This window comes from Aquarana catesbeiana, linkage group LG04 (genome assembly GCF_042186555.1).
Source record: "Aquarana catesbeiana isolate 2022-GZ linkage group LG04, ASM4218655v1, whole genome shotgun sequence".
NCBI lineage: Eukaryota > Metazoa > Chordata > Amphibia > Anura > Ranidae > Aquarana > Aquarana catesbeiana.
This window is the reverse complement of record NC_133327.1, coordinates 19,246,249-19,390,427: the sequence shown is the minus strand read 5'-3', so window position 1 is coordinate 19,390,427 and position 144,179 is coordinate 19,246,249. Positions and strand designations below refer to the sequence as shown.

Below are 144,179 nucleotides of genomic sequence, written 5' to 3'. Positions count from 1 at the left end.
CAGGATATCCCTGTACTTGGCCGCATTCATCTTTCCCTCGATTGCAACCAGTTGTCCTGTTCCTGCAGCTGAAAAACACCCCCACAGCATGATGCTGCCACCACCATGCTTCACTGTTGTGACTGTATTGGACAGGTGATGAGCAGTGCCTGGTTTTCTCTACACATACCGCTTAGAATTAAGGCCAAAAAGTCAGACCAGAGAATCTTAATTCTCACCATCTTGGAGTCCTTCAGGTGTTTTTTTAGCAAACTTCATGCAGGATTCCATGTGTCTTGCACTGAGGAGAGCCTTTCGTCGGGCCACCATGCTAATAAAGCCCTGGTGGACTGGTGGAGGGCTGCAGTGATGGTTGACTTTCTACAACATTCTCCCATCTCCTGACTGCATCTCTGGAGCTCAGCCTCAGTGATCTTTGGGTTCTTCTTTACCTCTCACCAAGGCTCTTCTCCCCCGATAGCTCAGTTTGGCCGGACGGTCAGCTCTAGGAAGGGTTCTGGTCGTCCCAAACGTCTTCCATTTAAGGATTATGGAGGCCACTGTGCTCTTAGGAACCTTAAGTGCAGCAGAAATTTTTTGTAACCTTGGCCAGATCTGTGCCTTGCTACAATTTTGTCTCTGAGCTCATAAGGCAGTTCCTTTGACCTCATGATTCTCATTTGCTCTGACATGCACTGTGAGCTGTAAGGTCTTATATAGACAGGTGTGTGGCTTTCCTAATCAAGTCCAATCAGTATAATCAAACACAGCTGGACTCAAATGAAGGTGTAGAACCATCTCAAGGATGATCAGAAGAAATGGACAGCACCTGAGTTAAATTAATGAGTGTCACAGCAAAGTGTCTGAATACTTAGGACCATATGATAATTCAGTTTTTCTTTTTTAATAAATCTGCAAAAATGTCAACAATTCTGTGTTTTTCTGTCAATATGGGGTGCTGTGTGTACATTAATGAGGAAAACAAATGAACTTAAATGATTTTAGCAAATGGCTGCAATATAACAAAGAGTCAAAAATGTAAGGGGGTCTGAATACTTTCCGTCCCCACTGTATATTGGGCTGAAACGGAGGTTGCCATGGGTGAAGGGGAAAAAGACTCTTGGGCAGGCAGGTGTCTGGCAGCAGAGATGGTTTGTTGTGGGCTAGCTGGGGCTGATAGCAAAATACTGGACCATGCTAAAAGTAGAGGTTGCACAAACTTCAGGTTACATACTGCCTGTCTGACAAGGGATTGTACAGAATTAACACATTCTTTTATCATCTGTTGGGAACAGGCTGTGTAATGTTCAAAAAAGTAAGGGGAGTCATCTTCCAGAAGCCATACCAGTGATGTGACCTGATTAATACTGAAAGGGGGAGAAAAATCATCCTGGCCCTCTGGGATGCAGGTCAAAGCCAGCTCTGTGCAGATTTGAATTAAAGGCTGAACATCCCTAAACAGCATACAGCCCTGATCAACACAGTAGTGAGCAAAACAAATGATCTCTAGCAGCTGATCACTGGTCCACTTCTTCAGTGTCTGGCAGAGATATTCACTACTCTCTGATACCAGCAGAGCATAATAACGAATCACATCAGAGTTCATTGCAGCAAGCAACCTGAACCAAGATGGTTCCTCTGTGTAGCCACTTCTGGTCAGGGATGGCCTTGGTTTACTGTTAAGTACTAGGTGTGACCAGAACTGTGTGGTTAGCTACAGAGGAACACCAAACACATGTAAGTGAAAATATAAATGATTTATTAAAGTAAGTAAATAATATAAGTACAACCACCTCCAATATGACACAGTGCAATAACCAACCAACAGAGACCCACAAATAACAACAGACAGATAAGTACAATAAATGGGAAATACCAGGATCATAAACAATAGCCAGGCCCGGGTCATACACAGCAGATCAGCAGATGGACAGGGGATCTGCTGGTGGACCACAGTACTGCACGCCAAATGACAGATATTATCAACGGATGGAACTTTTCCTGACAGTAGCCTATATCTGACTGCAGGCCATTCCTGGTGTACTTTTTATAATATACTTTAGGCGGTGTACACAGTACCGTGCACCCATAGTGCAGTTGCTACTACTTTTCTGGTGGTGTACACAGTGCACAATACAGTGCACCCATAGTTGTTAATACACTTCTGTTGGTGTACACAGTACCGTGCACCCATAGTGCAGTTGCTACTACTTTTCTGGTGGTGTACATAGTACACAATACAGTACACCCATAGTTGTTATTACACTTCTGTTGGTAAACATAGTACCGTGCACCAATAATGCAGTTGCTACTGCTTTTCTGGCAGTGTACACAGTACATAATGCAGTGCATCCATAGTTGTTATTACACTTCTGTTGGTGTACACAGTACCGTGCACCCATAGTGCAGTTGCTACTACTTTGCTGGTGGTGTGCACAGTACACAATACAGTGTAGTGTGGTTTTGCTAAACAAAATTTACAGCATGTCCAGAAGGCCAGCAAGGAGAGGCAGATGCTCTAATGAGGGCAAGCAGGCTGTGTCTACAGTCAACAGTGCTGGTCATGGACACGGTGCATCCTCAGCACGTGGCCGTGGGGCACATTTGTCATTTTTTTCTGCAGCTGGCCGTGTTATTGAGCCACAACATGCAGAAGAGTTGGTGGAATGGATAACAAAGCCGTCCTCATCCTCCTCATCCTCTGTCACCCAGGCTCAGAGTAGTTTGCCTGCCAATGCAGCTGCCAAAGTGGCCTATTTCATCGGCTCCATGTCAACAGTCACTCCTTCCCTAGCCCCACCATCATGCACGGAGGAGCATCGGCTCCATGTCCACAGTCACTCCTTACCTAGCCCCACCATCATGCACGGAGGAGTCCCCCGAACTATTCGACCACAGTGTCGGGTACACGCTGCAGGAGGATGCGCATCGATTTGAAGGCTCCGATGATGGTACCCAGGTTGAAGAAGGGAGTAACGTGAGCCTAGAGAGAGGGGGTGCCCAAGAAGGACAAGAAACTAGCAGTCATGTTCCCCCAGCTGCAGCATACTGCCAAGTTTACTCCAGTAATGAGGAGGGAGGGGATGATGAGGTCACTGACTCTACTTGGGTGCCTGATAGAAGAGAGGAGGTGGCACATCTCCAAAGAGGCAGGATGCCCTCCAGGGGGCAGCTTAAGGGCAGCCACCCTATTGCATCACACCGCAGAGCTAAGCAGGTGCAGGGTGCCGCTGACTCCCCGCATATTTTGAAAAGTTGTTTGGTGTGGGCCTTTTTTGACACGTGTGCAGCAGATCGCACCGTTGCTTCTTGCAACATGTCTGAAGCGTATCAAGGGTGGCCAAAACAGGGGCTGCTTGTGCACCACATGCTTGACCATACATATGCCGACCTCCCATGCAGTCCATTGGCAACAGCACTTAAAAGACCCACATCAAAGAACAAGGCGGATTTTAGCAGGCAAATTTCCCTACCCCAGTTGCTAAACCGTCGAAAGAAATTCGGTCCCAGCCATCCATATGCTCCGCGTCTGAATGCTAGCTTGGCCAAATTGCTAGCACTGCAACTGCTGCCTTTTCAGCTGGTAGATTCAGCCCCCTTTCGTGAATTTGTGGAATGTGCGGTACCTCAGTGGCAAGTTCCCAAACGCCATTTCTTTTCACGGATGGCCATTCCCACTCTCTACCAGCATGTGGAAGGCAATGTCTTGGCCTCGTTGGAGCGGTGGAGAAGGTGGCCGGATGACCGATGAGTTCAAACTATTCTTCAATCCTCAGCGCCAAGGTCTGATCGGTTCCTGCAACCATCGCCAGTGTCTGAATTACATGGTGCAGGAATATCTAGGGGCAAAATCAGACTTGGAGACCTTTCCAACAGAACATCCACTGGGTTACTGGGTCTTGGGATGGACCACTGGCCAGAGCTTGCTCAATATGCAATTGAGCCATTGGCCTGTCCTGCATTCAGCATTCTTTCTGAACGCACATTCAGTGCTGCTGGAGGCTTTGTAACCGATCACAGAGTGCACCTGTCCACAGACTCTGTTGATCGGCTCACATTCATAAAAATGAATCAGTCTTGGATCACCAGCTACCAAGCACCTGATGCTGATGTAACCAATTGATTTTTCTATGGATGTGGGATCCCTTGAAGACTGCCTATGCTGAGTGATTATCCTATTATGCTGAGTGACTATCCTATTCCTCTTCAATCTTTATCATGATAGCTCCTTAGAATATTTTTGGTTCAGGACACCACCACCACTGCCTAAGGCCCAATTTTTCTGCCCCCAGGGGCTTGTAATTACAATTTTTGATCAAATATTTTACAGCAGGGCTCGTTCCTGCGCTCAACAAGCGTATCTGTGAGGGGTTGCAGTGTTGTGGCACCACCCCACTGCCTAAGGCCTAATTTTTCTGCACCTGTTTAACAGGAGTGCGTAATTACAATTTTTGATCTAATATTTCACAGCAGGAACCGTTCCTGCGCTCAACAAGAGTATCTGTGAGGCTTTACAGTTTTGTGCCACCACCACCACCGCCTAAGGCCCAATTTTTCTGCCCGTTTAACAGGGGCATGTAATTACAATTTTTGCTCTAATATTCCACAGCAGGGCTTGTTCCTGCGCTCAACAAGAGAATATGTAAGGGGGTTACAGTGTTGTGGCACCACCACCACTGCCTAAGGCCCAATTTTTCTGCCCCTGTTTAAAAGGGGCGCGCAATTACAATTTTTGATCTAATATTTCACAGCAGGGCCTGTTCCTGCGCTCAACAAGAGTAACTGTGAGGCTTTACAGTGTTGTGCCACCACCACCACCACCGCCTAAGGCCCAATTTTTCTGCCCCTGTTTAACAGTGGCATGTATTTACAATTCTTGATATAATATTTCACAGCAGGGCCCGTTGCAGCGCCCACCAAAAGTAACTGTGAGGGCTTACAGTGTTCTGGTACCACCAACACCTAAGGCCCAAATTTCCACAGAGTATATAGGGCAGGCCATATAGTATATACAGACGGTCCCCTATTTTCAAACATCCGACCTACAAGTGACTCCTACTTACAAACAGAGGGAGACAACAGGAAGTGAGAGGAAATCTACCCCTAGGAAGGGAAATTCTCTCCTGTAAGAGTTAATATGGGAAAAAGGTGTCTCCACTGCTGCTTTATCACCAATCCTTGTTTGCCTAATAACCCAAAATTTTCAAAAATCCAATTGTCAATGGAACAGAAAGTGAGGTGAAATCTTCTAAACAGGGGCACAGACAGCAAAACAAATGTTACAGGGGTGATAACCCTTCCCTATGTTATCCAAAAAGCTTAAAAATGTATTTTTTGGCTGGAGCACTTACAAAATGTACCTGTTCCAAATTACAAACAGATTCAACTTAAGAACAAACCTATAGTACTTGTCTTGTTTGGACCGCCTGTATACTGGTGTTCAAAGTATATAGGGCCTGGGGTCCCCACGCCTTTTCTTTTTTTAATTTGGGTGTGGGGTTCCCCTTAATATCCATACAAGACCCAAAGGGCCTGGTAATGGGCTGGGGGGGGACCTTACATTACAGCCGCAAGCAGTTTTAATCGACTTTTATTCCTTTAGAAATGTAATTTTGTGCAGGGACTGTTCTAAACACGGGAAACACACGCCACTTTACAGGCATACTATAGTCACCCCCCCATGTACGATGTTTAAAGGAATATTTCACTTTTATTTTTTCACTTTAAGCATTATTAAAATCACTGCTCCTGAAAAACGTCCTTTTTTAAAACTTTTTTTGCATTGATACATGTCCCCTGGGACAGGACCCAGGTCCCCAAACACTTTTTAGGACAATAACTTGCATATTAGCCTTTAAAATTCGCACTCTTGATTTTTCACATTCGGGTCCCATAGACTTTAAAGGTGTTTGAATGTTGGTACGAACTTTCGGTCCATTCGCATGTTCTGCCGCAAACCGAAAGGGGGGTTTTCGGCTCATCCCTATATATGATGTTCAGACTGGTATGAGGAATTATGAAAAGAGTAAAAACTTCAAACAGACACTTGCAATAGAACTTAACGATACATTTCTAGAGGGTAAAATTAGTTACAGTTTTAACACTAGCTCTGGTTCTTGACAGTCTGGGTATGGGGACAACTAGGTAGCCCACAAGTGTTCTTCAACTTTAGTTTGGTACTCATGCGGGTCTACAGCTTATAAGGTAATTCCCCCTAATGCAAGAGGTTCATGCGTCCTGGTGAAACTCATCGCAGCATCTTATGTTGTGGCCGATTGTGAGAATCTGATGGTGCGAGAGAAGGTAATGGCAAGGACAGCTAGAAGGGAATTGTTCACCAGCCCCAACCAGGTCTGGGCATGGTTTCCTGCTTGCACAGGGTGGGGTCTTGAGCTTATGAAATGATTGAACAATTTCTCATCCATTGTGGATGGGATGTTCAGTGGAACTGTTGAAACTGTAAGGAAGATCCCACAGGAACAACGGCAGATCAAGACCCTTCTATTAAAAGATGGCCCATGAGTATCTATGGGCATCCAAAGGGGGGTTTCTGTGAGTTCATAGGTAAAGATTGTTGTACTTGGATCGGGGATACTAGTGACAAAGTTCAGGCCCATATGGATAAGGTTAGAACCCTGCAAGGCAAAGCCAGAGCTATAACTAGTGAAGGTTGGAACCCTGTTAAGGGTCTGGGAATCCTTGGGGATTTTTTTGTTTTTTTCAGCGGATCATGGTTGAAGGAAGTAGGGGTATATATACTCATGTTGTTTTTGTTTCTATTCCTTCTATATGCCGTTATGAGGTGCTACTGTTGCTTGATTGGACGAGTGAACAGAGCCCGAGCAGATGACCACATCTTCCTCACTGAGATGAGACGCCCCGAAGCCCAACCCACGTACAAGACACAGAGAATCCCAGACCGACCGGCCTTCATGTATTCCTCTAAGTCATCCCTCCTGAAGAATAGAGTCTACAAGTCCTGTTTTTGGACTCATATAGACTGTAAGGACTGAATTCATTTCCAGGTGTAAAAGATCAAGATTCATCGAGGGACACATAGGAGCATATGACAAAAGAGGAAGGACTGTTGTGGAAATGTTATTAAGATGTATTTAATATGTATTGTCACAGTGTCTCTCAGAGTTAGTTCTCCTGCAACCCGCTCTAAAGAGCGGACTGGGGCAGACTGATGCCAGTTGAGACCCGTTTGGTAGTGGAAAGCTTTCTGAGGTTGTAGAGAAGTGTTTGCAGTGTGGGGCTATGTCCGCCAGCGAAGGGCCCCTGTGCAATGCACAGACGATTGTCTGGGGGATGTGTTCACTCTGCAAAGACATTATCGGTTATGGGGGGCTGTACGCTCGTGTCTCTGTGTGACTGATCAGCACGTGGAGAGGCTATGGCATGTCTCTGCAAATAATCTCTCATCCTCAGGAATGGTAGAAAAAAATCCCGGTATGTGTTGCTCTTTGAACAATGCAGAATAAGGATTCACACAAACTGTAAAAATGGGAGTCTTTGTGTGCCTTGTGGTCAGGGACAGCATCCATGAGTTCTTAGGCCAGCCATGTGGCTTTCTTTGTCTTACTGGAGAACATAGCTTAGAGGTACAAGGGGTGGGCATATCATGCACGCTGCCCCTGCCCAAACACACCCATAAACTCCCCTAGTCATTGTTCATTGGTTGAGATTTGTATAACTCCTGTTTGCCTGTGCTTGATTGGCTGATTGTGAAGCAATCAAGCTCTATTGTTATATAAATAAACATTGCGCCCATGGTCAAAGCCTGGCTGTTGGTGGAGCTAAGGATGTGAGGACGGTGGTTATGTCTGTGTTACTGGGGAAGATATGGGTGTACACAGATGCATTATACCAAAAGGCTGAAAGGGTGCTTTATTAGCGCAGGAGACATGGATTACGCGTAGTGTATAGAAAAATTTCCATCAATTGGAACCTACTAAAGCTGCTGACATTGTGCATCAAAGCTGTACAATAACCGTACAAAACTTTTGGCCTAGCACATAGTCTGTACAATACTTCTGTCTGTTTTCTGTGAAATACACTTAAATTTTGAAGTCATGATAAAGTCTGCCTGGTATATTTTTCTGAAATGAGGGCCTACAAAGCCTGCCAATTTTATGTGAGAATCTGTACAGTATTTTTGTCTATTGCCTATAAAATAATACTTAGATTTTTTTATTTCATGATAAAGCCTTTCTGGTCTCTCTTACAATGCAGCCTAATCAAGCTAAATACATACTCTCCAGCCACTGTACTATATGACTGGCTGTTATCTCTTAAATATTGCACTCTAATTTTTAATTCAGAATAAAAAATGTCTCATCTCTGAAATGTGGGTTTATGGTTTGGTGCACGCTGTTTTTGGCGCATAAGAAATAAAAGAATCTCCTCTCAACTGTATGCTGTTTAATGTCTTTTTTTGCATTGGTACACATCCTCCATTACAATTCCCAGCTCCACAAGCCCTTAATTTGACAATCCCCATTATCATTTGCCCCCTATACATTTCAATAGAGTTTGGATTAATATTTGCAATTTTTTGACCTTACAAGGAGTTTGATGAAAGGCCCCCGTGGACCGAACCCAGACCAATTTGCTTCTCTCTACTAATGCAATGTAAAGGTTTGGAGATTAAACTTTAAAAGACTGCTAAAAAAAACATTCTACAAAAAAATGACTGACTGGATCAAACTCCCCTCTTCAGCCTCCTAACAAAACATCTGTTCACAGATATCGTTTGTGATCCATTGTGGCAGGTGGAGATCCAGTACTTTTGTGACAGACAAACCTTACACTATTCACTCCTTTACATAAACATTTAATAAACCGGTTTTGCTTGCTTTGTACTGTTAGACCCCTTTCACACTGGGGCACTTTGCAGGTGCTACAGCGCTAAAAATAGCGCCCGCAAAGCGCCCTGAAAGAGCCGCTCCTCACACTCTAGTGTGAAAACCCGAGGGCTTTCACACTGGAGCGGTGCGCTGGCAGGATGGTAAAGAAAGTCCTGCTAGCAGCATCTTTGGACGGTGAAGGAGCGGTGTTAATAGCGCTCCTGCCCATTGAAATGAATGGGGCAGCGCGGCTATACCACCGGCAAAGCGCTGCTGCTGCAGGTGGTTTTAACCCTTTCCGCCCCCCTAGCGGTCAAATACCGCCGCTAAAATGAAGGTAAAGCGGTGCTAAAAATGGCGCCGCTTTACCGCCGCCACCCGCACTGCCCCAGTGTGAAAGGGGCCTTAAGGTGTTATTCCTTTTTTCAATGCTGCTTGATTGTATCTTTGTTCTTTCTGTAAATATTTAAACTTGTCTTTATAGAAAATTTAACTAAAAAAACAAAAAAACAAAAAGAATTCAGGGTTTGGACTGAACATAAAGCTCATCCCTAAAAAAATTTTTATGGCACCATCAGTATGACAAGAATAATTTATCTAGGAAGGGGCATTCAAAATATAAAATGAACTTTGTCTTCCTAACCAACCTCTCATTACTCCATGATATACATGTGATCAAAAGGTTGTCTCCTCCATTGAATGTCATCTGTCTGTCCATGCTACCCCTTGTCCCAATCTAAAACTCACCACACAACATCATTGACAACTAAAGCCGGCCATAGATGCTTCAAATCTCGGCCAGTTCAGCAGGGACAAGATTTGAATCATGTATGAGCAGGCTGATGTATGGGCCCCTGATGACATCAGTCTATAACAAAATGCATAGGGCTGGTCACACATGGATGCAGCCTTTGGGTGATTGAATTTGGGCATGTATTGGTACCTCATCCATGATTTACATTCAAAGGAACAATAAAAACATTACAGACTTTACTGGTACCAGAGTGGGACAAAAACACAAAATTTAATAAAAAATGAATATTTATTACAATCGATTAAAATATATTTGCATTAAAAAAACATGACATCAACATTCTTTCGAAACATGGTAGACCAAATATTTATGCAAAAAAGGGGGACCAAATATTTACACTTCAACATTGCTTTTTTGCTATTATGTCAAGAGGGCAATGCGATTCACAAACAGCTTCTTCAGGACCTCAAAAATCTTCCCCACAAAGAAAAAGGCCTATTCAAAAGAAGAGAAGCACAACAATTAATTCTGAACAATAACATGCGACATGACATATAGCAACCATGCTGTGTCCCCCTCCCCCTGTTCTCCCCCACTATAAGACCCAGCCTTTTCTGACACTTTCTGTTTACAAGTAAAAATCTGTATTGTTTGCTAGAAAATTACTTCGAACCAAACATTATGTATTTTTTTATTTATCAGAAACCATAAAGAATAACAATAATTTTTTGTCACACGATATTTGCGCAGCAGTTTTTCAAACGCAACTTTAATGCAGGAAAAACACAATATAATCCAAATTTTAGCAAAATATAAAAAGATGATGTTACGCCAAGTAAATAGATCATTAACATGTCACGGTTTAAAATTGCACACGCTCGTTCGTTGAATAGCGCAACAAATTAAGATACTTAAATATCTCCAAAGGCGACGCTTTACATTTTTTTTACAGGTTACCAGTTTAGCGTTACAGAAAAGGTGCTCTCACTATAACATTCGTGGCGATACCTCACGTGTGGTACGAAGACCGTTTACATATGCCTGAGCGACCTACGTAGGAGTACACCTCTGTGTACGAGCACGAGGTACAGGGGACACTTTAAAAAATGTTTTAATTATTTATTGTATGGTAAAAAATGTATTTTTACACTGTCGCTTTAATTTTTTTATCACTTTTTTTTGCAATCAGAAGAAATGTAAATCTCCCCTGTGATAACAATAAAGCATGACAGGTCCTCTTTATGGAAACGTCTGGGGTCTATAATATCCCATATCTCTTCTCTACCCTGGAAAGTATCAGATCAATGTTTTGTTTTTTTTTTTGATCTGATGCTTTCCCAATGTTTACATCTGCCATACACAGGAAGAGACATCATGCTGTCCCTTCCGATCTCCTAGACCAGTGGTCTCCAAGCTGCGGCCCGGGGGCTGGATGTGGCCCTTTGCTTATCTTTATCCGGCCCTTCTTTTCTCTGGTAAAAGGCACTATTCACCTCACTGACACCAACAGTGGGGCATCATTTCTGTCACTGACACCGATGGGACACTATTCCTCTCCTTATTCCCACTGACACCTAGGCATTTTCTACTCTTGCTGGTCAGTCAGGCCCCCCCCCCCCCCCCCAAGTAAACCGGCCCTTTGTTTAAAAAGTTTGGGGACCCCTGGCCTAGACCATAGAGATGATCAGACGTTCTCTCTATAACCAGCCGTACCAACCACGGGATGGGTTCCTGGGCTCCCTGGTGAGACAGTTAAGCCCAAGAAACACCGAAAAGCTGCGGGTAGGGGACTAAGCAGCTAATCACTCGGGTCGCTTTTAGCAGAAAGAGAAATGCCAGCTGCCATACCGGGGGTAATGGAAGACAGCTGCAGCCATAGTCCAGGTAAACCACTTCAAAACCACAACGTATACATAAAGGTATTGTGGTCTTGAAGCGGTTAAAAAAAAAGGTACAGCATGCTGCATTTTATCACACCAGAATGCAGTGCAAATGCGCAGGAACGCGTGCAAATTCCTGTAAAAACAACTCCGTAAAAAGAAAGAAAAAACAAATTAATTAATTGGAATAAATGATAAAAAAAACGCACCACATAATTATAAACGCACAGTGAGCGCAGAGGTTGTGGTATAAACGTACTCTTGCTTGTCATAGTCACACTTCCCAGGACAGGTATTGAATTTTACTTTGGAAGAGCTTGAGGTCGGGGTCGCACTGATGCGCCATCACTGGTTGTGATATTACCAGCAGAAATACATCAAGTGGTCCTATGGACCATGTAAATGCCTATTAGCGTTGCACTTCTCTATATTGTAAGTGGAATACCTGCCTCTAGCACCTGCTTTACAGTGATTGATCTTAAAAATGCTTTCTTTTCGATGCCCCTGCACCCAGATTGCTGGCACCTTTTTTCATTTACCCATGATGCCCAAAAGTTAGCATGGACAAGATTGCCCCAAGGCTGTGTGAGTAGCCCCTCTGAATATAATACTGCGTTGAAGCAAGTATTGGACCAATGGTCCCCCTCACACCCAAACACAGTTTTGCTTCAGTACATAGACGATTTGCTTATTTGTTCTGATACAAAGGACATTTGTAGCAGAGAAACAGTAAGCCTTCTCATGTTTCTCTGTAACAGTAACAACAAAGTTAGCAAAGATAAGCTGCAATACTGCCAAGAAAAAGTGATCTTCCTGGGTCACTACATTTGTACGGCAACTACGTGCCTTCCTGGGGTTCGTGGGATATTGTAGGAACTGGATTCCAAATGCATCAGAACTTATGGCTCCTCTATATGAGGCTACCACTAGAAACCCTTTCAAACTCACATGGGACGATGAATTGCAGATGAAGGAGCTTATTAAAATTTTGTCTGAAGCTCCAGCCATTGGACTTCCTGACTATACTAATGCCCCGTACACACGGTCGGATTTTCCGATGGAAAATGTCCGATCGGAGCGCGTTGTCGGAAATTCCGACCGTGTGTGGGCTCCATCGGACATTTTCCATCAGATTTTCCGACACACAAAGTTTGAGAGCAGGATATAAAATTTTCCGACAACAAAATCCGTTGTCGGAAATTCCGATCGTGTGTACACAAATCCGACGGACAAAGTGCCACGCATGCTCAGAATAAATAAAGAGATGAAAGCTATTGGCCACTGCCCTGTTTATAGTCCCGACGTACGTGTTTTACGTCACCGCATTCAGAACGATCGGATTTTCCGACAACTTTGTGTGACCGTGTGTATGCAAGACAAGTTTGAGCCAACATCCGTCGGAAAAAATCCTAGGATTTTGTCGGAATGTCCGAACAAAGTCCGACCGTGTGTACGGGGCATAATACTTTCTCGTTGTTCTGGCGTTGTTTCTCGTTGTTCTGTCATGAAGTCAATGGATTTGCTGCAGGTGTACTCACCCAGCTACATGGAGACAAACAGAGGCCTGTGATGTATGTATCAGCCTCATTAGACCCTGTCATCAAAGGCTCCCCCAGTTGTATGCGAGCCAGCCTGCATTTTGCTGCTAGACAAAGTAACTGAGCTTGTACTAGATTCTCTCTGATCCTGTATGTGCCACATGCAGTACAGGAAATCATGAATCAAGTAAATACCAGACATGTGTCTGCCAGTAGATTTGGCAAGTACCAGTCTGCTCTTTTTACTCCATCGAATTTAACAATCAAACGATGTGTTACTTTAAATCCGGCTACTCTTCTTCCTATAATTGATGAGGAAGATGCAAAAATGGTACTGATGTAGAACCTGAGAGTTTTTCTCATGATTGTATGGCTCTGATGGAGGTAGAAACCTGTCACACCAGCAAAAGATGAGCCTTTATCAGATTGTGACACACACTTATTCGTAGATGGTTCCAGATTTTACACTGATGATGGTCAGCCACACACGGGGTTTGCTGTAAACACTACAGACACCATTTTACATCAGGAAGCATTGACACTTGACACCCCAGATGTCAGCACAGGAAGCGGAGTTGTGTGCTGTAGTCAAAGCATGTCATCTCCTAGAGAATCAAAGGGGAAACGTTTACACTGACAGCAGATATGCATTTGGAATAGGTCATGATTTTGGGCCTATCTGGAAAGCACGGAACTTTCTGACTAGTGCAGGGAAGGCAGTGAGACATGCAAAACTCATAGAGCGGTTATTTGAGGCCTTTCAGAAACCAGCAGAAGTTGCCATCTTGAAGGTAAAAGGGCATGCAAGGGGAAATGACACGACAGCCAGAGGAAATGCTTTAGCGGACCAAGCGGCAAAGGATGCTGCCCTTATGGCATTTGGAGTCACACCCACTGTAGGGGTCGCCCATGCAGCGGGGACAGATTCCCCTCATCAAGAGCAGTAGGATGTAGAAACTCTAATTCAGTTGCAGAACCAGGCCCCTGATGAAGAGAAGGATAAGTGGATCAAACGTAATGCTACCCAAAATCAGCAGAGCCTGTGGAGCACTGACAACAGGTGGTGTCTACCCAGGAGTTTGTACCCAGTTTTAGCACAACTGGCACATGGCGTCAGTCATCTTGCTAAGGGCGCGATGGTGGCACTTACTGACTGCTATTGGATAGCACCTGGATTTAGTGCATTTGCAGCCAGGTTTTGTGCTTCATGTCTCACTTGTGCTCTGTACAATGCAGGGAGGCCTGTCCATGTTCCCCAAAAGCATTCTCCTAAGCCAGACTTCCCTTTCCAAAGAATTCAAATAGACTACATTCAGATGCCCAGAATAGGCACCTATGAGTTCACTTTAGTGTGTGTTGACATGTTTTCAGGTTGGCCCGAGTGCTGGCCAGTAGCTAAAGCAAATGCAAAAACAACAGCAAAGAAAATTTTGAATGAAATAGTTTGTAGATATGGAGTTCCTGAAACTATTGAGAGTGACAGAGGAACCTATTTTACTGGGGAAGTAATGAAAGAGGTAATGGAAGCCCTTCACATACAGCAAGCTTTCCATACACCTTATCATCTACAAAGTAGTGGTAAAGTTGAGAGACTTAATGGAATTTTGAAAAACAGATGTGCAAAAATTAAAGCAGATACAGGAAAAGGATGTGTGGAAACTTTGCCATTAGCCCTATATTCTGTACAAACTAACCCTAAACAACCACATGGGCTGTCCCCCTATGAGACTTTATTTGGAGGGCCACCCAAAACAGGGCTATATTTTCCCCAACAGTTACAGGCTTCTCACTCTAGTCTGTTAGAATATGTTCAGATTTTGCAAAGAATATTGAATAAAATACATGAAGGTGTTTATAAATCTATCCCCGACCCAGATTCTGTTTCAGGTATTCACAGAATCCAACCAGGTGACTGGGTGGTGGTCAAGCGACACGTCAGAAAGCCACTAGAACCAAAATTTGACGGACCGCATTTGGTGCTTTTGACAACCGGTTCCGCTGTCAAGTTGGAAGGATAGCCCACCTGGATTCACGCCAGTCACTGCAAGAAATTCCAGAAGTGATATCCTTTGAAAAAATGATGATGATGTCTCTTTTCTTTTTGTTTGTGAGAACTGAGACATGGAAAAATAACCCTTTCATCCAAATGTTAAAATTGTATGCAACCCAGAGCAACGCTAGTAACTGCTGGGTGTGTTCTCACTTACATCCCCAAACAGGAACAATACCAATGATAGCAATGCCTCTCAAATTCACTGATCTAAACAGGACCAGAATAAATGGCTCATATATCGTCTCCACAGCTAATGAGCACAGATCAGTAACTTTGATGGTTTCAAAACAGATAAACACTCCACAGATTTGTTTAAACATTACATTCCCGTTTAACAGTAAATGTACACGGATTGGGCAATTCAGATTGCACCGGAGCAAAAATTACAGTTTATGGAGGGAACTATGGTCAATATTATTATATCCCAGATCCAGAACTAAATAGAACCCTTTATAGTACAAATTGCTCACAGTTCCCAATATGTGAAAATATCGGTTACCTGAGATTGCATGTTATTTCTTCCAGTTTTGTAGAAGCAGGCATACCATCCATACGTAGAGGGTTATATTATATATGTGGAAATAAAGCTTACGCCTGGCTTCCTACTAATGTTACAGGTACATGTTATATTGGGAAGTTAGCACCTGCTTTGGCTGTTCGCAAAGATACAGTGCGACCAGATCAAAGTCCAGAATACCCTTTAGTGTTCAAAAGAGAGCTGTTCACTGAAGGTGACATGGCATGGTCATGGTTCCCTTCCTGGACAGGATGGGGAATTGAAGCAATGAAAAGAATAAATAATTACACTAGAATTGTAGATGAGATTATTAACCTTTCTACCACTGATATAGGTTTATTAAATGAAGAAATGGCTCAGCTTAAAAAAGTAGTATTAGAGCACAGATTAACGCTAAATTATCTCACTGCAGCTCAAGGTAGGATGTATAAGGTATTTCACACTGACTGTTGTATATACATTTCTGATAATGAGGACATTATTAAAGTGCATCTTGCTAAGATAAGAGAACTACAGAATAAGGTCAGGGATATTGCTAAAGATGGATGGAACCCCTTTCAGGGTTTAGGAGGTTTTGGTGATTTTTTATATGGCATAGCAACATGGTTACAGAAACTAGGCGCTTACATTGTGATGTTCCTATTTCTCATATTTGTTATTTACAGTACTTCCTCATCAGGCTATGCCTCTGTGTGACTACCCACTGTACCAACAAATGTACTACCAGCCCTGATGAACCCATTATTGTGAGAAAGCTAGGAGAGAGCTGAACAGGACGCCGTCTCTCTGCGCCAATGTAACAGGAGTTACCAGCAATCGGCTGAATGTAACGTGGAGAAGAACGGAGACACATCTCCTACTAAACGCTCTCTACTCCCCCTCCCTTCTCAAGGTTTTACTTTTGCAATTGTTCTATTCGCTAGCTTTTAATAATATATTTCTATTTGTTAGTTTTTAATAACATCTCACACCACCCCTTTCTTATAATTATCTATGTATAAAATAACATGTAATAATACATTTTGAAACTGAACGGACATTTTAAACACAGTGATTGAGTCCTGTGAATCTGTTCCTGCAGATGCAGTATTAACTTTGTTTTAGAGTCCCAATCAGAAATTTGTCATAACAATTTCTCACGTTCAAGTCCCATAGACTTTAATGGTGTTCGAATGTTCGCACAAACTTTCGGTCAGTTCGCATGTTCTGGATGCGAACCGAACCAGGGGGTGTTCGGCTCATCCCTACTAGAGAGCAGGAGGTCTTGGGAGAAATGAAGAGAACAATTAGGTCAGTATTTTGAGGTTAGTGATTTAGGTGGGGGCCGAGTTGTGGATGGCTTTGTAAGTTGTTCTTTGGATTTTGAATTTAATTAGGTGGGTGAGTGGAAGCCAGCGGAGGGATTGGAAGAGAGGTGTAGCAGATACTGAATGGTTGGTAAGGTGGATGAGCCTGGCAGCAGCATTCATGATGGACTGGAGGGGGAATGACCTTTGTAAAGGTTAGGAGGAAATTGCAGTAGTCAAGGCAAGAGATGACCAAAGAGTGGACTAAGAGCTTTGTGGTGTCATTGGTTAGGAAGGGGCGTATTTTAGAGATGTTGCATAGGTTGAGGTGGCAAGATTTGGACAGCGATTTGATGTCAGGCTGAAAGGATAGCTCACAGTTCAGGATTACACCTAAAACCTTGGCATGTGGGCACAGGTTGATGGTTGTGCCATCGATCTTGATAGAGAAGTCAGGGGAAGGGGCCTGAATGTGGGAGAGGAAATAATATGAGCTTGGCTTTGGACAAGTTGAGTTTGAGGAAGTGGTGTGACATCCAGACAGATATGTCTGTTAGTAAGTCTGTGATACGTGAAGAGACGAGGGAGTGAGTTGAGGGGTAGAGAGAAAAATGTGGGTGTCGTCAACGTAGAAATTTTATTGGAAGCCATGGGAGGCTATTAACTGACCCGGGGAGGAGGTATAGATTGAGAATAGGAGAGATCCGAGACCAGAACCTATTAGAGAAAGGAAAATGAGAGGAGGAAGTAGAATTGTAAGTAACGCTAGGTGCGGGTAGATAAGTAGAATGAGTGCCAGCGAAGAGCGCAGTCATGGAGACCAAAGGCGTGGCGTTTTTTGTGAAGGAGGGGGTTGTCCACCACGTCAAAGGCAGCTGAGAGGTCCAGGAGTAGAACGGAATAATGTCTATTGGATTTAGCTGTTAGCAGATCATTTGTGATCCTTTTTAAATTTAGATGCATTATGCCACATCAAGCCCTCAGAACATGTGGCCTGTCAAAAAATGCTTATTAGCTGTGCTGCAAAGGTGTGCGATTTTTCCAAGGTGTCTACTTTCCAAAATTGGGTCATTTGAGGGGGTTTTGTGCCATCTGGGCATTCCATGGCCTCCAAAATTGTGATAGGCAAGCCTAAAGGCGGAAGTCTCACACATGTGGTATCGTAATACTCAGGAGAAGTAGCAGAATGTAATTTGGGGTGTCATTTTTGCTATATAAATGCTATGTGTTTGAAATATCTTATAAACGGTCAACTTTGTGTAAAAAAAATGCGTTTTCATTTTTTTTCCACATTTTCCAAAAACTTCTGGAAAAAAATGAACCGTTCAAAAGACTCATTATGCCTCATAGATGATACGTTGGGGTGTTAGCTTTCCAAAATGGGGTCATTTTGTGGGTGTTTCCATTGTCCTGGTGCTCCAGGGCCTTCAAAAGTGTAATAGGTGGTTGAGAAATGAGATGTGTAATTTTTGCTCCTAGAACACCTGATGGTGCTCCCTGCATGTTGGGCCTCTGTATGTGGCCAGTCAGTGAAAAAGTCCCACACATGTGGTATCGTAATACTCAGGAGAAGTAGCAGAATGTATTTTGGGGTGTCATTTTTGCTATCTAAATGCTATGTGTTGGAAATATCTTATAAACGGTCAACTGTTTAATTCTATATTTCTGCCTTTCCTATGTATCCTATCTGTTGGTTCTCACGGAAACCAGACCACTCTCGGACCTTTCTGGTTGGGTAACGTGTGTGTGTGTGAATGTGTTTGTGTCCCCCTTCACGGGTTGGACTGTGTGTGGATAGGGAAAATCCTCTGCAGTTCCCTGCGTTGACTCCTTGTGGGTGACCTGGGTCAGAGGCGCATGGTAGGGTCAGATAAAACTCACAAAGAGAAGAGACAAGGAGGGTCTCTTAATGAGTCTATTGTCATAAACCCCTTCTAGTCACGTAGATAAGTGGAGACTATTCTTGTAAATCTGCAGATTTGCTGTACTATTTGTTTTAGAGGCAAGAAGGTATAGGCACAAGTAGAGAAGACTGGCCAGTCATTATGGGCATTAAATTAAGGGAATAAAGGGTGAGAGGCCTTCAGAAAATGCCCAGCGCGAGATGAGCGCTAGAATATATGAACCGAAGGTACGGTTCCGCCTATACTGAGCCCCTAGATAAATGGGTAGAATGGACAAAGGGAACAGCTAAACCTTTAAAATCTGAAGGGACTTTTGATTTACAAGTATGGCAAACTTTTCTGCACGATTATGGCCCACTACTGTGCAGTGAAGGAACGTGGAGAATAGCTTGCACATGGGAGACAGAAGCTAAAGTAGCAAATAAAACTGGCTTGACGGAGATATTTAATAAAAGTACTGCCCAAATTTACTATGTTTGGCCAGAAGACTCTGTAGAGGAGGACCCCACACCTTATGTGGCTGCCAGTTTGGCTTTAAGGGGTCCACGCACAAAAGCAAAAGAATTAGATTACATGGAATACACAAAAGATGAGCTATGCAATATAGTAGAGAGCAGAGGTTTAACAGCCCCATATCAACCGAAAAAAAAAAGGTTTTGGCTCGTATCCTAGAAACAGATGATTGGCATAAATCAAAAGGCACATATGCAAAACTAGATCTCTCTGAACTTAAGGCTTTGGCCAGAGAAAGAGAGATAGAGTCTGAACTTCTGGAGCAAACCATCATTTCCACATTGTGGCAGCAAGATGAAGAGAGAAGGAAGGGAGATGCCACCCCTTCTGCCCCTGGCACAGAGCAATCTGTTGCAGTTTATCCTGTCAGAACCCAATTAGTTTTTTAAGGTAATGCTGTTGACAATAAGTCTCAAATTAAATGGCATGTACCTTTTAGTCCCCAAGATATGAGAGCCATATTAGAAGGATTGGGAGATCCTAGAAAGAATCCAATTGGGTTTGCAAACAAACTTAGTGCTGCACAGGAAGCATATGAGGCTTCTGCTACTGACATTCATCAGCTTCTTATTAAAGCAGTGGGAAGCAACATGTCTGGCTATATACTTAAAGAATGTGGTGTAGATGTCAAAAATCTAGGTAAGATGGTTAGTGGACAGGAGGTTTGTGAGAAATTGAAGGAAATATTGCCCCAAATATATGGACAAACCAGACATGCTGAATTTATGAATGCTAAGCAAGGGAAAGAGGAAAACGCAGGGGCTTATTGGAGGTGGTTAAGCAATATGGCTAGGAAGCAGGCATTAAAATAGAGGAAGAGAAGGCAGGAGAAACTCCAAGTCAATCTACACAACTGGTGAAACAAAGGTTTCTTGATGGTTTAATACCCCAGTTGAAAGAAAAGTTGTTCACAGCAAGGCCTGAGGCAGGCAATATGTCTATTCGAGACGTCCTGCCTATCCTGTTAACCATAGAAAACAGGATTAACCAAAAAGACAGCAAACCCAAGGTTAGGCACATGGGGAAGCAGAGAGGAAGAGGCTAAGGCAATTTCAGAAATCATGGCAATCGGGGACCAATTATATGCTACAATTGTGATGGGGAAGGACACATAGCCAAATTCTGCCATCTTCCTGACCGTAGACTGGAAAAGAGCTTAGAGGCACCTCATGCTGATCCCAGTTCTCTGCCAAAAGCAGTGGATCAGGCATAGGAAAATGGCAAGCCAGTATCAATCATGTTAAATAGGGGAGACAATGGTCCCAAGGCCAGAGTAAAAGTATTTTTACAAGAACTCTCCTATCCTGGAGGAGAAACAGAATTAGCCTGTTTAATCGATACTGGTGCAAGCCAAAGTGTTTTTAATATAGAGGACTTACCTCCAGGATTATTATCTACAAATGTTATCTCTGGTGTTGGCCTAACTGGGACCTCTACTGATTTGGTTGAGTCCAAGCCACTTAAACTCAGGCTAGGACAGCAAACAGAAATTGTCACTAAAGTGTTAGTTTCAGACACGGTTCCTACCAATCTTTTGGGAGCTGACATTTTGAACCAAATTTTAGCAAACATAGACTACACTCCTACAGGAGTCCAAGTGGTCAGTAGTCTGTCAGGAGAAGTTTTAAATTCTGCCTGTGGAGTATTTTTAATCCAAGACTCCACTCCGCCATTTCTACCAGAATTGAAAGTGATTCCTGCTGAATTATGGGCTACCAGCAAATATGATGTAGGTCTGCTGGATTGCACCCCAGTCATGATAAAAATTAAACCAGGAGCCCATCTCCCACAGATTAAACAGTACCCACTGAGTATTGCTCAGACTGAGGGGATAAAGGATCAAATTACTCAAATGAAAGCAGCACGGGTTGTTGTACCAATTAAGTCCCAAGTCAATACACCCCTGTTCCCAATTGCAAAGAAGCCAGACAAGAAGGGTGGGCAGGTGACATACCGCATGATGCATGATTTGAGAGCCATTAACAATATAATTGAGGCAGATACCCCGATCGTGCCCAACCCCCGCACTTTACTAAGTGGAATACCTGGAAAAAGAATATGTATATATCGCGCTGTCTTCTATAAATAAAGTAAGCAGCTGACAACAAGTTATCACATCTTGCAAAAAACATAAAATATAGAGAAGTGCAGCCATTGGGTCTCAATGTCAAGTGGAATATCAACTCCTTCATTAATCAATCGTAAATGTCTTTTAAAAAATAATTTAGTATTCATTCGTATAATTTTTCATTCTTTTTTCTCTTTTTTTGAACTTCTGTCCATTTTTGGGTGTACTATTCATGTCATACTATCATTGTATGTACAGCTGATATGTTTATGGTTGGGTTCCATGTCAAGCCGTGGCTCCACATTTAATTTTAATATAATTTTTTCGCTTTATTTATTTTTTACATTAACATCAAAAAAATAAATTTTTTTCATTTTTTTAAAAAATTTTCAATTTTATTTATATTCACCTTTTTTCTGGATTCATTTACACCACCACATATTTCTGCTAGGTCCACTTATTTATTTTGTTATGTCCTCACAGTTACTTAACTCCTAGATACTGTGAGACTCCAGTATATTGTTTTTATAATACGGTTTTAGCCTAACCTCACAATTTCGATATACATGTGTCATCTTATTCTATAATCTTGATATATGTATGTCGTTTCATAACGTAAGGCACTATTTTTATCTAATTATGCACTTTTGAAGTATTGTGACGTTTTCATCACATATGACATCTGAGTTTTGCGTTACATTTGTCTCCTTTCATATTGAGGCTTGAAAGGCAGCGTCGTGACGTCAAGACGTTAGCCTTTCAGTATAGACGAACTAGGAGGTACTTCCGCGTTCCGGCCGTGTGGTCCGGACGTTTTCCTTTACTCATGACGAGGCTTGCACCGCATCCTATTCATTTAGCTATGCGCTCTTGACTCAAAGCGAGGCTTGCAACGCATGCTACCAGCGCCATTTTGTCATACCCGGATGTTGCTGTTATTGAACAGTGTATCTCATTGGAGCCACGTCTTAACATGGGGGTCCTTCCTAGTGTGTATATAAGGCAGTATATACAGTGGTACAGTACCCCAGATGACATCTTAGAGGACGAAACGCATCTGTATGGACTACTGATACCACTGGCACTGCCGACATTTTATTTACAAGCGCTTTTTATATCGTCAGAAATGTGAGTGTTTTTACCCTCAATAAATATATTGTGAGTTTTATACAGTATCACGCTATGTGCTCTCATATTTCCTTCACATATATCATTGATGCCTGATTGGACCTATCCTAACAAACACACCATTGCAAGCACCCGGGCCACCAGGAATTGTGTCCTCTGCGGTAGCTGTTACCAAGGATCCCCACTTTACAAGCTAAATTGACCCAGTGGGTCTATGCCCATCTGTGTATAATCTCTCTGGTAAGCCTTTACTAGGAGCGGTGGCGGATCTTCTATCAACTCCTTCACAGTTTTCACTTTTTATTTTATCTATTTTTGGTGTCACCACTATATGGACTGAGTTAATATAACGAACACCAATACTCATGCTTATTTCACTATATGTACTCTATATAGGTTTCGTCATGGGTTTGGGACATCTGGCTTGGCCCGGCATTCACCACACAGGTAACTCTTCGACACTCCTTCACTCTGGTTCATCCACGACAGCAGTGGCTTCTTAGTTGCACATACACTCTAACTAATACTCTTACACTCCTCTTTCATTTTCTAGCTTCTCTCCACACACACACTTACTCACCTCTATTTTTTCTGCTTAGTTTTTCCCTTCTCATTCATCTTTTACCCATCACACTCAGTTATTAGCTCACACACTTTCTCTCATTGTTTCCACAGTTTTTCCCATGTTCTCTGGCCTCGTTACTTGTCCCTGCCTGGCGGCCTTTATGGGTACTTTGGTCAATTTGGTAGCCGTGGCCGACGGTTGCCTGGGACGTGCTCTCTGCCTCAACCCCGGGGGAGACTTTATGGACCCAGACCAATGCTGTATCTTAGCCTATAGGTCACTATCGATCAATGCATTATTTGTGAGTATTTTAGATATTTACATCCCCATTGTATCTTACCTTTAAATATCTGCCCATACACTAATAGATACTTCATTGTCTTAATACAGCTAAATTGCATCGGACTCCTGATGATTGGTTTCAAGCCAAGAAATGCGTTGAGTTAATAAATATTGATGCACATATCAATTTACTGTACAATGTATTCTCTCTTGCAACTGTACAATTAGTATTGGAATTTGGCTTTTCAATATACTGTCTATAACATGCTCAAATATGGTCTAAGATGTGTCCTTTTATGACTGTATTTGGCTCTAGGACCTATGTTATTAAACTTTTATACCATTATTATCTTGCAAAACTTTCTGTGGATATTACTATGTACAGCACCTACTCCAGATATACATATCATAGCATATACCATTAAGTTAACACACCCACCAACAAGCCTCATGCAAAGTCCCGCTTCTATCCTTTAACTTTTCCTGCATTTATTGGGATGGAGGCATCCCTATAAAATTGCGTGGACAAGTCACAACCCCATTTTTTGATATCTATTATACCAAAGATGAGGCTGTTTTCAATGCAAAGGAACTATTTAAGAAAGGTGTCATAGTGAACACACAGGGGGAATTCTGGGAAATGGAAGGAGAATTCATTTATGTAACACATGTTGGTGAAAAGTTACGTGTCAATTCAGATACATACGGAAGGGGCAGAAGGTCACATAAGTAGGTACAATGTATCTTTAACTCTGGTACTACTAAATGCAGCAAAGAGTTTAATTCCAAAAAAATGGCAAGAGGCTGAGGGCCCAAGTATTCGTGATTGATTAACAAGGGTCAATGAAACCTATATCTTGGAGGTGGGTGAGGGTGAAGATACTAGGCTAGAGATAGAAAAGGACTTGGAGGGAGTAAAGTGGGCGAAGTGGATATCCTTCAAAAAAACAGGGAGATTCGCCGAGAAGTTCATGTAATGAAATCACACATTACCAGGAGCCGTCTGTAGGCTGGGGGGGGGGGGGGGGGGGGGGGGAGGTGGGGTTGGGTAGGGGAATTTAAGCTGCATACTGGGGCATAGTGTGAGTTGTGAGGATTTTTACATATTTGTAAAGAATAATTAAAGATTTCCTAAAATGAATAAAATTGAATAAAAAGCTATGTTTCTGCTACTATGATGTGACGACAACGAGATGGGAAAAAATGAGCCAAAATGGTGATTTAAATCCTCTCAATGTAAATGCTGATGTAGCAAAAAAAAAAAAGAAAGGTGTCATAGTGAACACAAAGGGGGAATTCTGGGAAATGGAAGGAGAATTAATTTATGTAACACATGTTGGTGAAAAGTTACGTGTCAATTCAGACACAAAATGTCAAATGGTCCCAATTGTGGACATAGTACATGCTTATCACAGCGATAATCCGATGAAGATTCACCACTATGACGTCGATGTGGGAATGTTTCTGGTTTGCAGCAAACTGTCTGGTAGGATTGAATCCGCTTGAAGTGGAACTTTAAGCTGGCCATGCTGGCTGAATGACAAAAACCAAACACATTTGAGGTGGAGGCGGGAATCCTCCCTTCTGCGCCATTGTATTCTGACAGCGGGGACCCTCGATTGGCTACATTGGGAAGGATTTTTACTAGGAGGAGGTAGGGGGGCTATGGGCTAGTAGGGAGACTTGTGCAGGCGGGGGATTTAGTGGGGATTGGGCTAAGGGGGGGAGGGTTGAGCAAGGAGAGGGTGGGGAGATTTGGGCTAATAGGGGGATTTGAGTTAGGAGGAGGGATTTGTGCAGGGAGGGGTGAATTAGGGGGAATTGGGCTAAGAGGGGGGATTTCAGCTAGGAGAGGGTGGGGAGATTTGGGCTAATAGGGATGATTTGAGTTAGGAGGAGGGATTTGTGCAGGGAGGGGGAATTGGGCCAAGAGCGGGGGATTTGAGCTAGGAGAGAGTGGGGAGATTTGGGCTAATAGGGGGGATTTGAGTTAGGAGGAGGGGTGATTTAGGAGGAATTGGGCTAAGAGGGGGGATTTAAGCTGCAAGCTGCAGCCATTCCTGCCAACTGATCTTTTCAGTTAAACATCTCTCCTGCTGCCGCCATCTTCTCCCGCTGATGTGTTCTTCCGCGCAGCTGGTTACCCACTAATAAAATAAAAGCCGCTCTTCTTGTGGCGGTCTTCTGTGGCCATCCGATAATGTCACCCGGAGAGTCCGCTCCATGGCTATGTAAGAGATGCCACACAGCGGGTGACAACACAGTGGAGGAAGACCGCCACGGAAGAAGAGCAGCTTTTTTTTTTTTTTTAGTGGGTAACCAGCGGTGCGGAAGAACGGAGAAGATGGCAGCGGAAGGAGAGACGGCTCTGGAAGATTACAGCTCGGGGAGAAGATGGAGGAGGGAGAGACATCATCTGGAGAAGATGGCACAGGGAAGAAGACAACTCGGAGCTATTTTACAATAAAGGACTTGTCAAAAACCGGCTATTGATTTTTTTTACATTTCACTGCTTTTTTTGGTGAATGGGTAGGGGTAAAATGTACCCCATACCTATTCACATAGGGAGGCAGGATCTGGGAGCCCCCTTGTTAAAGGGGGCTTCCAGATTCTGATAAACCCCCTGCCCACAGACCAACAACCACCGACCAGGGTTGTCAGGAGGAGGCCCCCTGTCCCCATCAACATGGGGAAAAGGTGCTTTGGGGTATGTGGCCTGGTAAGGTTCAGAAGGGAAGGGTACTCACTCGTCCCCCCCTATCCTGACCTCCAGGCTGCATGCTCGGATAAGGGTCTGGTATGGATTTTGGGGGGCCCCACATCAAATTTATTTTACATTTTGGTGTGGGGTTCCCCTTAAAGTCCATACCGAAGGACCTAGTATGTACTGGGGGGGCCCTATGACATTTTTTTTCCTTGAATTTTGGAATTCCATACCATAATATTATTGAATAAGTACATACCATTGCATGCATTTGAAGAGTTAAAATATGGAACAAACCAAGCTGATGTGCATTGGCTAATTATGCTTCTGAGTACAATGCACACTTCCAGGAGGTGATACTGTCAGTGGGATTTGAACTCATGGCTTGAACTTTTGGGGGCAGAAGGGTATACCGCTATGCTACAGAGCTGAGCACATACCTACAGAGAAAATACATTTACTAATGTTTGATTCTATACAATACTGTTTTGCATTTCAGGCATTAATATTATAGTAACAACCATGCTCATGCTGATGTGGCATTGGCTAATAGGCATTCACCTTTTTTCAGCATATGCTGCTGAGTCTAATGCAAGCTTTCAGTAGGTGATACCATCTGTGTGATTTTCAGCCATTTGAGCACAATTATATTGAGAACATACGTTTACTAGTGTTTGATGGTGGGACTACTTTATATTCTAGGTATAAAATAGTACTCAGCAGAGTGACTTAGGCCCCTTTCACACTTGTGCGACCTGAAAGTTGCGGGATTTTGATGCCACTTTAAGCAATGCCTGTGTAATCTTGAGGTCTATGGACGCAGGGAAAGGCACGCAACTTTCCTGCGATTTTGCATCAGCAATTTTGCCGCAATTCCAGGGAATGCCTGTGTAAACTTGGTCTATGGACCTCAACTCACATCAAAGTCAGACCAAAGTAGTACAGGGACTACTTTTGGGAATCGTTGTGGCATCGCACCAAAGAGCTGCACGGTTATGGCCAAAATGAGAATCACAATTTTTTTGCTTAGAATAACAACAATTCTCGCGACGTAAAATCTTTCACATTATCCCCAAAAAATTGGGCTAACTTTTAATTTTTTTTATTTATTAAAGTAATTTTTTCCCCCAAAAAATTGCATTTGAAAGACCGTTGCGCAAATACAGTGTGACATAAAATATTGTAACAACCACCATTTTATTCTCTAGGGTCTCTACTAAAAAAACATATATAATGTTGGGGGTTCTAAGTAATTTTCTAGCAAAAAAAAAAAAAAAATGATTTTAACCTGAAACCAACAAATGTCAGAAAAAGGTTTAGTGTTTAAATGGTTAAACTTTCCTCACTTACACAGAAGTCTATTTCATTGACAAATTGTTACAATGTTTCTAGTTAATTAAGTTCACTGATAAAGAATGTTCTAATTCTTGGCAGACTTCCTGGTTTTTCTATTCCTTTCTTTTGACAGCTGTGGCTTCAGAAGAGCAGAGAGAATTCTTTGCATAGCAAGAATCGTGAAACGCTTTTTTTCAAGATCGCAAAGGGGGAAAAAAATCACGATGACGATTAATCGTGCAGCGCTAATAAATATGAATGGAAATCAGGAGGGACAACTTTTCATGTGACTGAGGTCCAAAGCTGCATGAAAAGTCACCCAAGTGTGAAAGTAACCTAATGAGATTAATTGATAACACCTTTGAATAAGGCCCCACTTGAACTTGTGCGACCTTAAATTTGCACAGCTTTGCCATGACTTGAAGCAATGTCTGTGTAATCTTGTGGTGTATGGACCTCAAATTGCATCAAAGTCAAACCAAGGTAGTGCAGGGACGAATTTGCTACACCTTCAGGATGCACAAGTGACAATAGGGCCAAATTCAAAAGGTGTTATCCTTAAATCTCATTCACACTGCTGCAAACTGAAAGTCACACTATTTTGCTGCCACTTTGCCGCTGCAACTTGGCCCCAACTTCTGGGAATGCCGGTGTAATATTGTACCCTATGTACCTCAAGTCACACCAAAGTAGTACAGGGACTACTTTGAAGTTGGTGCAACTTAAAGTAGCACAGATATGAATGGTTATCATTGAGAATCATGGGGTACAACTTGTCCTGCAACTCAGAAGTCCAAATTTGCTGGAAAATTCGCCCAACTGTGAAACAAGTCACTAATATTTTAATAAAAGGAGCTCTCATTTATACTTGCATAGTCCTTACTGATTTACATCAGCAGAACAAATGCAGGAAGTGATGTGTGCACATGGGACGGAAGCAAATGTGTGGGGATGCCAAACAAATCAATGAACACCACCCACAGCAAATCCAAATACCACATCCACCCCCACATTGACTAAGTACAAGTACAAATCCTACACTTAGCCGGCCAATGTGCAGCACCTCATCTTTGCTAAAGAGACCTCGCCATGTCCTCCTAGATGGAGATCCTGACCAGCACAGGAACTTCCGGGTGATTACAATGACTAATTTCCAGGTCAGAAGGTGAAACCACGCTTTTGATTGCAGCTGCGAATATTTGATCTCAACCACGATTAGTATTTTGTTATTTTCTGATATGCAAATCTGTATTTCTACATATATATGAAGGTAAACTTAAGGGAGTTTGATAAGAAATGGTGTCCCTGGGTTAGCAGCAGGTGAATTACAAAAGGCAAATGGCCCAGTTTGAGCCCTGGTTCACACTGACAGAGTGAGGAAAGCGTTCAGCTGAACACACACAATTTCATTCCTGCATGTCAGTCCCGACTGTGGGGGCAACATCAGAGACATCGGTGCAGGTTTCTGCACCGATATCAATACAAATCGCACCAATTAGAATGGTGCAATTGCCACCGATTAGACATATCAAATCACACCAATGTGAATCAGAGCTGACACATTCAAACATTGCCTATCCACCAGCTGAATTCATTACCTGCAATTCTCCACAGCTGTTATATAAAAAGATTCCATCTTTATCACTTACTTGCAGGTGTGCTGAAGCCTAGGTTTACATTGGAGCGATTTGAGAGATCAAATTGCATGACAAGACACAGCCCATTAGCGGCAATGGCACTGTTCCAATCGAGGCGACACCAATTTGCTAAAGTAGTTCCTGCACTATACTTTTGCTGATTTCAGGTGCGACTTCAATAGACATTTGTGTATGAAGCCACGCGGATGTCTATCAAGTCGCACCTGAAATCACGCTGACATTGCTACTTTGAAATCGCGCTACTTCAAGTGAAGTAGCGCGATTTCAAAGTAGCATCAATGTGAACCAGGGCAAAGAGATTCGTTTTTTGGTGCACAAATACATATTGAAATAAAATATAAGAGATATTGCACTTTCCCAAAACCACCACCCACAAAAACTAAAGAGAAAGAAAAGAAAAGTAGAAGAAAAAAAAAAACATCACCACAAAGCTCAATAATGTACTTTTATTTTACCAGCAGAAAAAAAAAATTTACATTTACTAACTTCAAAAAAATTTGGACAGGATATATGGCGCTACATTTAGCAATGGGATTTTAATGGCCCTGCTCATAGGAGCTTACAATCTAAAATTTGACAAAACCTTAGAGTGGACACAACTTTAATTTCAGTGTATAACGGGCAACACATCACATTGTGATCTGCAAGATTATAGAAACATATTTAACAGTCATTCTTACAAAGCATTCCCACATAATATTACAAAAGACTTATTCAAAACACTCACCACCAGCCCACAATCCACACATACATACATTGGTGACCATGTTCTGCTGGAAGCTGCATTTCGGTGTACACGATTAAACAAGATAAAAAAAAAAAAAAAAAAAAAAAGAAGAGTAGGCCAGCAGATGCTTCCAAACGACGTTTGCATGATCAGACAGGAACAATACACACACAACATTGACAGCATCGCCACATAGACCCACTTTTGAGTGAAAAAAAGCACAAGAATTTCATCAAATCTCCCCATAGCATTCCTTCTCCCCCACAAATCACAACAAAAAACCTGACCTTCTCAGGCCAAACGAACCCCCCTACTGCAGGCCTTTATATAAGAGAGGTTGTATTGTTAGCACACTGACACACCCAATAGAAGTACACGCCCACCATTATCTTTCAATCTACCTCTTCATGTATGTCTAAAGTGATTGCTCAGTGTTACAAGCAATATACAGTATATTGGCCTAAGTATTGGGACGCCTGCCTTTAGACGCACATGAACTGTAATGGCATCCCAGTATTAGTATTGGGTTCAAAACTCATTTGACCCACCCTTTGCAGCTATAACAGCTTCACTTCTTCTTGTCCACAAGGTTTAGGAGTGTGTCTATGGGAATGTTTGACCATTCTTCCAAGTGCATTTGTGAGGTCAGGCACTTATGTTGGACGAGAAGGCCTGACCTACAGTCTCCTCTCTAATTCATCCCCAAGTGTTCTGTTGTGGTCAGGACATGGATGAGCAAGTTTGGGGTGGAGAAACTTGACTGGCCTGCACAGAGTCCTGGCCTCAACCCGATAGAACACCCTTTGGCTGAATTAGAGTAGAGACTGTGAGCCAGGCCTTCTCATCCAACATCAGTGCCTGGCCTCACAAATGCACTTCTGGAAGAATGATCAAACAATTCCCATAGACACACTCCTAAACCTTGTGGACAGCCTTCCCAGAAGCTGTTCTAGCTGCAAAGGGTGGGCCAAATCAAATTTTAACCCTACGGACTAAGACTGGGCTGCCATTAAAGTTCATGTGTGTGTAAAGGCAGGCGTCCCAATACTTTTGGCTAAATAGTGTATCTGGAAAATACTTACAATGGTGGTAGAAACCTCCTACACATAACTACTACATTTAGACATAGTTATAGGACCTGGGAGATGAGACAATTTCTCTACATGAAGTAACATGGTTGGGATTTGAACCCAGACCCTCAGGGATACTAAGCAGAAGTTCTAACCTCTAAGCCACGGAGCTGCCACGTGTGAGAATCTCCTACACAGAACTACACATAAAAACACAAATACTGCATTTCTATGGACATACAGGTGATGGAATTACATTACGCAAGAGTTATTCTTCTTGATTTATTCTGTGATATTTGGTGGGGTTTTTTTTGTGGGTGAGAGTAGAATATTACCCTCAGTTTTGGGAATTACATTTTGATTTCTGATGTTGGTACACATTTTTTGGGCTCAAATTATGAATATTTCGAAATGATAAAAAGCACAAAAAATTGTGATTCATTTTAAATTTGCATTAGCAATGGTATTGTTTGTGGATTGTAAAGACTCCTGTGTGAGTTTGGGGTAAAGATGGTTGTGAGATGAAGAGTAACAAGTGAAAAGTGACAGAGAAAAATATATTTTATCAAAACATTCCACATTCTAGTATTCTTAAAATCAAAATATTTTAAGTAGAAGAAACAATGTTGCAAAGGAAAATTTATTTCACAGAAAGATACATTTCATCTCAACATTAAAAGGTTTTTTGTGAAAGTTAGAATTGTTCCATTAGAATCAATGACTGAAACTTCATTTGGACTAAAATAGAGCAGATTTTACTTCCAAAAAATGTTCTCTAATTAGCTCTCATTTTGGTATTTACTATAGCGCCAGGTAAAAAAGACACGAGTTAAAATGAGAGTTATTTTCAGGTCTGAGCATGCTCAGTTGTGTTGGCACCTAGCTGTCCAAAACGGGGAATTTTTCACTTTTCAGACTTTTAAAGATATTTCAGTGTAGAAATCACTTTTTCACATAGTTTAAAAGCTGATTACCTTTAAATAATATACCGCATATTTCAGTACCATTTAGGCAATTATATCATGCCCTAAACATTATTTCCATGTGCAATTCTCCAGGTTTTAGCAGAGTAAGGGTTTGGGCGTTATTTGGTTTCAGGGAACTATAGTAAATTCGAATTTGGGAGTATTTTCTCACCAGCGCTATAGTGAATACAGTTTTAGCGCCAATTAGCTTTTGTAGCGCTAATTCGCGCTAAATTGCCATGAATTAGTGCTAATTCGCTGCAATTTGCACGAATTAGCGCCATGGCGCTATAGTAAATGACCCCCACTGTCTGAGTGACCATATCTGAGATCAGACACATATATATATATATATATATATGTAATCACACCTTAAAACTATTACTGTTTCCTGTAATTCAACAACTAAAATTATATATGAATATAGACCCATACTACAAGACCAATCCAGTTTACCTGACCAGAATCATTAGACAGATCAGATCCTTTGAGGAGATCAAAAGATTGAGAAATAGTGCTCTTGCCGCTCTTTAATTACGGTGAAACTCCACGAGAAGAGTACCATTTTATTAAATTCATGGAATTTGCTCTTTGTGCTGAAGTGGAGGAAAAAAAATTCAACACATTGAGGAGATATCACTTGATGAATCAAAGGTTTTAATGATAAATCAAACATTATTACACCGAGGGACCAAAGTACAAGAACATAGTCAGGGCAATGGGTACAGCAATACATCAGGTATTGATGATCCCTGAAAAACTGAGCTATCCAGTGGTGTCTAACACTCTACGGGACATATTTCAAGGAATTTTCAGGAGGCCCAAAAATAGAAAAGGCTATTTATATAGGCTAGCAAATTCATTTGTACAGGCCATATTCGCCTCTGTGCACAAGATTCCTTATGGGCTGCAATACCTAATAAAAGTCCTACATGAATCTTTGCGAAAAAAGTTTCCATATGAAAGTAAAAAGATTCACTGTTGTGGCCTGTTGGATCTTTCCTCTCAGAGTACTTCCGCACAGCCATAGAGGAACCAAATAAATTTGGCTACCGTATAGTGATAAGAAATATGCAAAGAATTACAGGCGATATCGACATTTGCCTTGTTCCTAATATGCTCTTTTTCTAGCTAAAATGGCCCTGACTTATTGTTTATGCAATCTGCTTAGTTCCGACCAACGAGTACAACAATATTTAAAGAACTAGCAAAAGTTTACCATATTAGGAAATATTGTGAAAAGAGACGCTGGATTTGACAATAAAGCTGACAATGCACCATGAGTCACCAGTGTGCCTTAGCCAATGGCAGCTTGCCAAATACTGCTATAAAATGACATGTGTAAAAGGGTTCCTGTGTGACTCTGCTGGAACTCCTTGCTGTGTACAGAGTTCACCCCTATGTATCGATACATTTGTAATAAATCTGTCTTCTAATCAACATGACCGGGGTTGACTAATCAGTGAGAGAATGGAATTTTACTGACATCAGATAAAAAAAACAAACCAGAAGTTTAACTTATGGTTTGTGTCTCAAATCTTCCACTCGACTATAAACTCCTTTGCTCCCTATAGAGATCATTCACCTGGGTTGGATGACTTTATCAAGGAAACCTCCCAAAAGCTCAGGGCATTCTTTAGGCGAGTTATGGATGTTCCAGATCCGGATATAGCGTACTTGGTAAAGCCAAATTCTGACGTCGTACAGATTCCTAAGATAACCATGAATGCAGAGGACATCATCAATATACATTCTCTGCTTTCTAAACATGAGAATTTTGTATTTTGCCGCCACGGACATTTGCCAACCACATACCTTATGCGCCGAGTCTATAAGGATATTGGACCGGTGCCGCTTCTTAAGGATCTTGAGGACAGATGGCGCTGTCTATGATGAGACAAGCGAAAAAACAAAATTCCCGCTATGTTTACTCAGCAAAGTTTCTCCACTGGAAGATTTGGATGTTGAAATGGAGAAAGCTAAGATTTCCAGCCTAAAACTAGCCCTAGAACTTATGGTTAAACAACCTAAAGAAAAACTCCTTGAGAGTCTGATGCCAGCACAAGAAATAATAGGAAGTAAAGCTTCCACCAGTACTGAACATGCACACAAAAAAGGAAAATCCCATTCATCTAAAGACCATGACGCCTCCCAGGAAGCACAAATGCGTGAGGAACGCCTGCAGATTTTACAAAAAGCTGGTTACTTCACAAAGGCAGAAAACGAGCAAGAGTTCTTCAACCTACTTGCCCAAGAAATCAAAAACAAACATCTACTACGTCCCAAAAGAAAATCAGAGATAGAAACCAGCGAGCAGGCATTAGAGGGTGTCAAGGGGACCTTTGAAAAGCTACAGAACAGGATAGACATTTACAAAACATTTAGGAAAACCCTAGTTAGACTTACCGGTAACGGTATTTCTACGAGTCTTTCAGGACAGCACCTGGAGAGAGCGCAGCTCCACCCACTTTCCCAGGAAACACTGCAGTCAGTTTCTTTAAAGACCGGACACTTCCACCATGGCCTCAGTTGTTCATAGAGTACCTCCAGCCATGCTGAAATTAGATAAGCAGAACATAGCAATAACACATCTTATAACCTTAAAATTTAGGGCGGGTCATCGGCGCTGTCCTGAAAGACTCGTAGAAATACCGTTACCGGTAAGTCTAACTAGGGTTTTCTCCCTTCGTCTTTCAGGACAGCACCTGGAGATGATAAAAGAGTACTTACTCTAGGGTGGGACCACCGCCTGCAGGACCTTCCTGCCAAACGATTGTTCCGCTGCTGATAGCAAGTCCAACCTGTAGTGGCGGGTGAAGGTGGAGAAACTTGTCCACGTGGCCGCTTTACAGATCCGACCTGGGGAAGCCCCTGCCCTCTCTGCCCAGGACGTTGCTACTGCCCTTGTTGAATGGGCCACTACCCCCTTAGGGGGCTCTGCTCCTGAAGCTCTATAAGCTTCACCGATGGCCATTCTCAGCCATCTACCTATGGTGCTTTTGGATGCTCTATACCCCCTACGTGGACCAGAGAATAGAACAAAAGAGAGAATCTGATCTTCTAAAATTTTTTGTTATCTCTATATAGTGTAACACCTTCTCACGTCCAGGGAATGGAAAGACCTCTCCTTAGCACTGGACAAAAAGTAGGGAGAATTATCTCTTGTGCCCTATGAAATGCTGATGACACCTTTGGCAGAAAACCCGGGTCAGTTTTTAGCACTACCCGGTCTGGAAAAACATAACAAAAGGGTTCTCTTATGGAAAGAGCTTGTAACTCGCTTATTCTCCTAGCTGAAGTTACCGCTACTAACAGGACTATTTTTAACGACCATAGCCTGATTGATGCTTCCTCTGGAGGTTCAAAAGGCTCTTTGATTAGACCCCGCAGAACCACAGACAGGTCCCATCTAGGAAAAAACTTAAAAGGTATTGGCCTAGCTCTGGCCAATGCCCTGAAAAACCTAATAATGAGCGGCTCCCTGGATAATTGTCTCTCAAGGAAAACCGATAATGCAGCTACCTGTACCTTTAGGGTGCTAGCTGCCAACCCCATCTCCATTCCCTCATGGAGAAATTCTAATACTGGAGCAATTTCTTGTGGTGAAAGTATCCTAGCTGCACACCAGCTATTAAATCGCTTCCATGTCTTGAAATAGATGGCCCTGGTAACCTCCTTACGACTATTCAGCAGGGTAGAGACCAGTTTATCTGAAAGGCCCTTATTTTTTAACATCTGCTCCTCAGTAACCACCCTGTCAACATGAGATGCTGGGCATTCGGATGATGAAGGGGGCCCTGCGTTAGTAGATCCTTCCGCAGTGGAAGCGCCCAATAAGGTTCCACCGCCATCCTCTGTATTGTTGCGAACCAAGCCCGTTTGGGCCAGAAAGGGGCCACTAGAATCATACTCGTGTTCTCTTTCTGTAGCTTTTTTAAGACCAAGGGAATCATCTGAAAGGGGGGAAAAGCGTAGCACAACTGGAAGTTCCATGGCTGCGCTAATGCATCCAATCCCTTCGCCTGATCCTGCCTGTTTAGTGAGAAGAAGGCCTCTACTTTTGCATTCTTTTGAGATGCAAAAAGAGTGCGTTCAGACTCCATTCTGCTTCCAGTATTCTTTCCCTGCTCAGAAAGTCTGCTAGAAGGTTCAAATCTCCCTTCAGATGTATTGCTGTTATGGATTTTAGATTGTTTTCCGCCCAGGCTAGAATCTGGAGTGCCAAGTATAGCAGAGCCCTGCTCCTTGTTCCTCCCTGCCTTGATATATATGCCACCGCTGTGGCATTGTCCGATAAAACTTGAACATGATGGCCCCGGACTGTCTTTTCGAAGGCCCATAAACCCAGGAGAATAGCCCTTAGCTCTCTCCGATTGGAGGACTTTCTGGCTTCCCAGTCTGTCCAACTCCCCTGAGCCATCTGCTCGTCCGGGTGGGCACCCCAGCCCCAGGAACTTGCGTCTGTTAGTCTTTTCTCCAAAGGAAAGCCCCAGAGCAGACCCCTGTCCAGGTTTGAGTGATTTCTCCACCACCAAAGCTTCCTCTGAACCCGCGTAGGTATCTTTATTAATCTTTCCAGGGACTCCCCATAGGACCAACTCATTAAAATTGCCTGCTGAAGCTCCCTTGTATGTAGACGTGCCCACTGCACTGCTGGTATAGTCGCAGTGAGTAGCCCTAGGACCGACATAGCTGCTCTTATGGAGATTGGCATATTTGTTTGTGTCCTCTTTACCGCCCCCTGAAGCTTCTCCATCTTCTCCTCGGGGAGAAAAATTCTCTCCTGGATGGAATCTATCGTGTAGCCCAGGAATAGTATGGTCTGAGATGGAATCAAGTTTGATTTCTCCTCGTTTATTATCCATCCTAGACCTACCAAGTGTCTCATTGTCTTTTCCAGATCCCTCACTAATAGGTCCCTTGTTTTGGCAAAAATTAGTAGATCGTCTAGATAGGGCAGGACTGATACTCCCTCTACTCTGAGTGGGGCTAAGGCCTCTGCCAGGATCTTTGTGAAAATCCTCGGAGAGGATGACAACCCGAAAGGGAGAGCTCTGAACTGGAGATGAAGGGTTGATTTCCCCAATTTTATCGCAAACCTTAGGTGCTTCTGCGATGTTGATGCTACTGGTACATGTAAGTATGCATCTCTCAGGTCTATGGACGCCATAAAACATCTTGGGGTCAGGAGACTCTTCACTGAGAATTTTGTGTCCATTTTGAATTTTTTGTATCTGATAGTCTTGTTGAGAATCTTCAGGTTCAGGATGAGCCTGAATTTTCCCGAAGGCTTCTTCACAAGAAATATGTGTGAATAGCACCCCTGTTCTAATTCCCCGGGGGGCACGCTCGTGATCACCTTTTGTAGCATCAATTCTCTCAGGATAGCTGTCATTGCTAGTGACTTTTCTGGGTCTCGGGGAGCCTGGGTTATGTAAAAATGCACAGGAGGAGGTTGAGAAAATTCCAGCCTGTAACCCTCCAGAATGGTCTTGAGGATAAACTGGCTGTTCGTTATAGTCTTCCACTGTAAAAAGAAGGTCTGTAGCCTTGCTCCCACAGTTGGATGACAGTCACTGGGTTTTTGTGCTTGTGGTCGGGGGGCGAAAAAGTACTCCTGACTTGCCCCTCCCTCTTTGAGATTTCCAAGGCCTTTTATAGCCTGCCTCTTTGGTATCAGGGGTTTTCCGAAAAGCACGAAAATTCTTGTTCCCTTGCGGAATCACCTTTTTCTTTACAGGGAAAGCCTTCTTTTTGTCAGCTGTTCTGTCAAGTATAGCTTCCAGCCCAGGGCCAAACACCAGATCACCCTCAAAGGGTAAACCACATAACTTTGTTTTTGAGGCCGTATCCCCTGTCCATGTCTTGACCCATAAAGCCCTGCGAGCTGAGTTTATCAGGGCTGTGGATCTGGCTGACATTCTGATTGACTCCGCTGAGGCATCTGCTATATACCCTACCGCCTTAGATAACACCGGGAGCGTATCTAGCAGATCTTTACGAGGCGTCCCCGCCTCAATGTGAGCTTTCAGCTGCTCCAGCCAGTGTCCCAGATTTCTGGCTACGACTGTTGAAGCCATGGCAGGTTTCAAATTTGCTAAAGATGAATCCCATGCCTTCCTTAATAGGGAGTCTGCCTTTTTATCCATGGTATCCTTAAGGATACCCATGTCCTCAAACGCCAGGTCAGTATTCCTTGATACCTGGGAAAACGCTGCGTCCAATCTTGGTTTTTTGTTCCAGATATGCGAGCTATCCTCATCAAACGGAAACCTCCGCTTGAGGGATTTAGAAAAGAAGGGGGCTCTTTCTGGATCCTTCCACTCCCTCTTAATGGTTTCTGATAAAAACCTATGTACAGGAAAAACCCTGTGTTTTTCCTCCCCAAGGCCCTGAAACATCCTATCGTGTAAGGATAGCTGAGTTTTATCCTCTGTGATGTTAAGGGTAGTGTGTATTGTCTTTAGTAGATCATCCACCTCCTCAAGGGATAGTTTGTATCTAGAAGAAGGAGAAGAAGCTTCATTCCCTTCTTCCGCTTCCTCGTCAGAATTTAGTAAAACGTTACATTCTTCCTCCTCTGAGTCGCTGCCCCCTCTGGATGCTGAAACAGAGGATTGAGAACGCGGCACCATACTGCTATGCGCCGTTGGGCGTCTATCCAGGTAGGACCTGAAGGACTCAAAGGTGTCCGCCAGTTCCTTCCTGAAAGAGCTCAGCAATTCCCCTTGCTGAGTTGCAGGACTAGCGGGAGCTGTCTCCTCCTTAACTATGTCCGCAATACAAGATTTGCATAATATTTTGGTCCAGGAATCCCTCAGTAACCCCTTACATGAGGGACATTTCCTTTTAACAATAGGGGAGACATGCTTGGTCTTTTCTTTAGCCTTCTGCAATATCCCAAGGGAAAAAAGACATTTGCTGAACCATATTTCACCAAAACAGTTTACATGCTGTATACAAGGAACACAGAAAAAACCCACCAAGGAAGTTAACCCTTTAACCCCTAAGTCTTGTTCCACAGCCGGTGAATCACCCCACAGATCCACCTTAAACCAGATAATCACTTATCTTTCCATTAGTAATCAGGAAAAAGTGATCTGCAGGCTCCCCCCTTTTTTTTTTTTTTAAGGAAGGGAATTTATATACATAAATATCACAACTGCCCATAGAGTAATAACAGTGATCAATGTCCCTGCTTACCCGAGCCTGGCTGATTGGTGTGGTTCCTGCTCCTGCCACCGCCATCTGATCGTCCTCCATTGCTGACAGGACAAACAGCGGCGTCTGTGCTCTTTTATTTAATTTTCCCGGGCCGCTTACCGCTGTGAGGGCCGGAAATGACATCAGCCGTAGAGACCGCCCCCTTCCTCCTGCGTTCCAGCGGCCGGAACCGGAAGCTGCGTCGCGCCGCTCGAGGCCCCCGCCCCCGGTCGGAAATGACACGCTCGCCATCCGAACCCGGAAGGCGTGCGGTCAGCAGAGTAGACGCCGTTTGCTACTCCACAGCCCATGCCGCCGGTATTGTAGGAGCGGGACCCTCGCAGCCTGGCTCTCGCCGAGCATAAAGAGGAGGGGGCGCCGGAGAATTCCCCACACGTCAGGGAGGATGCTGGGCTGTCTTCTGAAGAAAAAAAAGGCGACATCAACCGGTATGCCTCCTACTTTCACCACCTGGAGAAAGCGCAGCACACCCCTGGTTCCCTGCAGCGCTTCCACCATGGCGGAGGAAACACTACAACTGAGGCCATGGTGGAAGTGTCCGGTCTTTAAAGAAACTGACTGCAGTGTTTCCTGGGAAAGTGGGTGGAGCTGCGCTCTCTCCAGGTGCTGTCCTGAAAGACGAAGGGAGAAAAACTGTATCGAGTACTTGGTCAGTGAAGAGTCAGGCATTGATAGAGAGGTCCAGAAGATCTATTATACCGAAGATGAGGCTGTTTTCAATGCAAAGGAACTATTTAAGAAAGGTGTCATAGTGAACACACAGGGGGAATTCTGGTAAATGGAAGGAGAATTCATTTATGTAACACATGTTGGTGAAAAGTTACGTGTCATATGGTCCCAATTGTGGACATAGTACATGCTTATCACAGCGATAATCCAACAATGAAGATTCACCACTATGACGTCGATGTGGGAATGTTTCTGGTTTGCAGCAAACTGTCTGGTAGGATTGAATCCGCTTGAAGTGGAACTTTAAGCTGGCCATGCTGGCTGAATGACAAAAACCAAACACATTTGAGGTGGAGGCAGGAATCCTCCCTTCTGCGCCATTGTATTCCGACAGCGGGGACCCTTGATTGGCTACATTGGGAAGGATTTTTACTAGGAGGAGGTAGGGGGTGCTATGGGCTAGTAGGGAGACTTGTGCAGGCGGGGGATTTAGTGGGAATTGGGCTAAGAGGGGGGGGGGGGGGGGGGTTGAGCTAGGAGAAGGTGGGGAGATTTGAGTGAGGAGGAGGAGGGATCTGTGCAGGGAGGGGGAATTTAGGGAGAATTGAGCTAAGAGGGGGGATTTGAGCTAGGAGAGCCGGAGTCCGTGAACCTGGAAGCAAGGACGGGTGAAGATGGAAGCAGCCTTCGGCAATAACATCACATCGCTGGAAGGCTTTGTTTCATATAATCTGAAAGTATGAATTGCATACTAGCACATTATGCCTTTGTCTTGCAGGTAAAGAAAATGCGGTTTTACAACCGCTTTAAATGGACTGTATTGCATTTATACAAAATGCACAAAAAAAAAAAATTAAAAAAAAATGCATAGGTGTGAACCAGGCCTAAATGAGGTGTAAGTTAAAACCTGAGCTCACCACCCACACTACAACCCTCTTTGGATCTACCAACAACCATGTAGTGCAAGGCCCTCCCAAACTGGATACAAAGTGATAGATTAGTTTAGGCGGTTCCTGATATTATAGTTTGTATAAAGAGTGAACGATCAACTAACTTTAGATCTACCCAGTCAGATTGTAACCTGTATGGTAATGCTAGGTTGTAGAATCATCTCTTCCCAGGAGCCAAGCAAGTCGTCTTTTGGCTCTTCTTTCCCAATCCTATTATTGTATTCTGTACTACATAGAATCAGACAGAAGTAATAGATGATGCAGAACAAACTCTAGCTCACTGGTATCACTATTTATCATGGAATCATCAGTAACCCACACGTATACTCTCAGTTGCAAACATACCAACAATGATAATTACAGAAAGGAAGCCTAATGCCACTTTCACATGAATGATCCGATCGGGTCTGCCTGTCCGTTTTTCATCCAGTGGATCAGATCGGCTGGCAGTCGGGCGTAAAATGGACAGGCAGTCCGTTTACATCAGACTGCCCATAGAGGAGAGCGGGCTGTGTCCATAAGGGGAGTGGGCACGGACCAGCCATCTACCTGCTCAGCAGGGATCAGCAGACCAATTCCCTACTGAGCAAGCAGATCACAGGCAGAGTCCCCCCTGTGTAAAAGGACCCCAAGTCCTGGTTCAAACCAGTGCAACTTTGAAGTCACACTACTTCAGCGCAACTTCATGTACAGCTTCCTGACATCTATGTGACTTCATTCAACAGATGTCGATGCAAGTCGTGCAGCGATTTGAGGGATTCCAGCTCCGCAAATGGGGTGTGGCTTGTCATGTGACTTTGAACTGTCAAGGCTAAAAGACACGGCCACTATGGGTCAGTCAATGCTGTGTATTCATATGACTGGATCAAGCATGTACCTACAGAGCTATTCCCAATATACCCCTCTTCCCTGCAAGAAGGAGCATCATTTTATTTTAATACAAGTTAGATTAACTTTACACAGAAACATCGACGAGGTTTGATTGTGTTTTAATATCTAACATCTACAAAACATGAATATAAACAAGACAAGAAAAGGGGAATACAAGGACAATGAAAGAGCCAACATGTCCAGTACAAGAGAAGTTTAAACCGTCAGTTTTAAAGGCACATTGACTGTAATGTTAAAAAAAAAAAAAAAAAAAAAAAAGGGGGGGGGGGGGGGGGGACAGGTTCTATGCAAAGGCCCAAATAGTATGTTCCTTGGTCTGAGCAGCCAATCAATGTCTCAGATTTACAAAGAAGCCCCAACCATGGCTCAGATCCAGAAGTACCTGGAATACAGCGGTCTGGTGGGACCTTAGTACAGGCTACATAAGTCAATAGGTACTTAAGGGCTGTTCGCTGCAGTTATGTGTAGGGAACTGCAAAGGGGTTGGTGGAGGTAAAACGGGAAGTAAACTCTCCATGTAAACTTTCCCCCATATGAAAGTGCACCTTGTGTCACGTTTAGGTTTTGTACACATCAAACCCTACCTCTAGCACCAACACACCCTTGTAATGCCCGGTTGGCTCACTGCCACAGTTATTCTAAAATAAAGCTTGGCTGGGCATGTGCATTATAAGATTTGAGTATGACGCATAGGGGCAGCAGAAGTGTCTTCAGGAAGACTACAGAAGGAATGACAAAAGGTGGCACCATCATTGGTTAGAGGTGGGTTTGTGTGCCTCAGTGCTATATACAGCAAGGCCAGCAATACTTTCACATTGGACTGACATACATGTCAGGGACCTGCTACGTGGGACATAACCAGTGAACTGCCGAGTCTACTTCAAGCCTCATATGACAGCATTAGCACCTCTGCTCCAGAACAGAGCTCACCTTCTCTCTAATCTACCACTCTAGAAAACTGTACAGCAAAACTGCCTTCTCATAGTTAAAAACATTAAAACCATTCCAACAGAAACCTTTAAACAGCATTTTAAATTACTCAACACCCTCCGCTTCCAAGGCCTCCACAATTTGAGCTGCAGAAGGCCGTTCCTTGGGGTTCTCGCTGGTGCACACGAAGAACAACTCAATCGCCTTCTGGTAGGACTCATCCAGCTTGTCCATGTTAAGTGCCGGTCTCGTGCCCAAAGCTTCATAATAAGCGTCCTCATCAAAGTCATCCTCCGTGAAGGATTCCGCTGTACAGAGAATGGAGATGAACAGTTATTGATTACAGACGGCACAACGTAAGCTGAATCAGAATTTAAAGTCTACCACATACCCCTACTTGATGGGAGTTTAAAGAAAAAAAAAAAAAAAAACACCACACACACTAAAACATCTTCCTCCCATCACTCAGCTGAAAAATGCCAGCTCCTTGGCCAGTACAAACTAACATTTGAAAGTCGAATCAAGAGAGCTTCATTGTCCATTAGAACAGAAGATGTGGCCCATTTAGGGGCCTGAAATCCAAGGAGCTCCATGGGGACACAGGAAATTATTTTTAAGAATAACACGAAGCACTGCAGCAGAATTGTTGATGGTTTGGTGGATATGAAAAAGGGGCCATTAACCACCTCAATACTCAAGACCGAAAAATTGTGAGGAAAAAAAAAAAAAAAAAAAAAAAAAAAGTCCGTTAGAAAATTTTGTAAATAAATAATTTTTCTCCTTCACCGAGGTGCGCTGATGGGCACGAGTGAGGTGGCACTGATGATCTGTACAGGTCTCCCCTGTGAGGAAAGGCCGCTGATCGGCTCCCCTCACACTGTCAGTGTTTGTGTGATTGGACACAGATGATCATATGGGTAAAGAGCCATCGCTTCTTTACCAAGATCGGGGACGCGGCAAGAACAAGAGAGCACCTCCCCCGCAGGCATTTGTCTATACAGCGGGCAGGAGGTAGTTAAAAGGTTTTCCACCTAGCTGAATTTTTTTCTATTCTTTAAAACACTTTTTAACCACCCTATAGCCGATTTACTGTTACAGGACCTCATAACATACATACAAGTTATATATTTAGATAGAGATAGAGATAGAGATTTAGATAGAGATATAATAGAGATAGAGATATATATATATATATATATCCTGTTTCCCCCGAAAATAAGACCTAGTGTGGATACAGGCGCTGGAAATTTAATCTCAGCTGGATTGTGGTCCTGCCCAATCACACCTGCCCACAACACTTGTTCACTGTATGTGTTATAACCTTCTCTCTCTGGCAGAACACCTGCACACCCTAGTTATATGCACACTGGGTTTGATTCAATTATGTTTAATTAATATACTACTAAAATATATATATATATTTTTTTTTTTTTGTCACATAGGGTAGCGCCACTTCCCCACTCTCTTTTATATACTCCTTTAGGTCCTGTTGGGAACAAATTAGGGGAGGCTGCAACCCTTGTTCTCTTAAGCGCGGATTTTTACTATACTAGAGATCTGGAGACTGGCTAGGCCACTCCAGGACCTTCAAATGCTTCTTACGAAGCCTCTCCTTCGTTCCCCGGGCGGTATGTTTAGGATCATTGTCATGCTGAAAGACCCAGCCACGTTTCATCTTCAATGCCCTTACTGATGGAAGGAGGTTTGCACTCAAAATCTCACGATACATGGCCCCATTCATTCTTTCATGTACACAGATCAGTCGTCCTGTTCCCTTTGCAGAGAAACAGCCCCAAAGCATGATGTTGCCACCCCCATGCTTCACAGTAGGTATGGTGTTCTTTGGTTTCTACCAATCAGTTCTACTTTGGTTTCATCTGACCATATGACATTCTCCCAATCCTCTTCTGGATCATCCAAATGCTCTCTAGCAAACCTCAGATGGGCCCGGACATGTACTGGCTTAAGCAGGGGGACACGTCTGGCACTGCAGGATCTGAGTCCCTGGTGGCGTAGTGTGTTACTGATGGTAGCCTTTGTTACGTTGGTCCCAGCTCTCTGCAGGTCATTCACTGGGTCCCCCCGTGTGGTTCTGTGATTTTTGCTCACCATTCTTGTGATCATTTTGACCCCACGGGGTGAGATCTTGCATGGAGCCCCAGTTCGAGGGAGATTATCAGTGGTCCTGTATGTCTTCCATTTTCTAATTATTGCTCCCACAGTTGATTTCTTCACACTAAGCTACTTGCCTATTGCAGATTCAGTCTTCCCAGCCTGGTGCAGGTCTACAATTTTGTTTCTGGTGTCCTTCGACAGCTCTTTGGTCTTCACCATAGTGGAGTTTGGAGTGTGACTGAGGTTGTGGACAGGTGTCTTTTATACTGATAACAAGTTCAAACAGGTGCCATTAATACAGGTAATGAGTGGGAGGACAGAGGAGCCTCTTAAAGAAGATACAGGTCTGTGAGAGCCAGAAATCTTGCTTGTTTGTAGGTGACCAAATACTTATTTTCCACCATAATTTGCAAATAAATTCTTTCAAAAATCAGATAATGTGATTGTCTGGATTTGTTTCCACATTTTGTCTCTCATAGTTGAGGTTTACCCATGATCACAATTACAGGCCTCTCTCATCTTTTTAAGTGGGAGAACTTGCACAATTGGTGGCTAACTAAATACTTTTTTTCCCCACTGTATATAAATCTCACAGGTATCGTGTCTATGTCTATTCCTCCCGGGAACACAAATGATGGGGCACTATTCCTCCCGCCCCCCGGAACACCAATGATGGGACACAATCCCCCCCCCCGAAATACTTCGGGCCCTAATGTAGAATAAGAGCTTCTCTACATTGTCAATGAAATTGCATCAATAATTTAAATATCTATGATAGGTTCCGCTGCATTTGGCTGAATCAGAAAATCTTTATCATCCATACATGTCAAGTCTTTTTATTGGTATTCCTGGCTGCAGCCACCAGACTGCTCTGCACTTCAGTCTTCGGCTACTGAAGCTACTGCATTAAGCAAAATTCCACAGAAAACTACTTTGCAAAACACTAAACAGACTGTTGGTGACCTTTTTCACCATCCAGCTCTGTCATCAGCACAGATTAGAAATAATGGTTCTCTATCAGCTATCCTAACAAATTATAAAATGGTACTGGGCATGTTTGCCGTTATCGCTCCTTCTTTATACTATTACCGTGGAACATTCAGTAGAAGCCAGTCATATTAATCCCTCCATTCAGGGTATTAGAGCAAGAAGCAAAGAATATAAATTAGCTCTATATGCAGATGTTCTTCTATATTACCTGCCCCGGGATTTAGCATTACCTCGCTTCACTTCAGTGTGCACGCAGCTCGGCTCTGGCAGCTACTCCTCGCCTCTGTGCATTTCCTCGAGGCAGCAGCGGGCAGGGCTGAGAATAGCAGGGGGGAGCTGACGTCAGCGAGGAGAGACGTGCCTGGTCACATACAGCCACGCCGCCTTGTACACAGGAGGATACACAGGATTCTAACAGACTGGCAGGGAGGAAGATGCGGACCAACTAATCAATAATGAAAATCGTTGACAGCCATTTTCATCATCCATTATCATTGATTAATCGTTACAGCGCTAATGACAACAAAAACTACCCAAATGACCCTGCTCAAAAGTTTACATGCCCTGGTGATTTTGGCTTGATAATATGCCCACAAGTTGGTACAAAGGGGGTTTGAATAGCTATTAAAAAGGTAACCATTCTCACCCTTTAGCATGGAATTTGTGTGTGTAAAAAGGTCAGAGTTTCTGGACTCCTGACAGACCCTTGCATCTTTCATCCAGTGCTGCACTGAGGTTTCTGGATTCTGAGTCATGGGGAAAGCAAAAGAATTGTCAAAGGATCTGCAGGAAAAGGTAGTTGAACTGTATAAAAACAGGAAAGGGATATAAAAAAGGAATTGAGAATGTCAATAAAGAAGGGGAAAGTGAGGGGTTCTGTTGAAACCAAACCACGGTCAGGTAGACCAACTAAAACTTCAGCCACAAATGCCAGGAAAATTGTTCAGGATGCAAAGAAAAACCCACAAATAACTTCAGGTGAAACACAGGACTCTCTGAAAACATGTGGTGTGGCTGTATCAAGATGCACAATAAGGAGGCACTTGAAGAAAGATGGGCTGCATGGTCAAGTCGACAGAAGAAAGCCATTACTACGCAAATGCCACAAAGTATCCCGCTTACAATACGCCAAGCAGCACAGAGACAAGCCTCAAACCTTTTGGCACAAAGTCATTTGGAGTGATGAGACGAAAGTTGGGCTTTTTGGCCACAACCATAAACACTACATTTGGAGAGGAGTCAACTATGATGAAAAGGTACAATATTCCTACTGTGAAACACGGAGGTGGATCGCTGATGTTTTGGGGATGTGTGAGCCACAAAAAGGCACAGGAAATTTGGTAAAAAATTTTTGGCAAGATGAATGCAGTATGTTATGAAAAAAATACTGGAGGAACATTTGCATTCATCAGCCAGGAAGCTGCGCATGGGACGTACTTGGACATTCCAACATGACAATGATCCAAAACACAAGGCCAAGTCGACATGTCATTGGCTACAGCAGAATAATAGGATTTTTAAAACCACTTACCTGTAAAATCCTTTTCTTGGAGTACATCATAGGACACAGAGCCTCAAGTACGGTAATTACTTAGTGGGTTATGGGCCTACCTTCAGATGTTTACACTGGTATAACCAGGAAGTTGACTCCCCTATATAACCCCTCCTCCTTCCAGGAGTCCTCAGTTTTTGTAGTCAAGCAATACAAGCAATATACTCTCACCCCATAAAGCAGAGGGGCGGGAGCTCTGTGTTCTATGATTTACTCCAAGAAACGGATTTTACAGATAAGCCGTTTTAAAAATCCTATTTCTTTATTGTACATCATAGGACACAGGGCCTCAAGTAATTACTTGGTGGGATGTCCCATAGCAATGCTACTTGAGGGGAGGGAGACACAACCCGTAGGGCACCCCCAGACCTTGAGGAAATATACTACTGCCTGCAGCACACTGCGCCCGAAGGCGATATCCTCATTCCATCTTACATCTACTTGATAACATTTTGTAAATGTATGTACTGAAGACCAAGTCGCGGCCTTGCAGATCTGAGACATGGAGGCCTGGTGACGCACTGCCTAAGAAGCACCAATCGTTCTGGTAGAGTGTGCCTTAACTTGAAAAGGGGGAATCTTTCCTTTTAAATCATAAGTTAGAATTATAACTTGTCGAATCCACTTAGGGATTTCGATGCTGCCTGTCCTTTAGGACTCTCTGGCAGAATAAATAAGACATCAGTCTTACGAATCTGAGCAGTTCTCTTTAAATTGATCTTCACTGCTCTCAACGCATCAAGACAATGTAGTGACTTTTCCTTCTTGGAACATGGTTTTGGAATAAAACGATGGCAGGACAATATCTTCATTCAGATGAAAGCCTGAAACCACTTTTGGCAAAAAGCCTGGACGAGGGCGTAGCACCACTCTGTCCTCATGAATGATCAAATATGTCTCTTTACAAGAAAGACCAGCTAAGTCTGAAACCCTCCTTGCTGAGGATATAGCAACCAAAAATACCAGCTTCCTTGTCAAAAGGACTAAAGGAATATGCTGCATCGGTTCAAATGGCTGTTTTTGTAACACCGACAAAACTAATTTCAAGTCCCAAGGGCTTAAGGGTGATTTAACTGGCAGAATAATCCGCATCACTCCTTGCATGAAACCCCGGACTAAAGAACGCGTAGCAAGTGGTCTTTGAAATAAAATTGATAAAGCTGAGGCTTGGCCCTTAATAGTACTCAGGGCCAACTTCATCTCTACGCTTACTTGTAGAAAGGCAAGAATTTTGCCTATAATATATCTCCGAGGGTGCCAACCCTTGGATTCACACCAGGTAACATAAGCTTTCCAGACTCTTTAATATATAGCTCTAGAAGCTGGCTTCCTAGCATTAATCAAAAGTAGAAATAACTGACCTGGAAAGCCCACGTTTTTTTCAGAATGTGGGTCTCTATAGCCAGGCCGTTAAATTTTGCATTCGTAAAGTAGGATGGAATATCGGCCCCTGTGATAGCAGGTCTGGCCTTAGTGGGAGGAGCCATGGACCCTCCACTGCCATCTTTACGATCTCTGCATACCATGACCTTCTGGGCCATGCTGGTGGTACCAGTATTACCAACTTTCTTTCCAGCCTGATCCTGCAAAGAAGTCGAGGTAGCAACTGAATCGGGGGGGACACGCATAGATCAGTGAGAACTGATCCCATGGGGTCACCAAAGCATCCAATCCGTATGTGAGTGGGTCCCTTGTCCTGGACACAAAATTGACTAGCTTCGTGTTGAACCTGGACGCTAGAAGGTCTACGTCCGGAGTCCCCCATCTTTGGCAAACAGCCTGAAACATCTCGGGATGAAGAGACCATTCCCCCGGGAACAACTGCTGGCAGCTTAAGTAGTCCGCCTGCCAATTCTCTACTCCTGCAATGAAAACTGCCGATAGGCATGGGACATTTTTTTCTGCCCAAGCTAGGATCTGGTTCGCCTCTCTCTGAGCTGAGACACTTTTGGTGCCTCCTTGATCATTGATATATGCCACGGCCGTGGCATTGTCCAATTGGATCCTGACAGGACAATTCTTTAACCTGGAGGTCCAGGTTCTCAGAGTCAAAATATACTGCCCGAATCTCTAGGATGTTGATGGGCAAGGCTCTTTCGGTTCTTGACCACCGTCCCTGGACAGTCTTCTCTAGTACTGCTCCCCAGCCTGAAAGGCTGGCACCTGTCGTTACTACTTTCCAGATAATTGGTCTGAAGGACTTTCCTTTCAGCAGGTTTCGAGTTATTAACCACCAACTGAGGCTTTGCGACACTCTTGGGGATAGCCGCATTGGTAAATCCAAAGCTTGAATCGTCTTGTTCCAAGCAGACAGGATACTGTTTTGAAACAGTCTCAAATGGAATTGGGCATAGGGAACTGCTTCGAATGAAGCTACCATCTTTCCTAAAAGACGTATTGTGGGATTTCTCTTTGACTTGACCATGCGCACCAGCTCTTTTATGGAGCTGATCTTTGCAGGAGGCAAGAACACCCTTTCCTGGGCTGTGTCTATGATCAGGCCCAGCCTTTTTAATGGCTTTAAAGGAGGATTTCTTCAGGTTGAGAATCCAACCCAGACGCTCCAGGTAACTGCTTGTAATGGCTACATCCTGCTTTAAGCAGGCCAACGACTGGTCTATTAACAATAGATCTTCTAAGTAAGCCAAGACAGTTATGCCCTGTGCCCTTAACCTTGCTAGAGGTGGGGCTAGTACTTTTGTGAATACCCGGGGTGCTGTAGCTAGCCCGAAGGGCAAGGCTACAAACTGAAAGTGCTTTTGTTCTACTTCGAATCACAGAAACCTGTGATGAGGAGGAAACATAGGGATATGCAGATATGCATCTCTGATGTCGATGGATGTCAAAAGTTCGACTCCTTGTAGGATGGAAACAACTGATCTGATTGACTCCATGCGAAAGGAGCGGATCTTCAGGAACGGATTTAGATTCCGTAGATCTAGAATTAGTCTGATATCCCCATTTGGCTTTGGTACCGTAAACAGGTTGGAGTAGAACCCCAAATCTTGCTCTTATTTGGGAATCTGTATGATCACCCCTTGAGCCAATAATCGGTCTAATGCTTGCAACAGGGATTGCCTTTTCCCTGGATCTTTGGGAACGTTTGATCTCCGAAAACGAGACGGAGGAAACTCTCGAAACTCTAGCTTGTATCCTAGAGAGACTGTGGGGAGAGTCCATTTGTCCTGAATTTCCCTTTGCCAGACTTCCGAGTACCTCAGAAGTCTTCCCCCCACTTTGGTGAGGGGAGATGCCTCTTCCCGACGAGGTCTTCCTCTAGAGTCTGACGGTGGAGGACGTCGCCCCTGCCTAGAGGTGGATGTACCTGGCGTGGGAGAAAGTGCGCTTAAATGAAGGATGTTTATATTTTCTTTTGACTGGCAAAAGAGTACTCCTTCCGCTAGATATTGTCTGGATATACTTATCAAAACTCTCGCCAAATAGTTGTTCTCCATTAAAGGATTAAGAGATTCTTGCAAGGTGCTTCAGCTGACCAACCCTTTAACCAAAGGGTCCTTCGCATGTGAACTAGCACAAGCGCAAGGCGAGAAGCCTGATGAATAGAATCCTTCATAGCATCTATGGCAAAGCATAATACTTTAGGCAGCTCTGCCAACTTCCGGGCCTGTTGTGCAGGGAGCTTGTTAAGAGCATCTGTGAACTGGTCCTTTAAGGACTGACAGATGCCTATAGCTGCAATTGCAGGCTGAGTCACGCTCCCTGCTAAGGAAAAAGAGGATTTTAACAGGCCTTCCAACTTCTTATCTGTTGGATCTTTAAGCATAAGCGCATTGTCCACTGGACAAGTTAAACTTTTATTCACATTGGAAATCGCAGCGTCAATTGCTGGAACCTTCCATCTTTTTGTGAATTTTTCCTCCATAGGATAGAGAGCTAAGAATCTCTTCGGAGGGCGAAAATGCTTATCCGGATGATCCCATTCGGTATAAAATAAGCTTCTCTAGTAATGCGTGGACAGGAAACGCATGCAAAGGCTATAGAGGTTTGAGGGAACCCAGGGAGGAGACCGGACCTTCAGCTAACTCAGTTAGGGGTAGCATGAAAGCAGAGCTAACCATTTCAGTAAGGCTCTGTACTTCAGTTTGTGAAGCTGAAACATCAAGTATTGTTTCCTCAGCAGAGGAATAACCGGCTTGTCTTTCCTCTAGATTGTCTGAGGGTAATATCTCATCTTGTTCCCACAATTCCCTCGGACCCTCCACTGTTTGTAAAGAATTTAAGGTGGGGGGAGAGGGACCTAGGACGCTTCCTATCCACCTGGATGGAGGATGCGATTAAAGCCGCTAATCTTCCTTCTAAGCCCTTCAGGGCAGAGGAAATTGCATCTTCAGTCACGTATACAGGGGCTGAAGTGTGTAAAGCAGTTGCACCACCGCTAGCTTCCAATGACTCACCCTGGCTTGCCATGTCAGGTATCTCGAGAAAGGATGACAGTATGGCAGCATGACTGGGCTTCCCAGCGCCTGGGGGTGGCACCTTAGGTACCTTTACAGTAGCTCTGGAAGGCATAATGCAAGGTACAAAAAACAGAGGTAACAGAATATATCTGCTTTAACAACAATTTACAAGACAAGTGTCACCATAGGATCAGTATTTAAATGCTGATAACAATATATTTCCTGTACTAGAAATGCCTGTCTTACACCCCTTACGTGCCTAGCGCTGCTGTGTTTTAGTGTGATGTGGCCATAGCTGTAACAGACTATGAGCTTAGCTTGGTTACAAGCATCAGGTGAAAAAAACCTGATTGGCGTCCTCAGTGTGTTCCGCCCTTAGCACCATCTATTGCAAGATTGTTCAGCTGTGTGGACGTCTTTACGTCTACACACGGCACCGCCCTGAAAGAACACGCATGGCTGTTTCTAGCCAGACACAGAGCTGCTTGAAGCATTATGTTAAGGTATGTGTAACTTTACTCCTTAAAAGGAGACTTTTTAAAGGCATTCTTAAATATGGAAGGAAATCATAGCCACCTTTTACAGTACCTAGCCTCTTACCTTACCTTTTCCTCGCTGCAGGATACTGCTGATTTAACAGACAGATCCAACTTTCACCCATCACGGCGGGCAGCGTAGTTAAACCTTCAAAAACTGGGGCCCTTTTAATAGGGGTTCCGCTCCTTTGGACCTGCATAGCACCCCTCAGGAACAGCTTTAGGTAATGTAGCAAGACCAAAAAGAGTCTTGGTTCCTAGGGTCCAGCTCTCAAAGAGAAGCTTACAGGCAAAACCTTGTTCTTGAATCGAGGCCCAGGTACCATCCTATGGCCTCAGTGGCGAGGATGGATCCGGTTGTGGAGGTTTTTTAAATCCAGCATGGATCCCTCCCTGGAGCTCCTCAGAGCACATCTTCACTCGTGACCAACACATTAGACACTGGCGAAAAAACTGAGGACTCCTCAAAGAAGGAGGGTTTATATAGGGGAGTCAACTTCCTGTATTGGTTATACCAGTGTCAACACCTGAAGGTAGGCCCATAACCCACTAAGTAATTACTTGAGGCTCTGTGTCCTATGATGTACGATAAAGAAAAAGTAAAGGTTCTGGAGTGGCCATCTCAGTCTCCTGACCTCAATATCATTGAGCCACTCTGGGGAGATCTCAAAACGTGCAGTTCATGCAAGACAGCCCAAGAATTTACAGGAACTGCCAAGAGGAATGGTCAGCTTCACCATCTGAGAAGATAAAGAGCCTCATCCACAAATACCACAAAACACTTCAAGCTGTTATTGATGTTAAAGGGAGCAATACACTGTATTAAGAACTGGGATATGTAAACTTTTGATCAGGGTCATTTGGGTAGTTTCTGTTGTCATTATGATTTAAAAAGAGTAAACACATTTGACCGATAATAAATGGCTTCAGCCAAACATTAACCATGAGTGAAAGAAAAGTTTGTGTCATTCATATTCTCTGAAAAATGGCCAAGAAATCAAAACCACCCCCATCAAATCATTCTTTGCAGCTATTACCTTTTGTACCACCACCCCCTCCCTTTAGAATGTAAGCTCTACGAGCATTGCCCTCCTGTACCTTTTGTATTGAACTGTACTGTAATTGTGTTGTCCCCCTTATACATTGTAAAGCGCTGAGTAAACTGTTGGCGCTATATAAATCTCTCATAATAAATTCTGCCAGGGTAGGTAAACTTATGAGTACAGTCTGACACATCACAGACCTCGGTAAAGAGCCTTTGGATGTGGGCTTTTTACCACGTGATCAGCTGTGTCCAATCACAGCGTAAACAGGAAAAGCTGTTCATCAGCTTTTCCTCCACTCGCACAGGAGAGGGGGTTGGCTGCTCTCCTAGCAGGGAGGGTCTGCGCTGATTGATTATCAGTGCAGCCCCCCCCAGAGATGCCAATCAGTGCCCATTAAAGGGGCCCCATCAGTGCCGCCCATCAGTGAAGGAGAAAACCTGTTTACAAAATTGTATAACAGAAAATAAATTAAAAATAAAACTTCTTCAAAATTTTCAGTCTTTTTTTTTATCTGTTTATTTTTTGCCAAACACCCCAGAGGTGATCAAATACCACCAACAGAAAGTTCTATTTGTGGGAACAAAATGAGAAAAATGTTGCTTGGGTACAGTGTTGCATGGCCAGGCAATATTCATTTAAAATGCGCCGAAAGCTGGGCAGGAAGGGGGGTGCCCAGTATTGAAATGGTTAAAGTTCACCAAAATGTACAGTTTATCAGGCATTCTATCCACCAATCAAAAAAAAAAAATAAAAAAAAAAAAAAAAAAAAAAAAAAAACACGAGAAAAAAAAAAAAACCCCACACACAAAACTGCAAACCTTCATCATCGTTTTCCTCTGGCAGGATCAGATGCGGTATGGACAGAGCCATCATCTCCCACAAGGTGAGGCCAAATGCGTATATATCAGCCTTATCAGTAATGACACCTTCCTCCAAAGTTTCCTTTGGTTTCCAGGACTCCGTGCCAATGTATTGGGCCTTTGGATCACTCACTGGCATGAAAAACCATAAAAAGGGCACATGTTAAGATTTGCTGTCAATTTAAAATATAAAAAGTGCAGAAAGAGAATTTAAGAGAGGATTTTAAGCACTTTAAGATTCGAGCCTCTTTTTCAGACTGTGTTTACAAGTTAAAAGCAGGTTTTTTTTTTTTTGCTATAAAATTACTTAGAACCCCCAAACATACATTTTTTTAACACCCTAGAGAAAAAAAATGGTGGTCATTGCAATACTTTGTCACACCGTATTTGCGCAGCAGTCTTACGAGCGCACTTCTTTGGGAAAAAATTCACTTTTTTAATAAAAAAAAAAATAATAAGACAACAGTAAAGTTAGCCCAATTTTTTGTTATATTGTGAAAGATAATGTTACGCCGAGTAAATTGATACCCAACATGTCAAGCTTCAAAATTGCGCCCGCTCGTGGAATGGCATCAAACTTTTACCCTCAAAAATCTCCATAGGTGATGTTTAAAAAAATTCTACAGGTTTTTTTTGCGTTACAGATGAGGTCTAGGGCTAGAATGATTGCTCTACTGATCGCGGCGATACCTCACATGTGTGGTCTGACCACCGTTTTCATATGCGGGCGCTACTCACGTATGCGTTCGCTTCTGTGCGCGAGCTCGGCGGGATGGGGCACTTTAAAAAAAAAATTCTTCCTTATTTATTTTACTTGATTTTATTTTTTCACTGCTTTAAAAAAAAAAAAAAAAAAAGTAACTTTTATTCCTTGTAATAGAAAAAAAAGCATGACAGGACCTCTTAAATATGAGATCTGGGGTCAAAAAGTCATCAGATCTCATATTTGGACTTAAATGCAATAAAAGGAAAAAAAAAAAAAAAAAATATTGGAAAAAAATTACAACAGAATAACGTGCCTTTAAGACTTATGGGCGGAAGTGACGTTTTGATGTCGCTTCCGCCCTGGTTTGGGATGGAGACGGGTGGCTCCGCCGCTGCCTCCGGTAAGCGGCAGAGGGCACGGGAGAGGGGGGCCCTCTCCCGCCGCCAATAACGATGATCTTGCGGTGAATCCGCCGCAGAGACCACCATTATCGTTAACCGAACCGCCGCCTGAAGAGATGGATACCTCGGTTGTGGCAGCAGCTGCTGCCATTACCGAGATATCCCTCTTCAAAGTCAGGAGGTATATAGTTATGCGGCAGTCGCTAAGTGGTTAAATACAAAACCAAACTGTAGGACTGTAGATACATACCAGGGGTCTCCAAACTTTCTAAACAAAGGGCCATTTTATTATCCATCAGACTTTAGGGGGGGGGGCCCAGACTGTGGCCATTGGACGTAAACAATGCCCCATCTTGGTTATTAGGGGGAGAAATAGTGCCCCATCATTGGTGTCAGTGGGGGGAATTTTGCCCTATTGTTGGCATCAGTGGATGACATCGTGCCCCAAGGGCCGGATAAAAGCAAGCAAAGGGCCGCAGATGTGTAACCTATATGGCCACCTTATGTTTTATACTCACCGGTCATGTTTTCATCCAGATGCAGAGACACCCCAACATCACACAGTTTAATCGTCTCAAAATCACCTTTGATGACAACATTGGATGATTTCATATCGCCATGCAGGATCTTCTTCTCATTGTGTAGGTACTGAGAGAGAGACCAATCCCACAGGAATTCATGAACCATACCAATAAATGGAAAAAAAAAAAAAAAAAAAAACACATTTTAAAAAACTGATAATTACCATGACCTTGTTTCCCAGCACCAAAATTACACTGTGACGAAATTGTATTACGGTTAATGTTACAGTAAGTGCAAACTAAAAAAATGGATTTTTAAAAACAGCTTACCTGTAAAATCCTTTTCTTGGAGTACATCACGGGACACAGAGCACCATAATAATGACTATGTGGGTTATACGCTTACCTTTAGGTGATTGGACACTGGCAACCAATAGTAAGACTGTTCCTCCCATATAACCCCTCCTACACAGGAAGTGCCTCAGTTTTGTAGCAAGCAATGACGATCCCAGAAAAAGAGGGGAGGGACCTCTGTGTCCCGTGATGTACTCCAAGAAAAGGATTTTACAGGTAAACTGTTGTAAAAATCCCATTTTCTTTATCGTACATCACGGGACACAGAGCACCATAATAATGTGGGATGTCCTAAAGCAATGCATCTGAGGGGGGGGGGGGGGGGGGACGACACATCCTTGGACCCAATGGATCTGAGATTATAAAGCAGCCTGCAACACGCTGTGGCCAAACAGTCTCTTTTTGAGACCTCACATCCACCTGGTAAAACCTGGTGAACGTATGAACTGAAGACCAAAACGGCTGCTTTGCAAACCTGAGCCATAGACACCTGTTGGCGTACTGCCCATGATGCACTAACTCCTCTAGTGGAGTGTGCTCTTAAATCGCGGGGTGGAACCCTACGCTTTAATCCATATGCCTGGACAATTGACTGGCGAATCCACCTGGATATAGAACTTGTTGCCGGCTGTCCCTTTCTAAGACCCTCAGGCAAGACGAAAAAAGCAGTCAGTCTTCCGTAAAAGGAGATGACATTTCCAAGTAAACTTTTATTGCTCTCACCACATCCAGTGAGTGAAGCGACCTTTCCTCCCTAGTTTTAGGGTTTGGAAAAAAAGGAAGGTAAAATATCCTGATTAAAATGAAATTTGGAAACCACTTTTGGTAGAAAATCCGGACGAGGTCGCATGACCACTTTGTCCTCATGAAGAGCCATAAAAGGTTCTTTGCACGAAAGGCAGCTAATTCTGACACCCTTCTAGCCGATGTTATAGCCATTACGAAAACTAATTTCCTGGTCAATAGGACCAAAGGGATATGCCTAATAGGTTTAAAGGGTTGACTCTGTAAGGCTGACAGTACCAAATTTAGGTCCCAAGGACATAAAGGTGGTTTAAGAGGTGGCAAAGGTTCACACCAAAGAATGGGATGCAATTGGTCTTTGGAAAAAAAACGATAAGGCCGAAATCTGTCCCTTGATTGTCCCTAAAGCAAGCTGCAAGTCTACTCCTGTTTGGAGAAAGGCGAGCACCCTTCCAATCGTATACCTACGAGGGTTCCATTTCCTTTTCTCACACCAAGAAATGTATGACTTCCAGACTCTATAATAGATAGTTCTAGAAACTGACTTTCTAGCGTTTATCATAGTGGACAAGACTGAACCCATAATACCACGGTCTTTCAGTAGTCTGGTCTCAATAGCCAGGCCATCAAATTCAGCAACCGTAAAGAAGGATGGAATATGGGCCCTTGAGACAACAGGTCTGGGCGGCAAGGAAGAACCAACGGATCTCCTACTGCCAACTTCACAATTTCCGAGCACTATGATCTCCTGGGCCATGCTGGGGCCACTAAGATCACCGGCTTCCGTTCCTCCCGTATTCTGCGTAGTAAGTGCAGCAGAATTTGGATCGGAGGGAAAGCATATATCAGAGAATACTGGTCCCAAGGAACCACTAACGCGTCTATCCTGACAGCAAGCGGATCCTTGGTCCTGGACACAAACCTGTCCAGTTTGGGATTGAATCTGGATGCCAGCAGATCCACATCTGGGGTCCCCCAATATTGGCAGATCTGTAGCAAAACCTCGGGATGTAGGGACCATTCCCCTGGTAACAATTTCTGGCGACTCAGGAAATCCACCTGCCAATTGTCCACCCCCGGGATAAACACTGCCGACAAAAACGGCACATGATTTTCTGCCCAGGTTAGTACATGATTTACTTCTTTTTGGGCTGCCCGACTCCTGGTACCCCCCTTGTGGTTGATATACGCCACTACTGTGGAGTTGTCAGACTGAACTCTGACTGGAAAACCCCGCAATCTGGACGTCCAGAATCGCAGGGCCAGACGAGCTGCCCGAATTTCCAATAGATTGATGGGCAGAGTCTTTTCTGTCTGGGACCATATTCCCTGGACAGACGCTTCCTCTAGGACTGCTCCCCAGCCGAGAAGACTGGCGTCCGTGGTCACCACTTTCCAGGCTACTGGTGGGAAAGATTTCCCCTTTGTAAGTTGTTGGTTCTTAACCACCAAGAGAGGTTCCATAGAACCTGTGGAGATAGGACCATTGGCTGATCCAAGGTTCGAGCAGACTTGTCCCAGGCTTTCAGGATACTGTTCTGGAACACTCTGGAGTGGAACTGCGCATATGGCACTGCGCTGAAAGATGACACCATCTTGCCCAATAACCTCATGCACAGCCGGACAGAAGGTGTTGGTTCTTTTTTCACCTTCTGCACAAGTTCCACTATGGAGGCGACCTTTAACCACTTGCTTACAGGGCACTTAAACCCCCCTCCTATCCAGACCAATTTTCAGCTTTCAGCGCTGACGCACTTTGAATGACAATTGCCAATAGAGCTTTCTTTTGGTGGCATTTGATCACCTCTGCAGTTTTTTTTTTTTTTTTTTTACAAAAAGTAAAAAAAACTGAATTAAAAAAAAAAAAATTTATTTTTTTATATTTTGTTATAAAAAATTTAAAAACGGGTCATTTTTCTCCTTCATTGATGTACGCTGATGAGGCAGCAGTGATGGGCACTGATGATGGGTGGCAGTGATGGGTGGCACCGATTGGCAATACAGGTGGGCATTGATAGGTGGCACTTGTGGGCACTGTTAGGTGGTACTATTAGGTGGCACTGATGAGGCAGATGTGCCTCTTCCACTTGGGGACCGATGTCCCTCACATCCGAGCCGGTGATCGGCTTTTTTTTCTACTCACGCTGTCGGCGTGAATAAAAAAAAAAAAAAAAAAAACACGATTACCGATCTTTTGTTTACATCATGTGATCAGCTGTCATTGGCTGACAGCTGATCACATGGTAAGGGTCCGGGACCGGCCCCTTACTCGGATCGGTGATCAGCCGAGTCTCAGTGACTCGGTGATCACAGCGCGCCCTGCAGGGCGCGTGCAGGGAGGGCCTCCCGGGAATTCAGGTCCACGCTGTGGCTGTCATTTGGCCATAGCGCAGATGTGTAGTGGTTAAGGGCGGAGAAAACACCTTTTCTTGGGCGGTGTCCAAGACCAGACCCAGATACACCAAGTTTTGGGTTGGACAAAGAGCTGACTTGTCCAAATCCAGTACCCAACCTAGACGTTGTAAGACCGCACTGTACTTGACACGTTCAGAACTAGTGTAGGGCGAGAGCAATCCCTTAGAAGTAGATCGTCCAGGTATCCTATTATGGAGACTTCTTGAGATCTTAGGGAAGCCAATACTGGGGCCAGAACCTTTGTGAAGACCCTGGGGGCCGTGGCTAGACCGAACGGTAGTGCCACAAACTGGAAATTACTTCCCTCTACAGCGAAACGTAAGAACCTTTGGTGTGGACCGAAGATCGGCACATGAAGGTAAGCATCCTTGATGTCTATGGATGCCAAAAAGTCTCCCTTTCTCAGGGACCTTATTACTGAGCGAACCGACTCCATGCGGAAAGGTCGAACGTCTACAAAGAAGTTGAGAGCCTTGAGGTCTAAAATGGGCCTTACTTCCCCATTTGGTTTCGGCACGGTGAACAGGTTTGAGTAAAACCCCTTGAATCTTTCTTCGTGAGGGACCTTTACAATTACCCCCTGCATCAGCAGATGGTGTAAAGCTAGGGGTAGGCAACTTCTTTTCTCCGGATCCGCCGGGACCCTTGAGTGTAGAAAGCGGTTCCTCCCAGGCCTCCCCAAACAGCCGAAGCCTGCCCCCCACCCGTGAGAGCGGGGGCATCCCTTCACAAGGTAGACTTGGAGTTGGGCTTGGGTGGCTTTTGGATCCAGGGTTTTTTCTGACCCTGAGGCCGTCGATACCGTTTTGGGGAAGAGGCACCAGGCCCTGGGGGATTAGGAATTTTATAAGAGGGCTGCTTCCCCTTCTTTTTAATAGGAAGCAGGGCACTCTTTCCTCCAGAGATCTTTTGGATATATTTATCCAGATCATCACCAGACGTTCTCCATGAAATGGAAAGGCAGCAAGTAGCCTTTTACATGGTGTCTCAGCAGACAAGTTGTTTAGCCACAATACTCGGGGCATATGAACTGATAATAAACACAAAACGAGACATCTGTTGAATTGAGTCCTTTAAAGCATCTACTGCAAAACACAAGGCATGAGGGATCTCCAATAGCTCTTCAGCAGATTTCCCCTGGCAAGGAATGCTTTTTACTATCTTCTTAAAGCGATCCTTTAGGGACTGACAAATCCCAATAGCTGCAATAGCAGGCTGAACTGCTGCACTGGCAACCGAGAAGGAGGCCTTCAATAGGGACTCTAGCTTTTTATCAGCCAGATCCTTGAACACCTGGGAATTATCCACTGGACAGGTTAAGTTTTTATTCACGGAAGATATGGCAGCGTCTACCAAAGGTGTGCTCCATTTCTTCCTAAACTTCTCCTCCATAGTGTACAAAACAGAAAACCTTTTGGGAGGTAAGTAAATCCTGTCAGGATGCTCCCAGTCCGCATAAATCACCTGCTCCAGTAACGGATGCAAGGGAAAGGCTTAGGAAATTTGCTTATGTCGCAAAGATCCCAGAGCGGAACAAGCGAGTGCAGACTCCTAAACCGGGGGTAACTTAAACGCAATTCGTACCATCTGCATTAGAGATTGGATAAACAATTGCTGGTAATGGGAGGCTGAAATTGGCTCCTCAGAGCCAGAATCCTCCGCCGAGGAAACTTCAGCCTCTCCTACCTCGTGGTCGTTCATGACCACCTCCTCTGGATCCTCTGACCATTCTGGTTCCAGGTTACCTGGACCCATATGGCTATAAGAATCCTGGGGCTCTAGTGACTCACCACTTTGCCTGGGCCCGGGGGAGGGAGATCTATTAACGCTTCCTTCCCCCCTGTGTTACAGAGGCAATCATGCCAGCTATCTTGCCTTCAAGACCCGCTAAGGCAGATGCCAAATCATCCTTTGTAACATAAGCCGAGGCAGGTACATTGGTAGTGGCTACTATGCCTGACAAGTGCAATGGCTCAGCCAGGTCAGAAGCCACAGGTCCTACAGAAGAAACTGAGGCTGCATCAGCATGGGGTTGGTCTCCTGTTATTTGTGGAGGGACTCTTACCCCTGTGCTTGCCTTGTTATCTGCTCCTCGTTTTTTGGAAGACATTGCTTACACACGAGGAAACTAAACAGGAGTACTCCCCACAAACTATAACTAGTTTAAACTTGTCACCGCTGTGTCCAAGACCACCAGGCTCACGTACCCACCATTCGCTTCTCCATGCGCACGCCAGAGCTCCCTGCTTTAAAAGCACTAGTATGAGAGCGCCCACATCAGCGTTTGGCGACCCGCCTACCGCATGCGCCATCCTGACGCGCACCTGTGACATGGATAGCGGCAGCGTGCATGCAAAAAAAAAATTTAAAAATACGCGCCAAAACCGGCCTCTGTAAGCCTAGCACAGCTCAAGGTCACACTAGCAGTTTTACAAGGTGAAATAAATTATATATATATATATATATATATATATATATATATATATATATATATATATATATATATATATATATATATATTTTTCACCTTGTAAAACTGCCAGTGTGACCTTGAGCTGTGCTAGGCTTACAGAGGCCGGTTTTGGCGCGTATTTTTAAATTTATACATACATACACACCAAAGGGAGTACTCACCATCCCAAGCAGCAGAGCCTGTCTTGCCAGGCCCAATCTTCCCCCATCACGGCGGGTAGAGCCTCTAGGGACCTTGTCCCCCATATTGGGGTCCACACCCCTGGACCTGTAAAGCACCCTTTATGGTTTCCTTGGGCAAGATTGACCAGGAATACCAATTTTAACAAGGGTCCAGCGCCTAAAAAGGACACATTACAAGCAACACCTCGTTCTTGAACCGAGGTTCGGGTACCATCCACTTTAGCTTAGTAAGCCATCGGAATTGATCAGATTATAAACATCCTCAGTGGGACATTTTCTTTGAAGAAACTTGAAGAGCTTCAACAGCCATGACCATCACCTTCAAGACACTGGCGAATAAACTGAGGCACTTCCTGACTTCCTGTGTAGGAAGGGTTATATGGGAGGAACTGTCTTACTATTGGTTGCCAGTGTCCAATCACCTAAAAGGTAAGCGTATAACCCACATAGTCATTATTATGGTGCTCTGTGTCCCGTGATGTACAATAAAGAAAAATTATTTTACTGTGCTATCCCAATGAAAACATGTATAAGGGAATATACAATGTATGAAGTAAAAAAAGCTGCAACTAAAATGTGAGACACACACACACTAAATAAATCATAAGTAAAGAGCTGCGCTGGGTAATAATAGTGATCAAAAAAATGATTATAAAAATTGATTATAAAAAATTGAATCCCCCATGGTGTTGCAGTTGCACGTTATCACTATATTGAGGATTGCAAAGTCATCACTTGGAAGATTGTTCTGTTAGTGGGCTTTTTTCCAGTAGCCCATCGGAGTGGACTTGACTCTTATTATTTTTATTTTGTTTTAGGTTTTACTTTTTGCACATATTACTGGTGATTGCATTTAAATGTTTATGTGATAGTATACTGTATGAATGGTTTCATCTCTCTTTAGATGCGATTCAATTTTTTTATAATAATTTTTTGATCACTATTATTACACAGCGCAGCTCTTTTCTTATGTTACAGTATGCGACTTTAGAAGTCCACAGTGTAACGGTCTTAAAATGCGATTGAGTATTTCCACAAGCTCTAGTGAAAATGCTCAAATGCCCGAACAGATACCTTTTCTGTGCGATTTGAGCCTAAACAAAATAAAATAGGCCCAAATCGCACTGCAAAGAATCGCATGCATTTGAACAGGAATGCGGTGCACTTCCTGTCCATATGGTAGGTCATTTTCCCCACCACTCCGGTGTGAACCCAGGCTTGTCAGTGATTTCAGCCTGAGTCCACACAAGAGCGGTGGGGGAAACAGTATGCGCTTCAGACAGGAATCACACACACGATTTGCAGTACGATTTGAGCACATTCATTTTGTATGGGGTCAAATCGCACCAAAAAAAAGGTATTGGTTCGAGCACTTGTGAAAATACTCGGTTATCGGCATTGGTACAACCCTAATTGCAGCGTCTGCCTTAAAGTGACACTAAAGATTTGATTTTTATTTTTTAAAAACAACAAATGTGTCATACTTGCCTCCACTGTGCAGCTTGTCCTGCACAGAGTAGCCCCAAATGGCGTTTTCTGGGGTCCCCCCGACGGCTCTCCTAGCTCCTCCCCGTCTCCGATAACCCCCTGGGAGAAGAGCTCTCCCAGGGGGTTACCTTGCGGGCGCATTCCCGAGTCCTGCATTTGGCGTCCATAGCCGCCGAGTGCAGGACTCGGCCCCGCCCCCCGCGTCATTGGATTTGATTGACAGCAGCGCGAGCCAATGGCTGCGCTGCTATCAATCTATCCAATGAAGAGCCGAGGCCCCAGGCAAAGATCCAGCAGGACTTTCCAGGGCTCAGCTAAATAAAACAGAGGGCTGGGGGGGCCGGTAATCGTCAGATGTTTTTTCACCTTAATGCATAGGATACATTAAGGTGAAAAAACAGGAACCTTTACAATCCCTTTAAGCCTAGTACACACAGGCCAAATAGCGGCCAGTTCAATAGAAACCAGCCAACGTTCTATCGAAGGCTTATGACCGAAAAAGGTCTGCCGATCGGCTCCCGATCAGCACTCTCAGCCAAGGGGGGCCGTCCCCATCAGAACACAATAGCTCAGCAGGGGAGAACGCTGTACAAACATCCGATTGTTAGTACAGCAGCTCCAACCTTTTTTCTGTTCAACCCAGCGTGTGTACGAGGCTTTGAGGGAGTTGTAAAGTCTCAAGGTTTTTCACCGTCATGCATTCTATACATGACGGTGAAAAACCTTCTGCACTGCAGCTACCCCTCTCAGAGCCCCTCTTTTTCCTACCTGAGCCCGTTCATTCCAGGGACGAGCACGAGCCAAGCAGCTCCAGCCGCTGTCTCTGTCCTCATTGGATAGATTGATAGCAGCAGGAGCCATTGGCTCCCGCTGCGGTCAATCAAATCCAGTGACACAGGAGCCGGGGCAAAGTCCTGCTGTCTGTGTCAATGGATGCAGTAGCGGGACTCGTGAGCACGCCTGCCCCCATGGAAAGCTCCGCCGGAAAAACCCAGAAGAGGAGGATTGGGACTGCTGTGCAAGGGTTTTGCATTTTGCACAGAGAGCAGACAAGTAGAACACATACAATAAATAATTATATATATATATATATATATATATATATATATATATATATATATATATATATATATATATTTATATTTTATGTTCTACACACACATGCATACATACACCTTTACAAATCACTGTAAAATCCTTTTCTTGGAGTCAATTAGGGAAACAGGTATTCAGATACTGTAGCAGGAATTATAAACAGAAGTGTGGGACCCATACCCGTCAATGGACTTAAAAAAAAATAAATAACATTTACAGGGAGTATAAAAATCCAATTTTCTCTGGTGCTTTGAGAGCTAGGAATGCAAAAGACTGTCAGGATGTTCAAAAGCAGCCCAAATGAGGGGTGGGCAACAACATAACCACTAACAAGTCCAGCAAAGAAGAACTAGGGACTACCTGCAGCCCTAGAGGCACCCAAAAGATACCCAATACCCAAACTGGCACCACCTTCTATCTAGTAAGGGGAAGATGAAAACACTGGGGAGGTGAAAGATTGAAAATGAGCTACACCCAATACCCCCCAAAAAATAAATAAAAAAAAGAAGTTACCCAACCAGAAACGATGTCTCAACGTAGGCAAGGAACTTCGTACCATAGCCCAAAAGGCAGGAGACATTTAACCTGAGCCCACCAGAAGAGTGGAAGAAAATTTCCCTACAGATAAAAGGCCCACAACCGGATACAAAAAAGGTTGGACTTTTTGAATATCCCTCTTCCTAGGAAACTAGCAAAAAGTAAATAGAAGGGTAATCCTGGGCTGGCCCTCTTTTTTTTTTTTACCAGTATCCAATGCTCCGGTAGGCCGCAAGAAAACCTGACAAGTGATGACCTCCTGTGTTCCTCAATGAACAAGTTCGCCAACATAATTTCTAGTGAGCACAAGTTTTAAAAAGGTGGTTATAAAGTCAAAAGGTTTTATTTTTTTTAACCTTAACTGCTTTCACACTAATCTTTTATTTATTTTTTTTTAACAAAAATGAATATATGTAAAAAACGTGCGGCTAGGTAACCCTATGGAACTCTTCACACTGATCCGTTGCAGGTCTGCTGTGTTTAGTAAAATCCTAACTTGCCCACTTCAGGTATTTATATGGCTCTGACAACTTACACCATGTAAACAAATCCAGCTCTCAAGTCCCTATATCACTCATACTAGGACTCATTTAGACAGGAGCCGATTAACCAACCTGCATGTCTTTTGGAGTGTGGGAGGACATGCAAACTCCATGCAGAAAGCATCCTGGCTGGGTATGAACCAGGGACCCCAGAGCTAGATCAATAAGCCTCTGTGCTGCCCAAACATTCATTTTGATCTGATCAGTTAAACATGACTATAAAATTGATTTATGACTAATAGAAAAAAAAAAAAAAAGTGATGTACTAATATATTAGATTGATTTGAGAGTTTGTTGGCCTTTTGGTTTAGGAATTGTAAAACATACAATACAAGGTGTGTCCAGACGTACCTTCAGGCCTCTGGCCATATGTAGAGCTACTTTCAGAATAACCGCAGCAGGGAACGGGCCCAGTCCCTCCTCATTCCTGGATTCTATGAGGTCATTCAAAGATTTATCCCCACCGAATTCCATTGCAAGACACAAGCTGCCATCTTTAGATTTGGTGAAGGCTCGATAACCTGTGGAGGAAAAAAAAAAAACCCACAAGTGTGTCATTTTCCCGACAATTTTGCAGAGCAGGAATGTAGGAAATGGTGACCATGATCTCTTCAATCTAACAAACATATAAGCAGACCTCCAGCTTCCTCTTCAGTTTTGCACAGTTGTAGAGGCTCCTCTCCTGTACTGAAATTGCTTACTCTGATTTCACTGCACACTGCGAGCTTCTCACAATGTGCATTAGAAGCTGCAGCAAGTCAGCTAGCGTATTCCTCATATCCTGGCTGGAGGAGGTCAAGCATCATCTAGCTCTCTCCTCCCCCAACGTGACCAGCCTGTCCTTATTGATTACATTTCAGTGCTTTTAATCAAGGAGAGACTCTGCCTTACATGTGGGAGTTGCCTAGGATGGTCTGCTAAGGAACGCTCGCTCCTCCAGACTAATACTCCTCCATCAAGGTACTTCGATATTTGCATAACTCCTCCCCAAGAGCCAGCCCACATGTATTGGGGCCCGAAGGCTCTTGAGAACAGGACGCCATGTACAGCACCCTGCCGATCTCTCTTCACCAGCTACGATCTGCCTGTGTTGCATAGAGAAGCAGAGACATTGGGGGTTACTTACAAAAAGGTAAATCCATTTTGCACTACAAGTGCACTTGAAAGTGCAGTCGCTGTAGATCTGAGGGGGAAATGCAAGGAAAATTAAAACAGCATTTTTGCTTGTACATGATTGGATGATAAAATCAGCTGAGCTTCCCCTCAGTCCTACAGCGACTGCACTTACAAGCGCACTTGTAGTGCAGAGTGGATTTCCCTTTAGTAAACCAGCCCCATAGTGATGATGGAAAAAATGTCATTGATATGTTGATGAGAGAGGGATGAACTAGGAAAAACTGACATTTTCTAACAAACAGCCAATTTGAAAAAACAAACATAAAAAAAGTATAATATAATATATTAAAGGCCCCCATGGGCTGCATACAGGCAGTGTCCAAGTTACAAACACACAACTTACATAGGACTCATTACGTAAAGGAAAAGTACAGCCAAAGCTCATTTGGCTGGACTTCTATGGATCACAGGAGTGCAGTTCGTTTTGCACTCCTGTGACTTGTTTTCAGCAAAGAGAGGACGTCACAGAAATCGGGCCAAGCACTGCGTCATCACGACCACGGAGTCAGGATCCGCGGACCGACACCCAGCTCAGCCTCAGAGAGCCATTGAGCCTGAGCCGGCCACCCCCCCAGTGAGCAGAGCACTGACTGACAGTCTGCAGCTCTCTGCTCGGAGAGCTGTGAGAGGCGAGCGATCGGTGGTGTTTGATCGCTCAGGTTCTCAGTGTAGATGCGCCGGGGGTCCGATGCTGAATCCACCTAGGTAAGTACAAATGTTTCTGCCTGATCATCCCCTCTGATGCTTTCCTTTATGCTGAGATATAATATGAAATGCACGCAGGACAACCATAGATGTCGCCAGCTTCCATCAGTGTGAGGGGACCATCAACTTGCTTTGCAAGGCAAGAAAAAAGTCCAGGATGTTTTACCTTGAGACAGGCTTTAGGCCCCTTTCACACTGGGGCGGTAGGGGGCGTCGGCGGTAAAACATCGCTATATTTAGCGCTGTTTTACCGCGGTATTCGGCCGCTAGTGGTGAGGTTTTAACCCCCGCTGGCGGCCAAAAAAGGCTTAAAACCCCTCGTATAGCGTGGCTATAGCCGCAGTATAGCCGCGCTGTCCCATTGATTTCAATGGGCAGGAGCGGTTTAGGAGGGGTGAATACACCGCTCCTTCACCGCTCCAAAGAAGCGGCTGACAGGAGATTTTTTCTTCTCCTGCCAGCACACCGCTTCAGTGTGAAAGCCCTCGGGCTTTCACACTGAACAAACAGTGGAGGCTGTTTAGGGGCGGTTTGCAGGCGGTATTTTTAGCACAATAACGCCTGCAAACCGCCCTAGTGTGAAAGGGGTCTTAAAGTGGAAGTGAACTTCCATGTATTGTTTGTACCTATAGGCAAACCTTATTATAGGCTTACCTGTAGGTACAGTAAACATCTAAAACGTTCACCGTTTGAGATATTTACTGTATATGCTGCCAATTACCTCATTGGCTTTGAAGGAACAGCCGCCGGTGCCATTTCTTCAGAGCCCTTTGCCGTCACGTGGCTCTGGCCAGTCACACAGCCAGAGTCCGCGGACCCGGAAGACGGGTGAAGATGGATGCAGCCACCAGAGGTGATAACAAGGGCTTTGTTTGCACAGGTAAGTTTCACTTAATGCCTTTACTTTGCAGGTCAGGGGAAAAAAAAAATTAAATAAAAAAAGGGGGGGGGGGGGGGGCATTTTACGTAAAAAACAGCAGATAGAAATGTCTCAGCCCACTGGCACAAAAGTTTTTTATTAGGAAATAATGCCCTTTAAAAGGTCTAAGGGTTAAACAACAAAGTAGATGAAGCAGAACACCTGACTGGAAAAAGCTACTGCATTAAACCTGCCGTAAGGTAAAATATGGGGCTGGCTGTTTTTCATAACACACATACATACAGTTCTAGAATTATATATATATTTTTTTTTAAAGAAACATCCTTGTGGGGAACAGAAAAGAAAACTGTATTTACCAACAATGTTGGGGTGCTGCAAATCCTTGAGGATCTTGGCCTCCACATTCAACCTCTCCTCATAAAGGTTCTTGCTGGATTTGTTACACTGCTTACTGATCTTCTTAACAGCCCACGGGGACTGAGACAAACCCTTCGGAGACCTAAAACAATGAAACAAGAATAGATTAGCAAAATCACGTTAACTAAATATTTCTGCTCCTTTTTTTTTTTTTTTTTTAACTAATAATGGCAGCGATCGGCGACTTCTAGCAGGACTGCAATATTGCCCTGGACAAGATCAGACACCTGACACTTTTTGGGAACCAGTGACACCAATACAGTGATCAGTGCTAAAAATCTGCACTGTCACCGACAAGGAAGGGGCGATCAAAGGGTTAACTGTGTGCCTAGGGAATGCTTACTGTGGGGGAGGCACTTTTACTACTTGAAGACATGGATCGGTGTTCCTGATTCATAGGATTAATGCCTTCTGTACTCAGGCAGACTGTCATTCTGTCAGAGTACCGAATGATCGGCGGGTCCGCGTATCGGCTCCTGCTGTGTAAAATTCACAGCGGAAGGGAGCCACCTGCGGCGTGTACTCACGGCCAAAACCCGGAAGTGCAGAATCATGTATATTCATAAATAGCCTACAAACCCCTGTTAAAATGTCAGGTTTCTGTGATGTAAAAAAAATAAAAAAACATTTAGAACTTTTTCCACCTTTAATGTGACCTATAAACTGTACAATGAAAAATATCAAAAGTAAAAAACTTTTACATCCTAGCGCTCAAATGGACACAAGCAGTTTAACGCACTTATAGCTGCCGTTATAATCTAAAAACCAAGTTAAAATCAAATGTATACTTTCTTAAAACACAAAAGTATTAACAGCGGTTATGATGAATGCTAATTCATACTAATGATTTATCATTACGTTCTACATCCATCCCATGTTCAGCATATCAATCATATGTTAACAGTCCTCCTAGAAGTTGTGACACAACTAAGTGTAAAATGCTGGATCATTAGATATAGATAGATATTAAGCATCGCTTATTATAAGGTCACGCCCTCTGAAGACATAATGAGGGAATGTGTCAGGGCGTTCCCTCACGCGACCCTACAGCTTTCCACGCCAAGCGTCATCCCGGGACTCATCGAGGTGGGCGGTACGCCAGCACTCCGACCAGCGGTGAGCAGACGCATATGATATGACAGGCTGTTTTTTACTTGGAACACTGTAAGCATAACTTTTATTGGGGGGACACGTTCTTAATAAACAGTATTACACTATGGAGAGTCTCCCCTATTGTTTTACATGATACTACGGTGTTAAGTGTTGTTCCAGAGTAAGACTAAGTGCGATCAGCTGTGGTTCCAGAGCGGATCATTGTAATAGAGGAGATTACAGGCTCTATTGAATCCATCCTTATGGTAAGCATTTACACCTAAGGGGCTGACCATGAGGTGATACAGTGGAGGTACATCACTCTATATCAACCTAAGGACCGCATTTATAGACTCAATATAGAAGCCTGTACTCCTTGTACGTGTGTGTGTGTGTGTGTGTGTGTGTGTGTGTGTGTGTGTGTGTGTGTGTGTGTGTATACACACACACACACACACACACACACACAGGTACAAGGATGAATTACATATAACAGTTAAAATACAAATAAAAAATACAATTCCAAAACGTGGTAAGCAGTTCCTGGTGTTCAAGATCAAATATAAAGTGCAACGTGCTAGATAGGCATCAGAAAGTGATAAGTCCCCTATTTGGGTGAGATGACAGTAGCGGGGACAGGCTTCTATATTAAGTCTATAAATGCGGTCCTTAGGTTGATATAGAGTGATGTACCTCCACTGTATCACCTCATGGTCAGCCCCTTAGGTGTAAATGCTTACCATAGGGATGGATTCAATAGAGCCTGTAATCTCCTCTATTACAATGATCCGCTCTGGAACCACAGCTGATCGTACTTCGTCTTACTCCAGAACAACACTTAACACCGTAGTATCATGTAAAACAATAGGGGAGACTCTCCATAGTGTAATACTGTTTATTAAGAACGTGTCCCCCCAATAAAAGTTATGCTTACAGTGTTCCAAGTAAAAAACAGCCTGTCATATCATATGTGTCTGCTCACCGCTGGTCGGAGTGCTGGCGTACCGCCCACCTCGATGAGTCGCGGGATGACGCTTGGCGTGGAAAGCTGTAGGGTCGCGTGAGGGAACGCCCTGACACATTCCCTCATGATGTCTTCAGAGGGCGTGACCTTATAATAAGCGATGCTTAATATCTATCTATATCTAATGATCCAGCATTTTGCACTTAGTTGTGTCACAACTTCTAGGAGGACTGTTAACATATGATTGATATGCTGAACATGGGATGGATGTAGAACGTAATGATAAATCATTAGTATGAATTAGCATTCATCATAAGCGCTATAAACTGTACAACTCAATTCAGAAACAAATATTTAAGGGGGGGGGGGGAGAATGGGGAGTAAAAATAAAAAACTAAAATAATGTGGTTGCATAAGTGTGCACACCCTCCTATAACTGGGAATGTAGCTGTGTTCAGAATTAGGCCATCACATTCAAACTCATGTTAAATAGGAGTCAGTACACATCTGCCATCATTTAAAGTGCCTCTGCTTAACACCAAATAAAGTTCAGCTGTTCTAGTAGGTCTTTCCTGACATTTTCTTAGTCACATCCTATAGAAAAATCCATGGTCCGCAGAGAGCTCCCAAAGCATCAGAGGGATCTCATTGTTAAAAGGTATCAGTCAGGAGAAGGGTACAAAAGAATTTCAGAGGCATTAGATATACAATGGAACACAGTGAAGAGAGTCATCATCGAGTGCAGAAAATATGGCACAAAAGTGACAATACCAAGAACTGGACGTCCCTCCAAAATTGATGAAAAGACGAGAAGAAAACTGGTCAGGGAGGCTGCCAAGAGGCCTACAGCTTACATTAACCACTTCAGCCCCGGAAGATTTCGCTGCTGAATGACCAGGCCATTTTTTGCGATACGGCACTGTGTCGCTTTAACTGACAATTGTTTGGTGCAAAAACACTGCACATCACCAAAAAGAACACCATACCCAAGGTCAAGCATGGTGGTGGCAGCATCATGCTTTGGGGCTGCTTTTCGTCATCTGGAACAGGGGCCTTAGTCAAGGTAAAAGGGAATTCTGAACAGTTCCAAATACCAGTCAATATTTGTAGCAGAAGCCTGAAGGTTTTGTGCAAAGTCAAACATGAGGAACTTCACCTTTCAGCATGACAACAACCGAAAGCATACATCCAAATCAACAAAGGAATGGCTTCACCAGAAGATTAAAGTTTTGGAATGGCCCAGCCAGAGCCCAGACCTGAATCCCATTGAAAATCTGTGGGGTGATCTGAAGAGGGCTGTGCACAGGAGATGACTATTATATATATATATATATTAATAATATATTTCTGCACAGAACAGCCACCCCCTTAGCAGTAAATCTGCTGAGTTGGTCATAAAGGGGGTTAAACAAAATGTGCTGTGGAGATGGTAAAAAAAAAAAAAAAGTCAGGGGAGCGTCCTCCAGCCCTCGGAGTGTAAAGTACAGGAAGCTGCCGAGAGGAAGGAGGAGTGGAGGTTCCTGACTGCCACTGGAAGGGCCATTCTACAACAGGCTTGTACAGACCTCCTACAGTATTAATATGAATTAAATAGCATATTATCACATGGTGGTTTGTGGCGCAAGGGGGAGGTTTGGTCACATGCACTGATCATGAAGGAGCTTTCATTCACTTGAAGGGGGTCTCAGAATAACATGAGACTGAACTTTAAACACACTGGAAATTTTCATATATATGTTATACACACACATTTATTGTGTGGATGGTTTTGGAATATATTAACACGTTTTGGGTTTTCATCGATTTAATGTGAATAGTTTATTGTACAGCTCTGCCCATTTTCTTCTATATTTATTAGTTGATGTGAGTGAATCTCATTCTGTTGGCTGCTTAGGTAAAGGGAGGTTTTGTTTAAATTTTTTTTTTTTTTTCCAAGCACTTGCTTACTGGGCTCCTAAACCCCCTTCCTGCCCAGACCAATTTTCAGCTTTCAGTGCTGTCGCACTTTGAATGACAATTGCGTGGTCATGCAACACTGTACCCGTATGACTTATACATTTTTTGTCGTACAAATAGAGCTTTCTTTTGGTGGTATTTAATCACCACTGGGGTTTATCTTTTGCTAGACAAAACAAAAAAAAAAAAGTTTTCATAGTTATAAAATTTTGCAAACAGGTAATTTTTCTCCTTTGATTCTCATTGAAGTGCACTGATAAGGCAGCACTGATCAGGCACAGATAGGTGGCACCGATGAGGTAATGCTTAGCAGCAGTGGTCGTCACTGTGTGGGACCGATGCCCCATTTACACAAGCCAGTAATTGGCTTATTTTTTTCTCATCACGCTGTCAGGGTGAGGGGGTGGGGGGAGCCGATTACCGGCTTCTGTTTACGTCAGATTTACAAAAGACAAGTGAACTTAGCCTTAAAGCATGGCTGATCCTCCACTCCTCCCCACAGCTAGACACCAGTCCCAAATGCTTCTGCAGCTCACCCCCCACCCCACCCCCTTGTACCATGCTCTAGAGCAGGGGTCTCCAAACAATGGCCCTCCAGTTCAGGAACTACAATTCACGTCATGTCTGTGAATGTCAGAGCTTTACAATGCCCAATTAGCCATGTAGTTCCATAACAGCTGGAGGGCTGTAGTTTGCAGATCCCTGCTCTAGGGGGGCCCTGACATCATCAAGACCAGAGAAGGGTCCAAAAGCCCCATTTTGGATGCAAGGATACTGATGTACAGTTCACAGCCAAATCAAGCAAGTAAATGTTTCTACTCTCCCCTGGACATAATGAGCCATCAACCACTGCAGTGCGGGCACAGCCCCACTGCAGAGGATCTTTTATTTATCTGTCTGGAGTTGGGCTTTAACCACTTCATACCACGCCCAGAGGAATACGATGTCCGGAGGAGGGATCTCCCATCCTGGGCGGGAGTCATATGATGTCCTGGGCTACTCGGCCGTCTAGGGGGCACGTGTGCCGCCGCGTCACTCGGGACCCGATGCATGCCCGCAATGTCCGCCGGGCACCCGCGATTGCTGGTAACTGAGCCCGGAACGTGGATCTGTGTGTGTAAAAACATCCTGTCAGGTGAGAGGAGACCGATCGTGTGTTCCCAGTACAGAGGAACACTGATTGGTCTCCTCCCCTTGTGAGTCCCCTCCCCCCACAGTTAGAATCACTCACTAGGTAACACATTTAACCCCCTTGATCGCCCCCTAGTGTCAACCCCTTCCCTGCCAGAGACATTTATATAGTAATCAGTGCATTTTTATAGCACTGATCGCTGTACAATTGCCAATCATCCCAAAAATGTGTCAAAAGTGTCCGCCGCAATAAAAACAAAAAAAAAAAAAACACGACTTTACAAACATGATATATATGATTTACCTGCCCTATGCATTAGATTTGCACAGAGCAGCTCTGATCCTCCGGGTCCCTCAGCGACGCTCCTGGCTCCTCATCTTCTCAAATGCCCCCACGGAGAGCCGCATTCCATGGGCCAATGGCTCCTGCAATCAATCTATCCAATGAGGACCTGAGACAGCAGCTGGAGCTGCTGGGCTCATCCTCGACGCTGGAATGATCAGGCTCAAGTAAGAAAAAAAAGTGGGCTCTAGGAGGCTGCTGCAGCACAGAAGGTTTTTTACCTTAATGCATTAAGGTGAAAAACCGAGACTTTACAACTCCTTTAAGGCTGCTTTCACACTGAGGAATTTTTCTAATGCTTCTGCGTTAAAAAAAAAAAAAAAAAGAAGGGGGGTGCCCGAAGAGCTCAAGAAAAATGCTTCCCTTTAAAAATGCTATCACACTGTTCACACTGGGAAAGTACCCTTCCATTACGGTGTAAAAAAAAAAAAAATCCTTCATTCCATCCAATCACTTTTTGGAGCACGTGTGAGGGGGGAAAAAAACAACAAAAAAAAAAACGAAAAAACACTCCTCCCCATTGTAATGAATGGGGACTGCATCAAAAACATATACCGTATTTATCGGCGTATAACACGCACCCCAAGTTTAGGAGGGAAGTTTAAGGAAAAAAAAAAAAAAAAAAACTTACGTGCCAGCGTCCAACTGTAGCCAGCGTCCAACTGTAGCCAGCGTCCAACTGTAGCCAGCGTCCAACTGTAGCCAGCGTCCAACTGTAGCCAGTGTCCGTGTGTCATTTGCAAACTTGTTTAAACCACTTGCCGACCGCCTAACGCAGATATACTGCGGCAGAATGGCATGGGCAGGCAGAATCACGTACCCATACGTGATCTGCCTCCCGCGGGTGGGGGGTCCGATCGGACCCGAACCCCCGCGCCCCCCCCCCCCGGTGCCATAGGCGGTCGGCTCGTGTTCGCGGGCGATGAGAGGTGAGGGGGAGGCCCATCCATTGTTGGCCACCCCCGCCCGATCGCTCCCGGCGAATGAAAATGCTTCCTTTCCCTCTGTAATGTAAACAGAGGGAAAGGAAGTGATGTCATCCCTCCTCGAGCCGGTCTTTTCGTTCCGGCGCCGAGGACAGAAGACATCCAAGTAAGTTGCACCAACACTACACTAACAGTAGAACACGCAGGCACACTTGTCACCCCCCCATCACCCCCCTGTACCCCCTGTCACTCTGTCACCAATAGCAGTTTTTTTTTTTGCATTGGTGTCAGTTTGACAGTTATAGGTGTTAGGGCAGTTAGGTTAGCCCTCTTTAGGTCTAGGGTACCCCCCTAACCCCCCCTAATAAAAGTTAACCCCTTGATAACCCCCCGTCGCCAAGCAATCGTTTTTCTGATCGCTGTATTAGTGACAGAGGTGACGCTAGTTAGGGAGGTAAGTATATAGGTTCACTGTCAGTGTTTTATAGCGACAGGGACCCCCATATACTACCTGCTAAAGGTTTTAACCCCCTGATTGCCCCCTAGTTAACCCTTTCACCAGCGATCACCGTATAAGTGTTACGGGTGACGCTGGTTAGCTAGTTTGTTTTTTGTAGTTTATTATAGTTTATTACAGTTTTAGGGCACCCGCCGTTTATTACCTTATAAAGGTTTAACCCCCTAATTGCCCGGCGGTGATATAAGTTACGTTTTTAGGGTCAGATAAGGTCTGCGTCGCCCCAGGCGTCAGGTCAGCGCCAGTACCGCTAAAACCCACGCACGCAGCATACACCTCCCTAAGTGCTATAGTATCTGAACGGATCGATATCTGATCCGATCAGATCTATACTCCCCAGCAGTTTAGGGTTCCCATAAACACAGTGTTAGCGGGATCAGCCCAGATACCTGCTAGCACCTGCGTTTGCCCCTCGGCCCAGCCCACCCAAGTGCAGTATCAATCGATAACTGACACTTACAAAACACTAAGCACACATAACTGCAGCGTTCGCAGAGTCAGGCCTGATCCCTGCGATCGCTAACAGTTTTTTGGTAGCGTTTTGAATCAGTCGCTAACAGTCAGGAGCTTTTTTGCCTGTGAGTCTCACTAGTGTACCCCTAAATTTAGAGCCCAAAATGGCAAATCGAAGGTACACTAGTGAAGAGGCCTACACGTTTCTGAGCATGACAGATAGTGAAGAGGAAGTCACTCATCTGTCAAGTTCAGGCTCAGAATACGAACCTGTAGAGGACAGCGGCTCCATGACAGATAGCTCTGACGACGGAGTTGTGGTCCCTGCTAGGGTCAGGCGTACCAGACCCCAAACTTCTTCTGTCCTTGAAGTGCAAGAACCGCAGGGCTCTCGTATGGAGCAGAGAAGTACTAGCGCCGCTACTCCTTCTGGTGAACTGGCAAGCACCAGTGGCCTAGTACATCCTGGTCATACATCCAGCACTGCAGTATCACGTGGGGACGTGGCGAGTCCCATAAGTGCAGTTCAAGCTGGCGAGGTGGCAAGCACAAGTAGTGTCCCGCTGCCACCAAGAAGATGAACACAGGCCCGTCGTGCCCATAGTGCCTTTCCTGCTGCATTCGCCAATCCGAATTGGGTACCCACCACTTCTGCAGCACCCGTACTTCCCCCATTCACTGGCCAACCCGGAATTCAGGTGGAAACAGTTGACTTTACGCCACTGGATTTTTATTCACTGTTTTTCACCGAAGATCTCTATAGATCTATTGTGGACCAAAGCAATTTGTACGCTGGTCAACACATCGCCACTATTCCCCAGTCCTCCCTTGCCAGAGATTGGAGACCAATTACGGTTTCCGAATTTAAGACCTTTCTGGGCCTTTCCCTCAACATGGGCATAACCAAAAAGAGTGAGTTGCGGTCATATTGGTCCACTGACCCAATTTACCATTCACCCTTGTTCTCTGCCTCCATGGCCAGGGAACGATACGAGCAGATTTTGCGGTTCATGCACTTCAACAACAATGAACTCTGTCGTCCTCGTGGAGACCCTGGATACGATCGGCTCTACAAAAATCGGCCCCTCGTAAACCACTTCAACCAGTGTTTTGCAGACTTGTTTACTCCCCATCAAGTTGTCTGCGTTGATGAGTCCCTGATTAAATTTTCTGGCCGCTTGTCATTCAAACACAGTACCTTCCTAGCAAGCGTGCCAGATACGGGGTCAAGATGTATAAGCTCTGTGACAGGGCCACAGGCTATACATGTAGATTTATAGTTTACGAGGGCAAAGATAGTCACGTAGAGCCGACAAACTGCCCTGACTACATAGGAAGCGCTGGCAAGATAGTGTGTGACTTGGTGTCACCCTTATTCGGAAAGGGGTACCACTTGTACGTGGACAATTATTATACGAGCGTGCCACTTTTTAGTCACCTTTTTGATCAACAGATTGGAGCATGTGGCATCGTGCGATCTAATCGCCGGGGCTTTCCCCAGCGGCTTGTAGAGTCCCGTCTTAGGCTGGGGGAGAGAGCCTGCTTGAAGTATAATAATTTGCTCGCTATGAAGTGAAGGGACAATAAGAATGTTTTCATTCTTACCTCCCTTCATGCAGACACGACGACCCAAATTACTACAGCGACTGGTGTTGGGGAGAAACCCCTCTGTGTCCACGAATATAACCTTAACATGGGAGGGCTGGACCTCAACGACCAGTTGTTGGCGCCGTACCTAACTGCCCGTAAGGCCAGACGCTGGTACAAAAAAGTGTCTGTTTATTTATTTCAATTGGCTTTCCTGAATGCTCATGTGCTATACAGAGCTTCAGGATGGACTGGATCCTTCCTTACATTCCAGGAAGAGATCGTCAGAGCCCTTCTGTTTCCAGACGGTGCTCCACCTCACCTTCCCAATCCAAATGCAGTAAGCTGGCTGCATGGGAGGCATTTTCCTTATGTCCTCCAGTGTACCCCTACCCAACGAGCCCCCCAAAAAAGATGTCGTGTCTGCAGCAAGCGCGAATTTAGGCGTGACACCCGGTATTGTTGTCCCTCCTGTCCTGACAATCCTGGTCTATGCATTGGTGAATGTTCTGAACGCTACCATACACTAGTGGAGTCTAGTGTAGGGTACAGCACTGCACAGACTAGGACATACTTCCGAAGGGTCTCCCAAGATGCCATCGCATTTTGAGAGACTCAAACCTGGTACCAGTTAAAAAAGTTAAAGTTACTAAAAAAAGTGTTAAAAAAAAAAAAATAATACAAAAAAAATATAAAATAAAAAAACCAAAAATAGTTGTCGTTTTATTATTCTCTCTCTATTGTTCTGCTCTTTTTTATTGTATTCTATACTGCAATGTTTTATTGTTATGTTTTTATCATGTTTGCTTTATAGGTATGCAATTTTTTTTATACTTTGTTTTTTTATTGTTAACCACTTTTTTGTTTTTAGGTACGCCATTCAGCTGCAGAGCGGATTTTTTTTATTCTTGACAGCAACAGCGTTTGCTCCCACGATATATAAAGCCGTGACTCCAGCGCTGTCGGAGGTGATTTCACCACCACAGTTACATACTTCAGCATATATGCCGAAGCGTGGGGGCAGCAGTGGGTGGAGGAGCAATTTGCTCCTGCCTTTTGCGGGAGGATGCCCCCATGCTTCGGCATATATATATATATATTTTAGGTAGGCACAGGTTGCGGTAAAGGTTTTATTTTTTACTATGTTTTATTTTTGTATTTGCTTTGCAGGTATGGTAAGTATTACTGTTATACTGTAATGTTACTTTGTTTTTTTGTTAACCATCATTTGCTTAGCAGGTACACCATTCAGTTGCAGCGCGGATTTATTTATCTTGACAGCAACAGCGTTTGCTCCCACGATATATAAAGCCGTGACTCCAGGGCTGTCGGAGGTGATTTCACCACCACAGTTACATACTTCAGCATATATGCCGAAGCGTGGGGGCAGCAGTGGGTGGAGGAGCGATTTGCTCCTGCCTTTTGCGGGAGAATGCCCCCATGCTTCGGCACATATAAATGGTGCATATATGCCCATCATTAGAAGTGGGTGGATGAAGGGAGGTATTCTAATGGTGGGCATACCCACCGATCAATATCTTTTTTTCGTTCAGCCCATAGGCTGCATGAAAAAAAAAGTTTACAATATATGCCCAACAAGGACCAGCAACGTACTGGTATGTTGCTGGACTTTGAGTGGTTATACCAGAATGATGTCTGCAGGTTTAGGTATCATCTTGGTATCATTCTTTTCAGCCAGCGGTCGGCTTTCATGTAAAAGCAATCCTAGCGGCTAATTAGCCTCTAGACTGCTTTTACAAGCAGTGGGAGGGAATGCCCCCCCACTGTCTTCCATGTTTTTCTCTGGCTCTCCTGTCCCAACAGGGAACCTGAGAATGCAGCCGGTGATTCGGCCAGCTGACCATAGAGCTGATCAGAGACCAGAATGGCTCCAAACATCTTTATGGCCTAAGAAACTGGAAGCTACGAGCATTTCATGACTTCGATTTCGCCGGATGTAAACAGCGCCATTGGGAAATTGGGAAAGCATTTTATCACACCGATCTTGGTGTGGTCAGATGCTTTGAGGGCAGAGGAGAGTTCCAGGGTCTAATAGACCCCAATTTTTTCAAAAAAAAAAAAAAAAAAAAAAAAAGAGTACATGTCACTACCTATTGCTATCATAGGGGATATTTACATTCCCCGAGATAATAAAAATGATAAAAAAAAAAAAAAAAAATAAAAATTAAAGGAACAGTTTAAAAATAAGATAAAAAAAAAAAAAAATCAAAAAAATCAATAAAGAAAACACCCCTGCCCCCCCTGCTCTCGCGCAAAGGCGAACGCAAGCATCGGCCTGGCGTCAAATGTAAACAGCAATTGCACCATGCATGCGAGGTATCGCCGCGAAGGTCAGATCGAGGGCAGTAATTTTAGCAGTAGACCTCCTCTGTAAATCTAAAGTGGTAACCTGTAAAGGCTTTTAAAAATGTATTTAGTTTGTCTCTGTTTGTGCACAATTTTAAAGCATGTCATGTTTGGTATCCATGTACTCGGCCTAAGATCATCTTTTTTATTTCAGCAAACATTTGGGCAATATAGTGTGTTTTAGTGCATTAAAATTTTAAAAAGTGTGTTTTTTTTCCCCAAAAAATGCGTTTGAAAAATGGCTGCGCAAATACTGTGTGAAAAAAAAAAAAAAAAAAATGAAACACCCACCATTTTAATCTGTAGGGCATTTGCTTTAAAAAATATATAATGTTTGGGGGTTCAAAGTAATTTTCTTGCAAAAAAAAAATTATTTTTTCATGTAAACAAAAAGTGTCAGAAAGGGCTTTGTCTTCAAGTGGTTAGAAGAGTGAGTGATGTGTGACATAAGCTTCTAAATGTTGTGCATAAAATGCCAGGACAGTTCAAAACCCCCCCAAATGACCCCATTTTGGAAAGTAGACACCCCAAGCTATTTGCTGAGAGGCATGTCGAGTCCATGGAATATTTTATATTGTGACACAAGTTGCGGGAAAAAGACAAATTTTTTTTTTTTTTTTGCACAAAGTTGTCACTAAATGATATATTGCTCAAACATGCCATGGGAATATGTGAAATTACACCCCAAAATACATTCTGTTGCTTCTCCTGAGTATGGGGATACCACGTGTGAGACTTTTTGGGAGCCTAGCTGCGTACGGGACCCCGAAAACCAAGCACCGCCTTCAGGCTTTCTAAGGGCGTAAATTTTTGATTTCACGCTTCACTGCCTATCACAGTTTCGGAGGCCATGGAATGCCCAGGTGGCACAAACCCCCCCAAATGACCCCATTTTGGAAAATAGACACCCCAAGCTATTTGCTGAGAGGTATAGTGAGTATTTTGCAGACCTCACTTTTTGTCACAAACTTTTAAAAATTGAAAAAAGAAAAAAAAATATATGTTTTTCTTGTCTTTCTTCATTTTCAAAAACAAATGAGAGCTGCAAAATACTCACCATGCCTCTCAGCAAATAGCTTGGGGTGTCTACTTTCCAAAATGGGGTCATTTTGGGGGGTTTTGTGCTATCTTGGCATTTTATGGCCTTCAAAACTGATGGGAGTGAAATCAAAAATTAACACTCTTAGAAATCCTGAAGGCGGTGATTGGATTTCGGGGCCCCGTATGAAGCTAGGCTTCCAAAAAGTGCCACTCAGGTGGTATCCCCGTACTCAGGAGAAGCAGCAGAATGTATTTTGGGGTGTAATTCCACATATGCCCATGGCATGTTTGAGCAATATATCATTTAGTGACAACTTTGTGCAAAAAAAAAGAATTGTCACTTTCCCACAACTTGTGTCAAAATATAAAATATTCCATGGACTCGACATGCCTCTCAGCAAATAGCTTGGGGTGTCTACTTTCCAAAATGGGGTCATTTGGGGGGGGGGGGGGGGGGGGGGGGGGGGGTTGTGCCATCTTGGCATTTTATGGCCTTCAAAACTGATAGGTAGTGAGGAGTGAAATCAAAAATTTATGTCCTTAGAAAGCCTGAAGGCGGTGCTTGGTTTTCAGGGCCCCGTACGCGGCTAAGCTCCCAAAAAGTCCCACACATGTGGTATACCCATACTCAGGAGAAGCAGCTGAATGTATTTTGAGGTGCAATTCCACATATGCCCATGGCCTGTGTGAGCAATATATCATTTAGTGACAACTTTTTGTAATTTTTTTTTTTTTTTTGTCATTATTCAATCACTTGGGATAAAAAAAATAAATATTCAATGGGTTCAACATGCCTCTCAGCAATTTCCTTGGGGTGTCTACTTTCCAAAATGGGGTCATTTGTGGGGGTTTGTACTGCCCTGCCATTTTAGCACCTCAAGAAATGACATAGGCAGTCATAAACTAAAGGCTGTGTAAATTCCAGAAAATGTACCCTAGTTTGTAGATGCTATAACTTTTGCGCAAACCAATAACTTATTGACATTTTTTTTACCAAAGACATGTGGCCGAATACATTTTGGCCTAAATGTATGACTAAAATTGAGTTTATTGGATTTTTTTTATAACAAAAAGTAGAAAATATCTTTTTTTTTCAAAATTTTCGGTCTTTTTCCGTTTATAGCGCAAAAAATAAAAACGGCAGAGGTGATCAAATACCATCAAAAGAAAGCTCTATTTGTGGGAAGAAAAGGACGCAAATTTTGTTTGGGTACAGCATTGCATGACCGCGCAATTAGCAGTTAAAGTGACGCAGTGCCAAATTGTAAAAAGTGCTCTGGTCAGGAAGGGGGTAAATCCTTCCGGGGCTGAAGTGGTTAAAAATGGCGCCCCCGTTCTCTGTGTCTTTCAGTCGCAGCGGGACTGCAAGAGCCGCCGAGAATGGCCAAAAGACTCACAATCAGCGGGGGATCGGCGTATAACACGCACCCACGATTTTCCCCCGATTTTAAGGGGAAAAAAGTTATATGCCGATAAATACGGTACATACATATCTCAGCAGAGACCCTATAGCATAAAACGGTGGGTGTTACAATTTTATATCACGCGGTATTTGCGCAGCAGTTTTACAAACACAAATTTGAAAAAAAAAAAAAAAAAAAGTGAATGTTACGCCGAGTAGCTAGATACATAACATGTCACGCTGTAAAATTGCGTCTGTCCATGGAATGGAGGCACACTAGGATGCTTAAAATTCTCCATAGGCGACACTTTAAAATGCCTTTACAGGTTACCAGTTTAGAGTTGCACAGGAGGTCTGGTGTTAGAATTGTTGCTCTCGCTCTTAACATTCGTGACAATACCTCACGTGTATGGTGCAATCACCGTTTACATGTGTGTGCAGGAGTAACGTATGCGCTCGTATTTGCGAGTAAGCACGGTGGCGATTTAAAACTTTTTAAATTATACAATAATTTTTTTCTATGCTTTTTTTTTTGGATTAAAGCGTTTCTTACCCTAAAATGTTATATTCCTGATATGTGCCTGCTGTACCCACTTCTTTGTATTTATTGTTCCCCTTATGTAAAATCACTGGTGTTCCTGTCAGTCCCCCTGCTTTCCTATTAAAAACTGACCACACCAAGCAGGAGAACACAACGTGGTCAGTACTGAGAACAGGGGAAATGTGATCACTTCGAAAAAAAAAACAAAAAAAAAAAAACACCCCACACACACACACACACGTACCCCCCCCCCCCCCCCCTATCTATACAAAAATGTTTTACCTTTCATCTATTTTAAACTGAATGGGGTTTTTTTTTTTTTTTTTTATAACAAGGTGATCATTTACAATCATCACTTTAACGCTATTACAATGTGTGAACAACATCCCTTGTGACAGGTCCTCTTTATGGAGAGCTCTGGGGTCTATTAGACCCCAGATCTCTCCTCTGGCCTTACATGCAGCTGATAAAAAACAAATCAGTCTGATCAGCTGTTTTCCTGTCCACCAAGGAGGGAGCGAGCGCGAGAGAGCGAGAGAGAGAGCGAGCGAGGTTCCTCTCTGTTCAGGGCAGCCATTGCTGCATTGCTCCACGATGGGACGGTCCCGGCTGAAAAGATCCATACAGGGATGGATGCCTGGCATCACCCCGGTATAACCACTGAAACACAAGGACGTCCTACGGGCGGCAAGTGGTTAACACATAGGCCTTTTACTGACAATTTTAAAGAGAACCAGTGTGAACGCGCCCTCATAAGGAATTAAATCGTGTTTTTGGTGCTCAGATGCAGTAAAGATCTGCTTAAAGTTCCATTCATTTTTTGTGTTTATTAAGAGTCAGCTACAAAAAAAAGTGTACTTGTTGACTTCTACTCACCTGTCCCATGGTACAGCGATGTGGCGGCCCAAACCCTCCCTTCGCTCCATTGCCTCTCCGCCGGCATTTCAAGTGTGGGCACCCGGCTGTGACAGCTCGCGGCTTCACAGCTGGGTGCGTACTGTGCCTCCCCATTGGTCAGGCAATCTTCGGGGACCTGTGACGTTTCCCAGAAAGGAGGGAGGGGGGAGAAGTTCCGCCCGAGCAGAAGTGGAAGCAGGGGGGGGGGCGCTGCTTAAAGCAGAACTTCCCTTTTGGGTGGAGCTCCGATTAAAGGCTGGGTTCACACCGTGTGCAGAGCGTCCCTGTTCTCCATTTTTTGGGGGCGAACCGGGTCTGAACTTTTGCCTGAATTCGGACCTGAAAAACAGAGCTACAGACACACAGGATCCTTCTGCAGTGCGCTCTGTGGCTGCCCCGGAGATGTGTGAACCGGCTCCAATGACAGCCGGTCACACTCCCCCGTCATGTGAAATGGATGCTGGGAAACCGTCATTCAACTCCCACAAGTGTGAACCCAGCCTTAGCTTCTGATATGTAGTTGCTAATATGTAGGACTTGCCAGTCCTAGATTTGCTGACTAGTAGCATGTCCTACTTTGTCATCTATTCTGGAACATTACCATCCCCCCACCTTTATTCTCTGACAAAACAACACGATCAATGCTGAGCTCACCTTTTCATCAGGTAAACACTGACACCGGTTCCATAACCGAACTTCTGCATGAATGGTGAAGCTGGGATAGCGAACGTTGGTGATGGAGTAGACACATCTGTGAATAAAGAGGATTGGATTCATTAGCTTGGAGGATGTACGTTGTGTTTCAAGGTTTCTCCCAGCAACACTGGGAGAGAATATTGTGATCATGGGAGGCATCGGGCTGGACCACCTCAGAAACCAGTCAATAGAGGCAAACCAATGTTGTGTGAGCACAGAGCTCTAATACCGGGGTGAGGAGTTCACACTGAAAAAGAAAAAAAAAAAAAAAAGAGAAAACCCTCCAGCTGCACAAAGCTTAGAATACACATCTATACTGGCCAGTCCGAAGCATCCAGACTGCAAAACTGTGGATCAGATACCTGTTTTTACCGCCCACCCAACTGACCATCAGCAAGCTCTATTTCATGAGTAGTTCTTCCTAGGGCTGAAACAACTAATCGATTAATCGACAACTAATCGATTATGAAAATAGTTGTCAACTATTTTCATAATCGATTAATCGGCCAGCCGATTAGTTGGCCTGCATACAGAATGCAATATTTGTTTACACATCAGGAAATACAGTGCAGCACACATACAGCTCAGTACACCGTCCAAAATCTATACCCACTTTTGGGCTTTAAATTCAATTTAAGTTTAATAGGGTTGCTAAGTGAGACCACTAGATATTGAGACAATCCTTGTTTTAAATCTGTTAATTTTATATTTTTATAATATCAGTTTTGTATTTTAATTAGTTTTTGTTTCCCCCTTTTTTTGGTTTATATGACCCGTTTTCTGTCTTAGAGTACTAGAGTAGTAGAGTCTTAGTTATGTCTAGTTTTAAATTTTTGATCCCTAGCATTGTAGCTGTGTATTCTGACAAAGATCCACTATTCAGTATCACACCAGTGGCCCCGCATCCCAATATATCCAACTTCCGGGCTCTAAATTCATCAACAGCAATTTCTATAGGTGCTGTTTGGCGGGCAGATTTGATTGTCTGTTAGGATTTATTTGAGCAGCGGCTAGGTTTATATAAAAATTATAGGAGATTTTTATTTTATTTTTTGTTTTTATACTGATTTGCTTCCGGGAACATTGCCTTACCCGTCACAGGTGGGGGCGGCATTAATTCTTAATTCAAATGTCTGCCCTTATTGTTGTTCCTGCTGTGATGAACAATGCTGTTCATTATTGGAGGATTAGCAATTTGTTTATCCAGAGAGACTCCCTATGTGTTGGCCTAATCAAGAGAACTCTCTTTTGAGGGTTACCGTGACAAGTTTTTTTTTTTTTTTTTGGTTTTTGCTCTCTTATTTATTTTGATTAAAACAATTTTTAATGTTTTTTAATTTTTATGCACATGCATGATGCTCGTATAGTTTCCCCCTTTTTCCTTTCGGTTTTTATACATTTATATATACGCCGAACATTCTAACATCATGTAGAGTAAATCACTTCCCAGTCTTGCGTTCCATTCTGAGGGAGGCGGTGTGTCTATCGATGGACCGGGGATCAAGGCGAGGCTTGGTTAGGTTGCTTTAGTATTTAGGGAGGTGACGCAGTGCGCCGCCCGTGCCCCTTGATGACGTAATCCTATTACGAAACGCGTAGGACGGAGCAGGACGACGCGCTGACATCACCTCCACTTACTGCTCGTTTTTCCAAGAGGACAGGTCTGTCCGAGTCTGTGCGGCCGCCAGAACGGTCTTAAGGCTTACCTTTTGCCGCATTTATGTAAGTGTCATTTTAAAAGCGATTAAACTCATAAGGTTTTACACTATCGGAGTTTTCTATTCTCATTGGTGTGGTTTCAACCATGTGATAATCCGAAGATTTTAGCAGACCAGCTTTGATGCCGAGCACGAGTTACAGTGGTTCTTGCTTGCTATGATCCTCTGTGGTGGGGGATCATGGCCTTCTGGTAAGGAGATACCCCTTCTATCTTTCCGTGGTGGATCACAATTTTTCACAGAGTGGATCAAGATTGTTTTTTTATGGACTTTATTGTTCCGTTTTCGGCACGAGTGGTTATTATTAGGTGTGACTATTCACAGAGACTTGTCACTAATATTATATACAATTTTTCACAGTATCAAGCTTTTCATATATGTGATTTTATTTACTATACATGGTTCTCAAATTTCACTATTGTGTGTGACTCACACATTTCACCATTTTTTTTTTTGTTGTCTTTATAGCGCGACTCTCGTGTTTTTTCTTTTTTGTGTGAGGAGCAATGCCTCATGGAACATGTAGTCCTGGGCAGGAAGTGAGTGGGTGTAAAGGCAGAAGTTTTTTACCTTGTTATAGGGGCACACTATACTATAATTTGTAGCTTGCTATTGGGGCACTCTGAAGGCAGGGAGGAGCCAGAAGCATTTAAAGTAAACTTTTACATGGAGGCAAGCCACATTACGTGGGAACAGGGCACATTACAAGGAGGCAGGGATCATTACATGCACCCTGGTGTGAAAGGGGTCCAAATAAAAAATGTGATCTCCTAGTCTGGTATTTAGCAGATTCAACCTCCAATATTATATACAGTATATCTCTTCTGTCTGTCATTCTCAGAGTAGATTAGAGAATTTTCTCTCTAAACATATAGTTGGTTATTTATATTTACCACATACCTGCATAGAGATTTTTAATAATACATTTTTTTTAAACTTTACATATTAAATTATACACCACACTTTTTTTTTTTTAAGGTTATTATCCGATTAATCAAAACAATAAATCGGCCAACTAATCGATTATGGAAATAATCGTTAGTTGCAGCCCTAGTTCTTCCTAGTTCATTGCAGACCTTCTCAGCTGCTTGCTCTGGGGGGAACCTGAACAGGCTCGATCCCAAGTTATTGCTCTGTGTGTGTCCAGTCGCAGAGTGCAGCTCAGCCCCCCGCTCTCTCCTCATTAGCTCAGATTGACAGGAGACTGAGCCAATGAACGAGAAGAGACCCGGGAGAGCCACTGCTCTGCTGCACATTACTGGCTCAGGGAACTATAAGGAGGGGGGGCTGCTGTACCCAGAAGGTTATTTTTACCTTTATGCAGAAAATACATGAAATTAGAAAAAAAAAAAGTGGAAGTGACGTAACATGCTGGTGATTCGCGCAGCCAAGCTATGTTGCCACAGTACAACTGCGGCGGCTGGTCGGCAAGCCGTTAACTACTTTCCGCCCGCGCTATAGAAAGACGGCTACAGCGTGACCTTCCAGTGGTGGGAGGGCGTCCATAGATGTCCTCCCGTGCCCCCCTGCAGTCGAGTTCTTCGGAATCGGCTGATCACAGAACAGGGTAAAGGGCCAATCGCTGCGGCACTTTACCACATGATCAGCTGTCTGCCAACAGCTGATCACAGAAGTAAACAGAAGCCGGTTATCTGCTTTTTTTTTTTCCTTCTCACGATCAGTGCGAGGAGAAAAGAAAGCAGCCAGTAACCAGCTTCTGTTGCAGGGACATCTGTCCCAATCTGTGCCCCCTACCAGTGCGCTAATCCGTGCCTCACCGGCGTCACCTACCAGCGCCGCTGTGTGCCCACCGGTGCCTCACTGGCGTCACCTACCAGCGCCCCTGTGTGCCCACCGGTGCCTCACCGGCGTCACCTACCAGCGCCCCTGTGTGCCCACCGGTGCCACCTACCAGCGCCCCTGTGTGCCCACCGGTGCCTCACCGGCGTCACCTACCAGCGCCCCTGTGTGCCCACCGGTGCCTCACCGGCGTCACCTACCAGCGCCCCTGTGTGCCCACCCGTGCCTCATCGGCGTCACCTACCAGCGCCGCTGTGTGCCCACCCGTGCCTCATCGGCGTCACCTACCAGCGCCGCTGTGTGCCCACCCGTGCCTCATCGGCGTCACCTACCAGCGCCGCTATGAGCCCACCCGTGCCTCATCGGCGTCACCTACCAGCGCCGCTGTGTGCCCACCCGTGCCTCATCGGCGTCACCTACCAGCGCCGCTGTGTGCCCACCCGTGCCTCATCGGCGTCACCTACCAGCGCCGCTGTGTGCCCACCCGTGCCTCATCGGCGTCACCTACCAGCGCCGCTGTGTGCCCACCAGTGCCTCATCGGCGTCACCTACCAGCGCCGCTGTGTGCCCACCAGTGCCTCATCGGCGTCACCTACCAGCGCCGCTGTGTGCCCACCAGTGCCTCATCGGCGTCACCTACCAGCGCCGCTGTGTGCCCACCAGTGCCTCATCGGCGTCACCTACCAGCGCCGCTGTGTGCCCTCCGATGCCTCATTAGTGTCACCTACCAGTGCCGCCTATCAGTGCAGTAGAAAAATTACGCATTTGCAAAATTTTATAAGTATAAAGTTTTTTTTTTTTTTTTAAACTTTTCAGTGTTTTTTTGTTTCAGAAAAAAAAATTAAAAAACCCAGTGGTGATTAAATACTGTACCACCAAAAGAAAGCTATTTGTATGAAAAATAAAAAAATAAATAAAAACTTCGTTTGGGTGCAGTGTTGTATGACCGGGCAATTGTCAAAGTGCGACAGCGCTGAAAGAGCGCGTGTGTGTGCGGGGGGGTGTTTACTTTGCGGGCGTTCTCCCGAGTCCAGCATTCACGTGCCTAGACACAGAACGCCGGACTCAGCCCCCGCCCCTCCACGTCGTTGGATTGACAGCAGCGGGAGCCAATGGCTACGCTGCCATCAATCTATCCAATCAAGAGCCGAGGACCCCCACCTGGCAGAGAGGGAGGAGAGCGTGTCTCCCGAGGGAAATACAGGGAGGGGGGGGGGCTCATGTGAGTAAAACGTCAGTGTCAGAAGTTTTTGTGTGGCCCCCCTTGTAGTATGTACACTCGGTGTGTCGGGAATAGTTCTGGTAACAACACTTTGGAAGGGGATCACTTCCTGTTTTGTTTAGAAGAGACAGAAAATGAGGGAGGAAATCATCCAATGAGGACCCCAGTTCAGGTTACACTTTGAAGGACTTTCTCTCATTTCCTGTTTTGGCTATAGGACAGGAAGTGAGGGGGAAATCATCTAATTGGGGGGGTACACTAGCTCTAGTGACACTTTTCAGTGATTTCCTCTCACCTCCTATGGAGACAGGAAGTGAAGGGACATCCTCCCAATGGGGACACAGGCACCCACCGCACATAGAGTTGCCACCTCATCCCTTTAAACCCAAACACCTTTGAATTACACAGGTTCTGAGGATAATTAAATGCAGATAAGGCACCAAGTGAGTTTAATTACCACCTTAATCAGCCACAGAACCTGTGTAATTCATATGTGTTCGGGTTTAAAGGGATGAGGTGGCAACCATAACAACCCAAGCTGTGGGAATGGGGCCCTGTACCTCACGCTGAGGTCTCCATGGTGACAGGTTCTTCCCTCTGCCCCTCCCCCATCCTTCTATCAGCCACGCACTACAAGTCTCAGCATTTCTCTCACCCGAAGACTTCCTCCGGTCCGCCTTCAGTGGGGTCTTGAATGCCTCGGCCGACATAGCCCCGTCACCGCTGCGCCCCGACATCCCGGCGACCACCAAATCACCTCAGCCGTCCCTCCTCCTTCTCCCGCGCCTTTCCTTCAAATCCACCGTGCGCGCTCCGGAGTCCAGGCGTGGCGCGCTCCGGAGTCCAGGCGTGGCGCGCACGTAGCCTGCGTGCACGCCGCACCCCCTTGCCTTTTGCTGATTGGTTCGGCAGGCACGCGCGTGACGGGAAGGGGGAGGAGGGAGGAGCCGAACCCCACCCCCATCCCAGACCGCAAACGGGTCGCCTAAAATCTGACTAAACACCGCATCGGTGACCTGCCACAATGAAAAAGAGCGCGCTGCGGTCACGTGATGACTGCGTGGTCACGTGATGACTGCGTGGTCACGTGATGACTGCGTGCTCGCGCCGTTGGGCTTGGTCACGTGACTGCTTGCTGTGACGTCACAGCGCGGCCGAGGTAAGGGATTGGAATCGCAGTCTTGAGCAAAACAATTGTGATGTCACAGTAGGGCAGCCATTATAGAAAGCAGCTGGCTAGAGTACTGAGCAGCTAGAACAGTTGTGTCTTTCACAGAGATCAGACGTGTTTAGCGTGTGGCTGTTGTGTATACAATTGTACGAGCATTAGAACGAGTTTTAACTTGTTTCTAAAGCAAATAATCACTGTAAACAGTGACATTTCAGATTACTTTTTCCTAACCGGATAGTCATTTTATTGCTATCACATAAAAAAAAGCTAAAAATGCAGCCTATTGGAGTGTTGCAAATGCAAAGCGACCCAAGGATTTCCGACATCCCAAACAGGGCCGTCATGAAGTTGGAACAACTTCAGGCGCAACTCCGAAAAATGGACGGGGCGAGGAAGCAGGCTGATCACCTGAATTTAACCCTCACAAACCAGGGTAAGATCATCGATGCGTTACAAAAAGAAAACCGCGCGCTCACTCAAACGCTCGATGCCCTAAAACCAAAAATCAGGGCGGAGAAAACCGCTCCTGTCCAAGACATCAAAAATCGAAAAGAAGCCATCGAGCATTACGACTCCGCCATCCAGCGGCAAGCAAAATGCATTGCCAGGCTGGACCATCAAATCAAGGAGCTGGAGGGGAAGATTGCCGACCAGAAGAAGGCAAATGCCCTCCAAGCCTCCGAACGGCAAATTGACACCGAAAAAAGCGTCAGGCGCATGCAGGTCGAGCTGCAGCGCATTGAAACCGAAATTGCAGGGACGATCGCCCGGAAGAACAAGAACAGGGAGGTCGTCCAAGAGCTGTGCCTCAAAAAAGGCCCAGCCAATCTGCTACACCGCGCCAGGTTCCAGGAGCGCCGGGAACTAAGGGAAGCCATTAAAAAGGTAAAAAGAGAAACAAAAACGGCTCAGAAAGAAAGGAAGGAGCTGATTTCCAGAGGCGTGGCTCTGAAACGGAAGGCAGAGAAAGAACTTTCTGAGCTCGATAGGGCCATCGGGAGGTTTGAGGAGATCGATAGGACCATCAGAAAGTATGAGAAGGAAACTCAGGTCCAAAAAGCCCCACAGAAAATATTAGTGGGTCCTGGGGTGTTAAAGGCTAAGACTGGGAACCCCGAGACAAAGGCAAGGAGAAGCACCAAGGCTGAGGAAAAGAAGAGAAAAGACAATGCAGAAACCCTCAAATGTTATGAAGCCACCTATAAAACACTGATGGCAATAACTGGGCAGGTGCAGGTGAACGACATCATAGATTACTTTAAGAAAATGGAGAAGAAGAACAATGACGGTTTTGACTTTGCCATTCATCGGGTCGATGAAATGGTAAAACTTAAACAGGATATCCAGGGTCTTCAGGGTGACATTCTTCAACTGAAAATCCAGGAGACGTCACGGGAGGCCCAAATGTATGAAGACCAATTCAACCAAAGCTGCGCTACTGTAGACAAGTGGATAGCGGTAGTAGATGGGGTGTTTGGAAACACCGATAGTGAGCTTTCACCCTTTGTAGGGAAGCTAAAAGCAAAAGATTTAACGTACCAGGATACTTTAGAGTACTTTCAAACCATTGAGAGGGAGGTTAGTAAACTCCTCCGGGTACGTCATTATCTGGCAATCAAAGACGAGAATAACAACGAAATCGGCCTCCGTCCAATGGTGGGGGTCTCTGATCCTGGTGCTAGGATGTCTCCTCCCAAATAATCCCACCAGATATGACAGGTGGATAGATTGATATGCCATCCACTCATGACCACCAGTGGCGGCCCGCTGTTAAAAACAAAAAAAAGAGTGACCAGGCGCCAGACATGCGGCTGTCTATGGGAAGCTGATTGCAGGCCGGGAAGCTGATTTCCCCGTGTTTAGGGTGTGGTCGGTGCGCCCGCAAACACCCCCACTCTACTCTGATTTGTTAATATGCCAGATTAACTGGCTAGGATTGGCGCAGCGGGGACCGGAGGAGAGAACAGTGGGCGGGGTTTGTTTCCTCACTGACATGTGGGGGTGGAGTCGACTCTGGGGCCGGAGGAGAGGACACTTGTCACTTCCGGTTTCCCGTCCACAGTGGGGGGTGGAGTCGAACGGTGGATTCAGACGAGCGGAGCAGCGTCTTTGAAGGTAAGTGCTGGGTGGCAGTGGCGGGCTGGGCAGGGATGCATTTGCCCCCCCAGGCCGCTCTGACGGCCAGTAAAGGGGGGTAATTGTACAGACTAGGGGAGGGGGGTAATTGTGCAGACTAGGGGAGGAGGGTAATTGTGCAGACTGGGGGGAGGGTAATTGTGCAGACTGGGGGGAAGGGTGGATAATTGTGCAGACTGGGGGAAGGAGATTGTGCAGACTAAGGGAGGGGGTATTTGTGCAGACTGGGGGGAGGCAGAATTGTGCAGACTGGGGGGGTGATTGTGCAGACTGGGGGGAGGCGGGATTGTGCAGACTGGGGGGGTGATTGTGCAGACTGGAGGAAGGCGGGATTGTGCAGACTGGGGGGAGGGGTGGATAATTGTGCAGACTGGGGGAAGGGGATTGTGCAGACTAAGGGAGGGGGTATTTGTGCAGACTGGGGGGAGGCAGGATTGTGCAGACCAGGGGGAGGGGGTAATTGTGCAGACTAGGGGGGGGGGGTAATTGTGCAGACTAGGGAGAGGGGGGATTGTGCAGACTGGGGGGAGGCAGGATTGTGCAGACTAGGGGGAGGGGGTAATTGTGCAGACTGGGGGGGGGTAATTGTGCAGACTAGGGAGAGGGGGGATTGTGCAGACTAGGGGGAGGCAGGATTGTGCAGACTAGGGGGAGGGGGTAATTGTGCAGACTAGGGGGGGGGGGGTAATTGTGCAGACTAGGGAGAGGGGGGATTGTGCAGACTAGGGAGAGGGGGGATTGTGCAGACTGGGGGAGGGGGATTGTGTAAATTGAGGGGAGATTGGGCAGACTGGGGGGGGATTGTGCAGACTAGGGGGAAGAGCAGTGTGCAAACTGGGGGGGGGATTGTGGAGACTAGGGTTAGGGGGGATTGGGCAGACTGGGGGTAAGAGGGATTGAACAGACTGGGGGGAATTGTGCAGAATGGGAGAGGGTGGAGAACTGAGAGCAGCGCAGAGGAAACTCCCGGAGTCTTGGAGGCAGGCAGAGGCAGGGCACACCAGGGAGTCGGGACGCACGTGACTGGCTCAGGTTGTGGGGCTAGACGTTGGTTTGCAACAACTTGACCCCAAGACCAGGAGCACCACCCCTCCAGGAGGTAGTGGAAGGACCTGCTGAGCTGCCATCACTGTGGTGAGAGACCCTGACACAGCTGACCCCCCACATCAGGCTGCATTGATGGGCACTGGTGAGGCTGCATTGATGAGCACTGATCAGGCTGCATTAATGGGCACTGATCAGGCTGCATTGAAGGGCACTGATGAGGCTGAGCTGATGGGCATTGATTGGGCTGCATTGCTGGGCACTGAAGATGCTCCATTGATGGGTACTAATAAGGATGCATTGATGTGCACCGATGAGGCTGCATTGATGGGCACTGATGACTAGTAGGCACAGATCAGACAGCACTAGTAGGCACAAATGAGACAACACATGTTGGGCACAGTGGCTGCACATGATGGGCATGGTGGCTGTATTTGGTGCTCACAGTGGCTGCATATGCTGGGCACAGTGGCTGCATATGATGGGCACAGGGGCTGCATTTGATGGGCACAGTGGCTGCATATGATGGGCACAGTGGCTGCATATGATGGGCACAGTGGCTGCATTTGATGGGCCCAGTGGCTGCATATGATGGGCACAGTGGCTGCATATGATGGGCACAGTGGCTGCATATGATGGGCACGATGGCTGTATTTGCTGGGCACGGTGGCTGTATTTGCTGGGCACAGTGGCTGCATATGATGGGCACAGTGGCTGCATATGATGGGCACAGTGGCTGCATTTGATGGGCACGGTGGCTGCATATGATGGGCACGGTGGCTGTATTTGCTGGGCACAGTGGCTGCATATGATGGGCACATTGGCTGCATTTGATGGGCAAAGTGGCTGAATTTGATGGGCACAGTGAGGCTGCAATTGATGTTTTTTTTTAAAGTATTTTTCAGTTTGTTTGCGCCCCCCCCAAAAAATTTTGAGTACCAGCTGCCACTGATGACCACCCAATAGAATATGAGGGACTGAAGGACACTGCCCTGGCGATCCCTTTTAGTTATTATTGAATTATTCATGTATTATTATTTATTTATTTAATATTCTTTTTGATTACATTTTTTTAGGGTGGGGGTGAGGTTTAGAGTTAGGGGTCGTGGTTATGGCTAGTGGTTAGGGATGAAGATTAGAGTTAGGGATCAGGGTCCTAATACGGAAAGGTTTCTTCACAGTAAGAGCTGTGAAAATGTGGAATAGGTTCCCTCCAGAGGTGGTTCTGGCCAGCTCAGTAAATTGGAAAGGACTGGATTCTTTCCTAAATGTACATAACATAACTGGGTACTGACATTTATAGGTAAAGTTGATCCAGGGGAAATCCGATTGCCTCTCGGGGGATCAGGAGGGAATTTTTGCCCCCCACTGTAGCAAATTGGATCATGCTTTGCTGGGGGGGTTTTTCGCCTTCCTCTGGATCAACTGTGGGTGAAGGATTGTGTATAGGGATGAGCCCGATGTTCGAGTCGAACATCGGTGTTCGCCGAATAGTGAACAATTTGGGGTGTTCGCGGCAAATTCGGAAGCCGCGGAACACCCTTTAAAAGTCTATGGGAGGAATCAAAAGTGCTCATTTTAAAGGCTTATATGCAAGTTATTGTCATAAAAAGTGTTTGGGGACCTGGGTCCTGCCCCAGGAGACATGGATCAATGCAAAAAAAAGTTTTAAAAATGGCCGTTTTTTTCGGGAGCAGTGATTTTAATGAGGCTTAAAAAGAAACAATAAAAGTGAAATTTTCCTTTAAATTTCGTACCTGGGGGGTGTCCATAGTATCCCTGTAAAGTGGTGCATTTTTCCCGTGTTTACAACAGTGCCTGCACAAAATGACATTTCTAAAGGAAAAAAAGTCATTTAAAGCGGAAGTAAACCCATCGATTTAATTATAGAGTGGGTAAGTGTGGCGCTGACAAAAAATTATTATCTATATGTGCGTTATTGGGCAAAGCCTGACAGAATGGACATCTGAAAGACGATATGCGCAATAAAGTGTATTGATGAAACATGAAATCAATCGTGTATGGCCTATTGACTAGGCACTAATAGAGGTAGGTAATGCAAAGTGATAATGAAAGCAATCTGCGTAATAAAGTGTAAAACACTAAAAGGACCGTGTATAAATTGTTAGCTGACACTAGCAGAAGTAAATCCCTGTGAGATAGTGATAGAAAAAAGGAATATATATGAAACCTAAATAGCTCGCTACAGATCTCAAATTATGAGGATGAGCAGTTATAAAATGAAAAAAAAACGTGAAAAACTAGTGAGCTACCCAGGACATCTTGAAGGTGCAGTGGCACAAATATAAAGTGAAAAGGTACAACACATTAACAACATGAACTGCTATAAAAGCTAAAAGTCCGTCATGAACTCATAGGTAACTGCCATAACTAAACGTCCAACATAAATACGTGGGTAGGCGTCTAGGGATGTGGCTGGGATGATCAACAATAACCGGCCCTTGAATCCAGGAATGGCATCCACAGGATAGGGTATCCAACTTATATGTGAAAGGGATAGGCAAAAATACCCTTACCAGCAATGGTGGACTCCCCAGCCAGAGGCAAGGAGTCAGACAAGCTTGGAATGGAGCAGGAGAGGTGATTCCACGGCAGCTGGAGATGAAGGGGAAAACTGCGACTCTCACCGACCGAACTTCTCTGGTCTCAACGACACCCGGTGTCCAAGATGTGAGTGAGGAACTGCTTACCGAAGTACTGGCTCCATGGAGTAGGTATAGGTCCTCAAATGAGATAGGGATCAAAAAGAAGACTTCCCCATAGTGTAAATCAGCTTTTTGAAAAGCTTTATTTAAAAACGAAGTAATAAAACACACCCTGGCTTAAAGATTAAGGTCAGGTATAGAACAATATAAAAAAGCGCTTGGATCAAAATAGTGGCAAGACAGGCATAATTGTTTCAAAAAACAGTTACATTCCCGGCATGTCAGAAATGCCAACTGTCACATTGGTTGTGCTCTCAACCAAACTGTCAAACCATCCAATGGCTGGTGTCATAACTGATCACATGTGCAGCATCATGGCAGTTGAAGATTAAAGTGAATTTTTTTAGTTTGTTTAGCAAAAAATAAAAACCGCAGAGGTGATCAAATAGCAATAAAAGAAAGTTCTATTTGTGGGAAGAAAATGATAAAAATTTAGTTAAGTACCGAAGTTTGGCGCCATTCCATGAGCGTGTGCAATTTTGAAGCGTGGCATGTTAGGTATCTATTTACTCCGCGTAACTTCATCTTTCACATTATGCGAAAAAATTGGGCTAACTTTACTGTTTTGTTTCTTTTTAAAGCATGAAAGCATTTTCTCCAAAAAAAACGTGTTCGAAAAATTGCTGCGCAAATACCGTGCGAGATAAAAAGTTGCAACGACCACCATTGTATTATCTAGGGCCTTTGCTAAAAAAAACATATATAATGTTTGGGGGTTCTATGTAATTTTCTAGCAAAAAAATGATGAATTTTACATGTAGGAGAGAAATGTCAGAATTGTCGTATCGCAAAAAGTGGCCTGATTATGAAAGGGGGGTAAATGCCACGGAGTCCCGCCCGCTTTCGCGGCATGGCCAGATGATCAGGCACAGGCTCGCCCTGGTTGAGACCGAATATTCCAAGTTATAGCTGTAGTATATAAGACTGGAATGTAAGGGAATGGCCAACCCACCCCCCGGGAGCAACATGGCCTTTTAAGGACTTGGTCAGTTTGTAATGACATTCCTTTGGTGTGAAGTCATTTAACATAACTAGACTTTGGAGGCTTTCTTAGATATTGTGAGACAAATTGAATCAATGAATTTCCCCATCAGTGACTCGCTTTATAAGACATCCAGGCTCCTCCCCCTCCATCCAATGCCAGGGCCAGTGGCGCAATGGATAACGCGTCTGACTAAGGATCAGAAGATTGTAGGTTCGACTCCTACCTGGCTCGTCAAATGTGCTTTAACCACTTCAGCCCCGGAAGGATTTACCCCCTTCCTGACCAGAGCACTTTTTGCGATTCTGCACTGCGTCACTTCAACTGACAATTGCGCGGTCCTGCGATGTTGCACCCAAACAAAATTGACGTCCCTTTTTTCCCCCACAAATAGAGCTTTCTTTTGGTGGTATTTGATCACCTCTGCGGTTTTTATTTTTTGCGCTTTAAACAAAAAAATAAGCGATCATTTTGAAAAAAAAAAGCAATATTTTTTACTTTTTGCTATAATATATATAATTTTTTTTTTTCCCCTCAGTTTAGGCTGATACATATTCTTCTACATATTTTTGGTAAAAAAAAAATCGCAATAAGCGTATATTAATTGGTTTGCGCAAAAGTTATAGCGTCTACAAAATAGGGGATAGATTTATGGCATTTTTATTATAATTTTTTTTTTTTAATTTATTAGTAATGGCGGCGATCTGCGATTTTTATCGTGACTGCGACATTATGGCGGACACATCGGACACTTTTGACACTATTTTGGGACCATTGTCATATATACAGCGATCAGTGCTATAAAAATGCTCTGATTACTATGTAAATGACACTGGCAGGGAAGGGGTTAAACACTAGGGGGCGATCAAGGGGTTAAGTGTGCCCTAGGGAGTGATTCTAACTGTGGGGGGGATGGGCTACTACTCACATGACAGTGATCACTGTTCCCGATGACAGGGAGCAGTGATCTCTGTCATGTCACTAGGTAGAACAGGGAAATGCCTTGTTTACATAGACATCTCCCCGTTCTGCCACTCCACACCGCAATCTCAGGCCGCTGGAGAACATCGAGTCCACGGGACCCACGGTCACGGAGCACGCGGTGGCACACAATGCCGCATCTTAAAGGGGACATACCTGTACGTTGTGCGCTGGTCGGCAAGGGGTTAATTATATAGTGAGGTGGAAGCGTTTCAGTAGTCATTACAAAAAGGCCCCTGTTCCTGGGAAGCCTATAGGGCCTAATTAGACATTTCCAAACACCCCCTCCATTGGTTTTCTTTTTAGCTGGTAGAACCCATGACAAGGAGTACATTAGGTTCTTTGGCTTGACACGTATGTATATGATGTCCTCCCATGCTCGTCTCCAGGATTTCTCCAGAGCCTCTCCCATCCTCTGGAACTCTCTACCTCCACTGGTCCGGCTATCCCCGACTCTTGCTACCTTCAGGCGATCCCTGAAAACTCATCTCTTCAGGAAAGCCTATCACATCTCCAACTAATCTCCTACCACTTCCACCAGCTCATTCCCCACAGTTACAACCTTTTGTACCATCTGCCCCACCCTATTAGAATGTAAGCTCTTCTGAGCAGGGCCCTCGTAATCCTCTTGTATTTTATTGTATTATAACTGTATTGTACTGTAAAGCGCTGCGTAAACTGTTGGCGCTTTATAAATCCTGAATATTAAATAATAATTTTACTGCACACATGGAATTGTGTTCTCGTGGTAATGACGGGACAAGGAGAAGAATCCCCAGTTGATATCATATTCCAATACCTTGCAGAGAGATATGTGGGCACTTTAACTCCTTCCTGCCCACTCTATAGCTGAATGACGGCTACAGCGCAAGCTTACTTTGTTGGGAGGGCATCTAATGACGTCCTCCCGTGATCGCGCTGCCTGGGCGCCCCCTGCGGCACGCGGGCAGTGCACTCTGTGATCGAAGAGTCCTTTGGGCTCAGCTGATCACAAATCGGGGTAAAGGGCAGTGGCGTAACTAGAACCTTCAGGGCCCCCGATGCAAGGAACCATGAAGGGCCCCCCCTGACCCCTGGACAGGGCCCTTTCCTCCGAGCCCGGTGGCGGAGCAACAGGGTCTGGCCACAAGTGGGTGGCTGCATATGAAGGAAGCGATTTCTCCATTTCCCCGCTTCTCCTCCTCTCCCTCCCGCAGGCGTTCAGCGGATGCAGGAGGAAAATGGAGAGATGGGTTCCTCTATGTCAGTGTTTCTCAATCTTTTTCCAGTCAGGGCACCCTTAAAGTACACCCCTAGGTGAATGGGGCTGCACTGCAACTGTGTGCATTGCATGCAGTTGCAGCATAGTAATGATGCATTTAAGGGGTTAAAACAGGCGGTCAGGAGGCAACATATTGCCTCTTTACCGGCTGTCAAATGCCTCTGAAAAGCGATCTGAGCATGGATCACTTTTCAGAGGAACAGCATTTTTTTGCTGGTACTATGAACAAAAGAAAAAAAAGAAAAAACAGTTCTGATTGTACACATAAAGGGGGTCAGGATTAAATGCGCATACATAAAATGTGCATACATAGATGTAAACACATACATACATACATACATACATACACATATATAAACACACACAGATATACTGTATATATACTCACACACACATACGCACACACATATAAACACATGCGCGCACACACATATACATGCACATACATAAAAACACATATACATACTGATAGCCTTATAAAAAAAAGGCACCAGCAGCTCAGGAGAAAGCCTGCTCGGGTGCCCCCACAGCAAGTTGCTTGCTGTGGGGGCATCAGGCAGGATGGAGGGGCCAGGAATGCTGCCGGGGGGACCCGAAAAGAGGAGGATCGGGTCTGCTCTGTGCAAAACCAATAACATGTTTATTTTAACAAAAAACTCGCCTTTAATATCACTTTAACCACTTGCCGACCGCCGCACGACTATATACGTCGACAGAGCGGCACGGGCAGGCAAAAGGACGTATATGTACGTCCTTGCCTGCCCGCGGGTGGGGGGTCCGATCGGACCCCCCCCCGGTGCCTGCGGCGGTCGGCAAATCTCCCCCGGCGATCGGAGGTGAGGGGGAGGCCATCCATTCGTGGCCCCCCCCTCGCGATCGCTCTCAGCCAATGGGATCATTTCCCTGCCTCTGTATTGTACACAGAGGCAGAGGAAATGATGTCATCTCTCCTCGGCTCGGTATTTTCCGTTCCGGGCCGAGGAGAGAAGACTGCAATGTAAGTGCACCAACACTAGACACACACAGTAGAACATGCCAGGCACACTAAACACCCCCGATCCCCCCCCCGATCGCCCCCCGATCCCCCCCCCAATCACCCCCCCCCCTGTCACAAACTGACACCAAGCAGGTTTTTTTTTTTTTTTTTTTCTGATTACTGTATTGGTGTCAGTTTGTGACAGTTACAGTGTCAGGGCAGTGAGTGTTAGGCCCCCTTTCGGTCTAGGGTACCCCCCTAACCCCCCCTAATAAAGTTTTAACCCCTTGATCACCCCCTGTCACCAGTGTCGCTAAGCGATCATTTTTCTGATCGCTGTATTAGTGTCGCTGGTGACGCTAGTTAGGGACGTAAATATTTAGGTTCGCCGTCAGAGTTTTATAGCGACAGGGACCCCCATATACTATCTAATAAATGTTTTAACCCCTTGATTGCCCCCTAGTTAACCCTTTCACCACTGATCACTGTATAACCGTTACGGGTGACGCTGGTTAGTTTGTTTATTTTTTATAGTGTCAGGGCACCCGCCGTTTATTACCGAATAAAGATTTAGCCCCCTGATCGCCAGGCGGTGATATGCGTCGCCCCAGGCAGCGTCAGATTAGCGCCAGTACCGCTAACACCCACGCACGCAGCATACGCCTCCCTTAGTGGTATAGTATCTGTACAGATCAATATCTGATCCGATCAGATCTATACTAGCGTCCCCAGCAGTTTAGGGTTCCCAAAAACGCAGTGTTAGTGGGATCAGCCCAGATACCTGCTAGCACCTGCGTTTTGCCCCTCCGCCCAGCTCGGCCCAGCCCACCCAAGTGCAGTATCGATCGATCACTGTCACTTACAAAACACTAAACGCATAACTGCAGCGTTCGCAGAGTCAGGCCTGATCCCTGCGATCGCTAACAGTTTTTTTGGTAGCATTTTGGTGAAATGGCAAGCACCAGCCCCAGGCAGCGTCAGGTTAGTGCCAGTAGCGCTAACACCCACGCACGCACCGTACACCTCCCTTAGTGGTATAGTATCTGAACGCATCAATATCTGATCCGATCAGATCTATACTAGCGTCCCCAGCAGTTTAGGGTTCCCAAAAACGCAGTGTTAGCGGGATCAACCCAGATACCTGCTAGCAACTGCGTTTTACCCCTCCGCCCGGCCCAGCCCAGCCCACCCAAGTGCAGTATCGATCGATCACTGTCACTTACAAAACACTAAACGCATAACTGCAGCGTTCGCAGAGTCAGGCCTGATCCCTGCGATCGCTAGCAGTTTTTTTTTGTAGCGTTTTGGTGAACTGGCAAGCACCAGCCCCAGGCAGCGTCAGGTTAGTGCCAGTAGCGCTAACACCCACGCACGCACTGTACACCTCCCTTAGTGGTATAGTATCTGAACTGATCAATATCTGATCCGATCAGATCTATACTGGCGTCCCCAGCAGTTTAGGGTTCCCAAAAACGCAGTGTTAGCGGGATCAGCCCAGATACCTGCTAGCACCTGCGTTTTGCCCCTCCGCCCGGCCCAACCCAGCCCAGCCCACCCAAGTGCAGTATCGATCGATCACTGTCACTTACAAAACACTAAATGCATAACTGCAGCGTTCGCAGAGTCAGGCCTGATCCCTGCGATCGTTAACAGTTTTTTTGGTAGCGTTTTGGTGAACTGGCAAGCGCCAGCGGCCTAGTACACCCCGGTCGTAGTCAAACCAGCACTGCAGCAACACTTGGTGACGTGGCGAGTCCCATAAGTGCAGTTCAAGCTGGTGAGGTGGCAAGCACAAATAGTGTCCCGCTGCCACCAAGAAGACAAACACAGGCCCGTCATGCCCATAATGCCCTTCCTGCTGCATTCGCCAATCCTAATTGGGAACCCACCACTTCTGCGGCGCCCGTACTTCCCCCATTCACATCCCCAACCAAATGCAGTCGGCTGCATGAGAGGCATTTTTATGTCCTCCCGAGTACCCCTACCCAACGAACCCCCCCAAAAAAGATGTTGTGTCTGCAGCAAGCGCGGATATAGGCGTGACACCCGCTATTATTGTACCTCCTGTCCTGACAATCCTGGTCTTTGCATTGGTGAATGTTTTGAACGCTACCATTCACTAGCTGAGTATTAGCGTAGGGTACAGCATTGCACAGACTAGGACACACTTTCACAGGGTCTCCCAAGATGCCATCGCATTTTGAGAGACCCGAACCTGGAACCGGTTACAGTTATAAAAGTTACAGTTACAAAAAAAGTGTAAAAAAAAAAAAAAAAACACAAACAAAAATATAAAATAAAAAATAATAGTTGTCGTTTTATTGTTCTCTCTCTATTCTCTCTTTCTCTATTCTCTCTATTGTTCTGCTCTTTTTTACTGTATTCTATTCTGCAATGTTTTATTGTTATTATGTTTTATCATGTTTGCTTTTCAGGTCTGCAATTTTTTATACTTTACCGTTTACTGTGCTTTATTGTTAACCATATTTTTGTCTTCAGGTACGCCATTCACGACTTTGAGTGGTTATACCAGAATGATGCTTGCAGGTTTAGGTATCATCTTGGTATCATTCTTTTCAGCCAGCGGTCGGCTTTCATGTAGAAGCAATCCTAGCGGCTAATTAGCCTCTAGACTGCTTTTACAAGCAGTGGGAGAGAATGCCCCCCCCCCCACCGTCTTCCGTGTTTTTCTCTGGCTCTCCTGTCTCAACAGGGAACCTGAGAATGCAGCCGGTGATTCAGCCAGCTGACCATAGAGCTGATCAGAGACCAGAGTGGCTCCAAACATCTCTATGGCCTAAGAAACCGGAAGCTACGAGCATTTTATGACTTAGATTTCGCCGGATGTAAATAGCGCCATTGGGAAATTGGGAAAGCATTTTATCATACCGATCTTGGTGTGGTCAGATGCTTTGAGGGCAGAGGAGAAATCTAGGGTCTAATAGACCCCAATTTTTTCAAAAAAGAGTACCTGTCACTACCTATTGCTATCATAGGGGATATTTACATTCCCTGAGATAACAATAAAAATGATAAAAAAAAAAAAAATGAAAGGAACAGTTTTAAAATAAGATAAAAAAGCAAAAAAATAATTAAAAAAAAAAAAAAAAAAAAAGCACCCCTGCCCCCCCTGCTCTCGCGCTAAGGCGAACGCAAGCGTCGGTCTGGCGTCAAATGTAAACAGCAATTGCACCATGCATGTGAGGTATCACCGCGACGGTCAGATCGAGGGCAGTAATTTTAGCAGTAGACCTCCTCTGTAAATCTAAAGTGGTAACCTGTAAAGGCTTTTAAAGGCTTTTAAAAATGTATTTATTTTGTTGTCACTGCACGTTTGTGCGCAATTGTAAAACATGTCATGTTTGGTATCCATGTACTCGGCCTAAGATCATCTTTTTTATTTCATCAAACATTTGGGCAATATAGTGTGTTTTAGTGCATTAAAATGTAAAAAAGTGTGTTTTTTCCCCAAAAAATGCGTTTGAAAAATCGCTGCGCAAATACTGTGTGAAAAAAAAAAATTAAACACCCACCATTTTAATCTGTAGGGCATTTGCTTTAAAAAAATATATAATGTGTGGGGGTTCAAAGTAATTTTCTTGCAAAAAAAAAAAATTTTTTCATGTAATCAAAAAATGTCAGAAAGGGCTTTGTCTTCAAGTGGTTAGAAGAGTGGGTGATGTGTGACATAAGCTTCTAAATGTTGTGAATAAAATGCCAGGACAGTTCAAACCCCCCCCAAATGACCCCATTTTGGAAAGTAGACACCCCAAGCTATTTGCTGAGAGGCATGTCGAGTCCATGGAATATTTTATATTGTGACACAAGTTGCGGGAAAGAGACAAATTATTTTTTTTTTTTTTTTTTTTTGCACAAAGTTGTCACTAAATGATATATTGCTCAAACATGCCATGGGAATATGTGAAATTACACCCCAAAATACATTCTGTTGCTTCTCCTGAATACGGGGATACCACATGTGTGAGACTTTTTGGGAGCCTAGCCGCGTACGGGACCCCGAAAACCAATCACCGCCTTCAGGCTTTCTAAGGGCGTAAATTTTTTATTTCACTCTTCACTGCCCATCACAGTTTCGGAGGCCATGGAATGCCCAGGTGGCACAAACCCCCCCCAAATGACCCCATTTTGGAAAGTAGACACCCCAAGCTATTTGCTGAGAGGTATAGTGAGTATTTTGCAGACCTCACTTTTTGTCACAAAGTTTTGAAAATTAAAAAAAGAAAAAAAAAATTTTTTTTTTTGTCTTTCTTCATTTTCAAAAACAAATGAGAGCTGCAAAATACTCACCATGCCTCTCAGCAAATAGCTTGGGGTGTCTACTTTCCAAAATGGGGTCATTTGGGGGGGGGGGGTTTGTGCCACCTGGGCATTCCATGGCCTCCGAACCTGTGATAGGCAGTGAAGAGTGAAATCAAAAATGTACACCCTTAGAAATCCTGAAGGCGGTGATTGGTTTTCGGGGTCCCGTACACGGCTAGGCTCCTAAAAAGTCCCACACATGTGGTATCCCCGTACTCAAGAGAAGCAGCAGAATGTATTTTGGGGTGCAATTCCACATATGCCCATGACCTGTGTGAGCAATATATCATTTAGTGACAACTTTGTGCAAAAAAAAAATAAATAAATAAATAAATTGTCACTTTCCCGCAACTTGTGTCAAAATATAAAATATTCCATGGACTCAACATGCCTCTCAGCAAATAGCTTGGGGTGTCTACTTTCCAAAATGGGGTCATTTGGGGGGGGTTTGTGCCATCTGGGCATTTTATGGCCTTCAAAACTGTGATAGGTAGTGAGGAGTAAAATCAAAAATGTACGCCCTTAGAAATCCTGAAGGCAGTGATTGGTTTTCGGGGCCCCGTATGCGGCTAGGCTCCCAAAAAGTCCCACACATGTGGTATCCCCATACTCAGGAGAAGCAGCTAAATGTATTTTGGGGTGCAATTCCACATATGCCCATGGCCTGTGTGAGCAATATATCATTTAGTGACAACTTTTTGTAATTTTTTTTTTTTTTTTCATTATTTAATCACTTGGGACAAAAAAAATGAATATTCAATGGGCTCAACATGCCTCTCAGCAATTTCCTTGGGGTGTCTACTTTCCAAAATGGGGTCATTTGTGGGGGTTTTGTACTGCCCTGTCATTTTAGCACCTCAAGAAATGACATAGGCAGTCATAAATTAAAGACTGTGTAAATTCCAGAAAATGTACCCTAGTTTGTAGGCGCTATAACTTTTGCGCAAACCAATAAATATACACTTATTGACATTTTTTTTACCAAAGACATGTGGCCGAATACATTTTGGCCTAAATGTATGACTAAAATTGAGTTTATTGGATTTTTTTTAGAACAAAAAGTAGAAAATATCATTTTTTTTCAAAATTTTCGGTCTTTTTCCGTGTATAGCGCAAAAAATAAAAACGGCAGAGGTGATCAAATACCATCAAAAGAAAGCTCTATTTGTGGGAAGAAAAGGACGCAAATTTCGTTTGGTTACAGCATTGCATGACCGCGCAATTAGCAGTTAAAGCGACGCAGTGCCAAATTGTAAAAAGTGCTCTGGTCAGGAAGGGGGTAAATCCTTCCGGGGCTGAAGTGGTTAAGGTTTATTTTTTTTCCTTCTGATAGCATGTATTGGAGAAGAGTTCAATATTCTCAAAAAAAAAAACAAAAAAAAACGTCAGTCCTTTACCTTATGTCTTCCTGCCGGGTACTGCACTGTAGGGGGAGACAAAGAGCACAGCACACCCTGTGCTTTCACTTTAGATCTAATCAGTGTGACGAGCTCTTTGCAGTGCCAATTACAGTTCGGCTGAGGATCGGGGAGCTCAGTATCAGCCGTCCCTCTTATCGAGGTATACAGGGGGCCCTATAGGAACCCCTGCAGCAAGGGGCCCAGTCGCCATGGCGACCTCAGCGACCCCTATACTTTTGCCACTAAGTAAAGGGTCAATCACAGCGGCCCTTTACCACATGATCAGCTGTGTCCAATCACCGCCGGTTTTTGGCTTTTCTTTCCTCACACTGACAGCATAAGGAGGGAAGAAGAGAGCCAATAACCAGCTTGTGTTAAAGGGGCATCGGCACTGATAATCAGGGCACTGATTATAAGTGTCCTGATTATCAGTGCAGTCCCAACAATACCCACCAGTGCTGGCAATCGGTGCCTCCTCATCAGTGTCACCTGTCAGTGCCGCCTACCAGTGCCACCTATCAGTGCTGCCTATCAGTGCCCTTCATTGACTCCTACCAGTGCCACCTATCAGTGACTCCTACCAGTGCCACCTATCAGTGCCCTTCAGTGACTCCTCATCAGTGCCCACCATTACTGCCTTATCAGTGCCCATCAGTGCAGCCTATTAGTGCCTATCAGTGCAGCCTCATCAGTGCCCATCAGCAAAGGGGAAAAGTTACCCCTTTGCAAAATTTTATACCAAAAAATGTTTTTTGTTTTTCAAAATTTTCGGTCTTTTTTCGTTTGATTAGCAAAAAAAAAAAAAAAAAAAAAACCCAGTGGTGATTTAATACCACAAAAAGAAAGCTCTATTTGTGTTAAAAAATTCCATTTTCATTTGGGTACAGTGCTGCATGACCGCCCAATTGTCATTCAAAGTGTGACAGCGCTGAAAGTTGAAAATTGGCCTGGGCAGGAAGGGAGTGAAAGTGCCCGGTAGGCAAGTGGTAAAAGTTATTCATCAACTAACAACCTACAAAGTGCATATCCAAAAAAAAAAACACAAGTCAAGTCAAAATTGGATGTGTCCACCCTTTGTCTTTGTCAAAACACTTGAACACAGCTAAAGCCCTTGGAGCTGTTACAGGGCTGGACTCAGCCCTTCCTTCTCTGAGCTGGCCGCTTAGCTGTCAGCTAATTGCCAGCTCCCATCTCTCTCCACAGTTACCCAGCTGTTGATGATATCCTGCTCGTCAGTCCTGCCTACTTAAAGTTGTCCAGCTCACTTGATCTCTGCCTTCGCCTTTGTCAACATCACAGAGACTTTCTCCTGCGTTCCTGTTGAAGACTTGCTCGGCTGACGTTCCTTCTGGCTCCTGATCCTGCTTGCTGTACTACCACGTTTATCTCTGGCTCTCTGACATTTGCTTGGCTGACTACCTGATCCGGTTATTGAACTCTGGCTTGTTTTGACTACGTTTATGTTTATTATTATTATTATTAAACAAGTGTGATTTAACTATACTTCTGTCCTGGTCTGTTTCATGGTTCCTGATATGCTGGCCTTTTAACTAGCCTGTGACGCCAAAGGCCGGTTGGCGGGGCTCACGATCATGCACTAATTTTAATTGGCGTAATTGGGAGCCCCGCCCACCGACCCCTGATTGTTGGTATTTGATGAAGAACTATCCATGACAGCCTGTCACAGCTCTGGAGATACAGATGGAGCCAAGGCCATAGAACAACACAGCGACACATATACAGTATGCTGCAGGTTGGCGTTAAGTCTCACTTTTGCGTTGGCACATAGATGTGTAACTAGTTCACCTCTAGACTAGAGCTGCACGATTAATTGTTAAGAATAGAGATGGCGATCTTTTCCCCCCCTTGCGATCTTGACAAAGCATTTTCCTGATTCTTTCTATGCAGAGAATTCTCTGCTGAAGCCGACAGCGGGCAGTCTGTGCCAAGTATCATAACATTCCTCAGCTGCTGAGCTAGCTATAAATGTTGTAACCTTTGTCCTTAAGGCTCCATTCACACCTGAGCGTTTTGTAGCTTGAAGCCTGAAGCTACAAAAGGCTGGAGGGGAAAAAATCAATTATTCTCTATGGAGATGGTTCACATCTCCACTCCAAAATGCCTGAAGCCCTACGCCTGAAGCTCAAACAAGTTCTGGACCCTTTTTTGTCGCGCGAATTGGGCAGATTTGGGCGTTTTTCTGCTTTTTACATAGGTGACCTTTTGCCCTGCACAAAATCGCGGTAAAAACCGCTGTAAAAAACGCCGCAAAATCGCGCGATTTTCTACCTGAAAACGCCAAGCTCAGGTGTGAATGGGGCCTTAGATCAAAGGAATGAACTTCGGTGTGTAAATGAGGGAAGTTTAACCACTTAAAGGCTAAATCTTTTTCTGCACTTGTTGGTTTCATCATTTTTTGCTAGAAAATTACTTAGAAACCCCAAACATATATATATATATATATATATATATATATATATATATATATATATATATATATATATATATATATATTATTATTATTATTATTTTTTTTTTTTTTTAGCAGAGACCCAAGAGAATAAAATGGTGGTTGTTTCAATATTTTATTTCACACTGTATTTGTGCAGCGGTCTTTGAAATGCAATTTTTGTAAAAAAATAAAAATAAAAAAATACACTTTAATGAAAAAAAAAAAACAAAACTAAACAGTAAAGTTAGCCTAATTTTTTTGTATAATATGAAAGATGATGAGAATTGTGAGTGAAGTATGATCTTTATTCTAAACATAAATATCTCATTTTGGCCAGAATCGTGCAGCTGTACTCTAGACCAATAATTTCATTCATTGCACACAGGGCCACTGATAAGGCAGTACATCCAGCCCTCCTCTACTGGACCCGGGCCCCATCAGTTCAAAAGGGGGGGGGGCCAGGCACCTGCTAAGCAAGAGGGCCGCTGTGCTGTCTTATTGCAGACACCGATCCTCTTCTGTCTCCCCCTGCAGCGCTGCCGGCTTCTCCTCCTCTTCCTCATTGCAAGGGGATTTGTTCTAGCACATGGGCCCCTTCCATCTGCAGTCTGGGGCCCACCTGTGTGTCCCTTTCCCACGCAACGCTGCCAGCTTCCCTCCTCTCCCGCTGGCAGCTGCTGCGGAGCACAGAGGGGAATGTAATAACTAGCCCCTTCCTTTCCTGAATGAACACAGTGAGCGATCGCTACCAATCACTCCTGTGTCCATTCATCACTGAAGCATAATACACTGTGTTTCCTTTGCTCCAGCTTGTGAATGAGCAGGAAGCCTCAGAGGGCTTCCTATTCATTCATCTGTGCAGCTGAGGCTGTAGAGAAAGTGACTGACAAATCTTTTTTTCTTTATTCTATTCCTTTATTTTCTAGTCTGTTTTATTCTCTTTGGAAATTGGAAAACTATTTGAATTCGAATTTGAAAACTATTCGAATTCAAAAACTTTCCGAATTCAAAAACGATTCGAATTTGAAAACTATTCGAAATTGACTCGAAAACTATTTGCATCGATTCGAATTCCAAAAATTTTTCGAATTCCAAAAATTGATTCAAATACGAATAAACAAAACAAATTAGGTGGGTAAACTAATTTAACTAAACACATTTATGTAAATAACTAATCAAAACAAAACTAAATGGATTTTTTTGTTCTGCACATGTCTAGTGTACAGTAAATAGATACCAAATGTGTTGAGATTCAAAACTACGTGTGCCAACAAAATGGCTAAATATGATGGCATTCGGAATGGTCACTGGGCGACTCTTTAAATGTCTTTAGCGCTCATCAGTTTAGAGTAAACCATAAATACAAAGAGAGGTGTAGCGCTAAAAAAAACACAAAATAAATAAAAAAGTTTGTCAATTTTAGATTTTAGGTTGAAGACGATCTAAACAAAAGTCCTCTGATAAATGAATACGGATAAGGAACAATAGGAGAGCCACCGCCAGCACCCAAAACTACTGACTCTTACCATCAGTGTGTAGGGTACACACATTAAATGTATAGGCTATGGCCCCAACGATCCTAATCCACAGATCGATCGACTTCACAGGGAGTCAGAATAATCCTCTTTCAATAGAGCAAAAAAGACCTCCAAAGCCTCCTCCATAAATAGGAATCCCATGAGAAATAAGGCTCATTGCGCAAGCATCCAAGAATTAAATTTACTCAGTAAAAGAAGCTGGTACACTCACATGTTTATAAGATCTGTCAGGCAAGTGGAAACGACCAGCGTTTTCAACCGACAAAATGGCAGCCGTGTCCCAGTCAGCGTCATACATTACACGTCCTTAGCTCCACCCAACGTTTCGTCATCAAAAATGTGTCATCAGGAGCGTGAAATAAATGAAAGTCCTAGAATTATTGCTGCTTCTGCTGAGCTCCTCCATGCCTCGTATCAGTTATCTCCATTGTCTGATACAAATGATAGTTGTGGATACTGTTATATTGCAAAGCTTGGGGGAGGAGTAATGTACCATTCACATTACATGATGCATACAGATTGGTCAGAAAGAAAGAATAGAAAAAGAAGTGAAAAGAAAGCAATAAGGAGAACAATAAAACTGTTCAAGAATTAATTGAACCAATTTGAACAAAGTCGGAAATGCTGAAATTAAAAGAAAAAAAAAAAAAAAAAAAGACGCCATTTTGAAGTTCTATGTGGATATTTGGGGGGGGGGGGGACACATGTTGGGCACTATCTCCGATATTGCACCATAAAAAACACATAGTTCCTGTTAGAAAGCATGCCCATAGATATACATACTTCCATTATTCCCAGCTTTTATTTTAATGCAAAAATGTAACTGGAGTAATCTCAAACAGTTTTGAGAATTTTTGCTGTGTAATATAAAATGTAGTTTTAAGGTTTGAAAATGTTTATTTTTAAAATGCTACATATTCAGTCTAAATCTTTAAAAAAAAATCAAATAAATCAGTGTTTTTTCAAAAGAATTGAAAAAAAAGCAGCAAGGTGAAATACAGTGTATCCAGAAAGTATTCACAGTGCTTTACTTTTTCCACATTTTGTTATGTTACAGCCTTTTCTCAAAATGGATTAAATTCATTATTTTCCTCAAAATTCTACAAACAATACCCCATAATGACAACGTGGAGGAAGTTTGTTTGAAATCTTTGCAAATTTATTAAAAATAAAAAAAACTAAATAAATCCCATGTACATAAGTATTCACAGCCTTTGCTCAATACTTTGGTGAAGCACCTTTGGCACCAATTACAGCCTCAAGTCTTTATGAGTATGATGCTACAAGCCTGGCACACCTATTTTTGTGCAGTTTTTCCAATTCCTCTTTGAAGGAACTCTCAGCTCCATCAGGTTGGATGGGGAGCGTCGGTGCACAGCCATTTTCAGATCTCTCCAGGGATGTTCAATCAGGTTCAAGTCTGGGCTCTGGCTGGGCCACTCAAAGACATTTACAGAGTTGTCCCGTAGCCACTCCTTTATTATCTTGGCTGTGTGCTTAGGGTCGTTGTCCTGTTGAAAGATGAACCTTCCCCACAGTCTGAGGTCCAGAGCACTCTGGAGGAGATTTTTTATCAAGGATGCCTCTGTACATTGTTGCGTTCATCTTTCCCTCAATTCTGACTAGTCTCCCAGTTCCTGCTGCTGAAAAATATCCCCACAGCATGATGCTGCCACCACCATGCTTCACTGTAGGGATGGTATTGGCCAGGTGATGAGCGGTGCCTGGTTTCCTCCAGACATGACGTTTGCCATTCAGGCCAAGGAGTTCAATCTTTGTTTCATCAGACAAAGAGAATTTTGTTTCTCATCGTCCGAGAGTGTCTTTAAGGTGCCTTTTGGCAAACTCCAGGAGGGCTGTCATGTGCCTTTCATTGAGGAATTGCTTCCGACTGGCCACTCTACCATACAGGCCTGATTGGTGGAGTGCTACAGAGATGGTTGTTCTTCTGGAAGGTTCTCCACTCTCCACAGAGAAATGCTGGAGCTCTGTCAGAGAGACCTTCGGGTTCTTGGTCACCCCCCTAAGGCCCTTCTCCCCAGATCGCTCAGTTTAGCCGGGCGGCCCGCTCTAGGAAGAGTCCTGGTGGTTCCAAACTTCTTCCATTTACGGATGATGGAGGCCACTGTGCTCATTGGGACTGTCAATGCTACAGACATTTTTCTGTACCCTTCCATAGAACTGTGCCTCGATACAATCCTGTCTTGGAGGTCTACAGACAATTCCTTGGACTTAATGAGTTGGTTTGTGCTCTGACAAGCACTGTTATCTGTGGGACTTTATATAGACAGGTGTGTGCCTTTCCAAATCATGTCCAATCAACTGAATTTACCATAGGTGGACGCCAATCAAGTTGTAGAAACATCTCAAGGCTGATCAGTGGAAACAGGATGCACCTGAGATCAATTTTGAGTGTCATGGCAAAGGCTCTGAATACTTACAGTATCTCACAAAAGTGAGTACACCCCTCACATTTTTGTAAACATTTTATTATATCTTTTCATGTGACAACACTAAAGAAATGACACTTTGCTACAATGTAAAGTAGTGAGTGTACAGCTTTTATAACAGTGTAAATTTACTTTCCCCTAAAAATAACAAAACAAACACCCGCTGGCAACAAAAGTGAGTACACCCCTAGGTGAAAATGTCCAAATTGGGCCCAGTTATCCATTTTCCCTCCACAGTGTCATGTGACTCATTAGTGTTACAAGGTCTCAGGTGTGAATGGGGAGCAGGTGTGTTAAATTTGGTGTTATCAAGCTCACTCTCTCATACTGGTCACTGGAAGTTCAACATGGCACCTCATGGCAAAGAACTCTCTGAGGATCTGAGAAAAAGAATTGTTGCTCTACATAAAGATGGCCTAGGCTATAAGAAGATTGCCAAGACCCTGAAACTGAGCTGCAGCATGGTGGCCAAGACCATGCAGCAGTTTAACAGGACAGGTTCCACTCAGAACAGGGCTCGCCATGGTTGACCAAAGAAGTTGAGTGCACGTGCTCAGCGTCATATCCAGAGGTTGTCTTTGGGAAATAGACATATGAGTGCTGGCAGCATTGCTGCAGAGTTTGAAGGGGTGGGGGGTCAGCCTGTCAGTGCTCAGACCATACGCCGCACATTGCATCAAATTGGTCTACATGGCTGTTGTCCCAGAAGGAAGCCTCTTCTAAAGATGATGCACAAGAAAGCCAGCTTGTGCATTTTCAAGAACAGTTTGCTGAAGACAAGCAGACTAAGGACATGGATTCCTGGAACCATGTCCTGTGGTCTGATGAGACCAAGATAAACTTATTTGATTCAGATGGTGTCAAGCGTGTGTGGTGGCAACCAGGTGAGGAATATAGACATGTGCACCGTCAATAAATTCGTTTCGTACGAAAATTATTTTGTAATTCGTGTCCAAAATTCAATTTGGATTCATACGAAATACGAATTTTCGTTAGATTCGTAAACTTTTCGCAAAATAACGAAAGTTCGTTATGATGAATTTATCATTATGAGTGGCTCCCACCATCCCTGTGCTGACTTCTTGGGTTTTTAACTTTTAGGTTCATTAACTTTTCGTAACAATTACAAATGTTCGTTATGAATTTGGATCTGAAATTCGTAAACGAAATTTCATATTTCGCACAGAATTCGTATGCATAAAAATTCGTATTTTTTCAAATTCGTACGAATTTTCGATTCGTACGAAACTAATCGCACATGTCTAGTATAAAGACAAGTCTGTCTTGCCTACAGTCAAGCAAGGTGGTGGGGCTGCATGAGTGCTGCTGGCACTGGGGAGCTACAATTCATTGAGGGAACCATGAATGCCAACATGTACTGTGACATACTGAAGAAGAGCATGATACTGTGCCGCAGGGCAGTATTCGAGCATGATAATGACCCAAAACACACCTCCAAGACGACCACTGCCTTTCTAAAGAGGCTGAGGGTAAAGGTGATGGACTGGCCAAGCATGTCTCCAGACCTAAACCCTATTGAGCATCTGTGGGGAACCCTCAAATGGAAGGTGGAGGAGCGCAAGGTCTCTAACATCCACCAGCTCCGTGATGTCGTCATGGAGGAGTGGAAGAGGACTCCATTGGCAACCTGTGAAGCTCTGGTGAACTTCATGCCCAAGAGGGTTAAAGCAGTGCTGGAAAATAATGGTGCCCACATAAAATTTTGACACTTTGGGCCCAATTTGGACATTTTCACTTAGGGGTGTACTCACTTTTGTTGCCAGAGGTTTAAACATTAATGGCCGTGTGTTGAGTTATTTTGAGGGGACAGCAAATTTACACTGTTATACAAGCTGTACACTCACTACTTTACATTGTAGCAAAGTGTCATTTCTTCAGTGTTGTCACATGAAAAGATATAAAAAATTTACAAAAATGTGAGGGGTGTACTCACTTTTGTGAGATACTATATGTACATGTGATTTTTTATTTTTATTTTTTTTATAAATTTGCAAAGAATTTAAACAAACTTCTTTCATGTTGTTATTATGGGGTATTGTTTGTAGAATTTTGAGAAAAATAATGAATTTAATCCATTTTGGAATAGGGCTGTAACATAACAAAATGTGGAAAAAGTGAACCGCTGTGAATACTTTCCGCATGCACTGTATAAATACAAAAAGCCCAAAGCTAAAGAAAAAAATGCCTTACGCCAAAAAAGGCGACTGGCTGCTAGCGCTCAAAATCAGACAAAACACAGATGATGTTATTGTATGTAAATAAACCATGTGAACATAACCTGCAATCAACAATAATAACAACCTGTGGAAAAAACGGGGGGCTAATGAGCAGGTAGCCTGATAACTAGACTAACAAAACTAACAGACTAGGGGTGCTGCTGTCAAAAAGGAGAAGGGACTCTATCTGTGAAAACAAATGAGGGGGGAGGGGAGACAGCACCACCACTCTAGTGTAGTAAGTTCCAACCAATTTTTTAAAAAATGGTTAAAAGATATATACTAAAAAAAAGTGCTTGAGAAACACACACACGTAAAAACCAAGGGAAGGATGAGCCTGTAGTAACAGCACTGTCCCAAACATGTGCAGCTGGATGGATGACATACTGAAGACACAGAGTCTGGATCACTGTGCCACTGACTGTTGGATGGAGAACTGCTCTGAACTGCATAGAGGGTTCTTTACTGTAAGAGCGGCAAGGATGTGGAATTCCCTTCCACAGGCGGTGGTCTCAGCGAGGGGCATCGATAGTTTCAAGAAACTATTAGATAAGCACCTGAACGACCACAACATACAGGGATATACAATGTAATACTGACATATAATCACACACATAGGTTGGAATTGATGGACTTGTGTCTTTTTTCAACCTCACCTACTATGTAACTATATGACAAGCACAATGTGCCTCGGTTTCCTCACGCCCAGGATGTATGGCCAATGGATGGTGTAGTCCATCTGATGTCCAATGTCAAAGGATGCATTTCAAGGGACTTTCCCCTTCTGTCCTTTGACCCTGGACATCAGGTGGACTACACCATCCATCGGCCATTCATCCTGGGAGTGAGGAAACCGAGGCACATCGTGCATGTCAGATTGTCAGAGCAGTTCTCCATCCAGCAGTGAGTGGCACAGTGATCCGGACTCTGTGTCTTTAGTATCTCATCCATCCAGCTGCACATGTTTGGGACGGGAAGAGGAAGGTCCCTCTTTTAATCCTTTTTTTTAATAAAAATTGGTTGGAACTTACTACACTAGAGCTGTTGCGCTGTCTCCCCTGCCCCCTCAAGGAGAAAAATAAAACCATTCAATAACCATATGAACCAATTCCAACAAACTAAGTCTGATAGGCTGAAAAGAGAAGCAAAAAAAAGGGCATTTTGGAGTTGTATGTGGATGTTTGGGGGTGGAACATGGGAGATGTAATCTCCAATATCACGCCATATAAAACGTATGGTTCCCATTAGAACATTCATAGAGACACATACATTAAATTATTCCAAGATTTTGTTTAATGCAAAAGTAGTCTGGGGGCCTTACGGATCTTAAGCAGTGTAGCACCCTCCTTGTTAGGTTGCTAGGATGTTAGGCAAATTTAGTTCTTTTTGTAATCAGTGGAGCAGTTGTTGATTTCTTTTGGCTGTTCTGGATTTCAGAGGCTGCAGGTTTGATTGCTCTCCCCTGCCTTCGAGAGACTTTAACATACTCTAGTCTAGAAGGTTGAGCAAGTCAAATGTGTAGCATGGATATTTATTGTGCTGCAGAACATAAATAGTCTGAAGTCTGGAACAGCCCTGTTCTAGTCCTAGGTCTAACTCTGCAGGAGAAGTGCCCAGCCTGAGGGGGTCTACCCCTGTGGGCAGGAAGCTGGAGTTCGCTGCATGCTCATCGCATAGTTGGGGGGCCTGCTTTCAAAACCCCTTTTTTGGAAACTAATCAAGGGAATTTCATCTAAGGACCTGGTACGGAGAGCTCGGCGAAGAGTGCATGGTGGAAGTTGTTACAAATTCGGTCAAAATCTTTAAAAAACTTAAATTGAATTAGTGTTGTATGTGGATGTTTGGGGATGAAACATGGGAGGTGAAATCTCCAATATCACGGCATATGAAACGTGTGGTATCGTTTCCTTTAAAAAGCACTCCCATAGAATCACATACAGTACATCAGTTGTTCCAAGGTTTGCAAAAGTGGTTTTGGGGCCTTATGGATCTTAAGGAGTTTTGAGAATCTCTTCATAGTAATACAAAATGTAGTTTCATGGTTTGAAAATGTATAATTTTAATATGTTACAGATTCAGTCAAAATCTTTAAAAATCATAAATTGAACTAGTAAGGACAAAAGTAAAACCATTCAATAATCCGAAGTGCCGAAAAAAAGGGCATGTTGGTGTTGTATGTGAATATTTGACCCTACCAATCTTAATAACTTATGCCCCATCTCCCTGCTCCCCTTTTCCTCCAAACTCCTTGAACGCCTAGTCTACAATGAACTCAAGTGACCACCTCATTAAGAATATCCTTCTAAATCCCCTTCTGGATTTTTCCCTCAACACTCCATGGAAACTGCTCTCTTAAAACTCTCTTAAAACTGCTCTCTTAAAACTCACAGATGTCTTACCCAAATCTCAGCTATCTCAGCTAACTCCATCAGGCTCCTCACACGTCACTAATTATCTAAAAGGCATATTAGCCTGGATGTCACACCACTTCCTCAAACTCAACGTGTCCAAAACCTAGCTCATAATTTTTCCTCCCCCACGTGCCCCTTCCTCTGACATCTCTGTCAAGATCAGTAACATAACCATCAATCCCTGCATGCTACGGTGCTAGGAGTAATCCTGGACTCTGATCTCTCCTTTTGGCCCCACATCTAATCACTTTTCAAAGCTTGCCACCTCAACCTCCGCAACATCTTCAAACTACGCCCCTTTCTAACCAATGAAACCACAAAGCTCCTAATTTACTCCCTGGTTATCTCTCGCCTCGACTACTGCAACTTCCTACTCATTGGATTACCTTTAAATAGACTATCCCCCCTTCAGTCTAATGAATGCTGCTCCCAGACTCATCCACCTTACAAACCGCTCAGCGGCTAACAAATACTAACAAAAAACATCCACAACTCTACATCACTAACCTTATCTTCAAAATACCAACCAAATTGTTCTCTTTGTTCCTCCCAAGACCTCCTGCTCTCTAGTTCCCTTGTCACCTCCTCCCATGCTCGCCTCCAGGACTTCTCCCAAGCCTCTCCCATCCTTTGGAATTCTCTACCCCAATCTGTCCAACTATTTCCTACTCTATCCACTTTTTTTTTTTTTTTTTTAATTTATTTAAGAATTCTACTTACCTAGGTGGATGCAGCATCGGGTCAGTGCTGCATCTGTCCCCTGCTGGCTCTAAGACTGAGAACCGAGCGATCAAACACCACTGCTCGGTTTTCAGAGCAGAGAGATGGTGGATTTCAGTCACCGCTGTCTGCTCTGCCCCTCCCCCCCTCCCTGCGCACTCACTGGAGCGCTGGGCTGTGGAGGGGACGGGAGCGGCCGGCTCAGGCTCTGAGCAGCTCGCTGAGAGGCTGATCCGGGTGTCGGTCCAGGCATGTGGGAAGATCCCGACCATATGGTCATGATCTTTCCCACGAGCCTGGACCGGCTCTATGACATCAGCTGACAGTGGGCTGCAGCCCGCTGTCTGCTGAAAACAGGTCACAGGAATGCAGAACAAACTGCACTCCTTTGATCCACAGGAGAAGTACAGCCAAATGAGCTTTGGCTGTACTTCTCATTTAAAGGTTTGCAGGAAGAAGGTTCTCAAAAAATATTTAAAAATATCAAAACTCAAACCAACCTAATAAAGGCCTGGTTTGAGCTTGACCAGCCTCCTCAGTTATAATTTTCAGGTCAAAATGTGAGAAAATATAAAAGTTTTGAAAAATCTTCATCCAGTATACATTTTAACCCCTTCCCGATCGCCGCACGCCGATATACGTGGGCAGAATGGCACAGGTGGGCAAAAGAGCGTGCAGGTACTTCCCCTTTAAGATGCGGCATTGTGGGCACGCGCGCGCCGCGTGCTCCGTGACCGCAGGTCCGCCGGACTTGATGTCTGTCTTGGTGCCTGCGATCATGTCACGGAGCGGAAGAACGGGGAGATGCCTTTGTGAACAAGGCATTTCCCCGTTCTGCCTAGTGACATGACAGAGATTACTGCTCCCTGTCATCGGGAGCAGTGATCTCTGTCATGTGAGTAGTAGTCCACCCCCCCCACAGTTAGAATCACTGCCTAGGACACACTTAACCCCTTGATCGCCCCCTGGGTTAACCCCTTCCCTGCCAGTGTCATTTACACAGTAATCAGTGCATTTTTATAGCACTGATCGCTGTATAAATGACAGTGGTCCCAAAATAGTGTCAAAAGTGTCGGATGTGTCCGCCATAATGTCGCAGTGACAATAAAAATCGCAGATCGCTGCCATTACTAATAAAAAAAAAATAATAATAAAAATGCCATAAAACTTTTGCGCAAACCAATCAATATACGCTTATTGCGATTTTTTTTACCAAAAATATGTAGAAGAATACGTATCGGCCTAAACTGAGGAAAACATTTTTTTTTTATATATTTTTGGGGGATATTTATTATAGCAAAAAGTAAAAAATATTGCGTTTTTTTTTTCAAAATTGTTGCTCTTTTTTTGTTTATAGCACAAAAAATAAAACCCACAGAGGTGATCAAATACCACCAAAAGAAAGCGCTATTTGCGGAGAAAAGAGGACGTCAATTTTGTTTGGGTGCAACATCGCACGACCGCGCAATTGTCAGTTAAAGCGAAGCAGTGCCGTATCGCAAAAAGTGCTCTGGTCAGGAAGGGGGTAAATCCTTCCAGGGCTGAAGTGGTTAAAGATATAATTCACAGCATTTATAATATTTAAAGTATTAACTTTAAAAAAAATAAATGTAGCATAGACCTATTAGTGTTTATGGTTATAGTTAGTATTTGATTATAATTCCTCTTAATATTATGCATTTTAGGTACAGTTAGGTATAATGCTATCTTGCACTGACGGTAACCTTTTCATACTCGCGTCATACAACTCATAAATAGACAAAGCTCTGCTTCATAAAGCAATGCCAAGTGACAACGGTTTCTGACTGTAAATAGTCTTTTTTGATCTATCAAATACCATAAATTATCTTCTAGATTCCCCTCCTGCAGCATACAATGCCTGCTTTTTGACCTGCACTTAATCCTGATGAAAAGTCTCCAGTATGAGTGGGATTAAGTCACTCGCTTACCATGTTGGCGGAGTATTACAAACATCTGGGCAATGATGCATGTGAAATTAAACTGTTTGCCCTCTAAGTATTCGTGAAGTCTAATGTACAGCATAGCAACAGGAAAAAAATAAAAAATAAATCAGGGACAAGGGCATAATTGTATGAGATGGGATCCTGTAATAAAAGCATTAGAACCCTAATTCTCCGACACACATATTAAAAGCATTCCTACTTAAAGTGAGTGTATGTTGTTTTTTTAACCTATTTTTCTATATTATGGCCAGGACTGCACAATTCAAATTTGAAAATCTATTTGTTCTTTCTAGTCAGGTAAATAGGTGATATTATGCATGTCTATTGTGTAGTCGCTTGTTTACAGAGCCCAAAAGTTCAAGAGGAAATTTACTCAAACACATGACCATCTCTGGGACTATTCCCTAATGTCGTGTACACAAGAGCGGAATGTCCGACAGAAAAAGTCCGACGGGAGCTTTTCATCGTATATTCCGGTCGTGTGTATGCCCCATCGGACTTTTTACATCAAAAATTCTGACGGACCTAGAAAGAGAACACGTTCTAAATTTTTCTGACGGAACCAATTCCTATCGGGAAAACCACTCGTCTGTATACTGTTCCGACGTACCAAAAACGACGCATGCTCTGAAGCAAGTACAAGACGGAAGCTATTGGCTACTGTCTATTGCACTTCCTTTATCTAGTCCCGTCATACGTGTTGTACGTCACCGCATTTTGGACGGTCGGAATTTGATGTGACCGTGTGTATGCAAGACAGCTTGAGCGGAATTCCGTCAGAACTCTGTCGGAAAAACCTTCAGAGTTTATTCCAACGGGAAAACCGGTCTTGTGTACAGGGCATTAGGCTCAGCTCACACTGCCGCAAACCTGAAAGTTGGCACAACGTTGCCAGGCAACTTAGAGGCAACTTTGAAGCAACTTCAGGGAATGCCTGGGTAATCTTCCTGTAATGTTGGATCCAAATCACCCACTAGCTAGCGCTCAAAGGTTATAGCAAGACTAAGGCTGCATTCACAGCATTTTCAGCTCGTAAAACGGTCATAAAACGCTCATCTTAAAAGTTCCAAAACGCCCAACAAGCAAAATCCCATTCATGTAGCCTCCCTGACGGTATTCCCGAGTGTGGCACGGGGTTAAATTTCAGCACCATAATGCCCCGTACACACGGTCGGATTTTCCGATGGAAAATGTCCGATCGGAGCGTGTTGTCGGAAATTCCGACCGTGTGTGGGCTCCATCGGACATTTTCGATCGGATTTTCCGACACACAAAGTTGGAGAGCAGGAGATAAAATTTTCCGACAACAAAATCCGTTGTCGGAAATTCCGATCATGTGTAGACAAATCCGACGGACAAAGTGCCACGCATGCTCAGAATAAATAAAGAGATGAAAGCTATTGGCCACTGCCCCGTTTATAGTCCCGACGTACGTGTTTTACGTCACCGCGTTTAGAACGATCGGATTTTCCGACAACTTTGTGTGACCGTGTGTATGCAAGACAAGTTTGAGCCAACATCCGTCGGAAAAAATCCTAGGATTTTGTTGTCGGAATGTCCGAACAAAGTCCGACCGTGTGTACGGGGCATTAGTGGTAAACCTGAGCCACACTCGGGATTACATCTCAGGATCCTGGTGCAGGTTACTTACCTTGTCCCCAGGATCCTACGATGTCCCCCCCGCGGTGTCTGCGGGCTCTGTCCCGTTCCCTGTGAGCGTCACGACGCACGGAGCGGAGCCTGGCGGCAAATTCAAAAAATGTAAAAATCATAACACATACAGTACACTGTAATCTTACAGTTTACAGTACTGTATGAAATCATTTCACATCCCATTTGTCCCCAATGCTATATATATGATATATACTGTTCTTTCTGCCTGGAAACTTGAGATTGTCCATAGCAACCAAAAAGTGTCCCTTTACGTCAAAAGTGGCTTTAGACCAGCTAGAAAACAGCGATAGTAAATTAGAACACTTGCAGAATTGAGCGATAGTGAATCGTGGGGAAATTTATTTTATTTATTTATTTTTTTAATTATTTACAATTAAATTATTTTTTTATTTTTTATAATTAATTATTTATTTTTATTTATTATATTATAATTTATGATTTTGCGTTTCATCATACCCGGGATATCTACTAGACTCTTGGTGGACAGATCTAAGTGTGTTATTGCTAAGAATTACAGGCCTACAGTATAAAACGCCAAATTTCTATGCAAAATAATTGTACCGCTTTGAGATGCAAAAATCTGAAATAATCATACCGCCAGGGAGGTTAAATGGCCCCTGTTCATATCTGAGCATTCTGTTGCCTGAAGCAAAACGCCTGAAGCTCAAAAAAGTACATGATCTTCTTTTTAGGCAGATTACAGGCGGTTTTCTGTTTTTTACATTGGTGACCTTTTGACCTGTACAGAATCGCGGAAAAAAACAGTAAAATCGTGGTAAAAACGTGTGACTTTCCACCTAAGAATGATATGCTCAGGTGTGATTGCAGCCTAAATTAACCTACAACCCTATAACTAGGGTCTCTAAACAACCTCAACCAGTTCAGGAGAATCAAAAGGGTCCTGGTGTACACCTTGTGCATAAAACCCCAACAGCAGGTGGGTGTACACGTGTGCATAGGGGTACCCCTGGAGGTGGTAGAAAGTACCTGGTGCCTAGTAGTTAACATTGGCTGGCTTTCGGTGAGGTCCTTCTTTAGGTGGTGCACTGTCCCTATAAGAGCTACAATTCCCATCATTCATAGTAGCACCTGCACAGTGAGTCGTCTCTCATGCTCTCCCTTCTGCCTGGATTCGATCCGACCGCCAGGAGGGAGGGGGGAGAGTAGAGGAGTGAGTGGGGAATGACACAGAGCCTGCTCTACACAGGTCCCTGGAGGGGGGGGGGAAATCTCACAGCCAGTGGTTCCCAGCTACATACAGATACTATATATAACCATTAAGAAATGTGATTCTAAACCGTTTGTGTACCCGCTGCACAGAGGGTTATCGTTTTGTACAATATGAGTATTGTTGGTATACCAGAGTTCACATTTTAAGATATGCTAATGTATGTAACTTTTGTATGAATAAAGTTATCAACTTTGAAATACTAATATATTTGCTGGGTGATTACACCGCTTACTCTACTCTATGGGCCCTCCGATCCGATCTACCCAGACGGAAGGGGACAGATCCCTTTCTGTTTTTTTTTTTTTAGCGGATCGGATTGGAGGTAGGCGGATGTAGACAGACAGGGGTCTGTATACATCTACCGCTCCATAGAGGTGAATGGAGGGTCCAATTGGGTCAAACCTATTATGTGAAAGTGGCCTAAGACTGCTTTTCACACTGGTGCAGTGCACCTCTGGCTTTCCTATGGGTTAGCTGCACTTTGCCATAGACTTCTATTATAACCTGCAGGTGTAGTGCACTTTCTGAAACCCACAGGTAATAACAGAAGTCTATGGCTTAGTGCAGGTAACCCAAAGAAGTCTTTGGATCAGTTTGAAAGCAGCCCTGTAACCACTGCAGAACAGATATGGCCATATATACACTGATTTTAAAATAAATGTACTCTTAATAAGTTTTCCTTACAGGTATTGCCGGCTGTTGCTGTCCCAGGTGGAGTGCATTTGGTATCACTCCGCCTGTGACAGGAGGCGGCGCTATACAGGAAGCATTGGCTTATGCTGCTTTTCTCCTAAGCCGCTTGCTTCCTCTACTGCTGGCTTCATTCACAACACTGATGCTCTGGAATGGCGGGTCGGCAACCCACGATCTGGGCTTGCCAACCCGCTATCCCAGAGCAGGAGGTCGTGGGCCACATCAGAGAGTTCCGCAGGCCACATGTGGCCTTCAGGTCACTGGTTGGACACCCCTGCTGTATGTGGTCATGTAATGGTAATGTCTAAAGAGGGTGCCATTAGCCTTAACACATACCTCAGGGTTGTCATGATGCACCAAAATACAAGGTTTTATATGGGGCCTCATATCTAAGGCTGTAAGTACCTCCTCCATGAACACACTGTCCTCTCTGTCAAACGCCTTCTCGGCGCTGGTGGAAAGTAGAAAAACAGGGAGGAAGGTCAGGGTTGCGTTGTATCCAGTGTACGACTTGCACTCCCAAAATGGCTTTTTCTCTGGCCTCTTTTCCAATAATGAAGCCAGTTTGATCATAGAGGACCAGGCCCGGGAGGAGGCACTTAGCCTGTTTCTGCAACCGGTATTTAATTTTTTTAAGTAGATACTTTCAAAAACTCTGAACTTGTATAGGAATTCTGAGGCTGCTTATTGCATCATGAATGTGATTAATATGATCAGGTGATTATCGTAAGTGCAGAATCTTGTGCTGGTTTACAATATCAGGCTTAGAAAGTGCTGTCGCTGGGATCACAAAATGCAATCAGTTGCCCCATATAAAAATACATTATAAATACCTTTCCAGTAGATGGTGAACACAATCATTGCTCTTTTGAAAAGATACAAGCACTGCTACTAGCTGACACTTTCCATGGTGCAGGGTAGTATGCCCCCTGCTGGTGGGGTAATATGCCCCCTCGCTTTTTCCAATAGGTATATAGTGGCCAGCAGGAGAAATCACAGTGCTCAGCAGGAGACATGATACCAAAGCCTCATACACACGATCGGACTGTTGGCTAACAAAGCATCAGACTTTTGTCCGAAGGGCATGTGCTGGGAACTTGTCTTGCATACTGTTGGCACACAATTGTCAGCCAACAAACACAAACGTAGTGACGTACTACGTGGAATTGCAGCTCTTGAGCGCCACCCTTTGGGCACCTTCTGCTAATGTCGTGTTTCGTGAGCATTGATTCTGAGCATGCATGTTTGTACTTTGGACTTTTGTGTGACGGACTTGTGTACACACGATAGGAAAATCTGACAGCACACCGTTGTCTGCCGAAAATTTACTAGCCTGCCATCCAACATTTGTTGGCGGAAAGTTGGACAACAATTGTCTGATGGAGCGTACTAACGGTCGGACTTTAGGCAAACAGTCTGTCATCACACAATTCCCTGCCGAAAATCTGATCGTGTGTACGAGGCTCTAGGCCTCCATCAATATCTTTAGAACAGAAGTTGCTAAATACGATTGCTAAAATCCTGTCAATGTAAAGCGTTCACATGTAGGGGATTATTTATTTATTTTTTTTCAACAAAATGAAGTTTCAAATTAGAATGAATCACTCAATCAATTTTCATTTCCAAAACAAAGAAGATATGGTCAAAAAAGCCACTTCTCTCAATCCATAGAGCTTTGACAAAAAACATCTCCTGGAACGAAGTCTACAGCACTTGACATTGAATGTTTTCAGCATTCGATCACCGTGTCCTGGGGGCATGTTAGATTTGGCCTTTAATCTTGTATTTGTAAATGATGGGTGGTGTGTGCTTGTTGTTGAGCAGACACCACCTAGTGATGCTGAAAAATGATGCTGTGAGGTGTTGCTAGTGCCGCTGTCATATTCTGACCTTCTTCATTGTCAGGAGACGTAACTAAAGAATGTGCCCAGGGCACTTCCAAAGTGTTTGCATATGTTTGGTCATCGGCTGTAAATTCATACATCTTATTATGGCATTGAAGACACATGTGTTTTTCGGAAGAATGAAAGTGAACCTGCGAAGAACATGGGAATTGCCATTACTAACTTGCGTTTAACCCTTTTACTGCTACTGCAGTGTGTATTTTTTACAAGCCGAATGTCAGCTTTCTGAAAGCACCACCCGATCACTTTCACTCACCTCTGGAAGTGTGACCCACCCTATGCGACCCAACGCCAGGCTTCCAGGAAGTGGCGGCTGGTGCTCAAAATTTTTGGGGGGCGCAAACAAACTGAAAAATTCTGAAAAAAAAAATTAATTGCAGCCTCACTGTACCATCCATCGCAGCCACTGTGCCCATCAATTGCCACCACTGTACCATCAAACGCAGCCACTGTGCCATAAAACGCAGCCACTGTGCCATCAAACACAGCCACTGTGCCCATCAATTGCCGCCACTGTGCCCATCAAACGCAGCCACTGTACCATCAAACACAGCCACTGTGCCATCAAACGCAGCCACTATGCCCATCAATTGCTCCCACTGTACCATCAAACGCAGCCTCTGTGCCATCAAACGCAGCCACTGTACCATCAATCACAGCCACTGTACCATCAATTGCTGCCACTGTGCCATCAAACACAGCCACTGTGCCCATCAATTGCCGCCACTGTGCCATCAAACGCAGCCACTGTACCATCAATCGCAGCCACTGTACCATCAATTGCTGCCACTGTGCCATCAAACGCAGCCACTGTACCATCAATCGCAGCCACTGTGCCATCAATTGCTGCCACTGTGCCATCAAACACAGCCACAGTACCATCAATTGCTGCCACTGTGCCATCAAACACAGCCACTGTGCCCATCAATTGCTGCCACTGTACCATCAAACACAGCCACTGTGCAATCAAACGCAGCCCCTGTGCCCATCAATTGTCATCACTGTGCCATCAAACGCAGCCACTGTGCCCATCAAATGCAGCCACTGTGCCCATCAAACGCAGCCACTGTGCCATATCAAATGCTCCCACTGTGCCATCAAATGCTGCCACTGTGCCCCATCAAATGCTGCCACTGTGCCCCATCAAATGCTCCCACTGTGCCCCATCTAATGCTGCCACTGTGCCCCATCAAATGCTCCCACTGTGCCCCATCAAATGCAGCCACTGTGCCAGATCAAATCTGGGGCTGCGAATAGAGGGTGTAGTAATTCTACCTTTCTTTTTTAAATTGATCATGAACTTACAAAAATTTGGCCCTTCGAGAGGTGTGTGTTATATATAATGGATACATCCATTATTTTTTTTTCTATATGTATTTTTGTATATGTGTGTTTGTATTTTTCTTGAATGTTCTGTATTTATGTCTTTGGAATGATATGGAAGGTTTTGTATGTCTACAATAATTTAATAAAAATAATTGAAAACAAATATTCGGCCCCCTAAAATGAGCTTTAGTTTATTTTTTACTGAAAAATTGCACTGGACAAACTGTAGTGCATATATCGTGATATAAAAAAAAATGAACTACCACTATTTTATTCTCCAGGGTGTCTGCTTTCAGAAAATATATCATTTTTGGAGGTTGTAAGTAATCTTTAGGCCTAAAATTAACTAAAACCTGCACAAAAAAACCCCTGCAAAAACAACTTTGGCAGCAAAAGGGTTAAAGGTATCTCGATCACAGTTTCAGTGTTTAGTGAACAAAGACTGTGCTGATGTTGCTAACAACAATGCAGAGCTCCCTTTGTCATGTTATCCAGAGCAGCTTGGTATTGCGTGCATCAAAAGAGCTGGGCCTAGGGGTAAGCAGGAGAGGCAACGCTTTGGGACCTTAAGCAGGTGGGGGGAGGGGGGGTGCATAAGCAGTAGGACCTGCAACCTATCATGCTGAAGTTGGTTAAAGCTCATTGGAGGATTCACACTTTGGCCTTGAGTGCTGACGGACCTTGTCCGGACACTGGGTACCAGAGCAACAGGTTGATTCACTTTGACTGGAAATGTAGCAGGTATCAGGGATCCAGCGTGTGGCTGCCATGCTGTTTTGTCACATAAGGATAACACTGCATGGCCAAAATTATGTGAAAACCCTCCACATGATGGAATTTACAGCCCTGCACCTATTGTTAACAGGCGTATAATATCAAGTACATGGCCATACAGTTGTCATTGACAACCATTGGCAGTAGCATAGGACATACACCTTTGAGATGATCTGGAATGCTAATTGCGAGATAGGCCATTGCAGACAACATCAGTACCTGACCTCGCAAGTGGGCACCAACTACCCCCAGACACACTCCAAGGCCTTTGTAGAATTGTGAAGGATGTTATAGGGTGGTGCCCCGTCCATATCAATGGTTATGGTTTTGGACTAATGCCCCCTTTTTGGTGTTAGTGGGACCGATATTGCTCAATTATTTATATCCACAGGAAGAATCATGTCCCATCTCTGGTTTTAGTGGGAGGATAATTGCTCAATCATTTATTTCTGTGTGAAGAGCCATGCCCCATTGTTGGTGTCAGTTGGAGGAATCATGCTCCATTCACTGATGTTAGTAGAAAGAATTGTGCCCCACTGTTGGTGTCAATGGAATGAATGGTGCCTCAATGTTGGTGTCAGTTAGAGATATAGTTGCTCATTACGTGACCACAGTTTGGTATCTTTGGTGTTATCCTTGTGAAACAAAATAAAAGGCAATCGGAAGTTCTGGATGTGCAGCCATTTCTTTCTTCTTTTCTAGTGGCTCATAGCAGTGGAAGAAACAATGTCCCAGTGTTCAGATAAAGGCAAGCAAAGGGCCACAAGCTGAAGTTTGGAGACCACTGGTCTACACTATACTGTCAAAAGTAGTCCGTAGGGTTCAATATGGACTCGGCCCACCCATTGCAGCTATAACAGCTTCAACTCTTCTGGGAAGGCTGTCCACGAGGTTTAGCAGTTAGGAGCTGCAAAGGGTGGGTAAACTTAATATTGAACCCTACGGACTAAGACTGGGAAGCCAATAAAGTTCATGTGTATGTAAAGGCAGGCATCCCAATACTTTTGACAATATAGTGTATATCAAGCCGTGGGATAGATAATACATTATTAGACACGCTTGAGATCTTTCATGAGACCTGGTGGCCTCGGAAGACCTTTGCACAAGACCATGCTTTTTGCACTTTTTGCTGAACCCCGATACATAGGCTGTTGTATAGACAGGCAAGGGTAGATCTTCTACTTGGTATGGTTGAAGAAATTAAGGCTTTTCTGACATTTTGCGTTGGTGTAGGCCTTTGGGGAGACGGTCATGCCTATTGTTCTACAGTTCTTTTTTTCTTGTAGAAGCACTTCTATACAATAATTGATTCTGATATGAAAGTCTGTTTAAAACTTCTGTTTATCCAGAAATGTATACGTCTTGTACTGGACAGATGAACAATACTGTATTCTTCAACTCACTGTAACGTTGTAATCATGGTACTCTTGTATATGTGTGTATTTTGGCAGATTAAAAAACCTGGCGTTGAGAAAAATATCACCTATCATCCTTTGCACACTATTTGACATTGCAAATCAAGTTGATAGCAGGAGTGCTTGCCCGCATGGGGATGCCAAAGGAAGAGGCATATCAGGGTGATGACACTGCTGTGCTGTTCACTGCTATTCTTGCTGGAGGCTTTGAAGCAAATCCCTGTCTATACCAAGATGGCCACCTTCGTACAGAGACCCCATGTGGAACAAAGTGGGGTCATTCATTTAGCAATGGGGAAAAGATCAGCTGCAGAGTGATCATAAGCAACGCTGGTTCCTAGACCCTTACTAGCCCCCATCCATTGCCTTTTTTTGGGAACAGCTTCCAAAGTGCAGTTTCTAATTAAAACAAGTCTTTGTTACCCTCCCCTGCCCGTCTTAGTTTCTCTTCCCATCTCCCGCCTACTTCTCAGATCTTGACTGCAGGCAACAAGGTACAAGCTTTGATGGCAAGTACCTTCATAGACCTAATTGGCACCATTCAGGTTTCGGATGTTGAGATGGAGAAAGATTTGCTGCAGACACCTCTTGTGATTTTATATTGGGGGGGACGGGGGGGACGGAACAGTATGGTCTTCCATCTTGTCCAGTTGCTATTGGACTTCAGCCAGCTGTATCTTCAGCTGTCAGAAAAGTAAACATACAATCACCTTCTATTTTATCCAAAAGTAGCCAGACCTGGAGACTGTCATCTGACGTCTATGAAAAAGATAAAATAAATGATATCTCTTTAAAATACATATAATTTGCCTTATTATCAATAGCTTTTAATCTTAAATGTTCATTTTACAGCTAAACATATATTAAAACCAACGACCAGTACTCCATACTCATACTCTAGGACAGTGATGGCGAACCTTAGCACCCCAGGTGTTTTGGAACTACATTTCCCATGATGCTCCACTACACTGCATAGTGCATGAGCATCATGGGAAATGTAGTTCCAAAACATCTGGGGTGCCAAGGTTCATCATCACTGCTCTAGGACCTTTCTGCTCCCTTCTACATCGATGACCACCCACTCCTCCTCAAAAAAAACTCCACTCCATTGGCCTCCGTGATTCTGCTCTTTCCTGGTTCTCCTCTATCTCAGTGCACTTTCAGTGTCACATACAACACCATCTCCTCCGCTACTCTTTCTGTTGGGGTACCCCAAGTCTCCGTCCTTCGGCCCCTCATTTTCTCTCTCAATACCTCTTCCCTGGGCCAGTTGATAATCTCCCATGGCTTCCAATACCCCCTCTATACTGACGACACCCAAATCTATCTCTCCACTCCTCAACTCACCCCCTCAATCTCCTCATGTATTACAATCTTACTGACCGACATATCAATATGCATGTCACACCTCAAACCCAATCTTTCTAAAACTGAGCTTGTAATTTTTTCTCCTCTATGATCCCCTCCCCATGACTTTACCATTGAGATCAACGGCACAACCATCGGTCTCTCCACACATGCCAAGGGGCTGGGTTTAATCCAAGACTCTGACCTCTCCTAACATCCCTCACAACCAATCACTTTTGCCACCTTAACCTCTGCAACATCTCCAGAATTTGCCCCTTCCTGACTAATGACATCACAAAACAACTTATTCATTCTTTCCTTCCTCGTTGACTGCTGCAACTCCATCCTCACTGGCCTACCTTCACACAGCCTATCGCCCCCTTCAGTTTATTATGAATGCTGTTGCTAGACTTATACACCTCACTAACCAATTCGTGACTGCTGCTCTTCTCTCTGCCAATCCCTTCACTGGCTTCCTCTACCCCACCATATAAAATTCAGACTACTAATCATTCACAACATACAAATTCATCCACAACATCACCCCCAGCTACATCACCAACCTCATCTGCAGATATCATCCAAATCGTCCTCTCCACTTCTCCCAGGACCTCCTGCTCTCTAGCTCCCTTGTTACCTCCTTTCATGCTCACCTTCAGGACTTCTCCAGAGCCTCTCCCATCCTCTGGAACTCCCTGCCCTGGTATATCCGATCAGCCCCATACCCTGTCCACCTTTAGGAGATCCCTGAAAACTAAATTATTCAGGGAAGCCTACCCCACCTCCAGCTAAAAACTGTACCCGAGTCACCTCCATCATATTACCTTTTGTACCACCACCCCCTCCCTTTAGATTGTAAGCTTCATGAGCAGGGCCCTCCTATTCCTCCTGTATTGAACTGTATTGTAATTGTACTATCCTCTCTCTACATTGTAAAGCGCTGCTCAAACTGTTGGCGCTATATAAATCCTGTATTATAATATTAATAATAATAATAATAATAAAATATCATATCATCCTTTGCATTGGTGTGCACAGCCTATTGCATTAGGGAGTGCACCCCAGAACACAAAGGCCCCTTTCACACTGGGGCGGTGGGGGCGTTGGCGGTAAAACAGCGCTATTTTTAGCGCTGCTTTACCGTCATTTTTGCGGCGGCATTCGGTTTTAACCCCCGCTGGCAGCCGAAAAAGGGTTGAAACCGCTCGCATAGCGCCGCTATAGCTGCGGTATAGCCACGGTATAGCCGCGCTGCCCTATTGATTTCAATGGGCAGCAGCGGTTTAGGAGCGGTGAATACACCGCTCCTTCACCGCTCCAAAGATGTGGTTTGCAGGAGTTTTTTTTTTCTCCTGCCAGCACACCTCAGGCTTTCACACTGAAGAAACAGTAGAGGCAGTTTTAGGTTGGTTTGCAGGCGCTATTTTTAGCGCAATAACGCCTGCAAACCGCCCCAGTGTGAAATGGCTCAAACAAACATGTGTGTATATCAGCAGAGCAATGGATGGTGTCAGTAGGGCAATGGACAGTGTCAGTAGTTTTTTTATTTTTATTATTTTTTACAATATTATCAATTATACATTTTTTTACATTTTTATGAGTCCCCTTATGGGGTATTGGTGAAATATCAAGGGTCTAAACATACACCTGACGTCTCACTTTTGAGGCAGGGAAAGAAACTGAGGACAGAGATTCCCTAGACCTTTTCTCTGCAGCCTGTAGTAAACATAGTTTATTATGCTTCAGTTAAGAATGAAGACAGGAGCGATCAGTACAGATCACTCACTGTGTTCATTCAGGAAAGGAAGGGGCCCGTTAATGGAATATTTACCAGCCCCTTCCCCACTCCTGAGAGGAGGAAGCCTAGCAACACTACAGGGGGGAGACAGGAAGCAGGGGGGAGACAGGAAGCAGGGGGAATCAGCACCACACAGGGTGGTTAGGGTGTTCCCAGGCACACCCGACAGACCCTGTGTGCACTCCTATGGTAATATGGTCCCCTAAACAAACAGCGTAGACTTGATAGTAAGGGGGCAAAAAATATGCATTCCTAACTATAACTGCACTACAAACGTGCAATTGTTCTAATACAAGGGCAAGGAATGGGCAGTGATAACAATATGTGAGCAACAAAAATAGGAAATCAATATGGGGTTTGTTTACTAAAACTGGAAAGTGCAAAATTGGGTGCAGCTGTGCGTGGTAGCCAATCAGCTTCTAACCTCAGCTTGTTCAATTAAGCTTTGACAAAAAAAAACACCTCCTGGAAGCTGATTGGTGTCTATGCACAGCTGCATCAGATTTTGCACCCTCCAGTTTTAGTAAATCAACCCTTATGTTTGCAACAAATGATCAATCAGAGGTCTCAAACTGGCGGCCCTCCAGCTGTTGCGAAACTACAAGTCCCATCATGCCTCTGCCTGTGGGAGTCATGCTTGTAATGGTCAGCCTTGCACTGCCTCATGGGACTTGTAGTTTCCCATCAGCTGGAGGGCCGCCAGTTTGAGACCTCAAATATGTGCACAAAGCAAGGTCCATAAACACATAGCTGAGCGAGTTTGGGGTGGAGGAACTTGACTGGCCTGCACAGAGTCCTGACCTCAACCCGATAGAATGCCTTTGGGTTGAATTAGTGCAAAGACTGCGAGCCAGGCCTTCTCATCCACATCAGTGCCTGACCTCACAAATGCACTTCTGGAAAAATTTAAAAAAAGGGGGTAATATCGGCGCTTAGTAAAAAAAACAGTATGCAGCAGCTGAACACTATAACCCAGATATGAGGTAAAGAATAAATGTGTAGAAAAAATGCAGCGATAAAATATATGAAGAAAGTTGTTGGAAACAACTTACAAAAAAGTGCAAATTAGTGACCATATAATGTGAGCAGTGTTACCATAAATCACATATAAACAAAAAAATGCTAAATACTGCCAAAAAATGTGCATAAATCGCATATAAAACAAGAAAATGCTAAATACTCCCAATAAATAAAAACTTGCATAAATCAAGCAAAACTGAAGAATATACAAGGCCAAAAGATATATATATACAATATATACAATACATATACTGGGCCATATATATATGGAAAGTGCTACAATAAAAATGCAAAAAATATGGTGAAAAAAATATATAGTGAATATCTAAAAGAAGTCCATAAAAGTGACTAAAAAAATCTTCATATGAATATGTGACTTGGTGTGATTACTTGACCTCGTGATACCCGTCACCTCTAGTAAAAGGAAGGCTTACCGGACCACCAGCAACCCCCCCCTTATTCAGGGAGGTCAAAGAGTGCAAATTGGATCACAGATCCCCAGAAATGAACTCCAGATCTCCTGGGCTTCCTTGATCTCCTCTTGTTAGTATCCTGCACGGTCTCTCAATCACGGTAAGTATCCCAAGTGTTCAAAAGATTGTGCACATCTTGCAAAAAAGGTATGATACTCCAAATAGTGTGATATTGTTTCATCAAGAAGATTTATTGGAGTAAATGATAAAATGCTATTTGGGAGCTTCCACAAGTCTCCAATTAGCATAAAAACAGGTTTAAAACAAAGAGTTGCTAGCAAGTAAAAAAGTCCTGTATACAGACGTTTAAAAAAGCGATCGCGCACGCGCAGAGCGTGTGGGGGCGTGACTACCCGATGATCGTTTCGTCAACAACTGACGTCATCAGGGGTAGCTTCTGGAAGAATGGTCAAACATTCCCACAGACACACTCCTAAACCTTGTGAACAGCCTTCCCAGGGTGGGCCAACTCAATATTGAACCCTACGGACTAAGACTGGGATGCCATTAAATTTAATGTGTGTGTAAAGGCAGGCGTCACAATACTTTGACAATATAGTGTACATTTGAAATAAAATATTATTTTTTGGAAATAACATGGTGTGGGTGGATTTCTGCCAGTCACAAGCTATGTAACGCCCCTCCAGCCTGTGTCTTAAGAATAAGTGGGAAGTGAAGCCTCCATTAATCTACATGTAATATCCTGTCCCCATTGTGTTTTTTTAAACTGCTTGCCAACCACCTAACTGGGAAAATACATCATTTGTTTGACGTTACAGTAAATACTGGGGTTATGGCTGCAGCTAGATTCCATAACCCCAGTATTTTCTTTTCCCTCAGGCACTGGACTTTCTGATAAAAGTGATCCCCGTGGCAGATTCGCCACTGGATCACTTTTAGAAGAGGTGGTAAGGGTGTGCCCCCCCCCACCGTCACTTCCCAGTGGTTACTGGGACTTACCTTACCGATCGGTGAGCCCGGAAATCCATCCAGTGCTGGTGGTGGCTTGCCATAGAGATAAGCGATGGCAAGATGGCTTCCGCTCATCTTTATGCCCTTGGAGGACCAGAGCAATGTCATGACGTCACTTCTGGTTCTCAGGCTATGTACACGTGGCTTTTTTTTTCTTAAAGCAAAAGATAAAGCATTTTTTTTTATCTTTTCCTTTTAAGGGCAGAGGAGAGATTTGGTGTCTTTTGGATCCAAAACCTCTCAATAAAGAGGACCTGTCATGTCGTATTGTTATAGCAAGGGATGTTTACATTCCTTGCGATAACAATAAAAGTGATTAAAAAAATGTTTAAAGGGACAGTGTAAAAAAAAAAAAAAAAAAATTATTAAAATGAATAAAAAAAAAACAATTAAAGCACCCCCTGTCCCGCATGCAGTAGTGAACGCATATCTAGGTCACCCCCACATATGTAAACGGTGTTCGCACCACACACGTGAGGTACATGTGAGGTAAACGTCAGAGTGAGAGCAATAATTCTAGCACTAGACCTCCTCTAAACTGGTCACCTGTAGAAATCTAAAGAGTTGCTTATGGAGATTTATAAACGGTGGGTATAGATAGGATAGTGTGTATGGAGGTTTTCTATTTGTGTGTGGGTTTTTTTCCCTCTGTTGGTTGAACTGGATGGTCTTTTTTCAACCAGATTAACTATGTAACTATGTAATAAATCGTCTGTAACATTTCAATTGTTTGGGCCAATTTCTGAACACCATCTTAGACTCCCAGTGGGCCATAAAAATATTGGCCATGCTGGGAGAAACGGGAAATAGTCAGAGACCGCAGACATGGTACAGGAGATGGTCAGAGACTACAGACACGCTACAGGAGATGGTCAGAGACCACAGACATGCTACAGGAGATGGTTAGAGGCTACAGACTTGATAGAGGAGATGGTCAGAGACTGCAGACATGATACAGGAGATGGTCAGAGACTACAGACATGCTACAGGAGATGGTCAGAGGCTACAGACTTGATAGAGGAGATGGTCAGAGACTGCAGACATGATAGTGGAGATGGTCAGAGACTGCAGACATGATACAGGAGATGATCAGAGACTGCAGACATGATACAGGAGATGGTCAGAGACTGCAGACATGATACACGAGATGGTCAGAGACTGCAGACATGATACAGGAGATGGTCAACGACTACAGACTTGATAGAGGAGATGGTCAGAGACTGCAGACATGATACAGGAGAGGGTCTAAGACTGCAGACATGATAGGGGATAGGGTGTGATTTAACTGTACTTCTGTCTCGGTCTGATTCATGGTTTCTGACAGTCAGAGACTGTGGACATGGCATATGAGATGATCAGAGACTGCAGACATGATACAAGGGACAGTCAGAGACTGTGGACATGATACAAGGGATGGTTAGAGACTGTAGACATGGCAAATGAGATGATCAGAGACTGCAGACATGATACAAGAGATAGTCAGAGACTATGGATATATGAGATGATCACGGACCACAGAGGTGATACAAGAGATGGTCAGAGACTGTGGACATGCTACAGGAGATGGTCAGAGACTGCAGACATGCTACAGGAGATGGTCAGAGACTACAGACTTGATAGAGGAGATGGTCAGAGACTGCAGATATGATAGAGGAGATGGTCAGAGACTGCAGATATGATACTGGAGACGGTCCGAGACAGCAGACATGATAGGGGATAGGGTGTGATTTAACTGTACTTCTGTCTGGTATTTATTCATGGTTTCTGACAGTCAGAGACTGTGGACATGGCATATTAAATGATCAGAGACTGCAGACATGATACAAGGGACAGTCGGAGACTGTGGACATGATACAAGGGATGGTTAGAGACTGTAGACATGGCATATGAGATGATCAGAGACAGCAGACATGATACAAGAGATAGACAGAGACTTATGGATATGGTATATGAGATGATCACGGACCACAGAGGTGATAAAAGAGATGGTCAGAGACTGTGGACATGATACAAGGGATGATCAGAGAATGTGAACATAGTACAGAAGATGATCAGAGACCGCAGACATGATACAAGAGATGGTCAGAGACTGTGGACATGGCATAGGAGGTGATCAGAGACTACAGACATGGTATATGACATGGTCAGAGACAGTGGATTGGGTACAAGAGATGGTCAGAGACTGTAGACATGGCATATGAGATGATCAGAGACTGCAGACATGATACAAGAGATGGTCAGAAACTGTGGACATAGTATATGAGATGATCACAGACCGCAGATGTAATACAAGAGATGGTCAGAGACTGTGGGCATGATACAAGGGATGGTTAGAGACTGTAGACATGGCAAATGAGATGATCAGAGACTGCAGACATGATACAAGAGATAGTCAGAGACTATGGATATATGAGATGATCACGGACCACAGAGGTGATACAAGAGATGGTCAGAGACTGTGGACATGCTACAGGACAGGAGATGGTCAGAGACTGCAGACATAATGCCTCATTCCTCTTCGGGACCGATGTCCCTTGAACATAAGCCGGTGATCAGCTTTTTTTTCTCCTCACACTGTCAGCGTGAGGAGAAAAAAAAACAATTACCGAGCTTTTGTTTACACACGTGATCAGATGTCATTGGCTGACAGCTGATTACGTGGTAAGGGGCCGCGATCGGCCCCTTACTCGGATCGGTGATCACCCGAGTCTCGGTTAATCACGCCGCGCGTGCCCTGCAGGGGGAGCGCTGGGAGCGCGCAAAGGGGAGGACGTCCTATGATGGCCTCCCAGAAATTCAGGTCCACGCTGGGGCCATCATTCGGCTACAGCACGGACCTCAAGTGGTTAAAGTATAACTAAAGGCAAAACTTTTGTTTTTTTTTTTTTAGATAGAGGGCAGAGAGATTAGAACACCTGTCAATTTTGATTGCTGTCTCTGCCCCCATTATGGAGATTCTCCCTCTGTTTGTCCTGTTTACCATTATCATTGAAAAGGAAAAAAAAAAGGAGATCCCACATTTTTGGATTGTCCCCTGAAAAGTAATAGAGGGGGAAATCTTCCAATGGGGCATGAGTTCTGGTGACCTGGGGGTCCCCAAGGGATTCCCCTCATTTTCTGGTATTTCCTCTCACTTCCTTTTTTGGCTATGGGACAGGAAGTGAAGGGAAGTCTCCCTGCATTGGGACACAAATGGTGAAAAAAAAAAAAATCTGACAGGGGTTATCATAGTTGCCAAGATTGTAAAAAAAAAAAGAAAAGTGGAACACTTTTGTGGCTGTAGGCGGAGCCGTACAATAATTAGGGGGAGAGGGGGAAAGGGGAAGAGGGAAATGACGCGACAGCAGCCCCAGATCCTACACAATAAAAATATGTGTATTCTAGAAAGTTTAACAATCAGCAGATAAAGTCACTCCAAAGACATGCTGGTAGGTTAATTGGATCCTGTCTAAAATTGTCCCTAGTATGTATGAATGTGAGTTAGGGACCTTAGATTGTAAGCTCCTTGAGGGTAGGGACTGATGTGAATGTACAATGTATATGTAAAGCGCTGCGTAAATTGACGGCGCTATATAAGTACCTGAAATAAAATAAATAAATAAATAAATAAATAAAGTTACTCCAAACACCTGGTGTTAGCACTTCAATCATCCCGGCACCATGGTTGTTATGGTGTCAGGATGATTAAAGAGCCCCCCCCTCACACCAGGAGTCCCCGGCGGAGCCCCCCCTCACACCAGAAGTCCCCGGCGGAGCCCCCCCTCACACCAGGAGTCCCCGGCGGAGCCCCCCCTCACACCAGAAGTCCCCGGCGGAGCCCCCCCTCACACCAGGAGTCCACGGTGGAGCTCCCCCTCGCATCAGGAGTCCCCGGCGGAGCCCCCCCTCGCATCAGGAGTCCTCGGCGGAGCCCCCCCTCGCATCAGGAGTCCTCGGCGGAGCTCCCCCTCGCATCAGGAGTCCCCAGGGAAGCCCCCCCTCGCATCAGGAGTCCCCGGCGGAGCTCCCCCTCGCATCAGGAGTCCCCGGCGGAGCTCCCCCTCGCATCAGGAGTCCCCAGCGGAGCCCCCCCTCGCATCAGGAGTCCCCGGCGGAGCCCCCCTCGCATCAGGAGTCCCCGGCGGAGCCCCCCCTCGCATCAGAAGTCTCCGGCGGAGCCCCCCCTCGCATCAGGAGTCCCCGGCGGAGCCCCCCCTCGCATCAGAAGTCCCCGGCGGAGCCCCCCCTCGCATCAGGAGTCCCCGGCGGAGCCCCCCCTCGCATCAGGTGTCCCCAGTGGAGCCCCCCTTACGATTCCCAGAGCTTTTCTTCCAATAATAATAATCCAAAAAGTGACAAAAAAAAACAAACGAAACTCCATATTAAGTGTAACTAATGAATCCATAGAACCACTGTGCAAATAGAATATAAAAAAGCAATAAATACGGCACTCTAAAATAAGTAATGGTAGTGCAACTATGTGATCTGTGCAATAATAATATAGAATCAATATATATAAATAATGACAGATAAAAATCCACACAAGTGCAATAAATAATAATTAAGTCCAATGGTATCAAAAAGGTGCTTAGATCAGTGAAGAAACGTGCCCTTGGTAAAAAGGTCCCATAGACCAGGGGTGTCCAATCTTTTTTCCAAGAGGGCCAGATTTGATGAATAGAACATGCTTGAGGGCCGACCATTTTGCCTGACATTCTTAAACCATTAAAATTTGGTCTAAGTGTGTCCATCCGAGCACTAATACACGGCCCAACAAGAATTCTCTTGCCTTTGTGCTGTGTGTGGTGAATAGATGAGCTTGGGCGTGTTATTTGGATATACCGGATTTAATCTGCTTATAACACGCACCTTCACTTTAAAAATGAAGTTTCAGGAAAAAAAATCTTAAATTTTAAATAAAGAACTGTGAAGCAAAATAAGGGTCAGTGCCCATCAATGCAGCCTAATCAGTGCCCATCTGCGGCCCCCACTCCATTGCCATGAATGTGGCCCCCACTGTATTGACATGAATGCAGCCCCCACCGTATTGACATGAATGCAGCCCCCACCACATTAACATGAATGCAGCCCCCACCACATTAACATGAATGCAGCCCCCACCGTATTGACATGAATGCAGCCCCCACCGTATTGACATGAATGCAGCCCCCACCACATTCACATGAATGCAGCCCCCACCACATTCACATGAATGCAGCCCCCACCGTATTGACATGAATGCAGCCCCCACCGTATTGACATGAATGCAGCCCCCACCGTATTGACATGAATGCAGCCCCCACCGTATTGACATGAATGCAGCCCCCACCACATTGACATGAATGCAGCCCCCACCGTATTGACATGAATGCAGCCCCCACCGTATTGACATGAATGCAGCCCCCACCACATTCACATGAATGCAGCCCCCACCACATTCACATGAATGCAGCCCCCACCACATTCACATGAATGCAGCCCCCACATTCACATGAATGCAGCCCCCACCACATTCACATGAATGCAGCCCCCACATTGACATGAATACAGCCCCCACCACATTGACATAAATACGGCAGCCCCCACCACATTGACATGAATGCAGACTCACCATTGCTGTCAGTGCAGCCTGATTCATGTCCATCTGCAGCCTTGGAGGAGACAGGGAGGGGGCGGGACGAGCGCCAACAGATATACAGGAGAAATTCCTGTTTACACGGCGGCCTCTTTAATTGAAAGTCCCGCCTCCTATGATGGACAAAACAATTGTCCAATGGCAGCGCAGGAGACGGGACTTCCTTTTACACAGGACGCCGTGTAAACAGGAAATTCTCCTGTATCCTGTACGGCGCTTGTCCCGCCCCCTCCAAGGCAGCCAGCATATCTATCTTTTATGGCCCCCGGCGCTCGGGGATTCGTTGGGGGCCACAAAAGATATATATGTCAAAATTACCAGGCGGGCCGTCCGAAACCGGACCGCGGGCCGCGATTGGCCCGCGGGCCGGACTTTGGACATGCCTGCCATAGACGATACAATCAAAATTGATAAAACAGCTCCACGATCCTCCTCAAAATGACTCTCCTAGGGATCTCTCGTCCTAACACCGCATAGGATTTTCCCTATAGAACCTCCATTCACGTGGTTGTTTTACATTTCTATTATATTCATTTTTTTGAGCAATATTTATTATACTTTTTTGAGCGTCACTTAATCATCAGTTTTTTACACCATTTATATTTTAATTTGATTGAGCGCTACATTCATTTAATATTTTGTTACCTACATTTACTAGCGCCTGGGTTGTCCACTATTTGCGCCTGAATTATGCCTACTCTACATGAATGGGCGCCCGGATTGCGCCTACTTGACCCCTATTAGCGGCTCAGTTGCTGCTGCTCTGTACCAGCCGATTTAGATAGCTACAGCTTGTGCGCAAGTGTGGTAGAGCAGAGAGCGCCCCTTCAAGCCCAGCAGCGTGCGGGTGTGATTTCCAATGCTGCCTATCAGTGCCGGGACAAGGTCACCCAGTGCCCAGGGCGAACATACCAGATTGCGCCCCCCCCCCCCATTTACAGTGCAAGGGTTCAGTAGCAAGTGATGCAGAGCTCAGGAATGGAAAAAAAAAACATATTAAGGATTGTGGAAATAGGGTTCAGAAGACTGGTATAAAACCCAATATGTTATATATTGCAGTTTAACAATCATTAGATGTGGTGGCTGCATTAGTTTTATTTTAGGCTTTTCCCCTCTGTTTTCACCTGGCGATCTGGCCAGTGGCATATGTCCTGTATTAGAGTGCCCCCAATCTGGATAAAGGAGCACAGAAGGCACAGCTGATAGCAGCATAGTCAGTCTGGGAAGGAGGGTAGTGTTAGATGTACTAGCAGATTTAGCCAAACTCAATAGCCTATGAAAAACAGGATCACACATTCTCCACACTTCAGCACACTGGACTCCTCTACTTTCTGCTCTGCTGTCTAAAGTCAACATGGGAAAGAGAATGAGGAGGACACGCTCTGACACACAGGGGGCTCTGACACACAGGGGGGCTCTGACACACAGGGGGCTCTGACACACAGGGGGGCTCTGACACACAGGGGGCTCTGACACACAGGGGGGCTCTGACACACAAGGGGGCTCTGACACACAGGGGGGCTCTGACACACAGGGGGCTCTGACACACAGGGGGGCTCTGACACACAGGGGGCTCTGACACACAGGGGGGCTCTGACACACAGGGGGGCTCTGACACACAGGGGGGCTCTGACACACAGGGGGGCTCTGACACACAGGGGGCTCTGACACACAGGGGGGCTCTGACACACAGGGGGCTCTGACACACAGGGGGCTCTGACACACAGGGGGGCTCTGACACACAGGGGGGCTCTGACACACAGGGGGCTCTGACACACAGGGGGGCTCTGACACACAGGGGGCTCTGACACACAGGGGGGCTCTGACACACAGGGGGCTCTGACACACAGGGGGGCTCTGACACACAGGGGGGCTCTGACACACAGGGGGCTCTGACACACAGGGGGGCTCTGACACACAGGGGGGCTCTGACACACAGGGGGGCTCTGACACACAGGGGGCTCTGACACACAGAGGGGCTCTGACACACAGGGGGGCTCTGACACACAGGGGGCTCTGACACACAGGGGGGCTCTGACACACAGGGGGGCTCTGACACACAGGGGGGCTCTGATTCCCAACAACATCGATGGCATTTGCAGCTTGCTGAAATAATGTTTCCCCAGCCTTTATCCCCAGTCTGCACATGTACAGAGCTCTATGCTAACACCTCAGCTCTTTTCTGGGAATGTGGGGCTGACAGAGCAGGGGAGGGCTCAATAGACTGACAGGAGACTGAGCTAATAGGGACAGGTATTTATTTTTTCATTGCACCCAGCTTATATCAGGCAAATAATATAGTAAGTACACTGCTGTTAGTGAGACATATCCTGTGTTTAGGATGGGAGACAGCTGGGGGGAGTTAGTTAAGCACTGGATCCCCTCCCTATACACAAGTACTAGATGGATCAGCAGAGAACATTAACAAATGAAAAGTCCCAGTATATTCCCAACATATATAAGAATTGTTCTTCACTTTTTGTAAACCTGCTCTGCAAAGTACAGGGCGAGTTTACAGCACAGCCAGGTAGAGTTTGGAAGGCAGAGCAGTGGGGACTCACATGGAAGAAAACTAACATCCATCCTGTGAGATCTTCATGTTGGGAGAGCTGTATGATGTATGCAGGGGGCGGAAAGCAATGATCGGAACTGCACTGTTGTATCATCTTGCTCCGCCCACCTGTAGAGGAGCTCTCAGTGTCACAGCCCGATCCAGCCAGCCAGACTGATGAGAAATCAAGGCCAGTAGAATGAATTGTTCTCCCTCTGTGCCAGAATGTGGTTGCCGCTGTAGAGAGGAGGCAAGCAATATGTATGGGTGCATCCTCAGCCCACTTTTTGGGCAGACTGTACAATTGAGTGGAGCCATAACCTAAATATTCTCTGCATGCTCATGCTGCTGTCGGCGACCTAGAGCCCCCTCCCACACTCCTCCCACACCCTGCCCAGGGCAGCCGATCCTCCCGCCCACCCCTTGTACCGGCCCTGCTGCCTATAGATGGCAGTGCTGAGCCGATGACGTCACTGAGAATCCAGCTTCAAGATAAAGAGAGCACTGCTATAACTTCGCCTGACGCGGTGGCGTGTGTCCTTAATCTAAGCCAGGCGAAGACGGAGCCAGGGATTTGTCGGAAGCTGTCTTGCACGTCCACGAGTTCTAGTCTACTCAGGGCTATGTGGATAGGGTTGTGCAACACACACATTTTTTTCCTACATTTTTTTAGTCATTTTATTTATGGTATTTATGATTTTCATTTATTATTTTTATACCCCTTTATATTTATTCATTATTCATTTCATCAAGCACCCATTTTTATACACCATTATTTATTTTTAGATTTACCCATTATTATATATTTTTTTTCTTTTTCTACACCATTTTTTATTTTTCATATGCATTTATTATTTTTATACACCCTGATTCATAGTTATTTTTATATTTATTAATTATTATCCTCATTATTTTTCTTTATTTTTATACACCCTTATTTAGAGTTATTTTTATATTTATTAACTATTATATTTATCATTATTATTTATTTTATACACCCTTTTTTTTTATCTTTATTCTTTAAATTTATTCATCAATGTATCCTTTTTTATTTTTTTATATACATTTTTATTCATTATCTTTATTTTTTTATGTATATTTATACTCTCTTATTTTTTTATTTTATATTACTTTTATTTGTTTATATTTTTAACCTATTTTTTTCCATTCACAATCTTTTATTTATATTTATTTATTATTAATGTCATCGCACACCCATTTTTATTTTTATACACCGTTATTTATTTTTAGATTTACTCATTATTAAGAAAGCGGGGCCCCATTCACAGGGGCCCTGGGGCCCAGGAACCATTCCTAACAAGGAAGAGACCTGGTGTAGTATAAAAGGGGTTTTTAACCGATTCAGCCCTCGG

The 144,179-nt window shown here is 44.3% G+C and overlaps 2 protein-coding genes and 1 non-coding gene across 3 annotated transcripts; 2 read left to right on the top strand and 1 right to left on the bottom strand.

The window, feature by feature from the left end:
- Positions 1–41,591: 41,591 nt before the first annotated feature.
- PBK (PDZ binding kinase) lies at positions 41,592–90,294 on the bottom strand. Its single transcript, XM_073624894.1, has 7 exons — positions 89,901–90,294; positions 84,464–84,560; positions 68,532–68,674; positions 65,766–65,935; positions 55,582–55,711; positions 53,915–54,088; positions 41,592–42,747 (listed from the first exon to the last, which is right to left on the bottom strand). The coding sequence occupies exons 1-7, from the start codon at positions 89,980–89,982 to the stop codon at positions 42,545–42,547; spliced, it is 999 nt and encodes a 332-aa protein (XP_073480995.1). The 5' UTR covers positions 89,983–90,294; the 3' UTR covers positions 41,592–42,544.
- Positions 90,295–90,758: 464 nt separating this feature from the next.
- Positions 90,759–92,117, top strand: LOC141141117 (coiled-coil domain-containing protein 63-like). Its single transcript, XM_073628826.1, has one exon. The coding sequence runs from the start codon at positions 90,759–90,761 to the stop codon at positions 92,115–92,117; it is 1,359 nt and encodes a 452-aa protein (XP_073484927.1).
- A 5,348-nt stretch (positions 92,118–97,465) lies between these two features.
- On the top strand, positions 97,466–97,538 carry TRNAL-AAG (transfer RNA leucine (anticodon AAG)). The gene has a single exon. It is a non-coding gene; the product is annotated as a tRNA-Leu (tRNA).
- The last annotated feature ends 46,641 nt before the right edge of the window (positions 97,539–144,179 follow it).

Bases quoted from the DNA above. Each gene is read 5' to 3' on its own strand.
- PBK (XM_073624894.1), bottom strand. From the start codon at position 89,982: ATGTCGGGGCGCAGCGGTGACGGGGCTATGTCGGCCGAGGCATTCAAG. The intron at 55,712-65,765 runs GTACGTCTGGAC...TCTCTCTCTCAG, and splicing joins ATATGGCCAGAGGCCTGAAG to TACCTACACAATGAGAAGAA. The intron at 42,748-53,914 runs GTTTGCAGTTTT...TTCTCTGTACAG, and splicing joins AGAGGAAAACGATGATGAAG to CGGAATCCTTCACGGAGGAT.
- LOC141141117 (XM_073628826.1), top strand. From the start codon at position 90,759: ATGAAGTTGGAACAACTTCAGGCGCAACTCCGAAAAATGGACGGGGCG.